Raw genomic sequence first — 143,600 nt, 5'->3', positions numbered from 1 at the left:
CCATACTGTCTGGTTGGTTGAATGGGCAGCGAAGATTTCTCAAAGCCGACGTCGTCGTTTGCAAGTTGACCGATTCGAAGAAGGCAGAATCAAGGTGGCTGAGGAAACACACACTTTTGTTGTTGTGGGAAGTGATTTGGAACTTTGATGTGGCGAAGTGAGGGTCGCGGAGTATGATGAAGGGCTAGCGCTTCGAAAGAGAGGTGAAGCGGATTAAGGATTTGATGGGCAACCTCTGGAAGATTTTTACTATAACATCTTCAGGTATGTGCTCCGTCATTTGCAATTCCCACTTCACAAGCCAAGGTTTGGGGTTTCATTGTTACAGAGGGAGAGTTTGGACATGATGTCAAGTGTCTAAATTTTTTTACACTGGATAGAATGAAATCCAATTTTTAAAATTGTTTTTGATTGGATAAGTTGATTTCTTGATCTTGATGAATTGTGAGATAAAAAAAAAATTTCTTTTTTATTTTATCAATTATTTGATAATTAATTTTTTTTTTTGAAGTAAGGGCTGGTGTGGCCGCTGTCAAGCCTTAATTGATGAAACTGATGAAAACATAACCTTAACCCCATATTACAATACACCTCAAGAAAACCTCCCGAATAATAATAGGAGTCTCTACTACTGCAATATATTCAAACATGCATCAAGTAGCAAAGAGTGCCATATTGACTACTCTATTTGCTTTACGATAATAGTGACATATCGGAAAGTTAAAGCAATGCCATAAAACCAATAAAGTAGTTTTTCCAATATGTTGACCACAAGATTGCAGCCTGCCACTAGGAGATTGCACCAAATTCATGATCTGCACTCTCATTAAGGCAGACAAGGCATACTGAGTATGCAACCTAGTACAAAACTCACATGACCTTACCAAGAGTTGGTAGAGATTTATTGTAAATAAATTAAATACACCTAAACTTGAAACAAATTATTAAAACTACATAATACATAAAATAAGCCCACCAGAAGAGGCCCAATGACTGAAGACAGGCCCACGACCCATGGTGTCCAAGATTGTTAACCTTTCCAGATCGGAAAGGCAGAACTTCAACTGTAGAACCACCCTGCAATCAAAACTTGGCCAGAACCCGTGGCAGGACCATGCCACTATCGATCTTCGCTGCCGCCGAATCACACAGTAGTCTAAGCAGTCTCGTCGAAACACTCCAATAATAAAGCACGCACAACAACTGTAGCAGAATTGTCAATGATTTCAAATTGCATCCAGAGCCGGTGTGCCTCCTCGATTGGGCATCTCATCCTCCTCCAGGCTTCCACGATCTCGGCCAAAGGTGGATCAAAGTTTTGTTGTCACAAGGCGGTTGCAGACTTTCATATCTCTACCATTGATCGTTCTCGTCCCCGCCTGTACTCCGTTTTGGACCCTCACCGGTGGACTGAGATTGTAGACCTACCCGTCCGACAACGATGTCTTGAAGACGAGCTGCCGGATGGAACATGGGAACACAAGCGGTTTCTCTTTTTCGAAAAATCGAAACTGTAACTTTTCTTCTCCGAAAAATGAAGAGCCAAAATGAGGCCAAAGGAAACTTTTTTGTCAGAAAAAAAAATGATACCTAAACTTTTAAAAACAAATTAACTTGATACCTCAGCTTATTTTTTGTCACTTCTCTGTTAAAATTGATCATGTGCAATGCACATGAAGTGTTCTGTGAGGTTATAATAGTATTTTCACACAAAAATTGTTTTTTTTTTTTTTTTGGACAGAGTAATAGAGATTTCATTTTATCTCAAAGCCAGAGCGGCAGATACAAATAAACTCTATATGCTTGTACCCTAACTCAGTGGTCAAGCAGGTAAGGGAATACGGGTACCATCCACTAGTACAATGATGCTTACTTGAATTTTAAGAGCCTACACAACTACAAATCTCAGCGTACACTAAGAAAACTATCTTGAATCTCTCTTGTCAATGCACTCAATTGTGGTACTCCAGGAGATTCATTAACTTGGTGTAAAAAGAAACCATATAAATGTAGATTAAAGCCCACTAAAATAGCTAGCCTAAATTGGGCCGAAACCCACTACTTTCCCCAAAGAAATTAGGGAGTTTTGGAATTTAAAAAACTAAAACCTTAAAAAACCCTAAAGCCCAAAAGAAAACCCTAGCCCAAGGTCCAACCAGTGGCCCAGCCTAGTACAATCATCCTTCCTTGTACAGAACCGCCGTACACACTAAAACAAAGCGAGCCTCCAACGCCACTCTGCTGCGAGCAAGCCAGAACCATAATGCCTGAAGGAACTGCCACCAAAAAGCAACGATGAAACCTGAGCAAACCAGCCATGTTTGGATCGTCGTCTCAAGTCACTACCAGTTGTTAGGGACATCATTGAGTATAAAATAAGTGCAAATTTGGTGTATGATGTCTCCTACTCCCAAGTATAGGAGGTCAAGTTTTAATAAAGGGAAAAGGTAAAGAGTATCGTACCCAATGGATTGAGTAACTCTACCCTGACTAGATCACTGTGAAAATAAACCTAGAAAACACATGTAAAGTCTACCTTTTTACAAGTTCACAACCTTAGCCCTTTAGAAACTAAAGATCATGAGGATGGTATTAACAATTGTGGTAATGAGCGGCTTGGTTAATTTTAATTTTGATAAAGAAAATTAAGGTACATAAAATAAAATAGACAAATAAAAGTGTAGAGACTAAATCAATGAGAAGAATAGAGACTTAGACATCTCACCTAACCTTACTAGTGCACAAAATGTAACCCAAAATTAATGCATCAACATGCTTTGATAAATTTCCCCTTAGTGCTTTGATGAAGCTACCAAGAAACCAACTAATCATGCAATTTAACAATCTCTTCCGAAGCAAAGCTAAATTACAGAACTGTACCTTTATACCATTCAAATCTTCCGGATCCTAAATGGCCTATGGTGCCGTGGGCCTAAATTCTTCTGGAACCTAAACTCACAACATCATGCTTTAATTTCAAGGTAAGAAACCCAATCAACTTAGTTCTTCCCGTAGGAATAAGCTAAGCCACCACCTATTTAGCTACACATGCTCACAGAATCAAGAGTTTATCAAGTTCATGTTTCCGATTCATTAATTTCCCAAAGCATGCTTCTAGGTGATAAATCTATAAACACACTTAGGGTGCATGAAAACTTAGTAGCCAAAAGATTCAAAACATGCATAAACATAAAAAAACATAAAGATTACATTGTTTTGTGCACAACTTTGGCTAAGGCTAAGCCCTAGCCCCAAATTCAACTACTCACAACTCATGTTTACAAACTACAAGCCATAAAACATCATAAATAACAATTAAAGAGAGCAAAGAGTGGAGAACAAGTGATATACCCATGGTTTTGACTCTTTTTGGAGCCAAACCAAAAGCACAAGATGTCCCCCTTGCCTCCTAGATGCTATATGAGAAGAGAAATGTTTCAAAGTATAGGGATTTCGGTTTCTAGAACCCAAATCACTATACAAATCCACAAAATCTATATAAAAAAAAAGTAAGAACAAGGCTTGAATGTGTGAGAAACAAGAGAAGTGATTGATCAAATTGTGTAGAAACTTCAGTTTTGGTGAAACCCAAGTGGCTACACACCTTTCTCTTATACAAAACTCAAAGAACTATGTACAAGGTATGAAAAACTAACCTAAAACTAAAGAAAAGAGAGATTTTGATGCTCCAAAATGAGGGAGCCAAGGGGATGCACGGTTTTGGGAGAGAGGAAGGGCTATTTAAAGGCCAAGGAAATCCAAATCAAGGGTGGAGATCAAAAGGAATGAAGGGCTAGATGTGATTGGCAAATGTGTAAGCACAAAATGTGGATCTAGTTTTTGACTTCACATAGAAATGACCTAGAAAGCCCATAGATATTTTGGTGGAGGAGAAAAAGTAAAGGTAGAATGGTCATTGTGTAGGGGAACAAGGTAATAAATGGGAGACAAAGATGTAAAGTGTAAGAATATGACCACTTGTGCTCTTTCAAATTTTGAATTTCAAAATAACCTAGACCTAAAGTCTCTAACTCTAGTCAGCTCTTCCTTGTCCTCCACACATGTTCTCGATCGGCCAACTCGGCCGGAAATGTCCGGAATCCGGTGTTGACCACCGTTGACCTATTTTTTTGTCCGTTTGCGCACTTTTGTCCTTCACTTAGATCTCCACCAAGACTTCCGAATTGGCCTTTGACTTCTTCATACCAAATGTTCCTCCATGAGTTTAGATCATCCTGGTAAAATTTCAGAGCTTAGTTCATCGTGGTTTGGCCGAAAATTCTGCCGGAATCCGTACAGGTTAGGTTTTACAGTTTTCGTCTTCTAGCTAGTGCAGAAAATTGGACCAATCTTTTGATGGCCTTCCACTCTGAAATAGCTCTTGAACTCTTCATAAGAAATGATCCTTAGGATGTCTAGAACAGATCTGAAAAGTTTCAACTCATTTGGAGTTCATTTGGTCAGTCTTCCACCCCTCCTTCCTTATCTAGCTTGCTTTCTCCTAGCTGGAGTAGGAAAATGTGCTAAAGTTGAGTTTTAGTGCATTTCCATGCTTCTCCATTGTTTCGTAGCATGATAAGGAAAACATAATAAATAGATATAAATAAACAAAAAGGTTAAGCAAAAGTGCAAGATTAGGAGAATAATTACTAAGTAATTATGGACCTAACACCAACTCCCCCCGAGGTAGCCATCCCTGCCACCGAAACCCAACTTACGCCATGAATCTCCTCCCTCGAGATGATGCCCATGGCCTCCATGCCTCAGAGAAGAAAGAACCCGAACTATGCCACCACCCCAGTCAAACCTCAAGGACAGCAACCATAAGCCAATAGGGTAATAACACAAAACCATTCCTGTCAGACAAACAATACAACAACAGTAAAGCAGAACCGACAATGCCGTCGTCGACCGCCGTCGGACGAGGGGAAAGATCACAAGATTCCTCCTTGCTGGAAGTCTACCAGCAGGAGAAATCAGAGGCAATTGGGTCGCTTTGGCCTTGTCAAATTAGTTTATTTTTTTATTTTATTTTGTTGATTATCTTCTTCTTTTATCATCTACCTCTATCTCTTTCCCACTTTTTCTTTATTTCTTCAGAAGGTGGGAAACATCCCCAGCCTTAATTGTTTCTAAGATGGTAGAATTGAAATTAAATGGAAGATTTTAATACTATAGAAGAAGAATATTGGGTTATAGATGGTCGATGGCCCCTCTGACCATAAATCATTTCAATTTCTAGGTTTGATTTTGCATCTGTGCATCTCTGTATTGAGTTTCAGATTCCAGTTCTGCAAAGTTTTGAATTGAAATTACAATTTTGTGTGCCATCTGCGGTGAGGTGGAGGAAGCCCATCGGCAGCTGTGGTAGAGGAAGAGGCAGTGACAGGATCATTGTATTTTCATGCAATTCCATTGCTTAATGGTCATTTATCCAACTGCTTTTACATAAATGTACATACATGGTACTACCGGGCATAATCATCACGTACATTAGTCCACCTCATTGTCGAAGTGGCCATGAAGGTATGACCCCCGGAATTACAGCAAGCCAATTTCCACCAACAAACCAACCTCAGACCAAAACACGCTTTGACGCACCGCCCAAAGTCGTCCCTGCAGAAAAGACCAAAGGCCATTAGATTGATGCATATCAGTCCCACGTACATTGAAAACAAGACTGAGGTAACTCTCCATTTCACCTATAAAAGGTCAACTTCTCTCTCTTTATTCATTAAGCATTTAATAGCTACCTATCGCTACTCTGTCAATATAAATACCACGGCCTCCCCTCTTGACGCCGTTGTATTTCACTTGACAAATAACAGCATTTTATCACTCTACAAGTATATCGGAAGATTCAGACCCTGGTCTACGTTATTGGAAGCTGACACCGAGTGACGGTATTCTGAGCATTAACATTGGCACCGTCTGTGGGAATCTTTGAACTAAAGGTTACTCCCCCATAATCTACCATGGCTAGCGGTAGTGGAAATGGCGTTGACCACCAGACAAACCAATCCGTCAACCTTCAACCCACGAACCTTGCCGATTCTACAATCGTAGTCAACCGCGCATCGTTCACCACACCAGTCAACACTGATGGTCAACCCCTTAACACCCCTGAGATGCCCTTAACTCAATCTGTTGTGGAGAACTAACCCGGCGCTAGCCATCAAGCACAAGACCAGGATCTCGCCGACATGTTGGAAATGGCATTGGCGGACCTACACAAAGAAAATAGAGAGCGGGAGAAAGAGCGGAATGAGAAGGCAGAAGTTCTGAACCAAGTGGCGACATTATTATCAAAATTCAACGAACTAAAAAAGGGGCTAGGGACCAATGTAAATCCAGTGCAAAGCGAACACTCGTAAAGCGCAAGGCTCAGCCCAAACACCAGAGTAAGGGTGACGACGACATCAATAATTCAAATGGGTGTTGCCTTAAACCCGCCTGAACTAGCGGGATTAGGGCCAAACCCATCGCCACAATTGGTGCAAGAGCAGGTAGCGGACTCACATCCGCAGTATGACAATTCATTTAGCACAGGCCAACAGAGGGGAATGGGAAACATGCCAGGCCCCTGACAACAACTCCTGGTACCAAATTAACCGCCTCCCAGGCCCACTGTCGATGCCATTACCCTGATCTTGGAAAAAATTCGAGAGCTAGAAGAAAGGCTTATCAAAGCTGAAACAGGCACCCCGGCGCCAACTCGAAACCCACTTTTTGCAGCACTTCTAGGTCCGTTCACTGCCAGAATCTTGATAGCTGTCATACCGACGTATGCTAAAACCCCAAAGATTGCCCAGTTTAGTGGTTTAACGGATCCGTTCGTCCACATGGGCATATTCAAGAAGGTCACCAACAACAAAGATTTCGATGACGCAACTCTCTGCCACTTATTCAGCAAAACATTGGATGGTGAGGCTATGGGTTGGTTCTTTGAATATCCCCCAGGATCTATCGACTCATTCTCAGCCCTATTAAACACATTCCTGTCACGATTCATCCTCATGACGGAATGATATCACAACTCAAGCCAATTGTTCAGCATCAAGCAAAGTACTGATGAGTCACTGAAGGCATTTGTCACAAGGTGGAGAATTGTCACATCAAGGTGTCAGGATCTTGACAAAACAATGGTGCTGACAGCCTTCAAGCAAGGGCTCCTCAAAGGGAACTTTTTATACCACCTTAACTACAATTGCCCAAATGCCACTTACGACCAAGTCATGAGTAAAGCAGTCTTACACGCCAAAGAGGAGTATAGCACCTACGACGCTACCCCACCGCCGCCACAAACTCCAATCAAGACATCCCAACAAGGAAACACGAATAACACCCCAAATACCGTCACACCACCAAAAGACAAAAAGAGGGAATGACAACAGGGTAACTACCAAGACAAGCGGCAAAGAGACCAACAATACCACAACAAGGGCAGTAGATCTTTCCACAATGATCACCGCGACAACAGCGATAATAAGGCCCCCGCAAACCCTCAAAAGTTTGAAGTGTTCACAGTGTTGGCGGCATCTTATGAAGAGATCTATGATCAATGTAAGGATCAGATTCCTCCGCCCCCCCCCCCCCCCCCCCCCCCAAACAAAAGAAAATACCTTAGAACAGGCAAGCTCAGAAACACTAGCAAGTGGTGTAAACACCACGAAGATAGCGGCCATAACACTAACGATTGCAACTCCCTCAAAACCCAATCGAGTCACTTTACCGTGACGGGAAGCTAGAATAGTACAAGGTCCTACAACTAGCACATGTCGTCGCCAACATTGAACCAATGCGTCGTATCAACACTATCGATGGTGGCACCTTCATTGGCAACATGTCGCACAGAGCAAGAAAATGCTATGAATGTACTAACCACCCCAAAGAGGTATTCAACATCCGCTATGATTGATCCGCCAAGATGACCAAAACTAGCTAGGAACCAATCACCTTCTATGAAAAGGAAGAACGGGGTATCCACTTACCCCATGACGACCAATTTTTGATCGAAGTAATCCTCGACAAGTGGTCCGTGGCTGAGTGTTGGTAGATAGCAGATCCGCTGTCAATGTCATATTCAACGACTGCTACAAACAATTACAACGCAACAGAAAGCTTCTGCAAGACCATGAGCCCCTGCCCATTTTTCTAGCGATGTAACTCAACCCTTGGGGTCTGATTATTACATGCACTTGTCCATCGGAGCCAGCCCATGCACAGCAGAGGTGCACACTGAGTTCATTATAGCAGATTGCTTTAGGTCCTACAACGCTATTATCGGCCGCCCCGCTCTCAACAAACTCAAGTGCATCATAGCCGAATACATGCTACTCATGAAGTTCCCCACTCCCAATGGTACTATCTCTGTCAGGGGAAGTCAGTCGGTTGCACGGGAATGTTACTCTAGAACCATGGCGAGGTCAAAAAGCCGCCATGAGATCCTAACGGTAGGCAGCGCATCGCAGCTGACAGATAAAATTGAAGATCCCAGGGATGATGAGAAAAAGTACGTTAAGAATGAGCCAGTCAACCCTGAAACATCACTCCATATCGTGAACATCTCCGATAAGCACCCAGAGAGAATAGTACTCATTGGAGCCCAACTCTCCCCCTGAGATAGCGGCAGAACTCACCCAATTTTTGAAAGAAAACGCCGCAGTCTTCGCATGGTCGTACGCCGACATGCCAGGAATCTCCCCCGATATAATCACACACAAGCTTAGCATCAAACCATCTTTCTATCCCATCAAGCAAAAACGACGGGCATTTGACGAAGAGAGATATCGGGCCATCAGGGAGGAAGTAACCAAGCTACAAGACATAGGTTTCATCCGCCAAGTACTACCCATAATGGATCTCCAACGTGGTGATAGTGAAGAAACCCAACAGAAAGTGGCGGATGTGCGTTGACTTCAAGGGCTTGAACAAGGCATGCCCCAAGGACAGCTTCACGTTACCACGCATCGACCAACTAGTTGACGCCACAGCAGGGCATGAGTTACTTAGCATGATAGATGCCTTCTCCAGTACAATCAAATCAAAATGCACCCCGACGATCAAGAATTCACAACATTCACTACCAACAAAGGCCTATACTGCTACAATGTCATGCCTTTTGGCCTCAAGAATGCTGAGGCCACATACCAACGATTGATGAACGCAATGTTTGCAGAACATCTGGGAAAGATCATCGAGGTATATATTGACGACATGCTAGTCAAAAGTATAAAGGTCAATGGTCATCTAGCTAACCTCCGTATCATATTCGCCATACTTATGGCGTATGGCATGCGTTTAAACCCAGAAAAATGCTTCTTTGGAGTCACCGCTAGCAAATTCATGGGGTACATTGTCAGTGAATGAGGAATTGAAACCAACCCCGACAAGATATAAGCAGTGATAAACAGTGTTCTAAAAAACGGGCTAGGCGGCCGACTAGGCGGCGCCTAAGCGCTGGGCGTCGGCATCCCGTTCCGATTGTGGCCTGGGCGAAGTGATTAGGCGTCGGGCCTCCAGGCGGCCGCCTAGGCGGGTTAGGAGGAGAGTAGGTGGCCTAGGCGGATCTGTTAGGCGCTGGGCGTTGAATTTTTTTTTTCTTTTGATTCTGGTCAGGTATCAAAAGGACGATGAAGAAGATTCAAAAATAAAAACCATTTAGAAACTACTCTTTGAACTAAACCTAGTCCTCGATTAAGCCCTTGATTCAAAATTGACAACCCAGCGCCAGCGACTTGACTGGACAGCAGTGGTTCCGGCGATGACTAGAAATTAAAGAGGGAGGAACGGAGAGAAAGAGGGAGGAAGGGAGAGAAAGAGAGAGGGGGGGAGGGTTAATTTGGTTCTGGTGCGAGTGAGGCTGCTCAGATGTGGGACTGTAAGTTGGAGATGCAGTGAGGCGAAGGAAGAGAAGAGAGAGAGAAATTGGAACCCAGCAAAGGAGGTTTCATTTGCAAATTTTATAAAAGGATATGCGTGCAGCTTGCAGACGTGTAGCAATCAACACCCACTAAAATAGTGTAGTCATACAACACACCAACTAGAATAGTATACTGATGTGACAAACTCAATCTAAATAAAAGGATATATGTCCTATAACAAACGTGTAATTGCTAAATTCTTAATTTTATTCTATATTGTGACTATTTTTAAATTTATAATTAATTGTTATACTTTAGATATTTTTATTTATATAATTATATATCATAAAAATAATTAAAAAAATAAAAACCGCCTAGTCCCCGCCTAGGCTCCCACCTAGGCTCCTAGGCGCTAGTCCTTGAGGCACCGCCCGACTAGCGCCTAGCGTTTTTTAGAACCTTGGTGATAAATATGAAATCTCTGTCAAAAAAGTCGATGTCCAAAGCTTACAAGGAAAGTTAACGACACTTTCTCGATTCATCTCCAGACTCACAGATAAGTGCTTGCCATTCTTCAAAGCCATGAAACAGTCACATTGTAAGAAGATAGACTGGACTCCTGACTGTGAGGCGGAATTTCAAAGTCTCAAGGAATACTTGGCAGCTGTTCCACTACTTTCAATTCCTACACCAAGCGAGATACTTTACATCTACTCAGCAGTATCTTAGTTAGCTGTCAGCTGCACAATCATACGTAGAGAGGTACCGGAAGAGTTGCCAGTATTTTATGCCGGTAGAGGTATGAATGGAGCTGAAACTAGATACCCGCCACTTGAATAGCTCGCGCTTTCACTAATAGTGGCCTCCAAGAGATTGCGAAAATACTTTCAAGCTCACACAATCTATGTTCTCACAAACCAACAGCTAAAGCAGATACTACAGAGCCCCGAACATTCAGGACGTCTCGGCAAGTGCGTAATAGAGCTCAGCGAGTTCAACATCGAGTACAAACCAAGAACTGCCATCAGGGGTCAGACGATAGCTGACTTCATAGCGGAACTTACCGAGCAACAACCAGAGGAGGCAGTCAATGCAATACTGACTGTCAACGCACAACAGTCAATTTAGCCTGAAGATACACCAACCCAGGCACCATCAAGGTGGAACCTCTATGTTAACGGCTCAGCCTGCACCAAAGTTGCAGTGCCAACATAATCCTGATAGAACCTGGGGGACTTAACGTTGAATATGCCCTCAAGTTTGACTTCAAGGCCTCCAACAACATGGCAGAATACGAGGCATTCATTGCAGGCTTGCTTGTGGCTATTGATTGCGGAGCGAAAAGTGTCGACATCTTCAGTGACTCACAATTAGTGGTTAACTAAGTCAACGACACTTTCCAAGTCAAAAACAAACAACTAGTAGTTTATCTACGATAAGCCAAAACCCTACTAAGCAAGTTCAGCTTCTTCAACATCAAGCAAATACCGCAAGAAAAGAACGCCAAAGCAGATTTCTTGGCACGCCTAGAAACAACCCAGCCACATCAGAGCCCAACCGACACCCGGGTGGAGACTCTAGACAAGCCCAGCATCACAAAAACTCTGGCGGAAATTTACACAGTCGATGTAAATCCAAATTGGATGGATGAAATACTCAAGTACAAACGTGACAGCACGTTACCATTTGACAAGATCAAGGCAAAGCAACTCAGCCGGCGGGCAACATGTTACAACATCCAAATGGCAAAATCTATTGCCAAGGATTCACACACCCCAACCTAAAATGCTTAATGGCAGCAGAGGGAAGGCAAGTGTTAGCTAAAATACATGCCTACGAATGCGGCAACCATTCAGGCTCTAGATCACTCGCCAACCGCACCATGCATCAGGGATACTTTTGGCCGTCATTAGGGGATGACGCCAAAGAGATATCATGGTCATGCCAACAATATGCAGACCTCCCACACGCACTAGCAGAACCGCTATCTATTTTATCATGATTCAAGTATATAATCGTGGCCATCGATTATGACAGTAAGTGGATTGAGGCTGAACTATTAACGGCCATCACAACCGCCAAAGTGCAACATTTCCTCTAGAAGAACATTTACTGCCTTTATGGAGTTCCCGATACAATCATTACCGACAATGGAACCCAGTTCAACAACGAGGACATCATTAGTTTCACCGCCAAGATAGGCACCAACATGTGCTTTGCATCTGTGGCACACCCCCAAACCAATGAACAAGTCGAGGCCACCAACACATGTTTGAAACTTAACTCAGTCCACTTCAATGCAAAAGATGACACAGTAATTCAACTGATTTTGCATGATTTAGTTCTAGGGGCATATATAAGTTTACTTCTTTCAATTCATTTTTCAGTGGAATAATAGGGATCAAACAATAACTAACAAAAATCGAAGAGAATACATTAATCACACAAAATTGGTTGGGAAGCAATTGCAGTGGAGTCGAATGACATTAGCAACCATTTTAAGTCCATAGAACTATCAAAAACTAGAAGAATCCAGCAAATCTAAAGGAAGAAAGATTGTTCTAGTTTTCAATCTCTTTATCATTTTTTTCCATCTTCTGTTTGAGTTACACCATAATCTAAGATGACTGGTATATGATATGAGATCATATCATGTGAGTGTACTGTGATGTATTCTAAAGCTTTATGAAAACAGAAGGAAAGATACAAATCAAGAGGGAAAAAAATAAAAATAAAGGTCCATGGGAAATGAAGAGATCTAACCTCTTCAATATTGCAAACAGTGGTTACCCTGCCTGAACTAATAGTTTGTAAACCTTAACAGCAATAGTAACATGTGATCTTCTGCTGATACTTATCAAAAGAGAACTTCCTTTATGCTGTCTAACCATCTTGCATCAATTTCAAAATGGGTTCTTATGATCCTCGTTGTACCATATATCTACTTAGGCTAATCGACACTCTAGTCTCTGGTGCGCACACATGAACCAGGTCTTCAAATGAATCCCATAAACTTGATTCCTCAAATTGATGCAAAGTATCTAGCAAACTCTCCAAACTCCAAAGAATGAAAGTCTAATATTCGTAGAAGCCTAAACGTACATGGTAAAAGAAAAAAAAAGTAAAAGATCATTGTTTGAGTTTCAAATGCATAGATCAATTATACAGGAAAACAAGATTCTCTCCGGATGCAATCATGAAATGTACATCAATTATATAGGCAAAGTTTAATACTTCTTATGTATATTGTGGTATAACATCAAGCATTTAGAAAAGCCATTTCTTAGCACACCTTTCTAATACAAGGAAATGTTGAAGGACTCGTAACAATTTTCTCATGTTTAAAGTCACAAACTCAAACTTACAAAAGTAAATAGTACATTCAACATATATATATTATAATTATTATCATGAGTAGCGCGCAATGAGAACTGAAACAAATCCACTGAACGAAGAAAGTATGGGTAGAAATGTAAGCAGAGTAAAAATGAGGAGCTAGCAACTAACCTGAATTTGGATGCAGAGAGTAATCATTTACTCAAGCCAAAGTAGTCTCTCTTCATATCCAATCATTGACAGTCTATCCATATGAGTCTGTTCGATCTTCTCTTCGTTATGATAACTCCTTACCAACTTCACTCTCCTTTCAGAGTTAGAATGTATCTCCAGAAATGTACTAGTTTCCATAACAAAGATTGGGTTGACATAATATATCTGCTCAGGTTGATTGGACAACTTTAAGTTAAACAGCCTAGTCCATGAGTTACCCACATCAGATTCCCTCATGACCCACAAATCCATAGAGCCAGCATTAGTATCAGCCTTACCAAACACACACCGACAACCTCCAAAGTCCCCTAGATGTCTGAAATAGACACCATCATAGTCATCCTCAACAACAGGCAGCGGCATTGTCCGGAACTCCTCATCTGCTAAATTAAAAGCAACTATAACGTCATCAAACATCTCCAGCCAATGAAGTGCCTCATTTAAAAGTGTGCCCATGATTGTCGTTCACAAGACGGAATATTGGGAATCTTGAATCCTTTTCCAAGAGTTGGATTTCGACGAGAAGCTCCTCAAGTTCAGAGTTGGCTATGAGAATCTCGTACTCATCGGTGGCCCAAAACCAGTGAAGACTCTTTCTTAACACCTGGATCCGGTAGTTTTTAGAAGAACCCAGTTGAAGGGTTCCATACTTCCATATATACCTTGCTACTATTCCCTGCCCATTAAAAGTTGCAAATACCAATCCACGGCATGAGGAGTGTATGAAAACCATACTGTCAAGTTGCTTGAATGGGCAGCGAAGATTTTTCAAAGCCGACGTCGTCGTTTCCAAGTTCAGCGATTCGAAGAAGTCATAATCAAAGCAGCTGCGGAAACAGACACTTTTGTTGTTGTCGGAAGCGATTTGGAACTGGGATGTGGCGAAGTGAGGGTCGCTGAGTATGATAAAGCGCCAGCGCTTCGAAAGGGAGGTGTAGCGGATTAAAGAGTTGATAGGCAACCTTTGGAAGATTTTTACTGTCACATCTAGTGGGAGTAGTCAACCATTTTTTACATGCAATTATGACAAATAATTGGCTAAGGATGCGAAAATAAATACGGAAATAATTGCAGTCATAGGTGTAGAATTGATGACAGCCGTTAATGCAGTATTGGTTGCGGTCATTAGTACGACAATGATCGTTGTAAATGAGGTAATGATTGCATCCATAATTACAATGATAATTACAGTAGTAAGTGCGGTAATCATGACAATCATAAGTGCGGTAATCATGACAATCATAAGTACGGTAATCATGACGGCCATAAGTGCGGCAATGATGACGACTTACCGACCAAGTAAGCCTCCACCTATAAATAGAGGACTCGCCAGCTAGGTAAGACATCTCATCCTGATTCTTCTTACTACACTCTCAGAAAATACTGACTTAGGCATCAGAGGGTTTTCTGCAGGTGGGTTTAGGGTTTAGGGTCAAACTTTCGAGTTAACGCTCAAAGGAATCTTCTCGATCAATTCTGGTCAGCTCCCGCTCCAATCCGCATTCATTGGTGAGTCTCTACGAAATTTTTCGTCACCAACACATCTTCAGGTATGTGCTCCGCCATTTACAATTCCCACTTCACAGGCCAAGGTTTGGGGTTTCACTGTTTCAGAGGGAGAGTTGGACATGATATTATATAGTATATTTAATTGGAAATTGTATATAAATATGAATCATTCAACTTGCATGTATGATTAAACATGCTTGGCAACGAAAGCGTTGTATGAACAAGATATATGAAACAGTAGCAAAAATGTTGGATTATAGATGCAGCATATAAAGGGATCCGAATCAATAAAAATAAATAATCAAGGTATTGGACGAAATTATAGTGGTTATGTCATCATATAGAACCTCAATTTTAACTCGTAGATTATGAGTTATGGTCAAAAACAATAAAGTTGCACCAAAAACTCGTATATAATCATAGAGTTTATAAGAAAGAAAATAAGTTTTTATAAAATAAGAGCAAACGTGAGTATAGTGAAGATAAAGAGAGAATAGTTGAGAGAAAGTAGAAGTGTTCTCATTCAGTCTCATTAGTCTTCTTTATTCATTAGTCTCCTTTATACAGAGGTAGAGTGTACATCAAAATACATAACTAGTGTTCTCATTCAGTATCATTAGTCTCCTTTCATTTTTATTTTTTATTAGATACCATTATTACTCTTGTAATCTTGTTCAATTCTTGAATGCAATTTTCCAATTTATGAGGCTCGAAGGAACTTGCTGTTCACTCCGGCTCTATATATCTGCAACTCAGATTCACTTCTTATGCTCATCTCAGTGTCAGCGGGTGCAAAAAGAACGTCTCCTCGGGTGATACCATATTTTGTACCACCTGTATATATTGCTCCCACTCCAAAAGTTACCACAAAAAGGGAAGGACCTGGGCCTGTAGAAAATTCTGTGGATTTTCCTTCAGGAAGATGACATCGATCAAGGATTTATAGAATCTCCTCGTAGGATTTCAGGAAAGCCCTGTAGTTAAACGAAACAACGGTTATCACATCAGTTAGTACACTGAACACCAAATCGATCAGAGACAAAAAAAAAGAAAAAGAAAAAAAAAAGAGGATATATCATTTCTTTAATGGGGTTGTTTTTTGTGTTTTTGGATCAAGACACTTATTTTAAACGCCCCCTGTATCTGAAGAAATTTAATTATCCTGATGTCGGGTTCGGCTTTAATTTTTAAGGAAAATATTTAGGTTCATATTAATATCAACTTGCTGACTTCTCTTATTTGCATACTAGAAGGAAAAACACACTGTGTGTGCATTTAATTTTGAAAAAAAAAAAATTTTAAAATAATGAAACCAATTTTTAGCAGTTAAATGTGAGGAACAGTTGAAGTTAGTGGGTGATAGTTTGGAAGAACAGATGGATAATGCTTATTTTTATATTTTTTAATCTTTTTTTATTTTGTAATTTACAAGTTTATCCTTGCAAATTTAAACTTTCTTAAACTTTTTTAATATTTGAGGGCTATTTCAGTAAAAAAAAATTGTTTTGACTAACAAACCCTCTTCTCTTAATAATAGTATAGATATTTAGCAGTGTAAATTCATGATTTAAATGGTAAATCAATCATTAAAGATTACAAAAAAAAAACAATGTAAAAGAAATCATATACTCATTCAATTCATCAAACAAATGGACAGTTGATCATGAGACTGTTAATTTTTACCATAACTGTCATTTGAAAGAGTATACGATCTCTTTTACATTGATTTTTTGTAGTCTTTAATGATTGATGTGACTTTTAAACAGTTAAATCATATAGACTACCGAATGCATGTAAACAAATAAAAGAGTTTAAACACACACGTTCACACACACACGCACGCACGCACCTGTTTGTATGTGAGCATAGAACAAAGGGTTTTAATATCCTGATGCTTGGGAGTAAGGCCGGCCCTCACTACGTTGTCCGAGCTTGCCATGCACTCGATGCAGTCGCCGGATAAATAGGCATGGGGTTCATTTGCTCCAAGGTATAGTACTTCTCCAGGATTAAGGTTGACATGGTTGAGAAAGAAGGCAGATATAACGCCCACATCATCTGGATATTGCTTTTCCAATTGCAACACCAGCTCTTCCTTCTCTGTCAACTGCCTCGTCTGATGGTTACGATGCCGATCATGGAGGCACATACAAGGTTTATTAAAAACAATTAGTATTTCAGGATCAATGATGAACTGATGTTGCCCCGGGAACAAATTTAAAACTATAATAAATAAAATCATAAGACATGGATCGATCAATCTGGAATTACCTGACTTTCCATAAGTAGACGACTTTTCAATGTGGTTGTTACTGTACTTATCATCTCTTTATTAGCTAACATAAGTTGGGTGAAAATTGAACGTAGAACAGACTTGACTTTATCCTCCCCATCTTCAGCAGTACTGTGAAGCACTTGGCTTGCAACTTCACTACCCACCACTTGTGTAATCTCTGGGACACTATGAAGCACTCCCTTTAGCTCCTGAAATTATAAGTTAATAAAGATAATAATATAACATACCAAAAAATGAATTGGATTAGAAAATCAAAAATGAAAATCCGTACCTAATCCTTAGGTACGGACGTCCGCAACCAAGCACCCCTGTATGTATGTATGTATATTTTTTCCCCCTTTCCGGTCACACATTTAGATTTTAACCGTTCAGTTTTAGGTCCTAATGTATAGATCATCTCTGCAAAATTTCAGCCAAATTGGTGATCGTTAATTAGGCATTCAAAACTGCAATTTACAACAATGAATACGAACGGTTCCGGTTTGACAGATTTGGAACCGTTCGTATTCATTGTTGTAAATTGCAGTTTTGAATGCCTTAACGATCACCAATTTGGCTGAATTTTTGCAGAGATGATTTATACATTAAGACCTAAAAACTGAACAGTTAAGATTTAAATGTGTGATCGGAAAGGGGGGAAATGGAAATCCGTACCTTTTGCTTAGGTACAGACGTCCGCACCTGAGAATATATATATATATATATATATATATATATATATATATATATATAGGGCCCTTCTAGTGAGGAATCTTTTTTTTTTTGTATTTTCTAGAGATAGGGTGTTAGACCAACTTTTCGATCATATTTTCACATCTCAACCATTTAGTTTTTAGGTCCTAATGTATAGATCACTTCTGCAAATTTTCAGCCAATTTGATGATCGTTAAGGCATCCAAAACTGCAATTTACCATTATAAACATGAACGATTCTGGTTCAACAGATTAGGTCCGTTCGTGTAAATTGCAATTTTGAATGCCTTAACGATCACCAATTTGGCTGAAAATTTGCAGAAGTGGTCTATATATTAGGACCTAAAAACTGAACGGTGAAGATGTGAAAAATATGATCGAAAAGTTGGTTTAATGCCTATTCCTATAAAAGTCTAAAAAAAAGGATCCCTTAGTGAAAGCCCTATATATATATATATATATATATATATATATATATAGACACACCACCTCATTTAGGATTGGATTATCTATGAGGTCTATTGAGACATAAGTTTTTCCATCTTAATTCGATGTGACTTATAGGAAATTTGAGTCACTTTCCAAACTTCCCTCTCTTCAAGGTCCAATATCGTCTTCGCACAGTATTTATTAAATTACTAATAACGCAAGCAACAACACAAGAATTTCTTGACGAATTTCAGTCCAAATTAACCTTAATCTCTTTGTAGTAATGATGCTAGATCCATAAACAAGAGAGGACTGCAACTGAAGAGTTTTTTTGGTTTTTCACACTAGAAGAATCTCTCTCCTCACAACTCAATTCTCAATAGAGAATCAAGAATTTGTTGATGAATTTTTGTCCAAATTAACCTTAATCTCCTTGTGATCATGAATTCATGATGGTGGACCCATTAAACAAGAGAAGATTGCAATTGAAGAGTGTTTTGGTTTTTCACACTCTTGAAGAATCTCTCTCCTCACAACTCAATTCTCTAAACCCTACAACTTTTTCAAATCTCTGAATTGATGCGCATGTTTCTCTCTAAATGCTGTCTCATCTGACACCTCTTGACAATTTATTTTAACCTCACTAAATTAGTGTCTATACGGCCCTCCTAAACACAACAACTAATTATTCTTCAGTCAAGCTCAACTAAATTATAAAGGAAAATCTATTGCCACTTTCTATTAGTGTAGATATTCCTCCCTTTCCATCTCCTTCCTATATATCTAAAAATATAAAGAGAATCCATGTATTTTGGTTAAATGTTAAAAACCAAAAACATACATCTCATTTCTTATATGAAACTAGCATTTCTCTACACATGCTCTCCATGTGTAAGTATTTTTCTTTGCAGAAAAAAAGAAAAAAAAAACAATTATTGCAGAGAGAGGCTAGTGGGAGAGAAAAGTGAACTTTGTGGGATTTATTTTGTTTATTTTTGTTAATAAAAATATAATTTGCAATTGTCATAATGGCCCTTGTATTATATATTTAAGTTGATATACCAAGGTAAAATATGAACCACTATGGTGCACTCTATGTTGGTAGCCCTTTCTATGTTTTTCAGATACGTCTATTTTACAATAATTTCCTTGTTTTTAGGAAGCTAAGCACCACTATGGTGCACTCTATATATCTCTAGCGCCTCTGGATTAGTACGAAAGGAGGGTTTCCGCTACCTCTGCGTATTTGAATGTATAATGAGTAGGAATATATGTATGCAACGTATTAAAAAGCGCGCCTCAGGCGAGCCTTGAGGCGTTGAAAGCGAAATTCTGCCATCAAAACGCCTGTGTTTTCATGGCAAGGCGCAAAGGCGACAAAAACTTAAGCTTTTTTACCGAAATGTGCAAAAAAGCGCAAAAAACATGATGAAGGCATACGCGCCGCGCCAACTGGTGTTGCTGCAATCGGTGGAGATAGAGAGAAAAAGGCAGAGTAAGCCAATACACCAATAGTCGTCGTCAAGGAAAATCAGTGTGGGAGGGTAAACCATAATCGCAGAGATCAAAATTGAAGGGGAGGACAATATATATCTACTTTCTGTCTCCATGGTGAAGAGAGAGGCTCTCATGTCATCTCTATTTGCAGAATCAGTTTGATCAACTCCCATTTCACCTTATCACCTTATCCCTTTGTTTACTGTTAGATGATTTTCATTTAAATTCACTCTTCCACTTTCCTCGGCAAGATTTACTGTTAGTAGCCCACCTTTACCCTCCTATATCTACTACTAGTGTGTATTAATTCATTATGATTTATGAGCAAGGCTGAGTATACATGTATATATTGTACTAGTTATGATTTTTACCATATACATGTATATATTGTACTAGTTATGATTTTTACCATTAGCTTAATTATCAATATGTTGAAGGAAAATCAAGTTTAGTGTGCCTTATCAAACTAGGAATAGGAATAGGAGAGAAGGTTCTAGATTTCCCAATCCTACACGGATTGGTATTCCTTGTAACATTAGATTATGCACTTTGTAATCCCTATATATAGGGCTCCTATTCTCTATAATGAAACACACTTCTCTCATCAATCTCTCTCAATACCAATATACTTAAACACGTTATCAGCACGAGCCCTAAACCACAAAAGCTAAAACCCAAAAACCCGAAAAGAATTTCTTCTCCTCAAAAATCTGCGCAAGCTCCTAGCCCTCGATAGCCTCGCTGCGCACCTGCCCCTGCAGCGCACCTCCGCAGCCCCTGCTGCCCCGCAGCCCCCGCTGCGCACCTGCCCCTGCAGCGCACCTCCGCAGCCCCTGCTGCCCCGCAGCCCCTGCAGCGCATCTGCTCCTACCGCGCACACCTGCGCACGCTGCTGCCCCTGCAGCGCTACTGCCTCTGCAGCTCCTCTTTTCTTCTGCTGCAACTCGCTGCCACTGCAGCATCTCTGCAGCCCCTGCTACCCCACGTCGCTGCAAACTTCTACACAACTTGCTTCGCTCCATCACGCCTGCATCGACACGCGCGTGATCCAAATACAAGTAGGTATTCAAAAGAGTAAGTTTTAAAGTTCCTATAATTCGAAGTTAAATATTTCTTCTTTTTCTCGGGGACTTAAAAACCTCCCTTCTTCTTCATCCCACCTTTCATAGAACGTGGGTTCGATTCAATGCGGAATCGTGGGGATTCACGCAATTAACGAACTAAGAGCGTTCGTAAGACTTCGGACTAAGAGCGTCCGCAAGCATCGATTTATGACCTTATAAACATCATTGTTTCGGTCTAATCCAATTTTCTTGGAAATCGATTTCTTGGTAGCATAGCTCGGAAATCTTAAATATTTAGTTGTCGTGGAAGTTTTAACTCCGAAACTAATATATTTCTTCTTCTTATTTCAGGATGTCGAAACTTGACTTCCCTGCACTTACCTCAACTGGCTCGGAATATCATAGTTGGGCCACGGATGTTGAGCACCATCTCACTTCAAAAGGGATCCTACCCTTAATTCAAGCTCCTAATCCTACTCTCATATTTGAGCGTACGGCTACGAACAATGCCACCGCCCTCATCTTGATGAGGCGCCACATGGATAAATCACTCCGACTGGAGTACATGGCAATCAAGGATGCTAGAGAATTATGGGTCGCGCTAGAAGAGCGATTTGGTAATATCAAGGATACCCTCCTCCCTGACTTGAAAGTTCAATGGGGCAATCTACGATTCGCCGACTTCAAGTCTGTAGCTGAATATAATTCAGAAGTTCTACGCCTCAAAACCATGTTGGGGTTCTGTGGACAACCAGTCACAGAGCAAGAACTAATTGAGAAAACTCTCTCCACCTTCCCCGTCTCAGCAATTTTGCTCTCAAAACAATATCGAACGGAATTCGATACTAGACGGATCACGAGATTTCATCAGCTCATTACTATTATGTCTGTAGCTGAAAAGCATGATAATATCCTCGTGAAGAATTATAATTCAAGGCCTATCGGAACTAAGAGCGTTCAGGAGGCGAATTATAATCATGCACCCAAAGGAGGGCGCAAGGAGCGGAACCCTAACAATAAGGGACATAACGGACGTTTTGGTCCATATAACCGCCCTACAAAGGAAGGAAACCGCCACAATGGAGCGGGAACACGTGGCAACAAAAGCCAACGTGGGAGAGGGGGACACAAGGCCGCCGGCCATAGGGGTGGCGCCAATGTCCAACACGGACGCCAATCTCGTCCTCATGCACAAGATGCATCTCAATTCAAGGGAGGAAATCGTAATGATGCATGCCATAGATGTGGATCTATTGAACATTGGTTCAAGCAATGCAATGCAAGCAAACAATTAGCTGCACATTACAAGGCATATAGGGAATTTCGAGAACATGAGACCTATCTTGCCGAAGATGTAGAAGAAGAAGGTGATGATGCACACGCCAATCTCACCATAGCGGACTTTAAATCTGACAAAGAATTGCACAAGGATGCTGCAGATTTTGATTAGTATAGTCCTTTATTTTTTCCAAGAATCATGTAATGGCAATTATGCCTTAAATCAATAACATGACTTATTGTATTAACTTTTTCCCTCTAGGCGTACTCAAGAGTACTTGTGATGTCTAGGCAAGGTTTGATCTGAGAGAACGGTTTTAAAAGTGAGCAACGCTCCACCAAAATCTCACCTTACCTTACCTGGTCACAACAAAATTGAAATTACCGAACGGATTAAGTGACTACGATTTGTCTACTATTTGATTTTATATTGGATTAGATTTTAGTCAAGAAACTTTGATGTAATCATTGGCTATCATTAATAAAGTATCGACTTATTTTATTCAAATGTCTTGGACATATTCTAAATTCAAACTTTATTATTTTTCAGTATGTTTCCCGGAGAGCTCGAATGCCTCGTGGATAGTGCCACTACACATACCATCCTTCGAAACAGGCAGCTATTCCTATGGATGGCGCCTACTCGATCTTCTGTGACTACGATGGCTGGACCATCTCAATTGATTCATGGTCGAGGACCAGCTCAATTTATGTTGCCTAATGGCACTACTTTGAATGTCACCGAAGCTCTTTATGCTCCTAGGGCAGGAAGAACCATATTGAGCTTCAAAGATATAAGAGCCAATGGTTTTCATGTGGAAACACATTGTGAGAATGGACAAGAGTTCCTTTGCATCACCTCTAATGACTACGGACATAAACGAGTCTTAGAGAAACTTATGTGTCGCTCTAGTGGGTTGTATGCAACCACTATTCGAGTCATTGAATCCAACCATGTCATGAGAGATGATTTATGGGATTTCGACACATATAGGCTTTGGCACGACCGTTTGGGACACCCAGGTCGTGACATGATGATCCGTATATTAAAGACTTCACACGGACATCCCTTTTTCAGAACGAAAGGAAGTAAAACTCGAAATTTGGATCAAGGAGGAGCACCTACGCCTCACGGCGCCTTCCCCCTTCAAGTCCGGCCACCACTAGCCGGCGCCGCCATCCCCCTGCGGCTCCAGGGTGGCTTTGACGCCACCCCTGCTCCCCTGACTCCAATTTCTGCTTCTAAAGTCAAAAGTGACTTCATGGCTCAACCAAAATCCTCATTGGTTATTTCTAAAGCCCATTATTCGTTCTGCAAAGCCTGCTCTTTAGCAAAGTTAGGATCGAGACCATCCTATGCAAAGGACACCAAAGAAAATATACCATTCTTGCAAAGAATCCAAGGTGATATTTGTGGACCTATTCAACCACCATGCGGACCATTTAGATATTTTATGGTGTTGGTTGATGCATCGACACGCTGGTCACATGTCATGCTATTGTCCACAAGGAACGCTGCATTTGCTAAACTCCTAGCACAAATAATTAAGTTACGGGCTCACCACCCTGATCATCCCATTAAGTCTATAAGATTAGACAATGCTGGGGAGTTTACATCAAAGACTTTTGATGATTATTGCATGTCCATTGGGATTGATGTTGAACATCCTGTTCCTCATGTTCATACCCAAAATGGTCTCGCAGAAGCCACCATTAAACGACTACAAATGGTTGCTCGAGCATTGGTGATGCGCACCAATCTCCCTATTTCTGCTTGGGGCTATGCAATATTGCATGCAGCTGTGCTTATTCGTCTGAGGCCCACTGCCACCCAACCCTTCTCTGCGTCCCAGATGGTTACTGGGTATGAGCCTGATGTCTCACACTTACGCATATTTGGGTGTGCAGTCTATGTGCCTATTGCGCCGCCACAGCGCACCAAAATGGGTCCTCAAAGACGATTAGGCCTTTATGTTGGATATGATTCTCCAACGATTATCCGCTACATAGAACCCTTGACAGGCGATCTCTTTACCGCTAGATTTGCGGATTGTCACTTCGATGAGACAGTCTTCCCATCGTTAGGGGGAGATAAGAACATCAATGTTCAACAGGAACGACCGGAATTGTCGTGGTCTGTCCCCACTCTGTCTCATCTTGATCCCCGAACCGCACAGTCTGAAATTGAAGTGCGGAGAATTCTCGATCTTCAGAACGTAGCAGAATCGATGCCTGATGCGTTTTCTGATATCGCTAAAGTGACGAGATCACACATACCTGCTGCAAACGTGCCTGCAAGGATTGATGTCCCTAAAACTAGAGGACATGACGCTAACTCAAGAGGATTTGAGCATGGCGCCAACGTCCCCTCTCACAGTGATGGTGACGTTGTGGCTAGGCCCATGGCTCCTGCCAGGAAGCGCGGGAGACCTATAGGTTCGATGGATTCTCGCCCAAGAAAGAAAGCGAGTTTGGCACAGAATAATCCATTAATCATCGATATAAATAATCCATCTCATGAGAATATTCCGGATTATGGTTATGTCCAAGAGACATCATTGGGGGACGCTCCAATGTCAGAACCAACTCCAGAGAATAGAGAGATCTCCATAAATTACACTAGTGTACATGAGATGATGGATAGAAATTCTATGGCGATTGATGATGCATTTGCATATCATATTGCAAAAGGAATTATAGAATATGATGATATCGAACCTCGCTCTGTTGAAGAATGTCAACGAAGAGCAGATTGGCCTAAATGGAAAGATGCGATCCAGGTTGAATTGGATTCACTAACAAAGAGACAGGTATTTGGGCCTGTAACGCAGACACCCCCAAGTGTAAAGCCTGTTGGCCATAAATGGGTCTTTGTTAGAAAGCGTAATGAGAAAAATGAGGTGGTAAGATATAAAGCCCGCCTTGTGGCGCAAGGTTTCTCACAACGCCCTGGAATCGACTACGAGGAGACATATTCTCCCGTAATGGACGTTATAACGTTCCGCTACCTTGTCAGTTTGGTAGTTTCCGAAAAACTTGACATGCAGCTTATGGATGTGGTTACAGCATATCTCTATGGGGATCTAGATTCAGAGATATATATGAAGGTTCCAGATGGACTTCAATTACCCAAATCAAGTGGCTCTAAACCACGGAGCGCGTTTTCAATAAGATTAAAACGCTCACTATATGGATTAAAACAATCCGGACGGATGTGGTATAATCGTCTAAGTGACTACTTGATTGGGAAGGGATATATTAACAATGAAATATGCCCATGCGTGTTCATTAAAAGGACAAGTTCCGGATTTGCAATCGTAGCAGTTTATGTCGATGACATGAACCTAATTGGAACTCTAGATGAGTTGAAGGAAACTGCTAAATACTTGAAATCCGAATTCGAGATGAAAGATCTTGGGAGAACACGGTTTTGTCTCGGTTTAGAACTCGAGCACCGTAGTGATGGAATCTTGATCCATCAGTCTGCATATACTCAGAAAATCCTAAGGCGCTTTAATGAAGATAAAGCAAAGCCTGCAAGTACTCCCATGATCGGCCGTAGTCTTGAGCCCGGAAAAGATCCGTTTCGTCCAAGGGATGAGGACGAAGAACCCCTAGAGGCCGAAGTGCCCTATTTAAGTGCAATAGGCGCATTATTGTACTTAGCTCAATGCACAAGACCGGATATCTCATTCGCAGTGAACTTGTTAGCTCGACACAGCTCTGCGCCAACACGCCGCCATTGGATTGGTGTAAAGACCATCTTTCGATACCTAAGAGGTACGATTGATATGGGCCTATTCTATCCCTACAGAGAGAAAAGGAATGACGGAAAATTGGGATCGGACCCAAAAAGGCAAAACGCCCCCGTCCATGGAATGGCCGCCGGCCATGTTGCCGGCGCCGGCGCCGCCGCCGCTCATGGTGGCCGGCGTCCTCCTATCTCCCTCCATCAAAACGACAATGATGTCTTGATGGGCTTTGCTGATGCAGGGTACCTCTCTGACCCTCACAAAGGTCGCTCCCAAACAGGTTATGTCTTTACCATGGGAAGCACTGCGATATCTTGGAGGTCTACGAAACAGACCCTTGTTGCTACTTCCTCAAATCATGCAGAGATTATTGCTCTACATGAAGCTGTACGTGAATGTGTATGGTTAAGGTCTGTAATTCGACACATTCAAGGAAGTTGTGGTTTGAAGTCTACCACAGATGACCCTACATGCATTTATGAGGATAATGCAGCTTGTATTGAACAAATGAAGTTAGGTTTCATCAAGGGCGACAACACCAAGCATATATCGCCTAAGTTCTTTTATAATCAGCAACAACAATCACTTCTAAAGATTGAAGTGAATCAAATCCGATCAGAGGATAATGTAGCGGACTTATTCACTAAGTCGTTACCTAAATCCACCTTCGAGAAACATGTGAAGAGCATCGGATTGAGAAAGTTATCCGAACTCCCACGATTGTAGCAATCAGGGGGAGATATCGACATCAGGGGGAGTTATGATGTCTACATGTTCGATCTCGAAGAGTGAAAGACGTGTTGTGCTCTTTTTGTCCTTCGACCAGGATTATTTTTGTCCCACAGGGTTTTTGTTACCTGGCAAGGTTTTTTAACGAGGCAACGGATGAAGCGTCACTACCAAGTTTGAGCGGCACAAGGGGGAGTGTTGAAGGAAAATCAAGTTTAGTGTGCCTTATCAAACTAGGAATAGGAATAGGAGAGAAGGTTCTAGATTTCCCAATCCTACACGGATTGGTATTCCTTGTAACATTAGATTATGCACTTTGTAATCCCTATATATAGGGCTCCTATTCTCTATAATGAAACACACTTCTCTCATCAATCTCTCTCAATACCAATATACTTAAACACAATAATTATTATTAGTGACCATGAATAATCTTTTTTCCCTATATTATTAATATTCTATTTATAAATATTTATATCGTAAGGCTTACGCCTTACGCCTCGAAGCTAACGCCTTAGTGAGGCTCTCTCAAAACGCCACGGCTTACGCCTCAGCGTTTTAAAACATTGTATGTACGTACCACTTGTGGGTACTATCACTAGCTTCTTATCTGTCTATGCCCTTAAATGACAGCGGAAGGGAATGTAACGGCCTATTCTGGTTTTCAGATGAATATATGTTTCCTTAACTAAAAAAAAAAGGTAAAAAATGAACTAGAAGAATTAAAATAATAATAATAATAATAACAATGTCTCACAACTACTTTCCTACTTCTTTCATTTCTTATTTTATTAACTTTTTTGTGTTTTTTTCTTCTTAATTTATGTTCGAAATTCATTTTTTCCTCCAACTTTTGGCATATGAAAGACCAATAAATCGATTCTGGATTTTGGCATGTCAATTTTGGCTTTCTGGATTTTCTTCTTCAATAAGCTTCTGCTTTCACAGAACATTACCGTTTAAGAATAAGACGCTGGAACATCATGATATATGGCAAGATGACTATTGAGATCGAGATGATTAGAGAAAGAAACATCAGGGACAAGCAGGATGGATACCTCAACAGTAATAAAACCACAAAGAGCCTGAAAATGTGTTAGAGCAAGCGCCATCTCAGGCTTGTGATTGTCGTCCTTGTAAATGTTTGGCATCAGCTTGTGCAAAGCCTTGGCCAAGTCCTGATCTGGATGTGCCTGGATTGACAAAGCCTTTGCCACCGAAAGCACCTAATTACAAAACAACCACGTTTCCATAAAAACATTGATGTAGCTCGGGGTTTAATTTTTACGTCCCTTGATGCAAAAATTAACCATAGTGGGATGAGCCTCCCAACTAGATGTAATTATACGTATCAGATTTTATGGATGCATGGATAATTGAATCAAGACAGTTTTATCAACAATACCTTAAATAAGAAAGGCAGGTCAGAGCCCCACTTCTCGACGACCTTGTGACCCAGCACGTCATGAGGCTTATCAGAAACCCAGTCTTTGAGAAGCAAAAGCGATTCATTCCTCGTGTTAATATTCAGATCCTTATCAATCAAAAAGGATGGTCCAGAGTCATGGGTTCCCATCCAAAACTCTGCGTAAGGCTTTTCTGGGTCAATTTCAGAACCAGAGTTGTAGGCATAGAGCCTGCCCACCTCAGAGTCTCCGCCTTTCTTACCCCAGTCGTAATTCTGGACCGAGCATCTCAGCCTCTGTAGAATCTGCTTCTCCATGAATGGGATTTAATTACCAGTGATAGATGGGCCCAAGCAATCAGTACACAATAAATACAGTCCATATACGTGGAAATCAAACATGAAAGGAATATATATATATATATATATATATATCTTCTTTTCTTTGTCTACGAAGTTACTTGAAAGTGAACGTATGGTTTACTCAAAAAAGGAAAAATGAAAAAAAAAAAAAAGAAAAAAAAAAAGAAGGTGAACGTATGGTGAATGAGATCCGCTGCCGAAATTTTTGTTCCACCACAACTATTAACCAGGACCTAATGTGGTAGTTTCATGCGGTGATATGAATAAGTAGAATTAAGTTATTTGCGTGAGATGGCTAATAGATTAACAATACCTGAGATGAAAAACTCTTTCGAGGAGGGCTCTGCTAGCGTGTCTTGATGGCGCACTAGCAATTTTGGTCGGAAGGATTAAATTTTTCGATCTCTTTTGCCAACCTGATGAGTTTGGCAGCGTGGAGGGATCTGTCAGCGTTAAGATCGAGCAGTCGGCGATTGACCTCAGGTTTCTGGGATGCGCCAATGGGAGGTCGACGGAGGTGGAGTTCCAGTCATGCCTCGGGCAGAATCACGTGCTGGGGGATGGTGCCTAGGTTGCGGCTTGTTCTTGGTCTAGCTACAGTCTTGGTGGCTGTGCTATACGACTAGTGGCCGTGATCGGATCTTGGAGGATGGATTTCTTCCATGTTGGCATTGACGACGGTGGGGCTTAGCTTTGCTGCTACAAGACTTGGTGGCGGGGCTCCGCTTTCTGCTGCAAGACTTGCTACTGCATCTTGGTTGAGAGCGATAGTGGTGGTTAGTGGCAGACGCAGAAATTTTTGTGAGTGGGGGCAAAAAAAAAGATTGAACAAACAAATATAAAATACTACAATGAATGAAACATAATTTTTCAATCTTTCCACATGGATAATATTTTCAATGAATACATATTCTAACTTCCTAACACATAAACTAACTTTAAATCAATATAACCCACTGTTACCTTTGATAGAGCTCAGACTCCTGACCTCTTAAATGAGAGACCAAAGCCTTACCACCCCACCTTATTATAATTTAATGTTAGTGATCATCATGTAGTTCTTAAAAAAGAAGAAGTTAAAACTGATTAATTATGAAATCATGCACATGTGAAACTCTTATAAAGTAGAAATATAAAATTAAGAAGAGAAAGTCTTGCGACATGTAGACAAGTCAAATGGTTGCATAAATTTACACGTGTAAGTTTCCTATTTTAATTGCATTGATGTGACTCTGCGAGGCAGCAGATTACACAATAGTCAAGTCATGGGGCAGCATATATATTCCTCTTCTACTGGGGGCAAAACTGATGAACATAGTGTATATATATATATATATATATATATATATATATATATATATATATATATGAAGCTGTTGAGCAAATGAAAAAAGATCACTGGGGTAGCAACCCCCCACTCGTCCCAACATGCGTCTGCCAGTGGTGGTGGTGGTTCGAAGGTGACTGGGTGCCCAATGTTTTGGGTGCCCATATAGAGGATGGGGTTGGGCTCACTTTTGGGCCTTGATTTCAAACCTTAGGGCTTGGGATCTAGGCTTGGGCGTGGGCCTGGGCCTGCTTGGGTCTCTTCTAGTTTAGGGTTTTTAGTCTACTGGAATAATGTAAAAGGAATTGTCTTCGGATTGCACCCTAATCTTGTCTGGCCGATTACTTTTTCTTAGTGCTTATTTTCATAGTAACATTCATCTAGGCTTCTAGACTAGGCAATTATTCAATATTGACGTAGTCTTACTGGGGTGAGTTATTGTGTAATGTTGCTGACATCATCATTATAATGGATTGATGCATTTCCTCTAAAAAGAAGAAGAAATTATCTACGTGAGACCATTGCAAGAAGAGAAAAAAATAAATTTTTCTTTCTTAAAGAAGCAATTAATATCATTTACTATACCCAAATATTTCTACCAAATTTATATACCAAATGATGTAGCATAAATCTCATATTAATAGTCATTTTGACGCCGGCGATCGCAACGATTCCCAGGCGACGTTTGGGTGTTATGTAACCGGATCTCTGGTCGCGGGAGGATCCAGGAAAGCTTGCGTAGTGTGAGCAACTCTTAAGCGCTGTACTTTTGCGACACCGCAAGCTACAGCACCGTAAGTCTGCTCTGCTACCATCAAACATCCTGTCGATTATGCTGCAGGGCAGAGCCGGACCTGACATGAGACTCGTGAGTCGGCCGTCTCAGGCTCAATGTCTCGTCGGGCCTAATTTTTTTTTCTAGGGGTATTTCAAAAAATTATTAAGTAAATAAAATGTATGTTTTTTCCTAGGGTGGTGCTATTCACACACCCATTTTCTCTATTCACACACCCTCTCAATTTTCCTATTACTTTAATTCAATTTGTTTTTACAAATTACCCTGATTACCCTCTCTTGTAATTATGTTTCATTTTCTTTTTTCTATTTGGCAAGTCAATCATGAATCAAATATCATTATACAATAAATCAATTTTGTTTTACCTATATAAATGAAGGAAAAATATTACGTTCATTAAGTAGAATGAACTATATTATTACACAAGGAATATATTTCCTAGGTAATTACGTTCATCAATCTAAATTGCAAAGTTTGTTCTCATACAAGTAGCAAGGATAAGAAGCATGTTTTACTCCTTTGTTTTCTCGGGTTCCAAAATTGCACCTAGCTTATTTGAGTTTCTCATCTCTTATAGATTGGCAATAAGCCATTTTCAAATACAATATGCAAATTTGGGAATTTCTAGGTACAAAAAAAAATGGAGTATAGTTCAAAATTAATTGTTTGAACAAGGCTTACCTGAGGAGCTAGACAAATGCAGACACATGCATAATCAATTGTATGAAACTCTTAAAATTGATTTATTGTATAATGATATTTGATTCATGATTGACTTGCCAAATAAAAAAAAGAAAAAGAAACATAATTACAAGAGAGGGTAGTTAGGGTCATTTGTAAAAACAAATTGAATTAAAGTAATAGGAAAATTGAGGGGGTGTGTGAATAGAGAAAATGGGTGTGTGAATAGAGAAAATGGGTGTGTGAATAGCACCACCCTTTTTCCTAAACAATAAGATTGGTTTAGTTGGCATTTGGCAAGTTGCATTCATGGTTTGAATCTCCTTTCAATTGTGTATTTATTTTTCTTTTCAGTTGGTTTTTTGGTAACTTTTTTTTTCTTTTCTTTTCTATAAAAAATGTAGGCCCATTTTTATTTTTCGCCTCAAGCCTCAAAATCTCAAGTCCGGGCCTGCAGGGAAACATCCTCATTTGGAATTATCGGGGAATAGTTAACCATGAGACACAGAGGGCGCTTGTGGATCTAGTCCTTGCAAAGAAACCATGCTTGACTTTTTTAGCCGAAACGCTAGTGCAGCAGAGCACAATTGATGATCTCACTCATAGCATTGGTTTCAAGGGGAATATAAGCTTCCCTCATCAGACAGATTCTCAGGGCATTGCCTTGATTTGGAGTGCAGAGACGCATGCTTCCCTACGTACGTCTTCTCCGAACCATATAGATGCGGAGATAGGTTTTCGGGGAGCCACTGACAACTGGCGTTTTACGGGAATATATGGTGTTACAGCGAGAGATGGGAGGAACAGAACATGGGCCTTGATTACATCATTGGTTGCAGAAGGGTGTGCCTTGCCGTGGATGATGGCTGGTAATTTCAACGAAATCATGTGTCATGTAGACAAATTGGGTGGAGTCCCAAGAGTTGCAATGGCCATGGAGAGGGTTCCGCGCACAATGGTAGGCTGTTACTTGCTAGATATGGGATTTGTTGGAAGCAGGTTTACCTGGTCGAATAAATATACCTAAGAGAGATTAGACATAGGTTTTCAAATGATACAGTGGAGAACAAGATTTCCATTTAGTAGGGTTTTAACAGTTAACCCCTCTGATTTGGACCACTGTCCACTACTAATTGAAGTACGTATAGAAAAGCTGCATTACAGAAGGGTACAAAAGCATTTCTGCTTTGAAGAGATGTGGCATGGGCATTGTTTGGCTCCAAAACCAGCTGGTGTGCAAACAGTCTCTTTTGGGCGAGTGGTTGCGCAGGCGTGCCAGCACCGCGGGGTGCAGTCGTCGGGGTAGTCCCGTGACCTAACTTCTTCTTCAAGCGCTGTGGACGAGGAGAGCACTAACCTCGTCACAGGGTTCTTTTCTTGCCTTCCGGAAAAGGACTTCTTGCCTTACGCGGGTAAGGGCTTTGGTTGTGGTCTCTTTGCGTTCACTGAATCGATACTCAACTTGAAAGCTGGGCAGAGCAATCACTGGGAAGTTTGAGAGGAACACGGATTCGCTAAAGCGTGACTTTAGCTTCGCTGGGTGTGAGGGCGTTACCCTTGCTTCGCTGGAAGTAACAATGGCGGTTGTGCTCGCAGTCGGCTCCTGGGGAGACTGGGACTGGAAGTACGGTCGTCGGGTTGAACTGGTGAGGCTGACAGTCGGCTCGCGAGGAGACTAGGACTGGCGGGCGGTCACCGGGTTTCAACAAGGTTGAGGGTTTGCTCCGGGGAGGCTTTGTAATCGCTGGGATTGATTGATTCGAGAGAGGTCTTTTCTGTATTGTCTTTAGCCTCTATATATAGGCTACTGCAGATTCACTGTCCAACTAGGAATGAGATACTATATTTTAGGCCACAAATCCTAGACGTGATCGCTGGATGCCAGCAGTAAGATACGCACGTATTAATTGCAAATATATCTTCATGCCCTTCTCAGCGCTCAAATCTTCATGCAATTAATGATGATATCTCCTTATGAGACACGGGATGAGCAGCCTCACAACCCGAATCCATGTAATCCCATTTTGGGCCGCAAGTATCGGCCCACTGGCTCAGACCCACTAAAGGATTTCGCAAAACTTACTTTTGGGCTCAAACAGGCATGAACAGTGCGCAGACATCATATACAAAAAGTATGGGCGTTGCCATCAATTGTAATGCAGTATTTCAAGTAGGGCAAAAGATTAATTTTACAGGTCAGAGGCTTATGGAGTGGTATCACACTGAGTTTAATAAGCAAAAGGCCGAAACCCAGATTGTACAAGAGATGATGAATGACTTAATGAGACAACCATTCTCTCTAAAGCAATATATGAAGAGCAGAGATTACTCCATGTTAAGCATAGTCGGTTGCTTGCACAACAAGAGAAATATTGGAAACAAAGATTGAGGGCTATTTGGTTAATAATTAAACGTACTATTTTTTGGATTTAAGTTTGATTTTGAGCTTAAGAGCTTAAGCCTCAAGTGTAATTAAGCTCGATATCAACACAGTATCAAATAATGAAAACTAGAAGCAGGAATATATTTGTAAAGAATTAATGACATCTTTGGATTGATAAAATGAGTAAATTTATATCCAGATCGTTCAAATTTTATTACTTGTATGGTTTACCTTGATCTGTTTTTTTTTTTTTTTTTTGGTTTTTCCTTTCTTTCGATATTTCCTTCTTGTATGGCTTTAATGGTGTACCCGGCCGTAAAGATTTTATTATTTTCTGGCCATGCTCAAGGTATGGATTTGTTCAATACAATTTTTTTATGAAGATTTGTTCGATACACTAATCAGTAAACTGAACAATTGAATACCGAAAATATGTCTAGGCCTTTTGTCTCAGGCTTGAACGGACAATTCAAGTTTAAATCTCCATCAATTGAACGATCTCACAATAACTACGCACATGCAGGAGGAACTTTACGCGCCTAGCTAAGTGCCTAACACATCAGTAGTAAAGATTGATATATTTCTTTTATGAGCCGAGCAGAAAGGAGTTAAACGCAACCTAACACGATAAGGAAGCATTCTTCATCCCATTTAAATGGTGCTAAGCCGACAGGGGTGCATGATGACCCGAATTTCCACAATCCACTTGATTGTACATACTCTCCAATGTCCTTTTAGTGCTCTTTTTTGGTACGTGATCGCTCCTCTTAACTCATTTGTGCTTCCAAAATTTGTTAAATTTATCTTTTTCTGGTCGACATCAAATTATGGAATTGGAGTTAGGTTTTTTCTTAAAGATGGAATTTGTTAGTAACAATCTATTATAAATCTTGGCCTTGCGCAGTTTCTGGCATTGAAGTATTCACTGTTCCTATTTGTTTGTTGGATAAATCCAGAATAACAATGGAGTTTACTGGTGATCAGAAAGTGAAGTTTGTCAACAGCGTGACCAACTATGTGCTTGAAGATGTTCCTCATATCACTGATAACCTGTTGGATCAACATGTAGTTTTATCATCTCGTTCTCACTAATTCCAATCGGAAATATTTTGGTTTGCATAATACGGTTTTGTTATATTAAAAATATCTTAGTTTGATTGGTTTTTAGCTATTTTCTTTGCTAGACTTTGGCATATGTAAAATAGAGTTTTGTTTTTGTTAAGAAATTTTTTTTGTTAGATGATATGTCGAGTTGATGCGTTAGGGCCTAGGGGTGTGATACTCTTTCTTAGTTACTTACAGAGAAGAAACAAAGGTTATGAAATGCTTGAGATAATGAAAAATTTTATTTATATAGTGACAATTACTACAGGGATACTGTTGTATAATAAATCAAAACTTTTTCCAAGTGTGAAGGGCGTTACGCAAAGTTTTGGCCATATATATATATATATATATATATATATGTATACAGCCCTTCTTGGGTGCGGACATCCGCACTTTTTGCTTCGGTGCGAATTTCCAGTTTTTCTCCACTTTCCGATCATATTTTCACATCTTAGCCGTTCAGTTTTTAGGTCCTAATGTATAGATCATCTCTGCAAAATTTCAGCGAATTTGGTGATCGTTAAGGCATCCAAAGCTGCAATTTACCATTATAAATACGAACGGTTCCGGTTCGACAGATTTGGTATGTTTGTGTAAATTGCAGGTTTGGATACCTTATCACCAAATTGGCTGAAATTTTGTAGAGATGATCTATACATTAGGAACTAAAAATTGAACGGTTAAGATGTGAAAATATGATCGGAAAGTGGGAAAAAATGTCAAATCCGTACCTTTTTGCTTCGGTGTGGATATCCGCACTTGAGCAAAGTTCTATATATATATATATATATATATATATATATATATATAAATATATTACACACACACACAGAGCAACGTTCTAAAGAGGACCTCCGTGAAAAACTTAATTTGCGGATGAAAGCTTCTCAGCCGTTGATTGGTTTAAATGAAAAGCAATGGCTAAGATCAAATTCTTCATTTGCATGTGGGTCCCACCCACATCTTCTCTGACTCCCGCACAGTCCAATTAGCTAGTCAACACTCTTCTCATCTGTCTCTAACTCTATTCTAGTTTTCTAAAGATTGAAACTTGCTCGCGATCCTGATTCTCCTCCATCTCTCCAATCTCCAAATCCATAAACAAATTGATTAGAAAGTGAAAATCTTGAAATAGGCAAGACCTCAGTTTTCATATATATCACCACCCCAAAGAAACCCGCCGACGATTGCCGCCTCAAGCTCCGCTCCAACTTCACATTCGCTTCTCCCTTTCACTATATATTCTCGCAATTCCATTCCCTTTGACGTACCTCTCATCGTCTATAGGCTTTCATCAAGAGTTCTTTTTCCTTTTAAACTGAATCACAATCAAGCAAACCCAGACTGTTCTGTAAATCCAAACATGAATTTCCAATTAATATAGTTGAGCCCATAAACTGATGCCCAAAAAAAAAAAAAAAAAACTCGTCTCTGAGAAACTGATGCTCAGAAACACCTTGATTTTGAGAGAGAATATTAGAACTCAAAAGGGGAGGACTTGTATTATAAGATAGAAATTAGGAGAGAATGAGTGTTTTCATGGTTGCATCTCACTGATGAATATTGATGTAGAAGTGTGTTTGTTTGTTTCTTCTTCTTTTCTTCTGGGTTAGCAGTTTGGTATTGATCTCCTAGAATTTTCTCCTCACCTCCGTTTGTAGTTTGGAAATTCATGTTTGGATTTGCAGATGTGATTTCTAGGTTTGCTTTTTTCTTCATTTGCCTGAGATTTCTAGGTTTGCTTGATTGTGATTCAATCCAAAAGCAAACAATCTTAGATAACTGCAACACAGAGAGGTGAGAGAACTGATTTGAATCTTCTCCCGAGTAAACTCTGAATGCTCATCAAACAATCTCAAATAACTGCAACACAGAGCTTTTCGTGGCGTTGTCGATCTTCTTGATTTGAACCAAGCAATCACTTAAAATTCTTGATCTTCTTCTCGTGGAGACTCGGCGGTGGGCGGGGGGGGGGGGGGGGGGAATCTTGATCCAAGTGCTCATTCTCCCATTTGCGGTCCTTGCAGTGGCGCTTGATGTCGGCGACGAGAGGGTCGAAGGGGATGTGATTGTGAGAATAGAGTTAGAGACAGATGAGGAGAGTGTTGACTAGCTAATTGGACTGTGCGGGAGATAGAGAAGATGTGGGTGGGACCCGCATGCAAATGAAGAATTTGAGTTGAGCCATTGCTTTTCGTTTAAACCAATCAACGGCTGAGAAGCTTTCGTCAGCAAATTAAGTTTTGGGCAAAATTCTGTTTAGTCCCTGTACTATGACTCTGTCATCGTTTTAGTCCCTGACATTCTAATTTAATCTGAAAAGTCACTGAGATTACAATTTCCGTCTAATAAGTCCTCGCCGTCCAAATTCTCTGTTAACTGGCTGAAGTGGCAGAACAAGCCTACGCCAACTCAGCGCCACATAAGCGTGGTGGATGTTAAAATGTCGAGAATAACCCTAGCCTCCCATTTCAGTTTTTTTTTTTTTTCCTATTCTTTTTTTCTGTTTTCTGTTCTTTTGTTCTTGCTGCAACCTCTTCTTCCACTTGTTCATTTACCCAAACACGTGCTCATCACCTTGGCTCCGGAAAGGAAAAGAAATCCAAGAACTCCATCTTCTTCTTCCTCTCAAATCATCATGTAGCGAACTACAACATAGTTAATAATCTTGATTCTCCATACAAGGGCACAACAATAGGCTTATAAAACGAAAGAACTATAAGTGCCTAGTATTAACAGAACCCTCTTTGTTATAATGCAGGGCACCAACAAGCTTCTTCCCAGAATCTTGCAATTGGTGTTTCAAAGATGCGGAATAAACTACAACACCACCCACATTTAAGCAAGTCAAGAACAAGCCTCATCTTCCCAAAAAAGTCATATCACACACAAACTACAAAGAAGTTCATTCTTACTATCTCCAGAGCTCAATCCAATAAGCAAGTCATGCCCATCTTTGGCTTTTGTATCAAATGCTTGACAAACCGGATTCGAATTACTAAAATGCAAGGCTTTAATAGGATCCTACACAGAAATTCCCAGCATTCTTCACTCACTTGTAGTGTCATTGATCAACAATAGTTAAAACACCTTCATATATCCTTTCCCCAGTAGCATTTCCAGCCTAAAAGGAAGTCCAGTCTGCGACAGTTCTTAATATGATATCAGCAGGTGACAGATTCCTTTTGGTGGTCATTTTGTTTCTTCTTCTTCTCACACTGACGCTGTGACTTATTTGAAGCTTTGTTAGCTTTGGAGACAATTTTAGAGACTGTTGATACACCTAAAATAGGCGTAATAATTTAACCCTGCAATTACAAATATTAGTCAATCGTATTATAGGAAAGAAGGGGTCTCCCGTAGAGGATTGTGCTTAATATGCAAATCTAGACTCGAAAACAGACAAAACACTAAAACTGATCTCTAATAAAGACAAAATCAAAAACCCTATCTAGACTCAACGAAAAATTATGAAAATTTACAAACACAAACTAGACACTCTAAAAACAACTCACACAAAATTTCAGGGGAATCGGAGTTGATTTACTATACTAAATAAATAAAACAAAACAGACAACAGAAAGTGACGAAAATAAATAATTGTTTTTGGTTTTTGAAATAGATGAGATAAACAATAGCTAGGAACAACCATACACCACTAGACCATGTTTCACCTAAAATTTGTCTTCTTTTCAATTGAATGTCTTTACTCAAGCTAAGTCAATGATGTGTTGAACTTAACCTATTAACCTTTCACACTTGATATGTTAAGTGCATGATGTCTGTATCCTAACCTAGCTTCTAACATGCATGGAACCTAGAGTGATGTTCTCGCACAGCTTTCAAGTCAAAAGTCATTAAGAACAAAAAGGTTGTGAATAAAGCTAGGCAATTTTGATACTGATGTTGTCCTAATCTACCTAGATGCTAATTCATATGAATGAGGATCAAGTCACTCATGTGCTACTCTAGATAACATGCTTGACATGATGATTTAAACACGAAATCATTGCAATAAAATCCTAGCATGCTTACTACGTTTTGCAACCATAATAAACGAAACTAGAATTTATCAATGAGAAACCAATGAATTAACAAACATTCAATATCCAATAAACTATAAAATTAACGCCAAAATCTTAGTTTACACATGTCTAGGGCTTAGGCAGCCCCTAACTATCAAAAACTAGTAGCAATAAATAAAAGAAATAAAATAAAACATAAAAAGAGGTAGGAGAGAATGGCGGCAACGGACTAATGTTGTGCGTCCAAAGATAATCATACAAAGTTGATCAATGAACAAACAATAAACCAATGAATATTCGAAATTCAAAGAACTTATTAAATAAACACCAACATCATAGTTACACCATGTCTAGGGCTGAAAGCAGCCCCTAACTAAAAGAAAATTAGCTACTCATCATCTTGGAAAACACACAAAAGAAATACATGAGTTTTGGAAAGAAGAAAGAATCAAAAAGATGGAAAACAGGGCAAACGATCGATCTCCAAAACGAAACGATCGATTGCTTCTGGGCTCCTAACTTTACTTCTTCTCCTTGAGTTGCTTCAATGGTTTCTTGCCTCTCTTGTGCGTTGTTCCCCTTGATTGTCACTTCTAAAAGCCTTTTATTCTATCTTAAAACTCTTCCACTTTGTTTCCTTGTGGATCTCTAACTCTTTGCTTCAAAGAAAAGTCATAATCCATCGAAAATCCTTATTGAATCAAAATTTCACGCACTTCCTTCTTTACGCCTTCTTTTCCTAAGTTTCTTCAGAAAACCTTATAAATACAAAAACAAATAAATCAGCTAAAATAATATAAACTAGCAAAGAAAAACATAGGGTTAAATAATAATAACGTAGCATAAATATGCTCCTATCAACTGTAAACCCGGAAACTTCAAAATTGTATGATCTATTAGGAAGCAATGAATTGCGAAGAACAACATCGATTCCATCATAATTCCAAACACTCAAAACTGCCTCTCCTTTAAGTCCAACAGCAAACCAGCCAAGACCTGCAGCAGCAATGTCCACCGAACTTGAATCCCAGCCGTTTCCACTGATGTGAAACTCCTTTTTCACCCACTGTCCAAGCTCCTTCACTCTATTCTCTCCGATTGGTGGCTGAAACAAGAACCAGTTCATTTTGGCATAAAAATTATACATACAATTTTATGATACAGTGTCCTGAAAATTTAAATCAACATATGATAGTCATATCTTTCATTTCATTTTAGCCTCATACCTAAACGATAGAGCCACACATAACTAGGTATGATATTAAAACAAGTTATGGAAGATCAAAAAATTTGTATTAACAAGGCACATGCCTACTCTCTGGATATTGAGAAAAGTATTAAACGACATCTAAATCCAGAAATACAGTTTCTTCTAAAAGTTATTAGTAATCAAATCGTTAAACAGCCTGCCATTACATCAGATGAACCTACACTTAATCGTCCAACAGAGAGGGGGCCTGTAAAAGCTACAATTATAATGTTAGTTGCTTATTGGTGTTTGTGAGTTGAAAGCCTCCAACAGTAATATCTTGAAGATTAATAAGATTAATGATTATCAGACTAGATCTTGGATTGCACGATAATCACTTAGTAACTACTGCTAATCATACATGTAACTGACGACCAAAGTGTTTCTCTACCATTTCGGATGCGTTTTCCATTTTCCCCATGTGTAATGGAAGATAAGGAGACGCCCATGCTGTAACATAAACAGAATCTACCGATGATTCCTCTATATCCATCCTCATAAGCCCTGCAATATATTAAGCAGAGTGAAAATGAGGAGCAACTAACCTGAATTTGGATGCAAAGAGCAATCATTTACTCAAGCCAAAGTAGAGTCTCTTCATATCCAATCATTGACTGTCTATCCATATGAATCTCTTCGATCTTCTCTTCATTATAATAACTCCTTACCAACTTCACCCTCGTTTCAGAGTTAGAATGTATCTCCAGAAATGTACCAGTTTCCATAACCCAGATTGGCTTGACATCATATATCTGCTCAGGTTGATTGGAAAACTTTAAGTTAAACAGCTTAGTCCAGGAGTTACCCGCATCATATTCCCTCATGACGCACATATCCATAGAGCCAGCATTAGTATCAGCCTGACCAAACACACACAAGCAACCTCCAAGAACCCCTAGATGTATGAAATAGTCACCAGCATAGTGATCCTCAACAGCAGGCAGCGGCATTGTCCGGAACTCCTCATCTGCTAAATCAAAAGCAACTATAACGTCATCAAACATCTCCAGCCAATGAAGTGCCTCATTTAAAAGAGTGCCCATGATTGTCGTTGACGAGACGGAATATTGGGAATCTTGAATCCTTTTCCAAGAGTTGGATTTCGACGAGAAGATTGAAAGCTAGGGTTCAGAGCTTGAAGAAATGAGAAGAATGAGAGAGAAGAAATGAGAGAATTCTATATATTCTTGTGTTTCTGTTACAAAAACTAAAATGAGTATAGTAGCAGCTATTTACACAGATGAATGAGCTAACAGAAAAGTAACACGTGTAGTACAGCTGTAGGTCACTAACTAATTAATCATGCACTTAACAAAATCAACACTAATTAACCCTAATTAACATTCTACAAGTAATCATGTACGTTAACACCCCTCCTCAGCTTGATGATGGGAGGCAGACATCAGGCTGGAGCACAGGTAGATATGTTTAGGTGAACAAAGGCCTTTCGTAAACAAATCAGCTAGTTGGTCATGAGAGGACACAAATTGTAAGCGGATAGAGCCAGCCTTGACTTTGTCCCTGGTGAAATGAACATCAACCTCAATATGCTTGAGCTTGGAATGATATACAGGATTAGTGGCAAGAGCAAGAGCTGAGATATTGTCACAGTTAAGAGTTGGAATGCTAGCAAGAGGAATGTGTAAATCGTGCAGCAAGTGCTGCAGCCACTAAAGCTTAGAGGTTGTGTCAGCCATACTTCAGTACTCAGCTTCAGTAGAAGAACAAGACACAGCTGTTTGTTTCTTACTACACCAAGAGATTGGTGAACCATTGAGTAGAATAACAAACCCTGTGGATTTCCTATCATTGGGGTCACCTGCCCAGTCTGCATCACAATAAGCTTGAAGTATGTAATGCGGTAAAGGCAAAGAACCCCTCCTGAAATAGATGCCATGATGAAGAGTTCCTTCGACATAACGGAGAATCCTTTTAGTAGCCAAGAGATGAGCTTCTGTTGGGGAATGAAGAAATTAGCAAACAGAATTCACACTGTAGGCAATATCAGGTCTAGTGAAAGTAAGATATTGCAAATAGCCAACCAAGCTTCTGAAATAGGGAATATCATGAGAGGACAAAGGAGGACTACCATCCTTATACAACTTGATCCCAGACTCACAAGGAGTAAGATGTGTATGACAATCATCCAAACCGGCATTATGAATTAACTCAATAGCATACTTATGTTGGGATAAAAAGAGACCATCAGGAGTATATGAGATTTCAAGACCAAGGAAAAAATGTAGCTTCCCTAAGTCTTTCATGTCAAACTCAGTCTGCAATGCTAACTTGAGTTCTAAAATAAGAACTTCACTATTACCAGTAAGAATAATATCATCTACATAGAGGAGCAGTTAAGCTGTGGAGCTGCCAGATGTTTTAACAAATAAAGAGGGATCAACATAAGAACACTTAAAACCTAAACTTGGGAGGAAATTGGTGAACCTTTCATTCCAGGCCCTAGGTGCTTGCTTTAATCCATATAAGGATTTATGTAGTTTGCACACAAGATGAGGTTGAGAAGCGTCTTCAAAACCTCCAGGTTGAGTCATATAAACCTCCTCATTAAGAATGACATTAAGAAAGGCATTTTTGACATCCATTTGGTGTAGAGTCCAACCAGATTGTGCTGCTAAGCTCAAAATCAACCTAACAGTAGTATGCCTTACTACAGGAGAGAAAGTTTCATCATAGTCCACTCCATACTCCTGACTAAAACCTCTGGCAACCAATAGAGCTTTGTGTCTTGCTATTGAACCATCAACATTTTTCTTTATTTTAAAGATCCATTTGCATGAAACAAGATTTTTATCTGGAGGTAATGGAACAAGAGACCAGGTCTGCTGCTTAACAAGGGTATCATACTCCTCCTGCATTGCATTTGTCCAAACTAGACATTGCATAGCAAGTTTGTAATTCTGGGGTTCAGATGCAGAAATATCATCAAAAGATGTATTATTCAGTATGGACAAGAAGCATTTCTTTTTCAATATCCCTCTCTTACTTCTGGTAAGCATGGTATGATTATTCACTGTGGACTCAGAAAGACCTTGAATTGGATGTAAGATATTGGAACTAGAGAGTTGTGAAAGAGAACTAGGAGGAGCACAATCTAAAACAACTGAAATAGAGCCATTCCCTGGCTGAGTATCAATAGTAATTGTGCCATTATCCTCTCCAAAATTGATAGTAGTGTTGGACTCAGAATGAAATGCAGGAAGCATATAATGATCAGAGTGAATAGATGATGAATTGTGCTCATCAGGAAACATAGGAGGAACAACAATTTCAGTGTGATCAGAGGCAAATAAAGGACTAGGAACCTAAATATCAGTATCCTGAAACAGTGAAGTATTATGAGATTGATTATGTATTGTGGGAGAAATTGGTACCTAATGAGTAGTGGTACTGACAAGAACAGGTGCTGTGAGGACTGAGACTGAGTAATTGTTGAACAGGGTCTGTGTGTTGAGGATGCTGTAAAAGTATTGTTCATATTGGCAAAGGGAAACTGATCTTCCTAAAAAAAAACACATGTCTGGAGATAATGCATTTTTTACTTGTCAAATTATAACATATGTAACCTTTGTATCCTACTGCAAACCCAATGAATACACACTTTGCAATTTTTGGTTGCAATTTATTGCTGTTGTATAGAGTCATAAGTGGAAAACAAGCACAACCAAATGCTCTGACTAGCTCTAGTGATGGAACTTTACAGTAAAGTTTCTCAAATGGTGACTTCATATCCAGTGTTGTTGTAGGCATTCTGTTAATCAAGTATACAGAAATAGCACAAGCATGGTATCAGAAGATTGCTGGAAGATGAGAATCTTGTAAGAGAGTAATAGCTGTCTCTCTAATGTGCCTATTCTTCCTTTCTTAAATGCCATTTTGTTGTGGTGTGTAGGGACATGAAACCTGATGTGAGATGCCTTGTTTACACAGGAATTCTTTAAATTTATTTCCTTTATATTCTCCTCCTCCATCACTTTGAAGACACTTAACATGAGTAGAGAATTGAGTCTCAACAAATGCACACAGAGCTTGAAAATAGCTAAGTACTTCAGATTTATTCTTCATTGGAAAAATCCAAGTATATCTATTACAATCATCTATGAACAATACAAAGAATTTGAAACCATCTAAAGAGAGATGAGGAGAAGGACCCCACACATCTGAATGAACAATCTCAAATGGAACTTGACTCCTGGATTGAGAGGTTGGAAAAGGCAGCTTATGAAATTTTCCAGGTAGGCAAGCTTCATAAACTGCAAAATTCTCCTTTGACGCACTTGAGATGTTGCATTTATTCAACATACTAGTAACTATTTCACTCCTTGGATGTCCTAGCCTTTTATGCCACAAGAAATGCTTAGTCACTCTTCCAACATAAGCTTAATTATTCTGAGGACTAGTTGATTTACTACTTGAACCATGAGATTTCTGAAGATCTAGTGGCAGATCAAATGGTATTGGATAGAGCCCTTGATTACTCAGTCTCTTGTATAACACCTTTCCCAGCACCTTGTCCTGTATCACACACATAAACTCATCAAACCAAACAGAACAATTGTTCTGTTTGCACAATTGATAGATAGAAAGTAAATGAGCAGCAAGTTCAGGTATAAGAAGAACATTGTTGAGTTTCAGTCTTCCCAGTTTTGTATTACCAATGTGAGTGATATTTAAGAATTTACCATCACCAACTTGCACTGAATCTGTGGCAGTATATGGAGTAAGACTGTTGAGCAGCTGCACTTCACTAGTCATGTGATTGGTGGCACCAGAATCAGTCAACCAATATTGGAAAGTGTTGTTGGAGGAAGTAAACATTGCCACTCCCTGCTGTTGAGTGTTCTGTGGAATATTCTGAAATTGCTAGGATGCCTGATTATTCTGAAAAAGTTAAGCTGGCTGGGACTGTATGTTTGGAGTAGCTTGAAGTTGTGGTGTTGACTATTGGCTAGGAAAACCAAAGATGTAATAGCATCTATCTGCAGTATGATTTGGTTTGCTACAATATTGACAACCAATAGTGCTTGAGTTGCCTTGTAAATTCTGAAAGCTAGATAATGTCCATGTTTTGGCTCCATGACCTGTTTTTCCACAAAGCTGACATGTGAAGTCAGAGCCTCCTCCATTTTGTCTAAAGTTGTTGAATCCTCCATTTCCTCCATTGAACTGATTATTGAATGGTATACCATTTCCTCTACTCATGCCATTATTAAAGTTGTTGTTTCCTCTGTAGCCTCCAATGTTATTGTTGAGTCTAGCATTGTTGTTTCCAAAATGTCCATTTGGTCTTGCAACATAGAAACCAGTCATGGATGGACTTGGAGCAGGTATAGTAAATGGATTCAGTTGAGTAACATTTCCATATGGCATTGCAGGAATAGAGACATAAGGAGCTTGTAAAGACAGGTGGATGTTATTGTTGGCTTGTGTAGTGAGTAATGGACCAAAGCCAGGAGGGGCTTGAGATTGTGCACTTAAGGTAGAAGCACCAAGTGTGTTGCTAGAGACAGAACCAGAAGAAATGGTATTTTTGGCCATCATGGTAGTAAGGGTTGAGGTTGATGAGGCTTGAGTCTCACTCTCAATATCAATCTCTGCAGCTTTAAGTAAAGTCTTGAGCTCACTAACAAAACAAGCAACAAACTGAGCCCTGATTACAGTCTTAATGGCAACATACTCAGAGGGTAGGCCTCTCAACACTGTAACAACAATATCTTCATCATCAACAAACACTCCAACGGTTTCAAGCGCATCTCTAGCAGCCTTAATCTTGTCCATGTAAGTTTCAATATCATCACTTCCTTTCTTTAGATTCTGCAAATTAGACTTAAGTTGCAGAATATTTTGTCTATTAAGTGCTGCAAACTTGAGTTTCAACCTGTTCCACATGTCTTGCGCAGACTTGCTTCCAACAGCACATGACATGGCCATAGAACTAAGAGTTTGACCAATCATATTAACAATGCTTTGATCTTGTATTTTCTAGTTAGTATACTCAGCTAATACCACATTTCCGGAGCCATCAGATGCAGACACAAACTGAGTGGGGCATGGATTGGAGCCATCAACATATCCATACAAATTTTGACCTTTAAGAAAGGATTCTATATGAAATAGCCATGTAGGATAATTGGACTCATCAAGTAAGATATTTGGAAGATACACAGTAGTCTGAGTAGTAACAGTAGAGGCTTGAGTTGTAGAAGCAGTCATCTTGGTAAGAGAAGAAGTAGAGACTAAAATCGAGTGTATATCTGTGTAATACTAGTATATCTCAGGCTTTGAAACCTCACAAAGTATCAAAGAATCAACAATCTTCACAAATCTTCACAATTCTTTCAAGAGAGTCTAGGGTTTTGAAACCGCATAGGATTATATCAAATTATAACAACTTCAATTTCACAATTATGGCTTGCAAATGAGTTCAAACTAACAATATTTCAAGAACTAGGGTATCGAACCTCAGAAAGTATGAAATTTCTCACAACTATTCAATCAAGTAGCTAGGAACTTGCATAGATTCACAATCAAACTCTGAATATACTAAAATTGAAGCTTCACAGTCAAGAAATCACTCTGAAAAATTGTAGCTCTAGGTTTTCCTTCTTCAAGAACTCGAAGACTTATCTGAAATGTCCAGGAGACGAAAACCGAGCATAGACGTAAGCAAGATTAGTAGGCTTGAGAAGCAGAAGCAAGCATAAGCAAACCCGAGGTCGTGACCTGCGCGACTGATACCATGAAAGCTAGGGTTCAGAGCTTGAAGAAAGGAGAAGAATGAGAGAATTCTATATATTCTTGTGTTTCTGTTACAACAACTAAAACGAGTACAGTAGCAGCTATTTATACAGATGAATGAGCTAGCAGAAAAGTAACACGTTTAGTATAGTTGTAGGTCACTAACTAATTAATCATGCACTTAATAGAATCAACACTAATTAACCATCTAAAAGTAATCATGTACGTTAACAATTAAAGATGTGGATCTTGGCTTCCTCTCCCTCCTCAAGTTTAGAGTTGGCTACAAGAATCTTGTAGTCGTCGGTGGCCAAGATATACCCAAAACCATTGAAGACTTGGAACTCATTTTTAACACCTAGATCAGGTAGTTTTTTGAAGATTCCAGTTGATGGGTTCCATACATACCTTGCTATTCCCTGCCCATTAAAAGTTGCAAATACCAAACCACGGCATAAGGAGTGTATGAAAACCATACTGTGTAGTTGGTTGAATGGGCAGCGAAGATTTCTTAAAGCCGACGTCATCGTTTACAAGTTGACCGATTCGAAGAAGGCAGAATCAAGGCGGCTGAGGAAACATACACTTTTGTTGTTGTGGGAAGCGATTTGGAACTGGGATATGGCGAAGTGAGGGACGCGGATTATGATGAAGCGTCAGCGCTTCGAAAGGGAGGTGAAGCTGATTAAGGATTTGATAGGTAACCTCTAGAAGATTTTACTATCACATCTTCATGTATGTGCTCCGCCATTTTCTATTCCCACTTCACATGCCAAGGTTTGGGGTTTCACTGTTTTAGAAGGAGAGTTAGACATGATATTATATATATTTGGCAAACGACATCGTTTAGAAAGTGGTCGACGTGCTCGACTATCGAAAGGAAATATTTATGTTACATTAAGTAGATTTAATTCGATACAGAGATAAAGTTAGTTAGTAGAATAGTTCGATAAAGAGATAGCCACCTTCTGAATCTGAATCAGTCTACTTGATATATCCATAAATTGGATGTACCGTAGAGCCGAATCTCATACAGCTCATTGGTTAAATTCTTTTGATATAATTTTATCGTGTCTACTTGAACAAATTGAAATGACTGAAGTTTTTTTATTTGGAATCGTCTTGGGTCTAATTCCGATTTCCAACATAAAATTGATGATAACCATGACAGAACCCGACCCAAGTTTCACCCCGAAACCCGGATACCAGCCTATGGGGCCCACATTAGGTGAAATCCTACCAAAAAATCACAGAATCTCCCCTAAAATGGACTACCCAAAAATTTACAAAACATGTACATGGCTAAATTAAACTCCTACTCAAATACACATCCCAATATTTACATTCCAAGTGTATATATTACATTCAGGAGGTATGAATTCCATCACGACTTCAATACGATAATAAATACTTAAGCAATAACATCCCCCAAATTAAAAAGGTTATCTGAGCAGTTCTACATAAGTAAGCCGATATCATACAAAGTAGGTTAAGTATTAACCTACAGTCAAAATGGAAGCGCTGATTCCTATGCTTCGAGTTCCTGGACGCAATCTCGGCAAATCTGAAATCTGGGCATTTGAAACCAAAGGGCCCAGGGGGAAAACATTAAAAATCTGTTAGAGTGAGTGGACAAAACTGAAACAAGTTATGAAACCAATAATTGAATGCTTCCCCATTTTCTCGTTAATAAAATCCAGCATGCAGCGAGATTTACAAAACGTTTCCAACTCATTCCTTTTTAGAAAAACTCGTTCGATGACTAGAGAGGACTGTTGTATAGACATCTCATGCCATCTAGAAGGGACTGCCACCCAGATGACGCATCGGAGGGGGTTGCCGACCGGATTTAGAAGGCGGTGGTTAGAGGGGACTGCCGCCTAACCACAGGTAGTTAGAGGGGACTGCCGACTAACTACTTCATGTCATCTGGAGGGGATTGCCGACCAAATGACTCACCGGAGGGGACTGCCGACCGGGATATAGTCTGGAGGGGACTGCCAACCAGACTATTACCTAGAGGGGACTGCTGACTAGGTAATGTAATCATGCGTCGAAAATAGCCTCCTTGTCAACTCCTTTCTTCAAATTCATTTCTTTCCACGAAAACCACATTTATCCAAACAATGATCAAGTTATAAGTTTAATTCCATGCTGCATGCATCATTTAAATAAAATAAAAGTCCACTCACAGGTGAGTCTCGCAGCTAACCCTGCTGCCTAGATGTGTCCTCCTCACTCAAGGGCTCAGTACATCCTACAACAATCGACATGATATAATTAACCTCAATAAGGAATTAATCTAAAAACAAAGTTTAATCCCTCGAAAATTATTACTCATTACACAAAATTCTCCAATTTAGGATTCAATTCTCGAATTTCGGAATTCCTTACAATTTCAATGCCCTCGAAACTCTTTAACAACTCAACCGATTTTAATTTCGATTCCTCAACCATAATTTAACCACCAAATTATAAAATAATTCCTTCCCCAAAATTTCCAAGTTCTCTCTAAATTTCCCTTTTCAATCCACAATCACTTCTCCAACTTTCCATCACATTAATTCAATACGAAAATATAACCAAGAGCATTTAATCAAGAGTTTTGGACCATAAAACTCAGAAACGAAATCCAACATCAAATTATGCAAAAATAGTGACAATCAAGGGTCCCAAACATTAAGTATAATTCAACAACTGAAGTAAAGCATTTCTAACGGGCGATCGGAGCCCCTAATGCCACCACCAGTGGCGACGCGTGGCTTCACACACCACCACACCAACATCCCTAACCGGCCTAGAAATTTGCACCTACACAAACTCCACAACACACGCTCAACAACTTTTATACCTACAACAACAATCAATTTCAAGCGGAAACGACCGGAAATTCACTCCAAAATCAAGAAATTTGATGGTACTGTTCATTACCACTGTTCATCATCAATCTCACTTCCTCCGGCCAAATCAAGCTGTAACAAGGTTGGAAACATGTTTAGCACTTCACAAAGAACCAAAACCACAAGGATTTCAGGCCGAAAACTGCCGGAAATCGAAAACCCAGTCGAAAATTCCAAAACCCCGATCGGTATTCCTCCAAAAATTAACTCAATTCAAGGCTACCCAATGCAAATCACTTAACTGAGATGAAAGAGGAGGAAGAGAGGAAGCTTTCCGATCGATGGGACGACCTGGGGTGGCTTGACTGCGACAGATTTGTCGGATTGTTTTTCTCCGGTCACTGTGCACGCGAAGAGGAAAGGGGAAGAAGATAGATCGGGCTTGTCCCGATTTTTTTTCTGTTGTGTCATTTTCTCTCTCTTCCCAAAATAGAAACCCTCCATTTAAATGTCAACCATGAATAGTAAATTTCCATTTTTTGTCTTAACTTTCCCATAGAAACTCCGATTTAGACAAACTATTGTCCACGAACTCAATTTTTCGTAAATTACGACATTCTCAAAGAAATTCCCTAACTTAATGAACTAAAGAAAAATCAACTCCTCGAACAACAACGGTAAAATGTAACTAGTAAGAAAAATTTAAGGTACGGGGCATTACAAACCCAGACAACGGTGTTCTCCTTGTCAGTAATTGACCAAAGAAACTATATCCAATCACCCTGTGATGTAATTCGATATAGAGATAAAGCGAGGTATATATATAGGCTCAACTTAAAAACAATTTTTTCACCATTAGATTTACATCCAAAGATGGTTGAGCATAACTTAGTTAGTTATCGACCAGGTGAACTTTTCCATAACTAAGATCAATGAATTTATAGAAATCAAACAAAATTAATAGGAAATGTGGCATTAGAAACGCAGAAATAGTAAATAAAATCATCCAGCCTTCGAATCAACGACGTTCTAAATGAGGTGATCGAACTCCAGTGTGACTCATTGTGTAGAGACATATACATCTACACTCGCGAAACAGCACTACTTATCACTTTGTCAATCCAAAGATATCTCAGTGAATGACATCTTTGGGGAAATGTTATCAATGCTAAAATGGCGACTTGTAGCAGGGTTATAGGATGCCTGGAGCTTCTTCAGTATTGGAATAGAGCCATAGATCAAGATACAACCTGCCTGAACTTATATCTAAGTACCCTATATCAGGTCCTTGCCCAAAAGCACCAAAATGAATCAAACTTTTCCCACTTACCCCAGCAACAGATTTTTATTCTCACTAACCCAATCAAAGTACAATGACAAATATATCCTCAGTCTAATTAAACAACTTCATTTTATGCCATTCTCTCTCTCTCTCTCTCTCTCTCTCTCTCTCTCTCTCTCTCTCTCTCTCTCTCTCTCTCTCTCTCTCTCTCTCTCTCTCTCTCTCTCTCTCTCTCTCTCTCTCTCTCTCTATATATATATATATATATATATATATATATATATATATATGCAGATCACCGGCTACCTTCACCACAGAAAGTTTCACGACGTCGTGGAGAGCTATTCTTCTCGGATGGCGACCTATTCAACCGCGTAGGCGACGCAGAAGACCCATGGCTCTACACTGTTCAACGTCGTCCGATTTGGACCGGACGATTTGCAGAACGGCGGCAAGGATCTGTCAACGTCACTTCTGGCCTCGTCGATGATGCTAAGTCGTCGTTGTTGCTCCCAAGAGGTCGCTTCAATCCGACTTGTAACATCGTCGAGGAGGACATCACCGACTTTGATGAGATCAATCTCCACCGCTCGACCCGACGACCCGATGTGGCAAGGGCCTCAGCTCTGTTTTGCAGAACCACCAGCCACCGTCATTTCAGCCTCAGGCTTTGGTGAGTTTGGATTTGCTTCAGTGATCGGCCAGAGTCGAATTCGATTCAGGCCTCATCTCCAATTCAATCCTTTTTTTTCTTTTTTTTTAAGGTAACGGGACAGTAGGAAAGAAAAAAAAGTTTTGAATGTCTATTGAGGGGCAATAGATGTCTATTGGAAGGCAATAGGTGTTTTTAAATTGATGTAATCTCTTCGTTTTTTTCTCTTTAATTAAAGTTTTATTTGTCTAATTTTAGGAAGATTAGTTCTCATTCCGGTTATCGAAAATTCTATTGGAAGGCAATATACGTTTATTGGGGGGCAATGGACGTCTATTGGGGCAATAAACCTTTCCGGCGACCTATGAAATCTCCGACGATCTCTTTGGAGATCTTCGGCGAGGTTTTCAGAAAAATCCAGTTGGCGGCGGCCGGTGACTGGAATCCGGTGAAAGTTGACCAGAATCTGGCTGCCGGTGACAGGCTCCGGCAAAGTCTCCTATGGTTTCTCTCTCTTCCATTTTTTTTTTCTCTCTCTCTCTAATTAACAAAGGGGTAAGGGTAAAATGGTATTAAAAAAAAAAAACTTAATGAGGTATTAGGAAAGACCTCTTTAGAGTGTTTTGGGTAAGAGGGAATTAAAAAAACTTTAATGAGGTAAGTGGGAAAAAAATCTCTAAAAATTAGGTAAATGGAAAAAAAAACCCTATCTAATTATCTATACAATATGTTCTATCTTAGACGTAGGAGCAACAGTAAAACAATTAATCTTGTGCTGATACTGATCAAAGCAGATATCTATATTTTGTAAAGAGAATAAGAGCCATCATGAACCATAGCAGATAGTTGTGAATTAGGAGCCCAAGCCTCTGCTTCTTCCTCCCATATCAACATTGAATGTTTATTTTTTAATTCCACTATTATGAATACTCTTCGTGTTTTGATGAGTGATTGCTTGTTCTCGTGGGCAGATCGAGGGGAACTTGTATGTCCTGTATGTTTAGGGACTGGTGTACCAAACAACAAAGGTCTTCTCAGGAGACCTGATGCAAAGCAGCTACTTAAGAAGACGTACAATGGTCGACCAGTGCCAAAATCTCAACAGAGTCATACAACAACACTGGCGACTGATCCTCCACAGAAGAGTTCCAATTTTCGGCAAATGTGACCATTAGTTTTTAGTTCACACTTGACAACACAGTGTTGATTATTTAATTTAGAATGGTTAATGCAAAGATTAGTGCCAAAATCTCAACAGAGTCATACAACAACACTGGCGACTGATCCTCCACAGAAGAGTTCCATTTTTCGGCAAATGTGACCGTTAGTTTCTAGTTCACACTTGACAACACAATGTTGATTATTTAATTTAGAATGGTTAATGCAAAGAATCCCAAAGATATGCATAGCTAACTGTAATTTCCACTATTGTTGTGTTATAATAGCAGGGCTTCCCCTTGCAAACTTTGTAAGCTTATTTTGATGGTGTCGATGGTAATACTTGCCGACAATTTTCTGTTGGAGCTGGAGATTAGTACTTCAATGCACGGTGGATGTATTGTTCTAGGCTTAGAATGTGGTCTTTATTGTTTTTATTTCCTTGGTATAATACTTTCAGATTGGCTCTAATTAGGGGCATGATGAATGCAGTTAAGAAGAGGGTGTAGAGATTGAATTAAAAGGGAATGGACTGAAGAAATAACTGCCAAAGGATTCTGTCTCCTTAGGGCTTGTTGCCTCTGAAAATCACCTTGGCTAAGATAGCCGAGAGATCAAGGAACAAATGTCCTTCTCGATGAATGGATTGTGGAGCATGCCAACACACGGCCAGAAGGCCAAGTGTGCAATTGTAGGTGTAGTAGATGTAAATCTGACTTATCAAGCAATTGTTGGCCGAGGAAGGAACTTATTCTCGACCAATAGTTCGCTACCTTTGGATCAAGGACTGGATGGCTGAAAGTCGGGTGAATTAGGTGTGGTTGTGAGAGTGTGAGTGAGTACGAATTGTCTGGTCACAGGGCTTAGGTCAACTGGATCCAAGTAATAACAAGTAACAGTAAAAGTGAACTCGTAACGAATGAAATCTTCAAGATTAATAGCTACTATGCGACTACGAACAGTAAATAACATGATCAAACAAATAAAACATAAAGACAATAAGGAGCAAATAAAAGATAATAATAACGAAATTGAAATCTAGAATGGCTGAAAATTATTAACTATTGTTTGAATGAAACAAAGAAAACAATTCAAAATCGATACTAGGCTACAAGGAAAGTAAAGCAATTGAAATTGTAACTAGTAGAGCAAACTAACTAATGGACAAATGGAAATTCTAGCTAAGCAAAAGGTAAGACGAAAACAAGAAAAGCTTGATGGTTTGAGTTTCTGGACTTGTCTGTGTTCTCTATCGTCTGTCAATGCTTCTATTTATATTGGCTGCTTTGTGACCTGAACGGATCTCTTCACTATTCGAAGTTGAGTGGAATTTTGGCTCCTCATGGCTTAATGACTCTATCTTGATTTGGCTCCGATGCTTATCTTCGGCTGACTTAATGCTGGACTCCGTCTTAATTGATCGACTTTGATGATCGTCATCAACGGCTGGAACTAATCGTGAAGCAAACTAACTTGGGTTGAACTCTCCTTATCGGCTAACGTGAACTTTAAGTCGATACTAACTTGATCAAATTTCATCTTTATCACTTATCAACTTTCTCTGTCTGTCAGCTATTGTCTTCCCAAGTTCCTGAGTCCAAGTTGGAAACTGACTAGCATGATTTGAACAACTAGCCAATTGGCTTTTAGACAATAAACTTTCTTTTCAATTGATGACTACCGGTCGGCTAATAACCAACAACTTAACTTTCGAAACCCTCCATCGGCCTAGTTTTTATCCAATTTGTCATGGACCAAATGAACTGTCCAATTATTCATGGGCCTAGTTTTTGGTCATAGGCCCATTTGTTCATTTGAGCGGCTTATTGTAATTCACAACATTCAACAACTATATGCACATTAGCTGAGTGGACAGCAAATGTGGGTACAAACAGGGCTAAGTCCCAAAACCTACTTCGTACAATATGTCATTTGAACTGATTTTCATCTCTTCTCTCGCTTATCACACTAAAATCTGGCCACAACAATTTCTAAAAGACAACATGTAAAGGGCACACGGTGCCAGTTTCTTTCCTTATTAACCCACAAAAATGAAAATAGACTAATGCATACATATGCAATACAAACCTACCCAACAAGTAGCCCGATCGAGTACCTGACTGACTCTGAAATTGACAGATATCACTGAATCAGGGCTGACTGCTTGGAAGCTTGACGAGTATATTGTGCTCTGGTTTGTGGTCGCATTCAAAGTCAAGATGAACAAATGCTCGCTCAACTTCTGGAATCTTCTCAAGATTTATCTGGAGGGACTCTCCAATGGCATGTGCTTCTTTCAAGGGTAATTCTTCTGGGAGTTCAATGTCAACCTGTTTCAACAAAGCAATTATTTTCAAAACAATTGCATTTTTTGAGATAGAACACAGAAGAAAGGATTTGATTCCATAACGTCACACGATATTGTACTGTTGAAATCATCTCTAATATGACCAACCTCCACAAAATAAAGAACACCAAATGTGTAAGCACGAACTGTGTCAACACGCTTCACTTGAGGGTGCCTTATGACAACATATGTCAACATTTGTAGGAATTCAGGAGGGGCTGACTGTCCCACCAGCGAAACTGCATGTTTCAGACCACGGTTAGACTAGTTGAAGTAGAAATACAAGGAACATCTTTTGAAGCCGTTTAAATAAGAAACAACACTTAACGGTATGTGAACTCTAAAAAATATGAAGATTTTCCAATTCATAATCTGGAAGTCTTCCTTAGATTAAAATGCAGCAAAGAGAAGCTAGAAAAAGTACCTGCATTTTCCATGACAGTTTTGGACCAATTTATGATCGTATACAGAGCAAGGATAATAGCACCAGTAGGATCAATCCACCAGTAATACTTATCAGCAAGCACAGCAGCAACTAATCCCACTACATTAGTGACCACATCAAAATAGTGATCCTGGTCATTGGCATTGAAAGATGTCATACAACTTGTGAAAATAGAACATAACCCCATCTGTTGAAACAGATAACAATAAAGAAGCAGCAGTAACCTCTGCATAGGCACGGACAATCTTATTTCCTGAGGTTCTGCAATAGAGCCACAGTGCAAGTTTTACCACAGTAGCAAACAACATGATTCCATACAACCATGCCAATTGATCTGAGGTCAGACTTTCAGTGGGATCAGCTGTAATTAATTGTTCTACGGCCTGGATCAATACCTGAAACCCTGCAAGGAGTGGAAGCATAGAAAAGTAATGTTGGTCGTCGTTGATGTATGAAATGCAGTCTGGCTTAATTATATTTGAAACTTAACCTTTGAATCAATGGTAGAAAATGAAAATAGGAAAAGAAAAAAAGGCAGCAGCATGACATTTTCTGAAAGACTAATTTCATGTCCTCATCATTGTGTCTCTGTTCTACAGTCTGTTACTTAGAGATATACATCATGCACACTGGAAATAAAAAGAATGCTCACTCAAAATCTTTACTTTTATGTGCAGAGTAAAGTATGAGTGAGCAGAGGAAATGAATCTTTATTTGCCTTGTTCTTTGGCACCAAGATATATAACATGAACGTTCAACATTCAACTCCTCTAGTCTTTAAAAATCTCTTCAGGAATATCCTAAAATATTTCTGCAATAGGAGAATATAACAGTAACTCCTTATAAAATATCTGGTCTGAGCTAGATTGACCACTAATCCCACTATTCATGATCTTTTGATGTTGCAATTGCTTGCTGACTTGGATGACAACTATGGTAAAAAATGTTATATAAGGCAGAAGTTGGGTTTCCTTAACTATACTTATTGATCAACAAATAAAGCAGAACCTATCCATCGCAAAATAAAAAATAGAAGCTAAAACATGATGCAAGATAAATTGATCTGGCAAAGAAGTTCACAATATATTATGACAAGAGGTAAAAGCAGCAAAGACTATAACCAATTTGGTATCATACTAAGGACAAGAAAAACTACAATGACATACCAAGTGTAGCCATGACAGCAGCAAAGATGATTATGCCAACAGGCTGCACCCTCAATTTTCCAATAGGATAGTGGTAGATATTAACGTTCTTCATTGCCAGGTGAGTGAACCAGAGTATGCCACCCGCCATGAGATCTAGTAAAGAATCTAGTGTTGAAGCAGCAATGGCTATGGACCCGCTTTTTACAGTAGCATAAATCTGCACATCCCAAAAATCTTATAACAATGTAAGAACACATACTATTTAACTACTTTAAAAAAGCGTTGTAAAACATATTTGCTTTGAAGCCAATTGAAGTGACAAATTACCTTAAGTGCCAAGAGAATTATATTTGCATAATTGGAAATCTTCATTGCTCTTTCATGTTGTGCTTGTTCTGCAAGATTTTCCTCATTTTCCGCATCAATGGACTCAGCGGCGACTACAGTGTCAACTTCCTCAAAGGATTTAAGGGTTGCAAATTGTTTTTCATAGTAGTCCTTCTCTCCTGCAATTAAGTAGAAGCCAAATAAACACAGGGAGGCCGAAATGGCGATTCCAAGGCTACTTAGTTGCACATATATTTGGTTGCAGAGAAAAGGAAGAAAAAGAAATAAACAAAAGACAAGGATAATCAATGTAACACGGTATACCAAACCTTCTATTTGGTTCCTCCGAAAATGAAAGAACACACTAAAAAATGGCAGGATCACAAATGACAATGGCGAAACAATTCCCACTTCCCAAAAGGCTTCTACATACAAATTTGAGGCCCCGAAAGACATTTTACGTCCAAAAATGCAGATGATTCAGGGGCATAGCCATATCTATAGTCTTGTTCATCTTGTCAAAACCTTCGAATATTCTGGGCTCTAATCAGAGACAGCACCCAAGTTGAAGAATTTCAGAGTTTAATTAATATGTTTGGTTGAGGAGAAATTACATAATCATCAAATTCCACCAGAAACCAAACCACAAATGACCTTCATAAAATTAAAGTCCAAAAGTTTTTCACAAATCCAAAGTATTTCTCGTCCACAAACACTAAGCACAAAACATGCCTTTTGTTCGTTCCTCAGAAAACGAAACAAAGGCGAAAACTTTACCACAGAATCACACACATTCTTCTTCCACATTTTCCTAATCTTATCAAACAACATAATCACCATCTCAGCACATCACACACGAAACCACATACACCAAAAACTAAACATTCCGTTTGATCCAAGAAAGCCAAAAACTTTCATCACAAAATCACAAGCACTGTTCTCTTCCACATTCACTCTAACCACACCCCTTTTCTTTTTTTTGGGTTAAACCAAGGTATCCCCTAGGTAAGGACTAATCTCTCTCGAGCCGAATCGGACCCCATTTAGGGGGAAACTCTCCCAATAGTGGCTGCTCCATTCACAAGGCTAGAACTCGAGAACTTGCTTAAGGGAACAAGCTCCTTACCACTTGAACCACCAAGCATTGTCCCACACCCCTTTTCTTTGGTTCCTCATAAAACCAAACAAACACAAGATCTCTATCACACAAACATTTCTCTTCCACATTCACACAAACCACAACCCTTTTCTCTGGACCTCCCAAAAAAAACAGCAGGAAACAGAGGCCACAACTTTATCACATAAACAGAAACATTCTCCTCCACGTTAACTAAGGACAACCCTTTTCATAAAGCAAACAACAAATCACAGAATCCTAGACACTTTTATAAAACCGACCAACCTTCGCTTAATCCCGAGGCACGTGAGCAGTCGATCACTTCCGGCGACTCGGGGTCAAGACCAGCTCGGACTTTCGGTGGCAGCCTCGAAACGAAGTCGTAAACGAGGGTGTTGTACGAGTTTCTCCGACTCAGTCGCCGACTACGTCCACCGCTGCCCAACAGCGACGCCTTCACACCCGAATCCGACTTGTCCTCCATTTCAGACCACCCAAAAACAAGAAATGTGTTTGACACACGACGTACTCCAAAATCTGTGTCTCTAAGAAGTAGCAAATCTTGAGGACAGAGGTGTTGCAACTGCAACTGTAAACTAATTAAATTAGGCACCAAATATAGCCCACCATCTTCCCTGCTCTGTCCGGATGAGAAAATACAAGGAAACGACACGTGAAGAGGACCTTTCTATACTTGTCGGTACTCATTTACTGTTGTGCTCCATTTTCCAATGTCTTTTCCTTTTCTATAATCGTAGAGAGAACACGGAGTCATGAGAGGTGAGAGATATGGAATCATGAGGTAATATTTGAGAAAATACATGAAAGTGAGAGGCAATAGATACGGAATCAGGAGCTAATAATTGAGGATACAGATGAAAGAGAGAGGTAAGAGATAAGAATTGTGAGGGAAGAAACTTAGGAGATCGATGTCGTAGAATTTGCTCTTAGTTTACTTTTCAACTTCATTTGTTCTCTCCGTTCATTTTCTCTTGATTTTTGCCATCGTGTTTATGCCTAAAGAAGAGGAGATGGAGAAATACAAATATTCACAACATATTACATATATACATATTTTTACGTAACGAATGGATGATGCATTTATTTCTTGCAATTGGAGTTATGATATTTCATTAGATAAATTATAACACTTTAAAGAGTACGAATGTATTTAGTTTTTTTCTTCAATTGAGCTCTATTACTATGTTAGATAAATCATTATAGCTTATGTTTGTTAAGCAAGAATCTAATAGAATCGTTGGCAATATAATCTTCATTTCTTCAAAAACTTTGTGCTCTACCTTACCAGCTTATTCTTCCTACCATGAGTAAAAAAAAAAAAAAAATCAATAATTATCAATTTGTTGAAGGAAGTCGATATCATGTGTGCCTCTTCAAACTAGGGTTTAGTCTTAGAGTTGTAATAGGAGAAGGTTCTAGATTTCCTAGTTATATTCAGATTCTATTACGTTTCATATACTCTGTAAATTCCTATACAAAGGACTCCTATTATCAATAATAATACAGAATTCTCTTTGCAATTCCATTTTTACTACAACACAATTGAGTTCTGATCCTAGATTAGATAAATTATTACAGTTTATATGGAGGATATATTCACTTTTTGCAATGAGTTCTAATACCATGTCAGATAAAATCATCATAGCTTACGTTTGTTAAACAAGAATCTAATAGAAGTTGACAATAGAATCATCATGTCGTCAAAAAGTTTGTACGTATTTGTCTTATTAACGTTATACATATTTCCAAAATCTATTAAAACAATAAAACTAGAGTATCCACCAAACAAAAAACAATATAACTAGACTAGGCACATCTATGAACGATTTTGCAGTTAGATGAGACTTATACAATTATTTAAAATAAATTTTTGTAAATATATGAAATTGTTCAAGTATGTCCCTATTTTGTGTTTGGCCCAAACCCTAGGTTACTTGACCTAGTGGTAATAGGGTTTAATTAGAAGAATCTAGATATTCTTATTCAATGTATGATTACCTTTCCTAGTATGATTCAGATTCTATGCATTGTAATCCTCTATATAAAGAGACCACTATTATCAATGAGAATACACAATGATTTTCTCTCAATTCCCGTTTCTCTAAAACAGGTTATCAGCATGAAGTCCTAACCCTGAAAACCCTAATTTCATAACCCTCAAATTCCAGCAATCACCGCCCCACATATCGAAGCCTTAGTCCCTAAACCCTAAAGGAGCCCAGAACCAGCTGGAATCCACCTGAACCGGCCCTTTGAAAATCCGAACCGGCCCCTGCCTTGTGCCTGCCCCTGCGCATCTGCTGAGAAGCTGCCGAGACCTGCGCACCCCTGTGCCTGCACTTGCCGAGCATCTGCCGAGTGTCTTGCCAAGCATCTGCCGAGTGTCCCTGCAACATCTGCCGAGACCTGTCGACAACCCTGCACAGGCCCCTGTCGACACCTGCCTAGCCCCTGCGCACCTGCTGCCGACATCTGCAGACACCTGCCGAGACACCTGCCAAGCCCCTACACGCCTGCTGCCGACACCTGCCAACAGCCCCTGCACAGCCTCCGCAACAGCCCAGCCTTGCTCCGGCCATCACCGCCGGCCACCAGTTTCTAGCCACTTTTCCGGCGACCTCCGGTGACTTTTCTGGCCATCTTCAACGATATTTTCTGGTCAAGATTTCGGGCAACTTTTCAAGGTAAACTTTTCTAAAAGTTCCCGTTTTTGAAGTTTTTCATCCTTTTATCTTCTTTTTTCTCAGGGACTTGCAACCTCCCTTCTTCTACCCCCCTTTCTTCTTCATAGAGGAGACCAAAAAGCCGAACTGTGGGGGTTTGTGCTCACTCCAAGCTTGGAGCTTGTAGAGTCCTCCAAACTTAGAGTTTGTTGAGATTAAACAATTGACGACAAACATCATTGTTTCGATCTAATCCAACCTGTCTTGGAATCGAATTTCTTGGAAGCGACTACGCTCGGAAATTCTCAATTTGTTGTAAGCGACTAAGCTCAGAAATTTTTATTGTTTTTGTGGTAGCCTATTTCGCTCCGAAACTAACCCTATTTTTCTTGTTGTTTTTCAGGATGAGCAACCTGAACAAGTTGAGCTTCGCTCCACTAGAGACAACAGACGCAGCATACCACAAGCGGGTCCGTGATATGCGCTAGCATCTTAAGGCTAATGGGATCCTAAGTACGATCCAAGAGCCAAGTCAGGATGTGCTTACTCCTCAACAAGCTGCTGCTTTTGAAGCAAATAGAATTACGAGAAAGGCGAATAAAGCTAAAGCCATCATTCTCATGACAAGACATATGAATAATGCGCTTCAGAATGAGTACCACAATGAGGAAGACCTAAGAAAACTATGGGTAGAACTCGAGCAGTGTTTTGGCAATGTTCGTGACTCCCTGCTTCCCTACTTACAAGTGAGATGGCATAGCCTCCGCTTCTGTGATATCAAATCTGTACTTGACTATAATTCGGAAACACTTCGTATCAAGTCTTTGATGGAATTCTGTGGGCAGAAAATCACTGATACGATGTTGATCGAGAAGACTCTCTCTACCTTCCCCATCTCTGCATTGATGGTAGCCAAGAACTATCGGATTGATGTCAATGCTAGACGCATCACAAGATTTCATGAGCTTATTGGCGCCATGAATGTGGCTGGAAAGCATGATAACATACTTGTGAAAAATTATAACTCTAGACTCGTGGGAGCCAAGTTAATTCTGGAGTCTAATTATAGTCGTGCCCCTAAGAGAGGGCACAAGGAGTGAAACCCTAAGGATATGGATAATTTTGGACGTTCTGGTCCATATTCTTGCCCTAAAGAGGAAGGAAACCACCAAGATAGGCGTGCATGGAACCGTGGTGGTAAACGTGTGAAGAGAGAGAGAGAGGCCAAGCCTCCAGTTATGGTGGTGACGCCACCAAAGAAAGGAACCGTCCTCAAAGCTGACCATAAAGCGCCTCGATTAAGGAAACCTGACCATAAAGATGCTTGTCTTAGATGTGGACTACCCAGACATTGGGCAAGGGCGTGTAAAGCATCCCAAAATGTTGCAAACACATACAAGATGTATCGTGAAGCAAGGGAGGCAAATTACATGGAACAAGAAGATCAAAATGGCTATCTCGATCTAAGGGTGGAAGACTTCAAGGATCAAGACCCAGAAACTGGTGATTTTGATTAAGTCTTTTTATTTTCCAAGAGATGTAGGCAATTGCCATATTATTTTTGTAGTAGATGCCACTGGTTTAATCTTTCTTCAAAGTAGGTGTACTCAATAAAAATGTGATGTCTAGATAGGTTTTGAGATTAGTGGTACTTAAAAGAGCTTTGCTCCACCGACATCTCTCCATTCACCTGGTCACATTTGCGTTGGAATTACCAAAAAAAGTTAGACGATTACCATTGTTTTGCATTAGCTAGTTCTTGGGTTAGATTTTCTCTAGTGGAAGAGACAATGATGTAATCTCGTTAGCTTATTAATAAAAGTTTAGTTCTTTTCTTTATGACTCCTTTTTAATTACGAGCTTTTCTTTTAGGAATGGATTCTGGAGAACTACAATGTCTTGCAGATAGTGCGACTGCACACACCATTCTACGCCATAGGCAATTATTCTTGGAGATGTTGCCTACATTTTCCTCTGTGACTACGATGGCTGGGCCATCAGGTTTAGTTCAAGGACATGGAATGACCCAATTCCTATTGCCTAATGGCACCTTGATTAAAGTTGCAGAAACTCTCTACGCTCCTAAGGCAAATTGAACCTTATTAACTATTAAGCATCAAGGATATCAGAGCCAACAAATTCCATATGGAAACGCATACTGAGAATGGAAAAGAGTTTATTTGCATTACCTCTAATGATTGCGGACGGAAGCACATCTTAGAGAAGCTTATGTGTCAATCTAGTGGACTTTATGTCATTACAATTCGACCAATTGAATCCAATAATGTAATAAGAGAATATCTCTTGGATTCCGACACATACTGGTTTTGGCATGACCGACTAGGACATCATGGTCATGATATGATGCTCCGTATACTAAAGACTTCACACGAACATCCATTCTTCAGAGTGAGAAGAACCAAGAATCGAAAATTGATTCCCTGACTTAGTAAGACCGCTGCAACCGCAACTGTCTTGGGAAGCCTTAAGGCCGCCCAAGTCCCTTGTGACAATGCCATAAATGGCGCCAACCATGGCCATGACGACATGGAATATTCTCTCCATGGATGCCACTTTCCATGGTTCCAACGCCATGATGGGTGATGTAGTCACACATTTTTCTTCTAATAGTGCTACAGTCGCTCAGGCCTAACCAAAATCATCATTAGTTGCTTCTAAGGCCCCTCGCTCATTTTGAAAAGCTTGTTCCTTCAGGAAATTAGGACCAAGATCGTCCTATGCAAAGGATCCCAAAATACTCATTCCATTCTTACCGAGTATCCAAAAGGATATCTGTGGACCAATTCAACCATCACCCATATTATCCATATTCCATGGGGATATCTGTGGACCAATTCAACCATCACCCATATTCCAATGCAGACCTTTTAAATATTTTATGATATTGGTTGATGCGTCGACAAGCTGGTCACATGTTACGCTGTTATCCACTCGAAATGCTGCTTATGCTAAACTCCTCACACATATTATCCATCTATGGGCTCACTACCCTGACTATCCTATTAAGTCAATTCGACTTGATAATGTTGGGGAATTTACATCGAAAACTTTCAATGAATATTGCATGTCACTGGGGATTGATGTAGAGCATCCAATTCCCCATGTTCATACCCAAAATGGTCTCGCAGAAGCCGCGATCAAAAGACTACAGATGATAGCTCGAACATTGGTTATGTGCACCAATCTCCCTGTTTCTGCTTGGGGATATGCAATATTGCATGCAGCAACGCAAATTCATCTACGACCCACTACATCCCAATCTTACTCTGCGTTATAGCTAGTGACTGGGTACGAGCCTAATATCTTTCACTTACGCATTTTTAGGTGTGCCATTTATGTGCCTATTACGCCGCCACAGTGTACTAAGATAGGTCCACAACGACGAATGGGCATCTATGTTGGCTATGAATCTCCAACTATCTTCTGCTATCGTGAACCCTTGACAGGCGATCTCTTTACCGCTAGATTTGTTGATTGTCACTTTGATGAGATAGTTTTCCCATCATTATGGGGAGATAAGAACACAGATATTCAACAGGAACGACAGGAATTGTCGTGGTCTATCTCTACTATGTCTCATCTCAATCCACATACCGCACAGTCTGAACTTGAAGTGCGAAGAATAATCGAGCTTCAGAATGTAGTAGATACTCTACCTGATACGTTTTCTGGTGTTGCAAAAGTGATGAGATCACACATACCTGCTGCAAAAGTGCCTGCAAGGATTAATGTCCCGAATACTGGATATAACGCCACTCCTATGACACCAGGAGATGGCGCCATTGCCCAAAATGGTAATGATGGGGGGTCTATGGCCACAGGTCCCGTGAGGAAGCGTGGTAGACCAATTGGTTCGAATGATACTCACCCTAGAAAGAGAGCGAATGAGGCACAAACAGATCCTTTGATCATCGATACTCAAAATCTGTCTCATGAGGATGTTCCAGATTATGGTTATGTCCAAGAGACATCATGGGGGACACCTCAATGTCAGACCCTATTCCTGAGAACGTAGAGATCTCTGTAAATTACACTAGTGTACATGGGACGTGGGAGAGAAACTCCAGCATCATTGATGATGTATTCGCGTTTTCAGTAGCTCGTGAGATTATTAAGACCGATGACATCGAACCACGCTCCGTTAATGAATGCCAACATAGAGCTGATTGGCCAAAATAGAAAGATGCAATCCAGGCATAACTTGATTCTCTAGCAAAAAGAAAGGTATTTGGAAAGGTTGTACCAATACTGCCCAACACCAAACCAGTTGGCCATACATGGGTATTCGTTAGAAAGTGTAATGAGAGAAACGAGATTGTAAGGTACAAAGCTCGCCTTGTGGCACAAAGCTTCACACAACACCCTGAAATCGACTACGAGGAGACCTATTCTTCCGTAATGGATGTCATAACATTTCGCTACCTTGTCAGTTTGGTAGTTTCCGAAAAACTGAACATGTAGCTTATGGATGTGGTTACTGCTTATCTATATGGGGATCTTGATACAGAAATATACATGAAGGTTCCTGATACCCAAATCAAGTATCTCTAAACCACGAAGCGCGTTCTCTATAAGGTTAAGATGCTCACTATATGGATTGAAACAATCCGGACGGATGTGGTATAATAGTCTAAGTGACTACTTGATTGGTAAGGGATATATCAACAATGAACTATGCCCATGTGTGTTCATAAAAAGGACAAGTTTCGGATTTGCAATAGTAACGGTTTATGTCGATGACATGAATATAATTGGCACCCTTGAAGAGTTAAGGGAAACCGCTGAACACTTGAAATCCGAGTTTGAGATTAAAGATCTTGGAAGAACACGGTTTTGCCTCGGTTTGGAACTTGAGCACTGTGAAGATGGTATCCTGATTCATCAATAAGCTTATACAGATGCTTAGGCGTTTTAATACTGATAAGATTAAGCCTTCAAGCACCCCAATGGTCGTCTGCAGTCTTAATCCAAAGAATGATCCATTTTTTCCAAAGGATGACGACGAAGAAGTGCTAGAGGCATAAGTGTCATACCTAAGTGCAATAGGCGAATTATTGTACTTGGCACAATGCATGAGACCGGACATCTCATTCGCTGTTAACCTATTAGCTAGATATAGCTCTACGCTAACACGATGTCATTGGTCTGGTGTTAAAGATATCTTTCGATACTTAAGTGGTACGATTGATATGAGCTTGTTCTATCCCTATAGAGAGAAGATGGATTCGGACCCATCAAATGCCAGTGACGCCATACATAGGAGTTTGGGTCACCTATCCCTATCCCAAAATAATATAAGTGTTTTGGAAGGTTTTGCTGATGTTGGGTATCTCTCTGACCCGCACAAAGGTCGTTCCCAAACTGGTTATGTTTTCACCATAGGTAAGACCGCGATATCTTTGAGATCTACTAAACAAACCTTAGTCGCTACATCTTCGAATCATGCAGAGATTATTGCTCTTCACAAAGCAGTTCGTGAATGTATATGGCTACGATCCATAGTTACGCATGTTCGAAGTAGTTTTGGTCTGAAGTCTACCACAGATGAGCCAACGAGCATTTATGAGGACAATGCTGCTTGCATTGAGCAAATGAAACAGGGCTACATCAAAGGCAACAACAACAAGCACATATCGCCTAAATTCTTCTAGAATCAGCAACAACAGAAGCTCCTCAAGATCAAAGTAAACCAGGTTCGATCTGACGACAATGTGGCAAACTTGTTTATTAAGTCATTGCCCAAATCCACGTTCGAGAAACATGTGGCAAGAATTGGCTTGCGGAAATTATCTGAACTCTCATGATCGTAGTCATCAGGGGGAGGCGCAGACATCAGGGGGAGATGTCTACATGTAAATCTCGAAACGTGAAAGGTGTGTTGTGCTCTTTTTCCCCTTCGACCAAGGTTATTTTTATCCTACTGGGTTTTTATTACTTGACAAGGTTTTTAGCTAAGCAACGAGAGAAGCACAGCATTTGGGCGACACAAGGGGGAGTGTTCAAGTAGGTCTCTATTTTTTGTCTGGCCCAAACCCTGTATTACTTGACCTAGTGGTAATAGAGTTTAATTAGAAGAATAGAGTTTAATTAGAAGAATCTAGATATTCCTATTTAATGTATGATTACCTATCCTAGTATGATTCAGATTCTATTCATTGTAATCCTCTATATAAAGAGACCCCTATTATCAATGAAATACACAACGAGTTTCTCTCAATTCCCGTTTCTCTAAAACAAAAATCACATTATCGTACTTATCCAAGTGTATCAACAACAAACAAACAAAAACAAAGGCAATTAGTCTCATATGCTCCTCTTATCAGAAACCAAACCACAAATAACCTTTGCAAAATGAAAGAAAGGCCACGACTTTTTCACAAATCCAAAGCATTTCTCATCCACAGATACTGAGCACATAACACACCTTTCGTTCGTTCCTCATAAAACAAGGCAAAGGCAAAAACTTTACCACAGAATCACAAACATTCTTCCACATTTTCCCAATCTTACCAAACAACATAATCACCATCTAAGCACACCACACAAGAAACCACAAAGACCAAAAACTAGACCTTCCGTTTGATCCAAGAAAACCAAAAATATTTCATCACAAAATCACAAGCACATTTCTCTTCTACATTCACACTAACCAGTAATCACACCCCTTTTCTTTAGTTCCTCATAAAACCAAACAAACACAAATACTTCACCAAACAAACATATTGTTTGAACCCAAAATTAACATTTTTTCCCGACGAAGGGGACTCGAAGAAAACCAGGCCAAGATCCGTGGCCCAAGCATATATTTCCGACAAGTTCGGAAAATATTATGTAGAGACTAAATAAAGTCTACTTGGAGGCCAAACAATTTTGAAGCAAATCTAGATATTCACTGATTACTATTAATTATCAAATATTTGATAATTAATGATGATCTATTTGTTTGATTACCAAGTATGGTGCAAGAGGGAGCAAGGACGAGAGCCATGCGAATCATATATTCTCATGCAATTAAGTCCTATGGAGGACCAAATAAGGAAGGGATCATGGCCAAGAGCCATGCATGCAAGGAACCAGGGGGTCCCAGATATATTGCAATTAAGCCTCAATGGACGTGGGAGAGATGGTAGGCATGCAATCATGCTTGATTGTCATCAACAGGATATATATATATATATATATATATATATATATATATATATGCATGCCGCGAGCTACAAAGTCCTCGTGATGACATATTTGCAATTAAGATACGTGCATCCAAGAAGATTACGTTCAGGACTCCAAGAGGCAATTAACTTTGCCTACATTCTAGCAACAACACAGTTAATCTATTATTACCTACGATAGTTATCAAAACTAATCAATGTTTTGATTTGATTCAAGGCCAATAACTATGGCCTAAAATATAATATTTCATTCCTATTTGGAAGGAGAATCTGCAGTAGCCTATAAATAGAGGCTAAAGCGATACAACAAAGACACAACTCTCAAATCAACTAATCGCATAGATTATCAAAGCCTCCCCGGAGCAAACCTTCAACCTAGTTGAAACCCGGCGACCATACTTTTAGTTCTAGTCTCTCCAAGAGCCGACTGTTAGTGCTACTGCCACCGATACTACCAGCGAAGCAAGGGTAACGTCTTCGCAACCCAGCGAAGCTAAAGTCACGTTTTAGCAAAACCCGTGTTTTCTCAGAACTTTCCAGTGATTGCTCTGCTCAACCTACAATGTTGAGTATCGATTCGGTGACACGAATAGATCACAACCAAAGCCCTTATTGGTAAAGCAATAAGTCCTTTTCCGGAAGGCAGAGAAAAGAGCCTTGTGACGAGGTTGGTGCTCTCCTCGTCCACAGCGCTTGATTCAAGAAATCAGGTCAAGGGACTCCTCGACGACTGTACCCTACGGTGCTGGCACACCTGCGCACACGCTCAAAAGAGATAGTTTGCAAGCCAACTGGTTTTGGAGTCAAACACATATCTCTTCCACATTCACACAAACCGCTTGTCTCTAGACCTTAAAAAAAAATTTATTTTTTTAAAAAAAGGTTGGAAACAGAGGCCAAAACATTATCACATAAGCACAAACATTCTCTTCCACATTAACTAAGCACAACCCTCTACCATCTACATAAAACAAACAACAAAGTAATATCTCCATCACAGAATCATATACACTTTCATGAAACCGACAAACCTTCACTTAATCCCGAGGCGCGCGAGCAGTCGATCACTTCCGGCGAATCGGGGTCAAGACCAGCTCGGACTTTCGGTGGCAGCCTCGAAATGAAGTCGTTTATGAGAGTGCTGTACGAGTTTTTACGACTCAGTCGCCGAGTACGTCCACCGTTTCCCAACAGCGACGCCTTCAGACCCGAATCCGACTTGTCCTCCATTTCGGACCACCCAACAACAAGAAATGTGTTTGACACACGACGTACTCCAAAATCTGTCTCTAAGAAGTAGCAAATGTTGAGGACAGAGGTGCCGCAAATGTAAACTGAATTAGGACCAGATATAGCCCACTATCTTCTCTGCTCTGTCCGGAAGAGAAAACATAAGGAAACGACACGTGAAAAGGACCTTCCTATACTTGTCGGTACTCGTTCATTATTGTACGCCATTTTCCATTTCCTTTTCATTTTCTATAGTTGTAGAGATAGAGAACATGGAGTCATGATTGAGGTAATGACTGAGGAAATATATGAAACTGAGAGGTAATGACTGAGGAAATATATGAAACTGAGAGGTAATTAACAGATATGAAATCCATGAGCTAATAATTGAGGATATATGTGAAAGTGAGAGGTAAGAGATAAGATGTATGAGGGAAGAAACCTAAGAGGTGACAGAAATGTTTTCTATTTGTTCTCTCCATTCATTTTCTCTTGATTTTTGCCATTGTGTTTATGTCTAGAGATGGAGAAATACAAATATACACAAAATATTAAATATATAAATATTTTTACATAACGAACAGATGATATATTCATTTCTTACAATTGAGTTCTGATATTATATTGATAAATTATAACAGTTACACGGATGATATGTTCACTTTTGTAATTGAGTTCTATTACTATGTCAGATAAATCATTACAGCTTACTTTTGTTAATAGAAGTTAGCAATATAATCTTCATTTCTTCGTAAATTTTGTACTCTACCTTACCAACTTGTTACTCTAACCAGGTGTGAGAAAATCAATAATCATCAATTGAGTTTTGATTCTAGATTAGATAAATTAATACAGTTTATACTAGCGAATTATTCACTTTTTGTGATGAGTTTTAATATCATGTTAGATAAATCATTATGACTTACGTTTGTTAAATAAGAATCTAATGATGATTATACTGTCACCTTCTGGACCATCTATTATGTCTAATATATAGAAGGTAACAGTGTAATCATCATTTCTTCATAAACTTTATTCGCTACCTTTACCAACTTATAGTGCTCGCATATTAATTATTATTTGTCTTATATATGTACGTTATACGTACTTCTAAAATCTATTAAAACAATAAAACTAAAGTATCTATCAAAGAAAAACAATAGAATATGGAACTAGAGTAGTAGGCACATCTAAAAAAATTTTTGCTGCATGAGACTCATGCAATTATTTAAAATATATTTTTAAAAATATATGAAATCACATTGTTGTACTCATCCAAGCGTATCAACAACAAAAAGACAAAAATGAGGACAATTAGTCTCATATGCTCGTCTTATCAAACTATGCAGAATAATAATTGTAATGTTGTTTGTTTGTGTAGGTGAAGGCCACGGAGTGTTAACTTCATACTCATTACTGATTTAATTATTGAGAGCAGAGAACGAGCTTAAATATTTAGGCCTTATTTGGTCTGCGGAATGGGAAGCTTGAGAAGTGAAATTTTATCTTTTCCTTTGTTTATCAATTCTAAGGAACTGAACAAGCTTCTTGCATGAAGGAGAAACATGGGAAAGTTGATCGTCCTGCACCGACGAGATTCATTTTTTCTCATACTTTCCCTACATTTGTTGCACATTAATTATTATTGGCGGGCCTACTTGCTGAATGTATATACTTGTGCTTGGGCAGTAACAACCCAGCAAGAGTATCGCGTGTGTCCGCACACGTGGACAGATGTGATCCTCTGAAACCAAAGCAGCTAAACAGTGGGCAAGGACCCCAGCAGCCTCCAGCTTCTATATAAATGGGGCCCCACCTCAGTGCTCTGGGTAATGATCACTACTGACTCTTCCCAATTTCAGATATGGCTTTTGCTTTACAACTCCCTAACTTGAGCGTCAGAGGAGTGAAATCCGATCACCTTTAGACTTCCTCTTAACGACCTTTCCTTTTATCTGCAGATCCCAGCAGAAGCATGGTTCAAAGTAGACCAGTCGTCAGCTTAACCACCTCAGCAGAATCATACATTAACATTTGCCTAGTCTAAAGACCATTCTAAAGGTTATTTATTACCAACTTTGTTCAAGAAACTTGATATTTTGATAATAAGATACCACTGAGAAATTGATGTTATTTTACTTTTCTACTCATGCACAAACTGTAGGATGGAATACCATTATGACGAGTTATGCACTTCATGGTTATAGATCAGGGACTGCTTAAGAGGCTCTTCTTCCATTTTGCATAGGTACCTTTCGAGCTGAAGCTACAGGTCAACGCATGAATGCAATGAGGTCAGAGAGATGCAGGTTCATTCCATACCTCTTATTGGTACAACGACTTTTATGTGGTGTTATGTAACTGAATTACAAGAAGTAGTCATGGTTCAATTATAAATTAATTACAATAATAGCAAAAGTTTAGTGATTGATTCATGATAATAATGTCTTCCAACTCAAATAATGGTGTCGTTGTTAAAAAAAAAAAAAAAAAAACTCAAATAATGGTGTAATTGTTGCATGTCCAACTGCTCTTAGACTCTTAATTAATGTCTACCATTTTTTTAATGAGATTCTGCCTTGTTGCATATTGTAATCCAACCTCCCTTTCTGACTTTCAAAAATATAGAGGAAAGAGGCATCATGTGACATGTAGTATAGTACTCCCATATCAATTAGCATTTGTCTTATGTACATTACGCATACTTCTAAAATCTATGAAGACAATAAAACTAGAGTACTCTTTCTTTCTTTCCTTTTTATAATAAAACTAGAGTATTTATCAAAGAAAAACAATACAACTCAGGTAGGCACATCTAAGAAATTTTTTGCCGGAGTTAGATTAGACTCATGCAATTATTTTAATATATTTTTAAAAGTATATGAACTCACAATGTTGTATTCATTACAAAGAAACTATTCTTCGTCACCATTGTTATGCTCATCTAAGCGTGTAAACAAACAAAACAAAAAGAAGGGCAATTAGTCTCAATTGGTCTCATATGCTCATCTTATCAAATTATGTAGAGTAACAATTTTAAAGTTATTTGTTTATGCAGGTGAAGGCTACATGTAAGGAGTGTTAACTTCATATCTAATGCTGATTTAATTGTGCAGGGCTCAAACATTTAGTCCTTATTTAGTTTGCAGAGATTCTTAAGGGAAACTTTATATTTTTCCACGTGTGGGAGTGGTCAATATTTCGAGCCTTAAAACAGGGCAATTAAAGAGAAGTGATGGTGCGATAAATGCAGTTGTTATTACAGCCGTAAATGCGGGGGTCAATGCAGCATTCAAACATGACAATCATTGCCGCCAATAAGTGGTGGTTATCGTAGGTGTGAATACAACCTTAATGGTGACTTGCTGCCCAAGTCACTGCAAACTTGCTATGCAAGTTTACTTGCAGCCTACGCCAAAATGCACCTATAAATAGGCGGCTCGACATCGAGGTAATCCATCTCATTCCGACTATTTTTACTCCACTACTAAGAAACGTACTGACTTAGGCATCGAAGGGTTTTCTGCAGGCACCCTCCCTCCTCCTTGAGCCGACGGTCAAACTTCGAGTCAACACTTCAAGGAAACATCTCAATTGTTCCTGGTCAGCTCCCGCTCCAGTCCGCATTAATTGGTGAGTCAAACTCATCTACGGAATTTTTTGTCACCAACACCATGTTTATCAAATATAAGGAAATGAACAACTTTCGTGCATGAAAGAAAAACATGAGGGAAGTGGATCCTCCTATACCCAAGAGATTCACTTTTCCTCATACTTTTCCAACATAAATTGCATATTAATTGCCTAGTCTAAAGACCATTTTAAAAGTCATTGTTACCAACTTTATCCAAAATTTTTTTGAGATTTTGAATTGTTTATGTTTTAATAATAAAGATACTATATCCAAAATTGTTGTTTACTTACTTTTTTTATTCATGCACAAACCAACAATCCTTTTTCGGTATTTCAAACATTGATAGGGAAAGTAGTGAGAAATTTATTTCCCATATTCATAAAAAAAAAAATTAAAAAAAAAAAAACAAGAAACTAATTTTCTTGTGCGAACCGAACGAGACCCATCGTGAACCTTAACTTAGTTTTCATTTAAGACATGCTTTATACGGCATTTAGATGCATGTACCAAGTCATAACAATGACAAATCAAAATCAACCATAAATGACTTTCATCGATATAAACCGACAGCTATCTGTGATTGAATATGATAGGCCTCATCATTTAGCCCTTCGGCCCTAAGCCCAACCCGGCCCTTGCATTAGGGCGGGCCGGCCCCTACCCTTTCTCAAATAGGGTAAGGTAAGAGTCATGCAAATGAAGCCCGGCCCTACCCTATGGCCCGGCCTGACCCTTTAAGTCCGCCCAATTAAACCCTAATAATTTTCTATTTTTTAAATATGTTTATCTTTAGTCTATAACATACAACTTATCTCTTTTTTGTAATTGATTTCCTAAGCTTTATTTTTTTAATTTTTGTTTCCTTTGTTAAACAACAATTAATTTTGAGAGATTTAGAGAGATTGTTAATTGAATATAACCATCTTAACTAATATTTATAAATGTTATAACTTATAAGTTAATTCTAATATATATATATATATAAGGTCCTTGACCCAAAGCACCAAAATAAACTAAAATGATCTCACTTACCCCAGCAAGAGATTTTTGTTCTCACTAACCCAATGTAAAAGGAAAAAACACTTTTAGGCTCAACTTAATTATCAAATTACGTCAATGCCATTGACAATCTCTTTTCACCCTCTCTCTCCATTTCGACTTTGGCCGATGGAAACTCTCTCCTCTCCCCTTGATGCAGATCGCCGGTGTCGGAATCTATCCTCATCGCTGCCTCTGTTTTTGCTCGCTGTTTCTCTCTCTCTCTCTCTCTCTCTCTCTCTCTCCGTGCAGATCGTCGGCGCCAGACTCTCTTTCCTCGTCACCGCCTTGTTTTTGATCGCTGTGATTTTCTCTCTGTGTAGATCGCCGGTGCCGGACTCTCTCCTCGTCGCCACCTCATTTTTTATCGCTGTGAATTTCTCTCGGCGCAGATAGTCGATGCCGGATTCCCTGCCACGTGCTCTCTCTCCTCCCTCGACTCCGTCGTCGTGGTCGGGTTTATCGTTGTGGGTGGCTTCATCGTCGTGTCCTCTCGCTTCTGTAGGCTCAGTTTTGTAATTTCCGGTTGGATTTTGGCTCAGCACCACTTGCCTGAAGTAGGCCTCATCAAAAAGCCCGCGGATCAAGTGGGCCGATGGAGGCCCGCCGGCCCGCAGGGCTTTTGGTCCGGCCCGGCCCGTCAAAAAACCCTCAAAAGCCCGCCTTGGTGGGGCGATGGAGGCCCGCAAAAACCCGGCCTGGCCCATAGGCCCGGCCCGCCAAAAGCCCGCTAGGCCCAGCCCGTAAAAGCCCGCAAAATATTATATATATATATATATATGTGTGTGTGTGTGTGTGTGTGTGTGTGTTTATATATATATATATATATATATATATATATATATGTATATGTGTGTGTGTGTTATATATATAGATATACCTATATGTGTGTGTGTGTTTATAAATATATATATATATATATATAGACACATATAGATATATATTTGTGTGTGTGTTTATATAGATATATATATATATATTTATCAATATATCATATATGTGTGTGTGTTTATATATATATATATATATAGAGAGAGAGAGAGAGAGATATATAGATATATATATATATATATATCTATATATATATATATATCAATATATCATATATATGTGTGTGTTTATATATATATATATATATATATCTATATATATATATATGTGTGTGTGTGTGTGTGTTTATATATATAGATATACATATATATATATATATATATTAATATATATGTGTGTGTATATAGAGAGAGGGAGAGAGATATATATATATATATATAGAGAGAGAGAGAGAGAGAGATATATATATATATATATATATGTGTGTGTGTGTGTGTGTGTGTGGAAGTTCTTATACTATTATACTTCTATATAGAATATGTGCATATATATATTCTACATATCGGTTGACCAATCCGATCGGATTCGAAAATATGGTGAAATTGGCTAAATTTTTTACCACACTCATAATTTATTGTAATAAACTCATCCAACGGTCGGTTTTTCCATTTTCTTTGAATTGATAGGGGTTGCTCTTTGGAGTGTATGATATATAAATATAGGTTTATAAGAGTAACTACGTTTGACCTAGTTGATCGAATTCGAAACGAGAACCAAATTGGCTGAATTTTCTACAACCACCATAAAACATTACAATCTCTCCATCGAGCGGTTGGTTTCTCCGAATTCATTTTCTACTTCATGGTTGCTTTAGAATGAATTTTAAACAATTTAAATGCAATGTATAAGTCATACAACTATAGGAATAAAATTGGTATAGACCAATGTGTTTGTAATTAAAATTAATTTTTTTTATCTTATATCCACGCATATCCATTGATGGAATATATACAAACGTGATGTGAAAAAATAAGCACGTTTCGCAGTTGTCACGGCATCGGTCAACCAATAAAACATATAAGTGACTACGGTTGACCAATCCGATCGGATTCGAAAATATGGTGAAATTGGCTAAATTTTTTACCACACTCATAATTTATTGTAATAAACTCATCCAACAGTCGGTTTTTCCATTTTCTTTGAATTGATAGGGGTTGCTCTTTGGAGTGTATGATATATAAATATAGATTTATATGAGTAACTACGTTTGATCTAGTTAATCGAATTCGAAACGATAACCAAATTGGCTGGATTTTCTACAATCACCATAAAACATTACAATCTCTCCATCGAACGGTTGGTTTCTCCGAATTCATTTTCTACTTCATGGTTGCTGTGGAATGAACCTAAACAATTTAAATGCAATGTATAAGTCATACAACTTTAGGAATAAAATTAGTATAGACCAATATGTTTGTAATTAAAATTAATTTTTTTTATCTTATGTCCACGCACATCCATTGATGGAATATATACAAATGTGATGTGAAAAAATAAGCACGTTTCGCTGTTGTCACGGCATCGGTCAACCAATAAAACATATAAGTGACTACGGTTGACCAATCCGATCGGATTCGAAAATATGGTGAAATTGACTAAATTTTTTACCACACTCATAATTTATTGTAATAAACTCATCCAACGGTCGGTTTTTCCATTTTCTTTGAATTGATAGGGGTTGCTCTTTGGAGTGTATGATATATAAATATAGGTTTATAAGAGTAACTATGTTTGACCTAGTTGATCGAATTTGAAACATGAACCAAATTGGCTGGATTTTCTACAACCACCATAAAACATTACAATCTCTCCATCAAGCGGTTGGTTTCTCCGAATTCATTTTCCACTTCATGGTTGCTTTAGAATGAACTTAAACAATTTAAATGCAATGTATAAGTCATGTAACTTTAGGAATAAAATTGGTATAGTCCAATGTGTTTGTAATTAATTTTTTTTTTTTTTTTATCTTATGTCCACGCACATCCATCGATGGAATATATACAAACGTGATGTGAAAAAATAAGCACGTTTCGAGGTTACCACGCCATCGGTCAACCAATAAAACATATAAGTGACTACGGTTGACCAATCCGATCGGATTCGAAAATATGGTGAAATTGGCTAAATTTTTTACCACACTCATAATTTATTGTAATAAACTCATCCAACGGTCGGTTTCTCATTTTCTTTGAATTGCTATATGTAGCTCTTTGGAGTGTATGATGTATAAATATCGATTTATAAAAAATTAGTGTCTTTAAAAATTTATTTATCAACAAATTAGTATCTATATATAAATATAGATTTTTTTGGGTACAATATAGTTATATAGATTGTTATCTTTGGTTGTATTTGATCATTATCCATTGAATTTCCAAAGCTTGATTAAAAAAAAAAATACTTGTGTCTTTAAATATTTATTTATAAATAAAGCCCGCAAGGCCCGGCCCAAAAAAATCTTCAAGGCTAAGCCCGGCCCGGCCCGAAAAGCCCGCAAGGCCCGCTTTATATGGACGGGCTTAGATCCTTTGATTTTTAATAAAGCCCAGCCCGGCCCGGCCCACAATTATTTAAAAATATAGCAAGGCCCGGCCCGGCCCTGCCCTGCCCAAGCCCGCTATGAATGGGCTGGGCCGGGCCCGTTGACGACCCCTAGCCTGAAGACGACGTTCGGTGGTCTGCAACCAGGAAGAAGGGAGACGGGGGAAGGGGGACGTGGGTGCCCAATCTTTTTTTTTTTTGTAAACTGTGGACAAAATGAAAGAAAAAGATTAAAAAAAAAAACATTTTATTATCTCGTAATATAGAGCTATTGGGGCCAATAGACTTCTATTGGGGAGACAATAGACATTTTGAATTGATGTAATCTCCTTGTTTTTCTTCTTTAATAAAACTTTTATTTGTCTAAATTTAGGAGATTAGTTCCCATTCCGGCAACTAAAAGTTCTATTAGGGGGCAATAGACGACTATTGAGGGGCAATACATAGTTGATAGTCGTCTATTGGGGGGCAATACATGACTAATAGTCATCTATTAAAGGGCAATAGACTATCGGGGCAATAGACATCTATTAGGAGGCAATAAATGTCTATTGGAGGGCAATAGATGTCTATTGGGGGCAAAAAAATCATTTCCGATGAGATTTTCAGCAAATTTCGGTGAGCGGAGGCTGGTGACAGAATTCTGGCGGCCGGTGACTGGAATTCGGCGACCGGTGACAGGATTCCGGCTAAAGTTAGCCGGTGACGGGGCTCCGGCGAAGTCTCCTATGGTTTCTCTCTCTCTCTCTAAGTAATAAAGGGTGAGGGTAAAATGGTATTAAAAAATTTAAAAAAAAAAAAAAAAATCTTAATGGGATATTAGGGAAGACCTCCTTAGAGTGTTTTGGGTAAGAGGGAATTAAAAAAACTTAATGGGGTAAGTGGGTAAAAAATCTCTAAAAATAAGGTAAATGGACAAAAACTCATATATGTTATAAATATTATATAAATGTGGTTGTCCACTGTAAATACTCATTAGTTATGTCCTTATGATATAAACAATACTCCCATATAAAGGGGTCTAATGAGAATGAAATACACACTTCTACCTCCTCCATACTCTGTTTCTCTATTCTATCTCTCTCTAATTCTCTAGTTTATAACACGTTATCAGTACGAATTTGCTCTTATTTTTCTTCTTCTTCTTCTTTGAACTCCATGATGATCCGTAAGCCTTATGGTGCAACATAGTTGCTTATGACCAAGGCTAATGATCTATGAGTTTTTTTTCTTTCTCTCCTAGATGAATATCAATTTTCTTTATGCAATCATTTACATATATTTGTACGTATCTTTTATATAATATAATTGTTGAAAATTTATATTTCATATACAACAATAAGAACTACATGTTCCATTGCTCAAGACTCGAGTCCTCTGACCGAGTAGTCTTAGAACCTATGGTTCTATAGATATCACACGAATGTTTTTCTCGTGTGTTCCCTATGGGATCCATTGTTCATATTTATGAACTCTTCAAAACGTTTGTTTCGTATATGAATTTTTCATAGAACATATTGTTCTAATAATTATGGATCCTAATGTATCTCATCTTTTCTGTTCGTAGAAAGATGACGCATTTAATAAAATTGGACTATGATCCTCTTAAAATTTCTGGCAATAACTATTTGATGCTGAAATTCACCTTATGGCTAAAAAACCTTGGAAATGCCATCAAAGTTGACAATAAGTCATCTGTGCAAGATCCCTCCAAGTCTATGATTTTCTTGCGTTATCATCTTGATAAGATCCTAAAAGATGATTACCTTACGGTGAAAGATCCACTTGAGATTTGGCAAGCATTGGTTGATCGATTTGGTCACCAGAAAACCATTGTTCTATCTGGAGCACGATATGAATGGACGCATTTTGCGCCTTCAGAACTTTAAATCTATCACTGATTTTCAATTCCGTTAAACATATGATTACCTCCCAACTAAAATTATGTGGAGAATCTGTCAGTGAAGATAACAAGCTCAAAGTCCTGATTTTTTTTGTGGACAATGGAAAACATATTGATTACATGATCAGCGGCGGTTTTCTTGACACTGATAAATTTTAAGCCTATGTTTAGGCGTTTTTTTTGTCTCTATTTATTTTGTTTAGTCATTTTAAGCCTATGTTTTGGCACCGATTAAACATAATTATGTTTCATTATCTTTATCTGTTTAATCATATTTATTATATTTAAATTATCTTTATTACAATTCTTTGATAACTGAATTTGTCATGAGAATTTGTTGCAAGAGTTACAATTTTCATGATAATGTTTTTAATTGCCATTATCTTGTAGTTATTGTTATTAATAACTCATTTTATTAATGGTAATTATTGTTATAAGTAACTCATTCAATTACCATTATTTGATACTTTAGTTATTTATTTTATTCGATCATGATGTCTTATGATTATTTTTGTCATATCTACCTCATATGATTATGTTGATTGTGAAAAAAAAACAAAATTATTTTTCCATCGCTGGGACTTGAACCCAGGTCTTTTTGGGTGAGAACCTGGGTGAGAACCAAATATCCTAACCAACTACACTACAACGGATTTTTGATTATTTTGTTATAATGTTATATTAATGCATATTTCAATTACTGACTCTAAATGAATCTGCCTCTATTTTGGCATATGGTACTCACATATTGGTATCAAAAATATCAATTATATTTTCAACAGAATCGAGGTATATATTTTCATGGGTTTGACAACTTCAATTTAATTTCCTCTTATTATCTTATCTGATAATTTAATATAAAATTGTCACTTTATAATGAGATCGAAACTATATGTTTCTTGATCCAATTACATGTGGACTTAAAATTCCTCCACTGATTGTTATACAATCAAATAGATCGAAACCTCTTGTTTCTTGATCTCCAATTATGTCAGGACATTTGTCCATTCTCTTTATGAGTACATATAAACCTCTGTTCACTCCACTTTTTAGAACTTGCTTCTAATTGTGAAGACTCAAACCAAATGTTTTAAGTATGAGGGCTATGGTTCCTAAATCTATTATTATTCGAGTATATGTTTATGCCCATATGGACTACTGTCCCAAACTCGAAATTTGAGTATATAATTTTGACATTTGTTTTCAGTGTCAAACAATAATATGAACAACGTGTTCATTAATAAATTCATTTTGAACCATGAATGTTCATGATAAATATAGTGACAAACATAGTTGTCTTGCATGCATATATATAATGCAACTATGGATATGATCCATTGCAATTGTTGATAATTTTTCACAAATGATGCTTCCAAAAGCTAAGGTAACAATCATCTCAAGAGCTGCAAATCTTGATTGATGGCCGACTCCAATTGAGCTCATATTATGTTACATATATGGAATTACCACTGCATATATTGGTGATGAAATTTCCATCTACTTTATGTTGTATTTATCAACGATGAGTATACTACTGTATACTATATCATGAATTAAAAATTTTCATTGAGCTAAATTAATTTCTTTTGGCGTGACTAATGTGTCATTACTATGTCATGTAGACATGCTACATACATGCTCTACATTGTTGTTTAATACAACAATAATTGCAAACTTTCCTAACGAGGATATTATAATTTATCACATATCTGTGAGATTGTCACTTTAATTAGACAATTCTCCCGTCATTATGGGGAGAAATATGTATGAATTGGTGTGTGATATTTATCCACCATGTCTTATTATTATCTTAAGAAAAAGTCTCATTCAATTATGAGAAATTGAGAAAGTGACACTTATTAAAGACAAGTTTTTGACCTAAAAATTGGTTTGGGCTCGCCACCCACCAATGGATTTCCAATCCAAATTTTTTGCACACATATTTTGTGTGGTCAAATCTGATAGTCTTCCCGCCGTTAGAGGGAGGAAAGACTAATGTAACGGCGCGAATTTATGTGGAATATATCCACCAAGTCCAATGTTTCAAGCTCCTTATAAGGGAAGATTATACAAGCCCTATAACACTCGTTATGAGGTTATACATTGATCCACATTCTTTAATTAATTTGTCCTTGAGAGACAACAAATGCTAAAAGAGGCATGGGTACCTGATATGAATAAGCTTATTATAGCTAATGCATGCATATATGAATGTGTGAGATCGAAATTTGATGATATCTCATCTATAGTAGCGCTACTGAAAATCATCAGGGGCTGTATACTGTAAGACGTTTCGATGTGTACGTCAACAAATTATACTATTGGCCACATTGGAAAGAGGCAATTCCAATGAATTTAAATATTGTAAACGTGATGATATACTTGGACTTTATCTACCCTAAAAAAATTACAAAGGGTGTACTAAAGTGAATTGAAATCACTATGACACAAGTCTATTTATAGAGACATGGGACTATCATTCTTCTCCAAGAGACAACTTTTCTATAAGTAAAGTGTTACATATAGTTGTTATATTGACGAGAGACTTATGACATGTTGTCTTGGCTAATATGAAGATCTTAAAGGAAAATTGCTAAAAGCAATTCCCCAAAACCTATGTGTCATTATAAGCATATTGCTTAATCAAATCCTTGACCGATTCATATTGCCAAAGGCAAGTCCATGAATGAATGAGCTTAAAGCTCACTCATGGAATCAAAAGCCTAAAGTTCATACATACTCATTCAATTATGGTCAAAGTGACTTATTGCCTCAATGAGTACTATGACAAGACTAAGAAATCGAATTCGAATCATACTCATAATGTTGCAACATATTCTAACTTTCACGAAGTTATGAATTTATCTAGAACTCATATTGAGACTATATGAAATTATCAATTACACTAATTGATATTTATGGCTGAGTACGCTATACTTAAATTTCAATGTTCGGATAAAGGTAAATGTGTCAATTGTTGTTCCTTTATATTGTTATTCTTTAACTAATATCTTTATCTATAATTTGAGCAAATGAAAATGGTTCTACTCTTATCATGTCAGGTAAGATTCATTAAGAACATCATAGTTTTATTGGTAATGCCCTAACTTTTGCAGGAATTGCAATTCATGATGAGTCCCCTTTATGCAAAGTACACATGGTCTCACCTATGTGATCAACACACCTTATCTAATATACATGGTGCATGTATTTTATTGCATACATGATTGAAGCTTGCAAAAATCAGGGGGAGATTCTCATCAGGGGGAGCATTCAAAATTATGCTATCTAGGACATATGCGCGTTGTACTCTTTTTCTCCTTCGACCAGGTTGTTTTTGTCCCACTGGGTTTTTGTTACCTGGCAAGGTTTTTAACGAGGCAACATTAAGCGCGTCCAACACCATATCATTTAGTGGTGGACATCCAAGGGGGAGTGTTATAAATATTATATAAATGTGGTTGTCCACTGTAAATACTCATTAGTTATGTCCTTGTGATGTAAACAATACTCCCATATAAAGGGGTCTAATGAGAATAAAATACACACTTCTACCTCCTCCATACTCTGTTTCTCTATTCTATCTCTCTCTAATTCTCTAGTTTATAACAATATATACATATATATTAAATATGATCAACAAAAAACAATGAGTCTTGTATTACATATATAACCATTAAGCTACATTTTGAGATAAAAAATAAAAATAAAATATTTCTTTTTGTTAAACAAATTAAGACCCATTTCGACCCTATTTGACCATATTCGGAAGGCCGGCTCGACCCGGCCTTTTTGGCCCTAGTGGCTCGGGCCTTTCAAACAGGTAAGGGTTAATATATTTAAGCTCCGACCCAATCCTACCCGGCCTTAAATTTTGTTGACTTTAACTAAACCTAGCTCAATCCTAAGCCCTAAAATTTAGGATAGGACCGGCCCTAACCCGTCTCATAATGTCCCCTAGAATAGGATTTAGTCTTTGGCAGGTCACCTCTTTTACCTCGACTTCCAAACAAATTGCGTTAGGCAGTCGGACAAATTCAACTTCAGCTTTATGACGTAAATATCTACAGCTTTGTACTGCCTACCATGTGCTCGAGTAGTCATGTAGAGAAAGCGGGGCTACCAAAGCAAGTACTATATGTACAAAGCAAGCAATATACACATAATTGATCATACTGGCCAAGTATCACAGGAAGAATAAGACAAATAATTCTGTAAAATCAGACGGCAAATCTGCAACTCCACACAGCTTGTGCCCTATCAGATATAAACACGAATCACATGATACTTGAACAAAGCAAGAAGAATTTATCCAAAAAAATTAAAAAATGCAAGAAAAAACCAAGGCTCAGAAGTTCGAACCCCGATTTTACAAGGTCTGCAATATCCCAGGTCCCAAAAGAGAAACACCTCAACTGGAAATTGCTAGTCCTGACACCTACAAGTTATAATTTACAGGGGAAAAAATAATACACAGTAATGCAAACCATAGAAACCGATGGAAAGGGCACGGGAAACCCGGCTGATGTACTTATAGCTCAATAAGCCATAGGTTTCATCCTGTTGCAAGCCATCTTTCAGTAGCAATGCAATGAAGCTGTTCTTGATACTGTGTCTGGAGAAAATCATCCCAATTTTGATAGGATGTCAAAAGTATGTTGTTTGCTAGCATTCTTCACTCACTTGTAGTGTCATTGATCAACAATAGTTAAAACACCTTCATATATCCTTTCCCCAGTAGCATTTCCAGCCTAAAAGGAAGTTCAGTCTGCAACAGTTCTTAATATGATATCAGCAGGTGACAGAGTCCTTTTGGTGGTCAGTTTGTTTCTTCTTCTTCTCACCCTGACGCTGTGACTTATTTGAAGCTTTGTCAGCTTTGGAGACAATTTTAGAGACTGTAAACCCGGAAACTTCAAAATTGTATGATCTATTAGGAAGCAATGAATTCCGAAGAACAACATCGATTCCATCGTAAGTCCAAACACTTAAAACTGCCTCTCCTTTAAGTCCAACAGCAAACCAGCCAAGACCTGCAGCAGCAATGTCCACCGAACTTGAATCCCAGCTGTTTCCACTGATGTGAAACTCCTTTTTCACCCACTGTCCAAGCTCCTTCACTCTATTCTCTCCGATTGGTGGCTGAAACAAGAACCAGTTCATTTTGGCATAAAAATTATACATACAATTTTAGGATGCATTGTCCTGAAAATTTAAATGAACATATGATAGTCATATCTTTCATTTTAGCCTCATACCTAAACGACGGAGCCACACATAACTAGGTATGATATTAAAACAAGTTATGGAGGATCAAAAAATTTGTATTAAGAAGGCACATGCCTACTCTCTGGATATTGAGAAAAGTATTAAATGACATCTAAATCCAGAAATACTGTTTCTTCTAAAAGTTATTATTAATCAAATCGTTAAACAGCCTGCCATTACATTAGATGAACCTACAGTTAATCAAAGTGTCCAGCAGAGAGAGGCCTGTAGAAGCTACAGTTATAATGTTAGTTGCTTATTGGTGTTTGTGAGTTGAAAGCCTCCAACAGTAATATCTTGAAGATTAATAAGATTAATGATTATCAGACTAGATCTTGGATTGCACAATAATCACTTATTAACTACTGCTAATCATACCTGTAACTGACGACCAAAGTGTTTCTCTACCATTTCGGATGCGTTTTCCGTTTTCCCCATGTGTAATGGAAGATAAGGAGACGCCCATGCTGTAACATAAACAGAATCTACCGATGATTCTTCTATATCCAGCCTCATAAGCCCAGCAATATGAACTGAATAACCATCCTGCAACAACCAAAGTACAAATTAGTATAAGCCAGGACATATCATAAATAACACACATTCAATAAGCTGAGCCGTCTAAGTTTGCAATAAAGTGGTCCTGGACTCCATGATAATCTGTGCATTAGAACATGATCCAAGATGAGCAAATGACATTTACTAATAGAGTAAATGAACTTCCAAGACCATCAAGTAATCTGCTTTCAAATGAGAACACACAATAACATACAAGATAAGTAAAAGAACTTCTGAACATCAATCACTGGATTCTATCCAAAAATAGACACCGGCACTCTTTTCAAATGGTTGAGCTGGTTCAGATAGTTCTGAAGCTGAGATAATTTAGTTGTAAAGGATACAAATGGAGTCGGGATGCTAGAGTTTAAACAAGCAAGATACTTTGGTAACTGAAGCTTTATGGATTTACTTCTAAAATACTACAAAGATTGTGCTCTTTAATCCTGATTTATATATGATTGGGGTGCCACAACCAGGGGCGGAGCCTGGAACTCATAGCTGGGAGGGCAAACTTTCCAAATTTTCAGTAGCCTCAACTTGAATTTCCAAAGCTTGTTATTGAATAAAACTAAACTAAACACATATTCAACATATCTGCAAAATTCCATTCTTAATTATTAGCTCCTATGTGATATTAAATCCAATTGATGAATTTCTCTTCTATCTTACAGTAAGACATTTACATCCAATTCCACAGTAGTTATGCACTGATTGGAGTTCAAGATGAAAACAAAAACAATAACAAAATAGATGTCTGATGGTGAATCAGTGAATACTACTCAAAGACAACCAGTTTTCCCAAATATTTTCTAAATTAAAAATTCAAAAATCTGAGATGCAAGCAATATTCTTCAAATAACCACACAGAACCTAATCAAAGCATCTCTAGCTTGAAGCACTGTACTAAAGAAATAATAAGCACTAATGGCGAAAATGATCCAGTGGAAAAGTGGACTGAGAATTCTACAAGATCTCATGCAACACTTGCTAACAACCTTTGCCACAACCTATATTATGATTGGGTTGCCACAACTCTTAGTTATGTACTTATGTTAGGAAAGGAGCATTACTATAAACTCATAAAAGTCTCAACTTCAGCCTTTAGAGGCCACTTTCACTATTCCTTCGGAAAGTTAGAGCCATTTGTTTGGGTTATACAAAAAATCAACATGTAGTGCTTCACTTTTATAATTGTAAAGCGAGCAATATATCAAAACAACAAAGCAGGGATCAAAAACACACTATTCAACAATAGTACAATATACTGTCCATAAGATAGTTCAAGATAAAAAAAAAAAAATGCTAACCTTGATCCTGTAGGTCCTCGGTTTCAGCTCCTTGCTAATGTTTACAAGACTTTGCTCCTCTCTAGTCAACCTAGTTGTAATCTGATGAGGATGCAAAAGCCCCGGCGTATCAAACATCTTGGTCTTACCAGGAAGCACACCTTCCACTCTCACAATTCCCAATGTAGTTCCTGGAACTGGCGCTTCTGTCAAGTGAGTAATCTTCCCTCCACCATGCTTCCCTATCGCGTTGATCAAAGTACTCTTCCCTGCATTCTGTGCCCCTATTGCCCACACATTCCCTCTCGGCCCTGCCAAGCTAGACACATCATCCACCAGATTCTTCAACCCCCAATCCCTCACTGCACTCACCAAATGCACACTCGTAATCTTATCCGCCCCGCCCTCCCGGGCCCTACTCCTAACCCAATGCTCCAACCTAGTCGGCCCCAACGAGCTCGGCAGAAGATCAATCTTGGTCACAACAAGCACCACTCTTGGCACATTTCCCGACCTCCCCTGTTTCCAAGCAGTGGAATGCTCATCAATGGTGTCTGACACCAACTTCGCCACCTTTCTCGGAAACGAGCCATCGAAATCCGCCGCGTCCACCACCATCAGCACCACTGATCTAGTCCCAGAGGCCAATGCCAGCTTCCTCCCAACCGTGTGATAGAAATCGAAATCCGGCAGCAGATTCTCCACAGCTGTATCCTTCACTCTCCCATAATGCCTCAGAGAATGGCACCTGGCACACACCACCGGCTTTTCGGGCTTCCATTCTGATCCCAATTCACCCAAATTGGGACCTGAATCATCCAAGTTTTCGGGCTCGATCACGAAACCCCTCTTCAGGGCTCCGTTGAATTCAGATTCCAGAGCAACCGGCTCGAGATGGGGACCCAATTTGTAAGTCCTGGGGTCCTTTTTCGAGGGTTTGAGGAAGAAGCCGGGGTTTTTGGGGTCGGAGTCCTGCATGTGGACCCCACAACCGGGGCAGACGATGAGGTTTGGGGCCGTGGCTTCATCGTAATTTCCTTCGCGGCTGAGAGGGAGATGCTGGGAAGACGAGAAGGGGATGGAGAAGACGAAAGGTTGAGACTTTGTTGAGGGGTTTTGGAATTGGGGTTTAGGGATTGGAGGGGAATGTGAAGATGGGGGTTTGGGTGTGAGGGATTGGGAAATGAGAGAGATGGAGATGAGGGGCTTTAGTTTTGTGAGGGAGTGAGTTCGAGCTATCATCATTGGGATTCAATTAGAAACGCAGAGAAGGGGTTTAGGGTTTTGGCAGAGGGGAGATGACAGGGTCTTCTGAGGAAACGACGCCGTATTGAACTATTTTATTTTCTAAAGCTTCTTTTTGTTAATTAGATCCTTGACTAAAGTACTTTATTCCTAATGTTACTTGATCCTAGGGTAAACTTGAACTTAACTAATGGATTAGGGAACCATTACTTTTGATTTTCGGAACTTTGCTTATTCTTCAGTTCTGTTCACCTATTTAATTGATTTTCTACTCAGCTGTGCTCAACTATTACTGGTTCAAAATTCACAGTTAAGCACAACAGGGTATGAATTATGAAATTAATCGAGTAGGTGAGGTGAAGTGGTGAACACAGCTATCAATTTGCTTAATAGAAACAGCCTTCTTCAGTTTTGTTCACCTAATTAATTAATTTTCTATTGTGCTCAACACAGTTGAGCAGAACTGAATTAAGCACAAAAACAAAATATTAAATTAATTAAGTAGGTGAACAAAACTCCAACCTTCTCAGTTCTTATCAAATTCTATTCCCTATGGTCCAGCTCAGGCTTGGGTTCAGTTAAACACATCAGACAGTTTGATAAATGGTTTTAATAGAATAAACTGCCAGTTCCTGGTAACCAAATCAGGCGACATGCTTCGGGTTTTTCAACTGTTAGAACTACTTTTCAACAGATTAGCTGTTGGAATACCTAACCATCGCATGTTCATTCAATTTTACCAAGCAACTGATGGATCCTTTTACACAGAGGCCTGAATTTCCTTCCCATCTTTTTATTTTTCACAGCCAAAAGGTTTACAGTATCTTTGAACGAGTTTTAATTATACATCTCAGTGTTCTTTCCATATACGGCCCGCCACTTTCAGCTTCAGCTCCTGCCTATTACCACCTGAGAAGAAGAGTGCCAAGTTCCTCTGAATGATCAGTCCATCTTGACTGTCACGAACCTTTCGGTGGCTATCGCGAATACTCCTCGGAATTCCTTGCCATGTCAGCTTTCTGCCACCGCCACCAACCTCGAGACTGTAAGTGAATTGCTTGGCCTCATCGTCATCACCCATGAATCTAAGGAAGGCCATGTATACAGGTGCTGTTCCAATGTGGAATGCCTCGAAATGCAAGCAGAACTGACGGCCAAAACAGTTAAAGATCTGCACTACATTTAAAAATCACAAGGTTAAAATAGATTGATACAGGTAGAACTGAACCAACTAAGAAAAGACCAATTATTTTTTGAAATTCAAATAATCCAAACAAGCACATAATATATTCATGTGTGGGAAAATTCAAGGCCAACATATCAGTAGAATTATTATTCCACAGCTACCAGTGTCAACATTCTGGAAGATACAAGAACATTTGCTGCGAGGAGCAAATGGTAACGAGCTATAGACAACCGATCCAAAAACAGATTTATCATCAATTAAAGATACAAGACTGCATTATTTTGCATCTCTTCTCACTTCTTATCATCAATTAAAAAAGTCATTGCGGCTCAAACATGAATATCAGCATTCAGCATTTTGTCCTTTTATGGATCAAGAAAGAGTAGAAATATAAATGAAGATATCACAGTAAGATTTTGATACTTTCTATTAAGGAACAGCCTTTACTCTCAATACTTGAATATGAACAAAAATTTCATCCTGAGATCAACAAAGGCACTTTGACTAGTAAGTAGTAACAGAATTGTACCGCTTAGTTCCTAAAAGAAGTTATCTTCTGTACAAGGTTGCATACGCCATAAATAAAAAATTGTGTGTGCAAAAGAGAAAGAGACTTACGGTTAACATCCACGTAGCATTTTCAACTTCTTGGGGATTGGACTTAACATATCTATGGTTGAAAGTAGATCCATCATGCATGTCAACCTTGTGATCATTTTTAAGATGCATCATAAGGAATAGGATATCTCCAGTAACAGAACATTCAGCTCCAGCATAAGGGCAGTTGTAAGGACGACATTTACAGACTTTCTCATGCTTTAGCTTGCTGTAGTAAGGGAATATATCAGGGCAACCATAAATTTGATATCTACAAGGAAGATCCAGGGACTCTGCTACTTTCTCCAGTGCCAAGCACCTTATATTTCCAAGCTCATTACGACAAGTGGGGCAACAGTTCTGCACTCTAGTCTTACAGCTCGAGCATAAAGTATGGCCATTTGGACACTACAATATAGACTTCAATTAGATCTCTCTAGAATCAAGTTATCTACATGAACGCACCTATATGCATGTACCGCAATCTGATGATCAAACAATGTCAATGCATATGATGGAAAAATGCATTAGAGGCTCTCCCAGTAGCAATAGAAAGAAAGACATACATCTAACATACCTGGAGTAAATAAAGGATAGAATGGTATGTCCTTACATTCATGCACATAGCTTTCATATAGGAAAATGATATCTGATGGTATTTCACAAATCAGGCTTCACAAGAGATTTTCTTAAGAAATCTAGTCTTCTGTTTTTTTATTTTTGGATAAGATCTAGTTTTCCGTTTTCAAGTCTATCAATGCATATGAAAACTTATGTGCATGTAATGCAATCTAAAGATCAAGCATTGTCAATGCATATGATGGAAAAATGCAATTGAGGCTCTCCAGGTAGCAATAGAGACCAAGCAGACCCATCGATTCTGCTAAGAGATTAAATTAGACAATGAGCAAACTTTTTGTGAAAGTAGAATGTCTAAAATTACTGGTGTGCTTCATATTAGGTTGTGCAAGTTTGTTAAACTACCAGATAGTTCAAAACCTATTACCGTCAATTGTAGATTAATGTTCATAAACGAAAATTCTCCCTAACAGTGTAGCTTTTACCATTGATCAAAAGTACCTGGTGAATTGGAGGACACATTAAATTCATGCAAACGGGGCACTCAAGTAGGTCATGCACATTCTTGTTTGATGGCATTCCTGCATTTCCATTTAAACCAGGAAGAGCTTTTCTAAAGGGGGAAGTCCTTATATCAGCAAACGAAGTCGCTGCATCGGAATCGGCCAATGTAATATGAGTGTCAGCCACATCCTCGCAGAAGCGGCCTCCAGGAGACATTGTTTCTTCCTGAAATGTCAATGTTTGGCTCTTCAAATTGGGATCAATATCATAATCGTTTCTCCACTTGTTTTGCTTTCCTTAAATGCCAATATCCCTGCCACACACCATCAGAGACTTAGTGTTCTGTGCAACTTTTCTTTTACAAAACTAATGTGCATAGTTGATGTTAAGAAAAGCAAGGTATCTGTCAACCAAAAGGCATACCATAAATATGCCAATCTAGAGCTTCAAGAAAGCCATCTAATTGCATCTAAGTCCACTTTACACAGGTGAAAGTGTTTATCTCATCGTGCATTTGTATGAGTGTGAACTGGGATTTGGAATTTGGGTTTAAAAGGGGATTTAAATGGGATCTTAGATCCCAAAATCCCTTCTTAAAATAGACCTAAACTGGCAAAGGAAACAAGCATACTATATTTAGCGATTATCTTTGTTTCTTCTGTAACACTAGGTCTCAAAATAAGACAAATATACCTAATTTGCTTGTGAAGAAAAGTTGAAGAACATTCTCTCATGTCTATTGGAAATTAACAAAGTTTGTAAAGAAAGTAAAAAGTAATTGCCTTTATTTTCTCAGCTGTGAAGCCTACAAAAGCATTTAACTTGACAATGTTCTCCACATGATTCACCTGAAGGCGGCATTTCAAAATTAAAGAACTTCACAATAATCACAAACAGTATTAGCTGTTTCAAAGTAAAAATATAGCAAAAGTGGATTGGCTTCTGAGTTTCACATCTTAAAGCAGATTGCAAGAAACTGAAGCTGAACGGTGCATACTTATACACTCACAAAATAGAATCAGTGAAAGAAATCAAAAGCTCTAAGCTTTCAAATCTCAATTCAAGTACTTATCCAAACCAAATCACACTCTCAATCAAACCAAAACAGAAACCAAAAACACAAATAAATAACAACAGTTAGAAAATCTTACCAAAAACTCAAATACCCAGATGAGATTTTGAACCAAAACACTTCACCCAGAAACAAACAGCCCCAAATGAGCAAAATCTGAAATGCCCAGATGAGATTTTGGGTCAAAATGCTTGAACAATCGACTTTAATCCACCACAGCTTCCAATAATTGCATCAATTTTTGTTCTTTTTTTCTCCAGAGAAATAAAGACAAGCACTTCCGTGAAAGCTGGCCCGGATTGTGCGTGTCCTAGATTGATATGGGCATGACAAAGTCTTCAACTTCCCAAGAGTCAAAGTGTCAGAAACGAGACATGGATCTTTTGGGTTCGTGGGATTTGATCAACACTCACATAGTGATTATAAAACGAACAAGTCTCACAACTACAAGTGTCTATGCTCCTCTAACACACCTAAGCCCATTTTCGAATTGAATAATGAATGGGGTGTGCGTTGTCCTCTTCAACAGTACTTAACTTTTTGGATCTTTCTTTCTTCGGTCTTGTGAGATAGACTTCGAGTCATTGGGAAGGTGACATTTCCCGCACGCAACGTTTTGAATATTTCTGTGTTCCAAATAAAACCAAATGAAGCCCAACACAGTTGCCTGGCAATCTGACCGTTAAAACTTGAAAAGTGCTTTTTCTGGTCGCAGAAGTTGAAAAAGTGGTTTTCAAAACCGAGTGGGAGTGGGGTGTCCATGGGACTTTGGCGGCATGCTCTGTCCCTTAATTATGATTGGTTCTTGTTTTGGAAAATCAAAGTCGAAATATATTGGATCCTATGCAGCTCGTCTGATTGTTCCTCTCTTGGAAGAGACAAATCTGTTCTTCCATGGGATTCATGTGATCTTGAGCTTATGTGATCATGAATTAGGTTTTGAAAATGACATTTGGTCATGCAAGCTGGCCCGAATCCGAGGAAGATTTGGGTTTCCACTTTGTTCTCATTCTTTATCATTTTGATTGCTTGATGAATAGAACACTAGGTGAAAGCATAATTACACTCGTTCGTTTTTATAAAAAGAAAAGCAAAAGTTTAGTTTCAAAATAACTCTCTGAATTCTTCATTGTATGTGTATGATTTATATGTATCTATGCACAATTGTTTTGTATTTTAGAGTTTAGTTTTCTTTTTACGTAAGCACGACATGAGTTAAAAAAATTTGATAACAATTTTTTTTTTTTTAAGATTACAACTTGACTAGGAAGTTGGATTCATATAATTTAGACATTTAGTATGAAATGACTATAAGAATCAGATCCATTGTATAATAAGAAAAATTTAATTCTTCAAAAAAAAATTAAAAAAAAATTGACGAATAAGGTAAATTTTGTTGAATGTTCAAATATATAGAATATTCAGCTAGCCTTTGGCTACGTACCAGTCAATGTATATGCATGAATATGTAAGGTCCCAAACCCTAACTATATTTCAAGCCACGATAAGCTACACCACTCAATCGATCTCCAAGACCCAACGCTCCACGATCCAACACCGCCCTGAAATCGAACCTGCCCCGACCCAGCGCCGTCGATCTGCAAACGAGATCCACCATACTGCACCGCATGCACCCCAGAGATTTCCATCGATCCGGAGCCGACAATCACCTGCAAAACATTCGAGCAAACACCCACACCAGAGCCTCTAGAACGCTAGCATCGAGTCCCGTCCGACAGCAGATCACGCGTCATTGGTGAGGCCAACGTGCCCGCCCGAATGCCATAGCTGCCGCCGGACGAGAGTACTCACTCAGTTGAAGCTGGCGCCGACCTTTCTAGGGTTTCCCCGAGAGAGAGAGACTTGCCTCCGAAAACTCCTTAGAGACTCTGATATTATCTGTATTTTTCTCAGTGTTGCTTTATGTTTATCATTTGTAATTTTGCTCGTTTATTTAATACATTTTTGCTGTTTCCCCCTATTATATATTGCTTTCAAATTGTGAGCTCTCTTTCCGATCGCAGACTCTGCCTTGAATTTCATCTTTAGTTATTGATTATATAATTTATGAAGCCCCCAATTCTTCCGACACATTCTGCCTTTAATTTCAACACTATATGCTTTTCTATATGAATACAATGACACACGTACACCCTGTCTTTAATTTCCAAACAATTCATTCTACTCGTATTCATGGTTCAATAACGTACGTTACGTATCCCATTCTTTTTGGCTATCATCAATGCAGACTACCACCCAATCAAGCCATGATCATGAGTGGATGGGAAAGGAGATCATCAGAAGTACCACCCTCCGATAAAACTCCTCCTATTCACTCAACAAGTACAAAATCCACACATGTTCTTAAGATTGATGATCTCCCTGACTTTCTGTTGGTTGAAATCCTATGTCGGCTTCCTAGCAAGGAATTCGTTTTCCAATGCAAATGTGTTTCCAAGCATTGGCTCAATCTCATCTCAGATCCTTATTTGATTGGCCGCTTTCTACATCTTCAAAGATTTCATAAGCAAACCCCAATAGCACATTCTCTGATAGATAGAAGAGGGGAGGAATTCCCCACTCCTGGAACAACACAGTCGTCATCCAATCTGCTAGCTCCCCTGTTCGAAAGACTCATGGGTTTCCACGGTCTGAAAGAAAAGCCATATATAGTAGGAACATGTAATGATTTAGTTTTGTGCTGCCAAACTCGACATGACCAAGACCAACTTGATTTCTACATTTGCAATCCATGCACAAGGAAATGGATTGCTCTTCCTCCCACCACCCGAAGTCGCACGAATGTACCAGTTGGATTCATCTGTGATCGCTACTATGACGAGGAAGATAGTACTAGTGGTACCAATAGTACTGTTAATATTAAAAAGGACTACAGGTGCAAGGTTGTGAGAATTCTTCCTCATGATTTATCTAAATCTTTTTACGATTGTGCTTCGAAATTCATTGTTGAGGTATTCTCTTTTGAGACTGGTGAATGGAGAGAGTCAATTGTATCATCCCCACGAAGCATTAACATTGGAGACACTAGCGTTGCTTACAATGGAATGTTGTATTGGACATATACGGCATATGAGCCTCGTGAGGAGACCGGGCTTATTAGGCTGGATCCGTTTATGCTCGACAATGGCAGTGCTGGTAGTGGTAGGCCTAATGGTGATGTGACTGGTGACGATGATCAGTACAAATTTTATATCTTTGATGCAGTTGATAAGTTTTTAGAAAGGCCATGAATATGTGTGAGCCGAGGGCGTCTGCAAATGTGGGCGTACTATAGATGGGACTATGATCTTATTGTTTGGGAGTTAACAGGTGGTGATGATCTTGGATCAGCTGACAAATTCTATATGAAAAAAGTGAGTTTTTATCCAGTAACCCGTGAAGTTGCTATATATGGTTATGTTCTTCTAGGTTTGGATCCGAATGATGAGGATATCTTTTATGTAGAAGCGCATCCTTATTACTACCCAATGGACTATTTCATGTACAACATTCGTACAAGAAGGTGGTCAAAAGTAGCTAGCACCAAGTATTTTGAACAGTGGTGGTCAGACAATCGTCTCTTTAGGTTATTGGAGCTCCCACTGTGGCCAACACCACTTCGTAGACTACCACTGGTTGAAGAATTACCAGTATAACTAGCTATGAGCATACTTTGGAATTAAACTCTACTGCTACTATGTTTTCTAATTCTTTTTCTGTTGGAAAAACTACTACAGAGTTGGTTTATACATAGATTTGGTGGTACTTTCATGGCTATGAGCACGAGCAGCAGGTACTACTGCATATGCATTTATATACTACTGAAGTGTCTTTATCTTACTTTGTTGTTCTTGGCTTTTTCTTTTTTTTTTTTTTTTCAAATTAGTTCTCTACTTTGTAGGGTGGTATAGAGGATCGGAGGAGGGTACCCACTCATTGCATTAGAGATAGTAAACGTCCCTTTCTAACCATTCACAAAATTTCTCTCAAAGATAACTTTGTAAATAACAAAGTTGGCCAAATCACCTTAATGTGCAGCGCTCCTAACCTTACTCTGGTAAGACCTACTAATGTGACTATTTTACAAATTAATTTCAGACTTTATATTGCTAAAAGCACCCACCTAATTTAGATTTGTTTGGACTTCGCTTTCATGATCTGGTCATCAAGTTGTTGCAATGCTGGTCATGTAATTATTGAGTCTGTTTGTTTTAATTATAACATATAAAAAGATGGTTCGTCGAACGAGTAGCATTAATATGATCTGCTTACCTAATTACTATCAATATCCAAAACCAAAATGAGAAAAGGAAACAGATACACTGAATATATACTTAAATACAAAGTAGAGATTTAAACAATGAAAGAATGAGGGACATGGTTACATGAATCATATATATACAGCAGAATGAGGGAGATGATGATGATGCATATATATATATATATATATATATATATATATATATTGTACACGATCGAACCCTTCGCTATTGAGGATCATAATGGTGAGTCCTGATCGGTAGCAGTAGATCCAGTCGGTAAGTCAGAGATGGCGGCGAGAATACGGTTGATGCTAGCAGAACGAGCAAGTTTGAAGCTGTTGTTGAATGACCTGAGTTTGTTCTCAGAGAAGAGATTGGATGAACTGGAAAGGATTACATAAACCAAAGCTTGAACAACCACAAACATCGCCACCTTCATTAAGCTATCCATCAGCGAAATCGACTCTAGCGCCATTTTTCTTCCGAGAGAAAGTAGTTTGATGATCGAGAAGTTTGGAAGCAAGTATTCGTTGTAAGAGAAGAAGAAAGAGCATCATTGAAGTACTTAGGAACTAGCGGGGCCTCTTATATATAGACTGAAGGAGAAACAGTAAAGGCTGCTTCATGAAACTGCCTATCTAGCTTCTAATTGACTTTTCTATTCAGGGTTTGCTACTAATTGTTGACCGGACTCTTCATTTGTCATTAAGATACAATTTGTTATTAAGATACAATTTGGCAGGTACTCTGTGGCAAAGACTTGACCACTGCACAAGACTAGAAATTATGCGCTTTTCTTTAGCTTCACAATTTAATTGGATGAAGATTTGATTTAATAATATTAAGATTAGTTTTATGACACAAATTGTTGAATTGTGCTAGGGTGACTAAGCCCTGACGATACATGCCTCAGTGCTTGTGTAACGTAGCCTATGCTTTTAGATAAAGGAAAGCAAGGAAGGAAGGAAGGAAGAAAAAGGGAGAAACAGTTTCCTCCTATATAGGCTTTAGAACTAACATATTGTGAAGATATAACGAGATTCTCGTGGTCTATATACTAAAATAAACTAATACAAGGTCTTGTTCATTGTGCGTACAACATACTTTATCTTATCTCCACAATTGATAAATTCTTTCAAAAAAAAAAAATCTTATCTCCACAATTACTTGAACATGCATAAGAAGCTACCTTATTGAGCAGCAAGCACAAGAAAGTGTGGCGGGATACTCTTTGTTTCGTTTTGTTATTTGATAGTGTTACTTATCTTCAAGATGATGTTTTTGTTGTAGGAGAATAGAATTGTGTGTTTATTATTGATAATAGGAGCCCTTATATAGGGAGTTACAACGTACACAAAAGATAATAGAATCCGAATACATTGAATACCTAGAACCTTCTCCTATTACAACTCTAAACCCTAGTTTGTAGAGGCACACATTATGTCGATATCCTTCAACACTCCCCCTTGTGCCGCTCAAACTTGGTGATGACGATTTGATTGTTACCTCGTTAAAAACCTTGTCAGGTAACAAAAACCCTATGGGACAAAAATAACCCTGGTCGAAGGACAAAAAGAGCACAACACGTCCTCCACTCTTCGAGATCGAACATGTAGACATCATGCCTCCCCCTGATGTCAATATCTCCCCCAGATTGCTACAATCATGGGAGTTAGAATAACTTTCTCAATCCGATGCTCTTCACATGTTTCTCGAAGGTGGATTTTGGTAACGACTTAGTAAATAAGTCCGCTACATTATCCTCTGATCGGATTTGGTTCACTTCAATATTTAGAAGTGCTTGTTGTCATTTTGATGGAGGGGAGGAGGAGCACGGAAGGTGGCATTTTGCCTTGGGGGGTCCGATCCCAAACTTCCGTCATCTATTTTCTCTATAGGGATAGAACAAGCCCATATCAATCGTACCTCTCAAATATCGAAAGATTGTCTTTATACCAATCTAATGGAGTTGCGTTGGCGCGGGGCTATATCTAGCCAACAAGTTCATAATAATTGAGGTGTCCAGTCTTGTATTGTGCTAAGTACAATAATGCGTCTATTGTATATAAGTAAGTACTTATGCTATTAACACGTCTTCTTCATCATCCCTGGGACGAAACGGATCCCTTTTAGGGCCAAGACTACGGACGACCATGGTGCATCTTTGACTTTATCAAAAATGTCTATTGACACGGTATACAAGTTCTGAATCTAGATAAAACTGTGTTCTCCCAAGGTTCTTCCTCTCAAACTCGGATTTCAGGTGTTCAGCGGTTTCCCTTAACTCTCAAGGGGTTCCAATTATGTTTATCAACATAAACCGCGACAATTGCAAATCCGGAACTTGTCATGGAAACGCGTGGGCATAGTTCATCATATCCCTTCCCAATCAAGTAGTCATTTTAGTGAGCATTTCAACCTCGTTGCAAATGCGCTCTGTGGTCTAGAGCCACTTGACTTGGGTAAATAAAGTCCACAAGAACCTTCATTATATTCCGTATCTAGATCCCCATAAAGATACATATTGACCACATTCGTAAGCTGCATGTTCAGTTATTTGGAAACTACCAAACTGACAAGGTAGTGGAGTGCAATGACATCCATTACGAGAGAATATGTCTTCTCGTAGTCGATTCCAGGGCGTTGTGAGAAACCTTGCGCCATAAGGTGAGATTTCCATCTCTTTTTCTCATCACGCTATCTAACGAAGACCTATTAATGTCAATAGGTTTTATGTTAGGAGGTGTTGGCATCTCAGGCCCGAAATCCTTCATTTTCATTAGTGAATCCAATTCAACCTGGATCGCATCTTTCCATTTATGCCAATTTTCTCTACGTTTGCATTCTTCAACGGAGTAAGGTTCGATGTCATTGGTCTTAATAATTCCACGTCCTCATGTACACTAGTGTAGTTCGTAGAGATCTCTATATTCTCAGGAATTGGTTCTATCATTGAGGCGTCCCCCAACGATGTCTCTAGGACATAACCACAATCCAAAATATTCTCATGAGACGGATTTTGAGTATCAATGATCAATGGATCAAGTTGTGCCAGACTCGCTCTCTTCTTAGGGCGAGAATCCATCGAACCTCTGGGTCTCCTACTCTTTCTAGCGGAACCCATGACCTATGACGCCATTATGCCACCTTTGTGGCGTCACCATACCACCATCCATGGTAGTGGTGCAGTACCCATCTTCTCTGGGTGGCACCATATCCTTTTGTGGGGACATCAATCCTTGCAGGCATGTTTGCAGCAGGTATATGTGATCTCGTCACTTTTAAGGGATCAAGATGAGACATAGTGGGGACAGACCATGACAATTTCTGTCGTTCCTGTTGAACATTGATGTTCTAATCTCCCCCTAACGACGGGAATGCTGTCTCATCAAAGTGACAATTCGCAAATCCAGCGAAATAGAGATCGCCTACCAAGGGTTCTACATAGCGGACTTATAGTTGGAGACTCATGTCCAACAAATATATATATATATATGCATTCATTGCAATGACTCATGTTGATGCGTTGTGGCGGCGCAATTGGCACATGAACCGCACACTCAAATATGCATAAATACGAGAGATTAGACTCGAACTCAGTCACTAGCTGTAACGCAAATAAAACTTGAGTGGCTGCTATGAGTAGTAGACGAATTAGCATAGCTGCATGCGATATTGCATAACCCAAGCAGAAATATTGGTGCGCATTACCAATGTCCGGGCTACCATCGTAGTTGTTTAATGGTGGCTTTTCCGCGAGACCAATTGGGTGTGTACATGGGAATATGATACTTGATATCAATACCCAATGATATGCAATAGTCATCAAAAATTGTCGATGTAAACTCTCTAGCATTATCAAGTCAAATTGACTGAATGGGATGATCTGGGTAGTGAGCCCGTAGCCATATGTTATGTGCTAGGAGTGTAGTATAAGCAGCATTACGAGTGGATAATGGCACAACACGTGACCAGCGTGTTTGCGTATCAACCAACACCATAAAACATCTATACGGTTCGCAAGTTGGTTGATCAAATCCACAGAATTCCCTTAGATTCTTTATGAGAATGGAAGTATTTCCTCAATCTCCTTTGCATAGGATGGTCTCAATCCTAAATAACAGGCTTTACAGAACGAAACATGGGCTTTATAATCAACCAATGAAGGTTTTGGTTAAGCCATAATGTCACAATAGACTTGAGAATTAGAGGGAGGAGTTTATTGCGTCAATGCCATGTATTTGCCGCAGGGGGTAGGAGGCGCCGGCCATGTATGGCCGGTCTTTGCACAATCATGGCGCCATGAGGCTCATGTGCAGCTCCTCGAACTAATTCTTGGTTCTTACTTTTCTTCGTTCTGAAAATGGATGTTCGTGTAAAGTCTTTAATGCACGGATCATCATGTCAAAGCCTATATGTGTCAGAATCCCATAAGTCGTCTCTGATGACATGGTTGGATTCAATAACTCAAATAGTGGTTGCATACAACCCACTAGAGCGACACATAAGTTTCTCTAATACTCATTTATGTCCGTAGTCATTAGAGGTGATGCAAAGGAACTCTGTCCATTCTCATAATGTGTTTCCATATGAAAACCATTGGCTCTTATATAATAAAGTTCAAATTAAGGTATAACCAAGATATTAAGTAAAAGAATTGACACTTTATTAATAGCCAATGATTACATCAAAGTTTCCAAAATCTAATCCAAAATAAAATCAAACTAAGACACATTGTAGTCACTCTATCCGTTTGGTAACTCCAAATCAAATATGACCAGGAAAGTAGAGAGAGATGTTGGTGGAGCGAGGCTCTCTTAAGTACCAATAATCTCAATGACTTTCCTAGACATCACATTTTATTGGGTCCGCCACATAAGAAAGAGTTAATACAATTGTCATTTATTGACTAAGGCAAATTGCCATTACAAAAGTTCTTGGAAAATAAAAAGGACTAATCTAATCAAAGTCTGCTGCATCCTTGTGCAATTCATCTTCAGCTTTGAAGTTCTCTATGGTGAGATTGACATCTCCACCATCTTCTTCTTCTTCTTCTGCAAGGTACACTTCTTGCTCTCTCAGGTCCCTGTATGCTCTGTATCTTTCAGCTAGTTCCTCGCTTGCCTTGCATTGCTTGAACCAATGCTCAATTGATCCACATCGATGACACTCATCATTGTGGTTGCCTCCCTTTAATTGAGGTGCACGTTGTGCACGTAGCGGACATTCCCTATGAGGGTTGGTGCCACGACCCATTGAGCCACCATTACGGCTAGGGATACCACGACCCCCTCTCCCACGTGTGGCATTACCACTACGTGTATCCACACCAAACTTGCGGTTTCCTTCCTGGTTAGGGCGGTTATATGGGCCCATACGTCCCTCATGTCCCCCATTCTTAGGGTACCGCTCCTTGCGCCCTCCTTTGGGTGCATTATAATTCGCCTCATGAACGCTCTTAGTTCCAATGGGCCTTGAATTATAATTCCTCACGAGTATGTTATCATGTTTCTCAGCTACAGCTATAACATTGATAAGCTGATGAAACCTCGTGATCCATCCAGCGTTGACTTCAGTACGGTATTGCTTTGATACCACAATGGCTGAAACAGGGAAGGTGGAGAGAGTTTTCTCAATTAGCTCTTGCTCTATGACAGGTTGTCCACAAAACTTCAACATGGACTGTATGCGAAGAGATTCTGAATTATATTCAGCTACAAACTTGAAATCAGCAAAGCGCAGGTTGTTCCATTGAACCTTCAAGTCAGGGAGGAGGGAATCTTGGACATTGCCAAAGCGCTCTTCTAGCTCTACCCATAGCTCTCTTGCATTCTTGATCGACATATACTTCAATCTGAGTGCCTTGTCCATATGGCGTCGCATCAAGATAACTGCTTGAGCATGCTTTGTAGGTGTTTGCACGAACACAAGATCCGGGTTAGGTGCCTGGATTATGGGTAATATTCCCTTTGAAGTGAGATGGTTCTCAACATCGGTTACCCAACTGTGGTAATCCGAGCCTGTTGAGTCAAGCATGGGAAAGTCAAATCTAGGTTCATTCGACATCCTGAAAATAAGAAGAGAAGATATATTAGTTTCGGAGTTAAACTTCCACGAAAACTAAAACAATAAGATTTCCGAGCTATGCTACTAAGAAATCAATTTCCAAGAATCTCTTTTGGATTAGACCAAATAATGATGTTTTAATATGGTCACAATTTGATGCTTACGGACGCTCTTAGTTCACACGAACAATCTTAGTTCGTTTAATTATGAACACTCTTAGTTCATACGAACACTCTTAGTTCGTTAAGCGTGAATCCCCACAATTTCGCTTTGTTAAATACTCAAAATCATTTGGCAACATATATTCCAATATTTGCAGAAAATAAAAGGAATTTAAATACAAGAAAGCAGCAACCTTAATTGTAAAAACTTACGTGATTGTTCTTGGCTTGAAGACACGCGCGTGTTGATGCAGGCGTGTAGCTAAATTAGGATTGCTGGAATCTGGTCGGAAATTGGCAGTTGGTGGGCTGCCCTTCTCCCTTCCCTTTTTTTTTTTTTTTTTTTTTTTCCGGGCCCAGCCCTTCTCTTTTTTGTTTTTTTTTTCTTTTCGGCCCAGGCCTACCTTTTTTTTCTTTCTTCTTTTCTTTTTCTTCTTTTCCTTCGCGTCTTCTTCTTCTTTCTTTCTGTTTTCTGGGCTGCGGAGGCTTCGAGCTGCAGATGGATGTGCACGGGCTCAGGCAGCAGCAGTGCAGGAAGGCAGGCTGCGGAGGCTTCGGCGCTGGTCGGGAGTAGTGCAGCAGTCGGCAGTAGCAACAGGTTCTGGTAGGTGTGTAGGCGGGCTGCAGGTGCGTGGGCTGCTGATGCGGTGGCTGCAGGCGGGCTGGTGCGGTGGCTGCAGGCGGGTGAGCAAAGGCAGCAGTGGGTGGCGGCGTCTGGGCGGGGGGGCGCTGGGGAGGAGGCTGGCCGGGCTGGGTTGCTGGGTTTGCAGGTACTGCTGGAGAGGTCCGGGCGGTGAGGTGAGGTGAGGTAAGGCTGAGGCTGAGGCCGGAATGGGTTTTTTTTTTTTTTTTTTTTTTTTTTTTTTTTTTTTTTTCTGAAGCTATGGTTAGAACTCGTGCTGATAACGTGTTGTAGGAGAATAGAATTGTATGTTTATTATTGATAATAGGAGCCTTTATATAGGGAGTTATAACATACACAAAAGGTAATAGAATCCGAATACATTGAATACCTAGAACCTTCTCCTATTATAACTCTAAACCCTAGTTTGTAGAGGCACACATTATGTCGATATCCTTCAACAGTTTTTTATTTTTATTTTTTCCTTTTTTTCTTTTTATGACAAGCACGTATGATGAGTAGATATGTGGAAATATATCAAACCTAATGTATGTATTCAAGTAATACGTACTCCCAATCTTTTGCACTGATACTACTTGACTTCACATCTTTTATTTATTTACATTGTATCTCAATTCGACGATTTAAAATGCTCGGACAATCGATCTTCTATCTCATCAATATATATTGATAAATGTTTGAGAAAGCTACTGAGTTATGACATCGACAATTTCTTATAATCGAGTCTCATCTGATGTAGAATATTTACCGTATTTGAATTTCATGGAGTACCAGTTTCTCACTGTGCTGGGTATGGCATCGCGTCACTGCTTACTCCAGTATTTAAACGGTGCCTGTCAAAATGGGAATCAACGCGTGGCAACAGAATGTAGGGTAGTAATCCGTATATTTACACTGTCATCAAGAGCCCTCATCACCAGCAAGGCACGTGTCAGCAATTGTGACACTGCAGGACACATGTCAATCAACCAACCCACTTCAAACTATATATAAGATGCAGTGGCTATGGCTATGGCTTTCATTCCCATCACATCAAAGCAAACAAGAAGAAAAACACACTCACAGAGGTTTAGCTATCACTCAGAAGTTCAGAACTTATAGATCCATCACTCGGAAGCAAACAATGGCATCCCACAAACAGAGCTACAGAGCTGGTGAAACCAAGGGCCAGACTGAGGTATACATCGATCTCTTTTCATCTAGAATTAATGCATTTAGCAGTTATGTAACTTGGCCAATGGTTCTAAATTTTTTCCGAAACCATTGAAGCTCTTTTTTTTTTCTTTTTTTTTTTTTTATAATTTTTGTCATTTGACCTTACTGATATTTGGACAATATCCAAAATATTTTTTGAACTAGTCTTTGCTTACCAATTTGGCCGATTGAAATATCGGAATTTACTAACTATACATGTGATGTTTATCCTGATTCCACTAGGAAAAGGCGAACCAGATGATGGAGTCACTAGGGGAGAAGGCTCAAGCAGCAAAGGACAAGACCTACCAGGCAGCTCAAACAGCCAAAGAGAAAACAAGAGGTGCAACCCAAGCAACTACCCACAAGGCCCAAGAGAAGACAGGAGTTACAAAAGACAAGGCATGGGAGAGCAAGGAGACAACAAAGGATAGGGCCTCCCAGGCGGCGCAAAGAGCTGGAGAGAAGGCAGGAGTTGCAAAAGACAAGGCATGGGAGAGCAAGGAGACAACTAAGGATAGAGCGTCGGAGGCTGCCCAGAGAGCCGGAGATTCGGCCGAGTCTGGCAAGGAGAGAAGTGAGGGTTTCCTCCAACAGACTGGAGAACAGATGAAGAACATGGCCCAGGGTGCTGTTGATACTGTGAAAGGCACCCTCGGCCTGGCCAAGGATGATGAGGAAGATGAACCTGTTTATCATAAGAGGGACAGGAACTAGTTTGAAGTACTTGTAATGGTCTTTGTTTTTTGTGTTTGCTTTTCAGCTGTTGTCTTTTGTTGTTGTTATTGCCGGGCATGTTTTACAAGCCCTGTGCTTCCATCTCTATGAGAATGGAGTGTTGCATTTGGTTTCGTAGAGGTGGAATTGTAATTGTCAGTCATATATGAAATGCAATCCACCCTTTTGTTTATGTTGAAGAAGCAAGTTTGATGTGGTAGTTGGTACAAATTTCATTCATCTCAAAATTGCATCACTCACTCATGTCATGAAGTATTCAATTCCGTCAAAATTGCTAAGACCGCCAAGTTCTGCACTAAATTCCTTTTCATCTTCATCTTCATAATCTAGCTCGATCAATCTCCATGGCATCCTCAGCTTTTCTTCATCTTTCGTCGTTGTCCTCGTAAATGTGTCATTCTTATCATCCAATTCATTAACCTGTGGAAAATGTTGCATGAACTACATAACCCTAGTTGATTCGAATGTTGCATTTTGTTTCTTTGTAGTGAGAATTGTAACAGGTAGTCGGTAGTCACTTAGTCATATGAAATTCAACCAAGCCATTTGTATTTATGTTCCAGGATCAACTGAAAAGATAAGCATGTAACAAAACTTCATTCATATAAATGCCAATGTCATTGGTAGTTTGGTACAACTTGCTGATAAGTTAATACAACAAAAATCATCTCAAAGGTTGGATCAATCGCTCAAGTCATCAAGTCCTTCAATTCCTTCAAAGTTGCTAACACCACCAAGTTCTGCATCCAAATCCTCACCATCTTCACTGTCTTGATCAGTCTCCATGGCGTCCTCAGATTCCTCTTCATCACTATCTTTGTCCTCGTAAATAACTGGACCTGTAGTGCCATTCTCATCATCCAAATCATCAACAACCTGCAGAAAAGAGTTGAGTTGCATGAACTATTTATCTCTGATCATTTCACTTGCCACAATGTTCACCACCACGAGCAATCTTACCCCTGTATACAGCAAGTCTAAAACACTTGATAGTTGAAGAGCTGACTGAAAAGTGGAAACTCTGGACTCAATGAGCTGCATATACAATGATACATTTTGTTAAAACAGACTATTTGTATTTCAATATGGTATGATACAACACAGTCCACTAATCACTTTGTAGCCTTCTCTTGCACGAATGAGAAATGCGAACCAAAAATCAACTTGTGATGGAAGATGGACATGCCACTCCATAAATTTTTACAGTGACTATCAATTGAGAAAGAAATAGTGAATTTGATTTGCTTTGGAAATTCCATTCAGAGGGCTTTCTATCAATCAGAAATTTTACGTTTAAGGGAGGGAGGATACAATCCATATTAACAGTTCCAGACCTGATATAAAGAGTTCAAGGCACTTAAAGAAGATTCTTGAGACACTATCCCACTTGCGTGTTGAAGAAGTAGACTTCTCAGCCATGGAAGTGCACATGCCAAAATTGCACCCCTGGAGTTAAAAATACATCACACAAATTCATTAGGTAGAGAAACGTAGAAAATTTGAGTATGGAACCAACCAAACAAGGCATACTGATTCCTGTTCATTAACACAAAAAGGGATAGACAAGAGAATACACTAAAACTTCCTAATTTTATTTCAAACACAAATCTGCAGCATAATTCAGCATCCAACCACCCGAAAAAAGAGAAACTATTACACAATGTACATACTTCTGGATTGAAATATAAACACTAGTAAGCTCCATTTAATAATTTAAGGAAAGATCTTCTTATCATCCAGATTATACAGCACAGTGCTAGAGTATCTTACCTTGACTCAATAAGAGATATGAGAGATTGTAAGAGCTTCAAAACACCAGCTGGATTCAATTGAGAGACAGACTTTGCAATGACCTAAAACAGCAGATATAACAAGCAAATTAGCACTTATCTTATAACATCAATACACAATAACTAAAATGTAATATGGGAGCCACCACCTTCTCATCTTGGGTGTATAAGCACTCGAATAGAAGGGCACGGTCATCAGCGTGTAGTGCTTGCTTAAGCAAAATATGAACAGAGTCTGCACTCGGAGGCTTTGCATGGAGAGAAGAGCCTTCTTTATTTTGGCTCTCCACTCTATCATCAGGTACTATATTCAAACTAGCAAGTTTTTCTCCCATGGTTGGTTCGTTCAAATCCTGATCAACAAGGACTCCATCTGCAGTCTCTCCATGACCTACATGAATCATAACATGCATATTCAACAAACTAGATGTTCAAGAGTCGTATGTTATACCCAAACCAGTTTTTCTAATCTTAGATTAGATTAACAGAGTTAAAACAAATATCAAAACACCTAATCAATAATCATATTACAATACTTAATAACAACAACTATGCTTCAAAACCTCAATTGGTACTCCAAGTTGTAAAAGGAACCTTACCAATTTCAACCTTGTCTTTAATAGCCGGAGTATCCAGCTCCAGTGCTGCACGCTTCTTACTTGACTTTTTAGTCTTCATCTTCTGATTCTACTTCACAAACGAAAAACTGATCAATGACAAGGCATATAAAGTTTCTATTGGAAATGCCAGAACAGGCAATTCAAAATGGGGTTATAATAGATGACCATTACATAATCAATAGACTACAACAAATAAAAATCTGTACTTTGATTTCATCATATTCATCTAGGGGTGGACTCGGTGCCATCGGAAACCAACTATCCGTGTTAACTTTTCACAATTGACCAAAGAAAAATAAAAAAGAACAAAACTGAATTACAATTTCGATACTTCACAAAGTCTTCAATTAAGCTACGTTCACCAAACACAATAAGTAAAATCACTAAGTAGCACCGATACGGGTTTGAGTATCCGGATATGATACATGATACGTAAATACGGCAAACTTCAAACTTCAAATATAATAGGATACGGGTACGAGAAGGATACGTCAATTAAATATATTTTTTAATATATCTATATATATATATATAGAAGAAGAAAAAAGTGCTCAAGTCAATAACTCATTCCATGTTTCTAGATGACTATCTACACTCATAACAGAAAGATAACAATCATATAACAAACCATTAACTCATATCACAAAGACACAAACCATCTGCCGCACAGTCCACATCATAAAACCATCATTCCATCAGACGCACAACGACACAAACCATCAGACTATCAGAGTGAATCAAACCCACAAACCATCACAACTTCACAAGCCATCAGAGTGATCAGACGCACAAACCATCACAAACCATCACAAGCCATCTCGAATGAATTCAATCAAGAAGAAGAGAAGACACCCGAAGCGAAAGAAGAACCTCCAGCTGGTTTCCTTTTGGAAGAAGTCTGTAGGAGACGTTTTGATTGCTTTGGCTTTGATTGCGTCTCGAAGAGCAGAAGAGAAGAAGAAGTGCGGCTGTTTTGTCTCAATTAGGTCGCGTTCTGCTTTGTTTTTATTTTTTTTCCTTTTTAAGGGGAAAATGTCCGATCTACCCCACGTATCCTATTTATTTACTGATTTACGTAAATTTGGATCCGTTAGATACACGTATCCGGGCCGTATTGCACCCGTATCCCGTATCGGTACGGGATACGGAGGCAAAATGCCGTATCCGTGCATCCTAAGCTAAAATGTCATGAATAAAAATGTCAGCAAATAGCAAACACATTATAAGTAAAATGTCTACATGAATAAAAATGACATCAAATTCATGCATTGCAGTGAAGTCTGCCATTGGGATACAGCAGTGAAGCCTCATTAGTCCAGCTGGTCCTACACCGAAAATGAATAATGAACGGCCGCCTAAGTCATGCAGATTCTAGAAACAGCAGTGAAGGCTCACTAGTCCATCAATGAATAAGAAAGTGCCTATGTTCGTATTGTTGCAATTGTGATACAAACTGAATGATACAGCAGCCAATAGGTAGAAGCAGTACATTCAAGGCAGATTCTACTATATATATATATATATATATATATATATAAATTGGAAAAACAAGGATGGCTACTTTGATGATCAAGGAAAAGGAAAATAATATTAAACACAGCTGAACTGCAGCATCAAAGTAACGACAATTAATTGTCAAAAAGCCAAAATGGGGAAAGTCTGAAAGTAAAATATGAGTAATGAGCGAGCAACTCAGTAGGCAGTAAGCAACTCGTTTACATTAAGGCACTTTGCCACACAATAGTAACCAAAAATCACCTTCCTTAGCTTAGAGAGATTTCATAAACAAAACCATCGGATGGAAACTCAATTCTAACTTTGATCATCCACAGCGGTAATTCATATCCAATAACAAAAATCCCAAAATCAATTCCAGAGAGTTAGAAGCTGCAAACCTATACAAAGCCAAAAGAATCAGATAACAACATCCTCTATTTTGGCTTTGCTTGATATCTCTGAACAATGTAAAATGGATACTCATGACAACTCCAGGTTCCTCTCTAACGGCATTAGTATTAGAAACCGGAAACCTATGAAAACTAGAGAGACAGAGAAAGCAAAATTACAGTGTACTAGAGAGGTAGAAGAAATCGAGGCAGAAGAGAGTTTTAAGGTTACAAATTAGGATCTGGTGTGTGCTAGCCTACCTTAGGTGAATTGATAGTCCAACACAGCAAGATTTCTATGGAAAATTGAACCCAACATGAAAAATGCAACCAAATAATCATGTAGAAAAACAACAACAACAATCCTAATGAACACACAACAGTTCTTTTTATTGAAAAAAGATTGGATTTTTATATTTCTAGTGTCGAATTGAAAAAAGGGTACCCAACAAAACGCATTGAAATCTCAATTTAAGAAACTTCTCACTGCAAAAAGAGCTTTATGTTAAGAGTTTCATGGCAATCAACCCATGAAGACTTGTGTGGTAATAATCAGAACAGTTTTATGAAATTACCTTTACAACTTTGGAGTGAAGCTTTGGCGGCAAAAGCTTGATGAAGAGAGTGGAGAGATTGAGAGGCGCGACGGCTGTGAGGAGTGAAAGAGTTGAAGAAAACTACGAAGAAGAAGACGGGGCGGGGGTTTTGTTCCTCGTTGTTGGGGTTTTAGTGTTTGGGCCGGTTGTTGGGCTTTAGTTTCTGCAGCCTGTTAAATGAGGCCCATATATTTTGCATGAGGCAACGAAGGCTCGTCGGGTTCTATTAAAGATGTTTTTGCCGAACGAAAATTCAACAGTTTTTCGTGAGAAGTTTTTACTAGTGAAATTTTGTCGGGTTTTCTTGAAGAAGATTTTGCAGATGAACTTTTGTCAGCTTTCTTTGAAAGTTTGAAGACGCTTTATTTCGTCGACAAAAGCATGTCATTTGAATTTTGTCCGGAAAGTTTTTGATAGCGAATATTTGTCGGTTTCTCTTAAAGAGACTTTTTTTTATGAGTATTTCATCTGAAAATGTGTGAAACTACCATATCCTTATATTTCCATTGTGGTTTGTAGCTCTCGTTTTTATTCTTTTGACAATGAAGTAACTAAAGTCTGAAATTAAATTTATAAAATACACTTACATTACTATATCTAATCAGAATAAGGTTAGAAGCGCAGCACATCCAAAAATATTCTTGGAGATTAGTGCGGCGGCCTCAGCAGCGAGATAAAACAGAGAAATTTTGTGAATAGTTAGACCTGAGAACCCAAACCCTCCTCCAAAATATAGCCCTACAAAGTAGAGAACTAATTAAAAAACCAAGAACAACAAAGGGCGAGTTTGGCCCCGAGGTGATTAATTTAAAATCGGCTTTAGCTGTGCTGTGAGAATAATCAGCTGTGAAATTAAGTAGTTGGGTGTTTGGTAAACTGTGCTTTTAAAAGTGTTGTGAGTACAAAAGCAGTGTTTAAGTGTTTGGTAAACTTTAGTATAAAAGTGCTGTGAGTTTAGAAAATGACAAAAAATGATATGATGTTAAAATGATGTTACTTATATATATTTTTAGAAATAATAACATTTATTATCTTTATAAGTTATACTCTACTCATTCATATATCGTGACTTTCTGAAGTTCTGGGAAATTTTAGGAGAATTTTATGGATACCCGGACTATTTATCGTGACTTTCCGAAGTTCTGGGGTTTTGAAAATTTATTTAAGGAAATAGAAATCAAGTGGCGCGATCTGAGCCGTCAATTTCCTCCACCATCCAATCTGGTCCGTTGATTTGGCTTTAAAAGGAAAGGAAATGGACCAGATTGGCCTAGGGAGCTTGGAGTCAGAAGGCCACCGACCCGGAAGAGAAGCCTGACCGGAACTTTCACATCCGGCCACCCCACGACGGCGCACGGGCACCATCCTCTTCGTCTCATCGTACCCGTCATGTATGTGGCAGTTGATTGTCCATGCACCGAACGACGAAGAAGAATCGACGGTGAGAAGGTCCGACTGCTCCGGCGAGTTTCACCGAATTTCGGCAACTCTGGCCATCGATTGGCTTGCATGTGGTATGAAACCTCATCTTCTCGTCATGGTCTACATGCCTGTGTGATTATTTTCTGAATTCGATTAGGTTCTGATGATTTTCGTTTTTGGGAATTCTCAGCTTTGTCGCGGTTCCTCGACGCCGGCGACTTTTTCAGCTCTTCTCGACTTACTCCTGGCTTCGTTGCAACGATTGGAGTTGGAAGTCATGAACTTGCTGGGTTGTAGGCATCAAATCCTTAGTCCATCTTCAAACCAGTTTTGGCAGTGTTGGGATATAGATGAGGGCAATATAGGTACACATCTCAGCTTCTGAAATCTCTTAATCTAGAAGCATCACTTTTGCAACTTGTGGATTATAGCATTGGGAAGTGGGAGATTGGATTATAATCACCAACCTCTTGTTTTACCAAACACCCTTCCAACTTAAATTATGGAATAAGCAGCTTAAGCTGCTCTAACCTCGGGGCCAAACTGGGCCAAAGTAGGATAAATACACTTTAGCATATACACGCAAATGCAGCACCAGTGCTAGAGCTCAAAGCTATGAAAGTACCATCAAATATATGTATAAACCAACTTAGTAGTAGTTTTCGACCAGGAAAAGAAAAAGAAAACATAGTAGCAGTTGAGTACGTTTAATTCCAAAGTATGCTCATAGCTAGCTATATGGGTAATTCTTCAACCACAGGTAGTTTACGAAGTGGTGTTGGCCACCATGGGAGCACCAATCGAAAGAGATGATCGTCTTCAACATGCTTGGTGATAGCTACTTTTGACCACTTTCTTGTACAAATGTTGTACATGAAATAGTTTAGGAAACTGCCATCATACACTTCTACATAAAAGATATCCTCATCATTCGGGTCCAAGGCTAGAACAACAACATTACTTTCAGAAACTTCACAGGTGGTTACTGGAAAAACACTCACATTTTTCAAATAGAACTCGTCAGCTGATCCAAGATCATCATCACATGTTAACTCCCAAACCGTCAAATCAGCGTCCCGGTAATTGTAGCCCCACATTTGCAGACGCCCTCGGCGCATACATATCCATGGCATGTCGAAACCAAAACCACAATAAACTGCATCAAAGAGACGAAATTGGTAATGATCATCGTCAACAGTCTCATCACCATTAGGGCTAGCACTGCTATTGCCGATCACAAAAGGATCCAACCCAATAAGCCCGATCTGGCCAACCGACTCATATTGCCAATATGTCCAATACAACATTCCATTGTAAGCAACGCTAGTAGCAGGTTCAAACCTAATGCTTCGTGGGGACGATACAATTGACTCTCTCCATTCACCAGTCTCGAAAGAGAATACCTCAACAATGAATTTGGAAAAATGAGTGAAATAGTTATCTTCAGATAAATCGTGGGGAAGAATTCTCACAACCTTGCACCTGTAGTCCTTTTTAATATTAACAGTACTATTGGTACCACTAGTACTATTTTCCTCATAGTAGCGATCACAGATGAATCCAACTGGTACATTCGTGCAACGTCGAGTGGTGGGAGGAAGAGCAATCCATTGCCTTGTGCATGGATTGCAAATGTAGAAATCAAGTTGGTCTTGGTCATGTCGAGTTTGGCAGCACAAAACTAAATCATTACATGTTCCTACCACATATGGCTTTTCTTTCAGACCGTGGAAACCCATGAGACTTTCGAACAGGGGAGCTAGCAGATTGGATGACGACTTTGTTGTTCCAGGAGTGGGGAATTCCTCCCCTCTTCTGTCTATCAGAGAATGTGCTATTGGGGTTTGCTTATGAAATCTTTGAAGATGTAGAAAGCGGCCAATCAGATATGGATCTGAGATGAGATTGAGCCAATGCTTGGAAACACATTTGCATTGGAAAACGAATTCCTTGCTAGGAAGCCGACATAGGATTTCAACCAACAGAAAGTCAGGGAGATCATCGATGTTAACAACATTTGTGGATTTTGATCTTGTTGAGTGAATAGGAGTACTATCGGAGGGTGGTACTTCAGATGATCTCTTTTCCCATCCACTCAAAACACCTAATCAATAATCATGTTAAACAACATATATGCTTCAAAACCTCAATTGGCATTCCTAGTTGCATCGGGTAAAAGAAACCTTACCAATGTCAACATTGTCTTTAATAGCCGGACTATCTAGCTCCCGTGCTGCGCCCTTCTTACTTGACTTTTTAGTCTTCATCTTCTGATTCACAATCACAAACGAAAAACCGATCAATGACCAGGTATATTTAGTTTCTATTGGAACCGCTAGAAACAGGCAATTCAAAAGCGGCTTGCACAGTAGATGATTATCACATAATCAACAGACGAGAAAAGATAAAAATATGAACATTGATTTCATCATATTCATCAATACAAAACAAAATTGACAATCCTATACAGTAAGATTCTAAAGAAAATACTACTCCTTTACTGACCGAAAACTTGACGAAAATTGAACCCAACATGAAAAATGCAACCAAATGATCATGTAGAAACAACAGCAATAATCGTAATGGATACACAACAGTTCTTTTTATTGGCAAAGATCGGACTTTTTTGTTTTTTTTTTTTTTAATATTTTCAATGTCAAATTGAAAAAGGTACCCAACAAAACACATTGAAATCTCAATATAAGACAGCTCTCCCTTCAGGGGAAGCTTCTATTTAGAGTTTCATGGCAACCCATATCTCTAAGGAGCGTAAAGACTTGTGTGGTAACAATCAGAACAGTTTAAAGAGAGTTCATTCACAGAGAGATTTGGAAGGGAAATTAGCTTTACAACCTTGGAGTGAAGCTTTGGCGGCAAAGCTTGATGAGAAAGGAGAGATTGAGAGGAGTGAAGAGCTGCGGAAAACTATGAAAAAGAAGATTTTGGGCTTGGCATTTGGGCTTGCGGTTGGGCTTCAGTTTCTATAGCCTGTTAAGTGAGGCCCATTTACTTTTGCACGAGCCAACGGAATTTCGTTGGTTTTTCATGAGAGCTTTTGCTAACGAAATCTCGTTGGGTTCTCTTTCAAGAAGATTTTGTCGACGAAATTTTATTAGTTTTCCTTGAAGAGGCTCTTGCCAAGTGCCGACGAACATTTCGTCGATAAAAACATGTCTCTTTATTTTTTTCTGGGAGGTTTTTGTGGTGAATTTTTTTTCAGTCTCTCTTAAAGAGGTTTTTTCATAACGAGCACTTTGTGAATCTAGTCTAAAAAATTGTCTCTTTATTTTTCATAGAAAATTTTCGCTTACGAACTCTTCTTAGTTCTCCTCTGAAGAGTGATTTGGCTGAAGACTAAATCAGCAGCCAGAATGTGTTTCTTTATTTTTTTTTTTAAGAGAGTGAATCATTGATGTTTTTCGAAATACCTTTTGTCGGTGAGTATTCATTGAAAACGGTTTTTGTGCATTTTTATTCTATCAACTCCACATGAAATAAAAAAAAAATTGAGAAACACATTCATCCTTTTAGAACAAAATATAACTATAATTAGAAAGATGATATTTAATTATTTATTTTTATTAAAATAGAGAAGCAACACATCTGAGGTCACCCATCCTAATACTACAGTACACCTATGTGAGCTTCACTTCTGAGTTCTGATGGGATTAGAAAGATTTTGATCATAACTCAAAATTGTGTCATTCAAGACATAGGGATAAAAATAGAAAATGCAAGCTCACCTTATCCTTATATTTGCGTTGTGGTTTGTAGCTGTCCTTTCGATTCTTTTGCGGGATATAAGTTTTGGAATTTTGGATGGCACCAATCTTTTCACATCATATCATGACTCGGATACGTAATATTATAATTCAATTGTCCAGAATAGAAAAACAAAAAGAATACTATAATTGACATGCGACTCTATCAGTGTTCACCAACTGTCCCCGTTAGAGCTTTAGCCTCCAATCCTGGAATCTCAGTCGATAAGAAATCAGGGCACTCCTTTCTATGCTCTTCAAGCCTCACTTTCCCGTCATCAATAGGTCAACCTCAACAAACAGAACCACTTAAAACAGATCCATCAATCCCAGAAACCAGTTTTCACAGATTCTGGGAGCCCAAAATGAGCCCATCAAAGACCACTAGGAAGTTGGAGGTGGCTTCACCAGTCCCAGCTGACATAGACATTGCCAATTCAGTTGAGCCTGTTCACATCTCTGAGATTGCCAAAGACCTTAATCTCAGTCCTGACCACTATGATCTCTATGGAAAATACAAGGCCAAGGTCATTGCTTTTGTTTCCTCCATTGGTTTTATCTTTGCTTGAGGAAAGTTTGGTTTTTCTTTATCTGGGTTTTGAGGGTGAAGTGTTCTGGGGATTTGATAATGGTTTGTGTTTATGTTTTTGATGATAAAGTTTGAATCTTTAAACTGGGTTTTGAGTTTAAAGTTGTGGGTATTTGGGTTTGTGTAGGTTTTGCTATCTGTGATTGATGAACTGAAAGGATCTAGTGATGGGTATTATGTTGTTGTGGGAGGGATTACTCCTACACCTCTTGGAGAAGGCAAGTCTACCACCACTGTTGGACTGTGTCAAGCTTTGGGTGCTTTTCAAGATAAGAAGGTAAGGTTTTTATCTTAAAAGTTGTTTTCTTGTGGTATTTACAGTTTTGGGATATGTTGGTACGCATAATGAGTCTTCTTTGGTTGTTGGCATTGAAATTTTTATAAGAATAATAAACAAATTTGGAGTTTATACATGTTTGTTAAAAAAATCTCTTGAACTGTGGTGTAGATAAGAATGTACCAAGTTAAGTTTGAAATTGTTCTACTTGGTTTGAAGTTGAAGAGAGAGTTAGTTGATTATACCTCATATTGCTTTAGCTTGTGTTGCCAATAAATTGAGACGTTAAATGCTTCTGTTGAGTTTGGAATGTTTAATTGGTGAGCATACCCCGCCCGGGCCATATGTGGAGAAGTATGCCACCTAAAAGTAATCATAGAGAAATGCCAGTTAATATGGAAACACATGAACCCCGTAGATCTTAAGCTTCAACTGCAAGGTGCCTATACAAAGGAGTGCAGTTTCAGGGGAGTTGGAGACTCATATGCCATTGTCATTTGTGCTGATGATGTGTTACATGCGCATAACTGGAATGTGTTAATTTTTGTGTACCCCTTGCAGTTAAAGTTCCTTCATTGTAACACTTTGATAGGTATTTTAACTGATCAAGAAATTAACAATTTGTTTCTGAGGCCTGACCTGGCTTACCCTTTGTCTGCTGGATTTTTTTCAACTTCCTCTGATACTTATCTTCTTTACCATGCACTAGGAAGAAAGGATATGTTATGAGGGCAAAAAAGATCCTCTATATTAGTTGGAACTGGATAAGATACAAGATAAACTCATTACCTCAGCTTCGGCATATAAAAAGTGAAATCATATGACTTCCATGCATCTCTTTCTTGTTAACTTTTCTTTTGAAGCAATAGGAGTTTGTATGTGAGATTTAGGAAACAAAGGTCTGTAGCAGTTGTTTTCCTTACCACACTTATTCTCATAATTTCATAGATGTGTAACCTCGCAATTAACAGCCTTATGCTAGTAGTTGTTAGTATGGTCCTGATCACAATTTCTCCTTTTTCATGATACTAGGTTGTCACTTGCCTTCGTCAACCATCACAAGGACCAACTTTTGGAATTAAAGGTGGTGCAGCAGGTGGTGGTTACAGTCAAGTGATCCCAATGGATGAGTTTAATCTGCACTTAACAGGAGATATTCACGCAATAACAGCTGCAAACAATCTTCTAGCTGCTGCCATTGATACTCGAATGTTCCATGAAGCAACCCAATCAGATAAGGCTCTAATGAACCGATTATGCCCACCAAACAAAGAAGGAAAAAAGAGCTTTAATGATATCATGTTTAGACGTCTAAAGAAGCTGGGTATCTCCAAGACACAGCCTGAGGACCTTACACCAGAAGAAGTTAAGAAATTTGCTAGGCTTGATATTGATCCAGATTCTATCACCTGGAGAAGAGTAATGGATATAAATGACCGGCTGTTGAGAAAAATAACAGTTGGCCAGGGCCCTGAAGAGAAAGGGATGGTGAGAGAAACAGGATTTGATATTTCAGTTGCCAGTGAGATAATGGCAGTTTTGGCCCTTACGACATCTCTAGCAGATATGAGGGAGAGGCTTGGCAAAATGGTAATCGGAAACAGCAGGGCTGGTGACCCAGTTACTGCCGACGATCTTGGTGTCGGAGGTGCATTAACGGTTCTAATGAAGGATGCTATTAACCCTACATTAATGCAGACTCTTGAGGGGACCCCAGTTCTTGTTCATGCTGGTCCTTTTGCAAATATTGCCCATGGAAATTCCTCCATTGTGGCTGATAAGATTGCGCTAAAGCTGGTGGGACCAGGTGGGTTTGTAGTCACAGAAGCTGGTTTTGGTGCTGATATTGGCACTGAGAAATTTATGAATATAAAATGCCGGTATAGTGGTTTAACACCGCAGTGCGCAATTATAGTTGCCACCATAAGGGCCTTGAAAATGCATGGTGGTGGCCCGGATGTTGTTGCTGGGAAGCCTCTTAATAGTGCCTACATAACTGAGAATGTGGCTCTGGTTGAGGCTGGCTGTGTGAATTTGGCCAGGCATATTACAAATACAAAAGCCTATGGTGTGAATGTTGTTGTTGCTGTGAACAAATTCTCAACTGACTCTGATGCAGAATTGAATGCAGTTCGAAATGCAGCACTGGCTGCTGGGGCGTATGATGCTGTGATATGTACTCACCATGCCCATGGTGGAAAAGGAGCGGTTAGTCACTTTAACTTGAATTTGGTTGACTGATGAATTCTGGACGTTTCTTATGCTTGAAGCAAATTATATTTTTTTTGAAATTGTGCAAAAATATATGATGCATTTTGGGAGCTCTAGAATTACCTTATAGCCCAAAGGAGTAGCTTATTGTTCTTTATTGCGACATTCTACAGATGTTACCAGTTTTACACCCACAATAATCACCAATTTCTTATCTCATCCAGCCTTGTCTAGGCTGTCACTTTTCTATTTTACTGGCTGTTGGAGCTTAATAGTACTCTTGCCAAGTTATACTATATCTCCTGAAATTCATTTTATTCTCTGAATTTTGGGTGGACTCTATCAACCTAAGTTTGTTTTGCTTTGTCTCTTGTTCTTTTGAATATGTTACATTTCTAACAGAATTGATATCATCTGCCAGTTTAGTTATATCTTATTTAACAAACAGATTAGTGTCAAGCAAGTTAGATATCTAGTGATGTCCATTGCATCAGTTATAGCAAGGAGCTGGCAATCCTCCTGACAGTATAAAAATTGGTTTAGCTTCTTCAAGATAACGTGTAGCTGGCTCCATTTATTTCTCTAAATTGCTATAAATGGTTTTCATAATTAATGGAGTTTATTGTAATCTTCAGGTAGACCTAGGGATTGCGGTTCAGAAAGCCTGTGAGAATGTTACACAACCATTAAAGTTTTTATATCCTTTGGACTTCAGTATTAAAGAAAAGATAGAGGCAATAGCCAGGTCATATGGTGCAAGTGGTGTTGAATACTCGGAGCAGGTAAGATCGTGTGTTATTGTTTTAACATTCAAGTTGGACTTCTTCAACTCTTTCCCTCTCTATCTTCCCCCCTCATTCTCATGATTTTGACATTCTTGAAGTTCAATATCTGCAGTTAATATCATCCCAATTTATTAGATAGACAATTTATTTAATACAAATCAATATAGCTATATTTCTCGTGTTTCTCATAAACATAGAAAAGTGAACGTTTATTGTTGAAACAGAACATCAAACTTGATTCCTCTACAGCATTAGAAGTATATACAAAATTTCTCTCTCTTTACATTTTTATCTTTTCTTTACACCAGTTCGTGTAAATTTTGTACTGGCACAGAAATTAGATGAAATGCTTATTGATATGAGATCTTCTCCATTTGTATGAATAGGCTGAAAAGCAGATTGCAATGTACAGCAGGCAAGGGTTTTCTGGTCTGCCAATATGCATGGCAAAGACCCAGTATTCATTTTCTGATAAAGCTACTGCGAAAGGAGCACCATCCAATTTTGTCTTACCGATAAGGGATGTGAGGGCAAGCATTGGAGCTGGATTTATATATCCTTTGGTAGGAACCATGAGCACAATGCCAGGACTTCCAACTAGGCCTTGCTTTTACGATATTGATCTTGACACCACCACTGGAAGGGTTATTGGTCTTTCTTGAAGGTTTCTGCATTTAGTTCTCGGCATGCTCACTGAATTGGCCTTTTCTGAAAATTGCCAATGCAGTTCCTCAATCTTCTGTTATTGTGCTCTTTGCTTCATTAATTATATCAGTTTTCTGTATTCTATATAATAATCTCAGAAATAAAAACAAGAAATCTCTGAGGTTAATTGATAATTAGCTTCTTGTGTTTCTGATGAAAGGAGGTGTCAAGTAAAATTTGGTGATTTCATTAAGATGGAGACAATTGGACCCTGTCATCAAATTTATGCATGCATTCATACCAGAATAGAGGTACGAGATGTTTATGATGAAAAGTCATTAGAATCTTATTTTCCCACCATCTTAGATGATTATTTAGACCATATTAATGAAAGTGATACTCGGTTAAGACCAAAGTAATAAGAAATACGAGAAATATTATTAATAAGTGAGAGTTCCATTTTTGTAAAGAAAATTTTCTGCATGTTGTAGTAAATGTATAAATGTCTACATCATGGAGTATGTTTGGTAAGCACTTGTTGTAGTAAATGTATAAATGTCTACATCATGGAGTATGTTTGGCAAGCACTTGAGAAGTGGAGAAGTTTGGTAACAAATATGTTATTGTTTGTAGGGTAATTCACACTACTTTGTATCCCTATATAAACCCTCCATTGTGAGAAGAATAAACACACATTACTCTCCATTCTCAGAATCAAATCTCTCTCCCTCTCAAGTTAATTTATGTTCATTCCAAAGTTATTTTATGTTTGTCCTTAAACACGTTATCAGCACGAGGCTCTAACTCCAGCCTGCTTGCACGCCCCGAAACATCTTGATCGGGATCTCAGATCAAAATCCTTCCTTCAACAAAGTTGTTCTCCTCTGTCTCTTCTATCTGATCTCCAAATTTCAGCCTTATTGGAGTGGTTTTGAGACCTGTACATCATTTGAAGTGGGAGCTGTTCAGCACTCTCATTCCTGTCCAGATCAGCCTGTTTGCACACCCTGAAACATCTTGTTCAGAACCTCTGATCAAAATACTTTCTGCATAAAAGTTGTTTATAAATGTTTCTTCTATTTGACCTCCAAATTTCAGCCTTATTGGAGTCGTTTTGAGACCTGTACACCATCCGAAGTAGGAGCTATCCAGCACGCTCATTCCTGTGCAGATCAGCCTGCTTGCACGCCGAGAAACGTCCTTTTCGGGACATATAATCAAAATAATTTCTTCATAAAAGTTGTTCATCTATGTCTCATATATCTGATCTCCAAATTTCAGCCATGTTGGAGTCGTTGTGAGACCTGTACACCATTTGAAGTGGGATCTGTTCAGAAGAGAATTTGCTCCGAATTTCAACAAGTAAGTTTTAAAGATTAAAGTTCATGTTTTTGAGTTTGTATTCCTTTTCTCTTCTTTTCAGAGACTTGTAATAAAAAAGCAGAATTATAGAAATTCACGCTAAATGAACTAAGAGCGTTCGTAATCTATGAACTAAGAGTGTTCATAATATTCGGACTAAGAGCGTCCGCAAGCATCAATTTATGGACTAAAAGTGGAATCGTGGGGATTCACGCTATACGAACTAAGAGCGTTCGTAATCAATGAACTAAGAGTGTTCATAATAATCGGACTAATAGCGTCCGCAAAACATCAATTTATGGACTAAAAGTAGAATCGTGGGGATTCACTCTAAACGAACTAAGAGTGTTCGTAAATCAATGAACTAAGAGTGTTCATAATAATCGGACTAAGAGCGTCCGCAAACATCATTGTTTTCATCTAATCCAAATATTCTTGGAAATTGATTTCTTGGTAGCATAGCTCAGAAATCTTATTATTTTAGTTTTCGTGGAAGTTTAAACTCCGAAACCAATATATCTTATCTTCCTATTTTTCAGGATGTCGAATGAACCTAGACTCGACTTTCCAACACTTGACTCAACAGGCTCGGAATACCATGACTGGGTAACCGACGTTGAGAACCATCTCACTACGAGATGGATATTGCCCATAATACAGGCACCTGACCAGGGCCTTGTGTTCCAACGAACACCCACAAAGCATGCTGCTCAAGTAATTATCTTGATGTGACGCCATATGGATAAATCTCTCAGATTAGAGTACATGTCGATCAAGGATTCAAGAAACCTATGGGTAGCGCTAGAAGAGCGCTTTGGCAATATCCACAATGTGGACAACCTGCACCTCAAATGAAAGGAGGTAATCACAAATGACATGTGTCATCGATATGGATCAATTGAAGCATTGGTTCAAGCAATGCCATGCAAGTACCCAACTAGCTGCAAGCTACAAAGAGTATAGGCAATTGAGAGAGCAAGAAATCAATCTTGCTGAAGATGAAGATATCAATCTTGCTGAAGATGAAGATGGTGAAGATATCACTCTCACCACTGAGGACTTCAAAGCTGCAAATAAAGAGCACAAGGATGCCGCAGACTTTGATTAGAATAGTCCTTTTCTATTTTCCAATAAAACGGCAAATGTGCCTTAGTCAACAAATGACAATTGTATTGACTCTTTCTCATGTGGCGTACCCAATGAAGTATGATGTCTAGGAAAGTAATTGAGATCGGGGTATTTAAGCGAGCCTCGCTCCACCAACATCTCTCTACTTCCCTGGTCATATTTCATTGGAATTACCAAACGGATTGGCAATTACAATTTGTATAAGTTTGATTTTATTTTGGAATAGATTTTGGAAACTTTGATGTAATCATTGACTATTAATAAAGTGTTGCATTATTATTCAATGTCATGGACATGTGTTAAATTTCGAACTTTAAAGATATAAGAGCCAATGGTTTTCATGTGAAAACATATTGTAAGAATGGACAAGAGTTCCTTTGCATCGCCTCTAATAACTACGGACATAAATGAGTATTAGAGAAACTTATGTGTCACTTTAGTGGGTTGCATGCAACCACTATTCGAGTCATTGAATCAAACCATGTCATAAGAGATGACTTATGGGATTCTGACACATATAAGCTTTAGCAAGACCGTTTGGGATATCCAGGTCATGATATGATGTTCCGTATATTAAAGACTTCACGGACATCCATTCCTCAAAACGAAAAGAAGTACGAACCAAAGATATATTGGTCCAAAGACTTACTTCGTTTTGCAAAGCTTGCTCTTTAGCAAAGATAGGATCGAGACCATCCTATGCAAAGGACACTAAAGAAAATATACCATTCTTACAAAGAATCCAAGGTGATATTTATGGACCTATTCAACCAACTTGCGGACGTTTGAATATCTCATGATGTTGGTTGACACGCAAACACACTAATCACGTGTTGTGCCATTGTCCATCTATAAAAGCTACTTATGATATACTCATAGCACATATAATATGACAACGGGCTCACTCCCCGGATCATCCTATTTAGTCAAATGTATTTTGACTATGCTAGTGAGTATACATCAAAGATTTTCGATGGTTATTGCAAAGGGAGTGATGTTGGATATCACATTCCCATATACACACCTAAATGGTCTCGCGGAAATAACTACGATGGTAGTTAAGACATTGGCAATGCGCACCAATCTCCTTATATCCGCTTGGGGTGATGCAATATCGCATACAACTATGCTAATCCCTCTATGACCTACCGCCACTCAATGTATCCCTGCATTACAGCTAGTGACTGGATACAAATATTTTGTACTTACGCACATTTGAGTGAGTCATTTATGTGCCAATGTGAGCCATTTATGTGCCAAATGCGCTGCCACCACGCCTATGGTAGGTCCTTAAAAACAAGTGAGTAACTTGGTTGGATTTGAGACTCCAACAAACGTCCGCCACTTAATGCCCTTGCCAGGCGATCTCCTTACCGTTTGATTTACGGATGTCACTTTGATGAGACAGTCTTCCCATCGTTAGGGGGAGATAAGAACTCGAATGTTCAACAGGAACGACAGGAATTGTCGTGGTCTATCCCCACTATGTCTCATCTCGATCCCTATTAAAAGTGACGAGATCACACATTTACTGCAAAAATGCCTGCAAGGAAGGACGTCCCTACAAAGAGGACGTAGCGCCACCCTACACAGAGGTAGGCAAGGCGCCAACGCCATAGAAAGTGGCACTCTGGCGTTATAGGCCATGGCCCCAGCTATAATGCGTGGGAAGCTCGTGGATTCGAAGGAGACTTTGGCATCCTTGGATCATCGACACTCAACATCCGTCTCATGAGTATCTTCCAGATTATGGTTATCGTTGGGGGACGCCTCAACGTCAGAACCTATTCCTGAGAATATAGAGCTCTATGAAATTACACTAGTGTACATGAGACATGGAAAAGAAACTCCATCATAATTGATGATATAGTTGCGTATTCTGTTGCGCATGAGTTTGTTGAGACCGATGATATCGAACCACACTCCGTTGAAGCATGAATACCAACGTAGAGAAATTTAGCCTAAATGAAAAGATGTGATCCAGATTAAACGAAGAGGAAGGTTTTTGAGCCAGTGATGCCAACACCTCCTTACATAAAACCTATTGATTAATGGGTCTTCGTTAGAAAGAGTGTTGAGAAAACGAGATGGCAATCTCGCCTTATGGCGCAAGGCTTCTCACAAAACGCACTAGAATTAACTACGATGAGACATATTCTCTCGTAATGGATGACATTACATCCACTACCCTGTCAGTTTGGTAGTTTCCAAATAACTGAACATGCAGCTTATAAATGTGGTCACTACGTATCTCTATGGGGAAGTAGATACGAAATATACATGAAAGTTCATAGTGAAACTTTATTTACCCAAATCAAGTGGCTCTAGGCCATGGAGCGCGTTTACAATAGAGTTGAAACGCTCACTAAAGTGACTACTTGATTGGGAAGGGATATGCCCGCGCGTTTCCATAACAAGTTTCGGATTCTATCGCGGTTTTCATGTTGGACATGATCTTCATTAGAAGCCCTTAAATAGTTAAGGGAAACCGCTGAACACTTGAAATCCGAGTTTGAGATGAAGGATTTTTGGGGGGACACGATTAAGCCTCGGTTTTTGAACTTGAGCACCGTGTTGATAGATGCTTAGGCATTTTGACAAGGTCAAGCCTTCAAGCACCCCATGATCATTCGTAGTCTTGATCCTGAAAAGGATCCTCTTTGTCTGAATGGATGATCAGACGAAGATGTGCTAGAGAGGCTGAAATGCCTTACTCAAGTACAATAAAGCGCATTATTGTACTTAACTCAATACACAAGACTAGACATCTCACTTTGCCATGAACTTGTTAGCTAAAGGTATAGCTCTGCGCCAACGCGATACCATTAGATTGGTGTAAAAGATATCTTTCTATAACTTGAGATGTACGATCGATATGGGCTTATTCTATCCCTATAGAAAGATGATGGATTCGGACCCATCACACACTAGAAATGCTGCCAAACGCTGACCTGCGTTTTCTATCTCTACCCCAAAACGACATCAGCGTTTTGGAAGGTTTTGCTGATATTGGGTATCTCTTGACCCATACAAAGGTCTTCCACCAAACTGGTAAAGTGTTCACCATGGATAAGATCGCGATATCTTGGAGGTCTACAGAATAGACCTTAGTCGCTATATCTTCGAACAATGTAGAGATTATTGCTCTTCACGAAGAAGATCGTGAATGTATATGGATTGAATCCATAGTTACGCATGTTCAAACAATTGTGGTTAATTTGAAGTCTACCACAGATGAGCCTACAAGCATTTAGGATAATGCTGCTTATTTTGAACAAATGAAGCAAGGCTACATCCAAAGCGACAACACCAAGCATAAATCAGCAACAACTGACTCTCCTCAAAAGATCAATCAGAGGGGGAGATGTCTACATATATGGTCTCGAAACGTGAAGAGTGTGTTGTGCTCTTTTTCCCTTTCGACCGAGGTAATTTTTGTCCCACTGGGTTTTTGTTACTCGGCAAGGTTTTTAATGAGGCAACAAGAGAAGCACCACGTTTGGGAGACACAATAAGGAGTCTAATCAACGAGAGTTGAAATCAGGGGGAGTATCCAGAAGCATACTCACTTAACCATCGTGTACTCTTTTTGTCCTTCGACCAGGATTATTTTGTCCCACTGGGTTTTGTTACCTGGCAAGGTTTTAACGAGGCACATCTTTAGCATGGTCGCCCCACTTATACTACATCCTGAAGATGTTTTGATTCAACATATATGCATTTGCTCATCTTTTCCCTTTGACCACGGGTTTTTCCCACTGGGTTTACCGGGCAAGGTTTTGGTGTAGCAACTCTAAATGCATCCCTCTCGTAGACATATACTACCTACTTATGATGCTGATAAGAAGACTCCAACTCATCTCCGAAGCTATGATATTGCATACTCCACACTCAACGCGCGTTGTGCTCTTTTTCTCCTTCGACCAAGGTTTTTTTTTCCCACAGGGTTTTATTACTTGGCAAGGTTTTTGACGAGGCAACTTAGAAGCGCACCACCAAGACATTACTCTTAACATGAAATATCCAAGGGGAGTGTTGTAGTAAATGTATAAATGTCTACATCATGGAGTATGTTTGGTAAGCACTTGTTGTAGTAAATGTATAAATGTCTACATCATGGAGTATGTTTGGCAAGCACTTGAGAAGTGGAGAAGTTTGGTAACAAATATGTTATTGTTTGTAGGGTAATTCACACTACTTTGTATCCCTATATAAACCCTCCATTGTGAGAAGAATAAACACACATTACTCTCCATTCTCAGAATCAAATCTCTCTCCCTCTCAAGTTAATTTATGTTCATTCCAAAGTTATTTTATGTTTGTCCTTAAACACTGCATAAATATAGCTGAAGAAGAAGCAAGTTAGAAAAGAAACTTTCATCTTGAAGATGGTATCAGGCCCAAAATGTGGTTTGCTTGATTGCATTTTTAACACCCGAGAAACAAAATCGGTTATGCAATGGTTAAGATGTGACCTTGGTACGTTTTTAGTGGTTTATTTCTGGAATGACTATATTTGCTCCTGTAAACTAGTATCTTACTTGCTGTGCAATATAACTACTTTTAATTAGAACAAATGCGTACTTTCTCCAGAAATAGTAAATATATTGAAGCAAGTCAAACTAATTTACCTCTTCAACAGAAAACTGTCTTTCCAGTTTCATGAAAATTGAAACTGATAACAAGAAAACTAGTCCGTCTCTTCTCCCACCATCGTCTCTCTCTATTTTCAGAATTTCAGGTAGACTCAAGGTTGTAACAGCAGACTCATCACACCCCCTCCACCTTGATCTACTTAAAAGATATAACAATGGCGGATTGGGGACATTCCTCAACAACAGAACACCTCTTACCAACATCCCTAGGAGAGTCGAAAGCCTCTCCTAGACCTTCAGTACTTGCACATATCACAACAAGCACAGAATATTCCTCAATGACAAGCCCACATTCAACAAGAGCCGACACCAGCAAGGCCTCAATGTTTTCAATCTTCTTCTCCAAGAGAAATTCCATGGTTTGTACTTATGCATTCACAATTGTCTTCATTACATGTACCATCCTCTTGGTTTTCAACCCTTCTCGCCCTTCGGTTCCTTTTGGCTTCAAAAATCTTCTTTATACCTCTCCTCAGACCCCAAACCCTCATTGGAAACATGATTCTTTACCACAGTTTGATGAGATTGGAAGTTTGAAAGAGAATGTGGGGATTGATCAGAAGGGATTTCAGATTGGTCTTAATCAATCTTCTGGGGGAAATGGAGGAACCAAGAAAAATGTAGAGACTGAAAGGGATGATCATGTTGGTGCTCCTCAATCATCATACACTACCAAGAAAAATGTAGAGACTGAAAGGGATGATCATATTGGTGCTCCTCAACCATCAAACACTACCATGGAAAATGTAGAGATTAAAAGGGATGATCATATTGGTACTTCTCAATCATCAAACACTACCATTCTTTCCATGTTCAAAGACTCCAATAACACAGGAACCGAAGTTTCTGAGAAAGTTGAGAGTTCTGAGAGAAGAAATGAGACCAAGAATGCTGTAAGCTCTCATTCTTCTTCTAATGGAGAAAATGGTTTGAAGGAGAAAGGGAGTGATAGTAAAAAGGCACCATCTAACAAGAAACAAACTAGGTTGAAGTTGAAGAATGAATGTGACCTATTTGATGGAAGGTGGGTGAGAGATAATTCTTACCCACTTTATGCTCCAGGAACTTGTCCTTATATAGATAAGCCTTTCGATTGTTTCCACAACGGTAGGCCTGATAATGGTTACGAGAAGTACAGATGGCAACCGAAACATTGCAATGTCCCGAGGTAATTTGCACCAGGACTTTTATCTATTATATTTTGTTTAATGTTGGCTAGAGCTTGTTGGTTCTGTTTAGTAATGTTGTTTAGGATGAACTCTTTTGTAGGTTGGATGGTAAGAAGATGTTGAGATTGTTGGCAGGAAAGCGTCTAGTTTTTGTTGGCGATTCTCTCAATAGGAATATGTGGGAGTCTTTACTTTGTGTTCTTAGAAATTCAGTGGAAGATAAGAACAAAGTTTATGAAGTCTCGGGCAGGCAAGAGTTCCGTACAGAGGACTCTTTCTCTTTCATATTCCAGGTATCTTTCTCATTATCCATCATCTGTGATTTAGAGTTCATAGCCTGATAACTTCTTCCTTCATTTCTTTTCATTTTGTTGGTGTAAACTACTAATCTTTATGTATTAATAGGATTATAATTGTTCAGTAGAGTTCTTTCAATCACAATTTATAGTTCAAGAATGCGAGGGGAAAGACAAAAATGGATCCAAAAAGGAAACCCTTCGCCTTGATTTAATGGAGAGTTCCGCGGATAAATACAAAGATGCAGATATTCTCATCTTCAACACAGGTCACTGGTGGACTCATGAGAAAACTTCCAACGGGTAAGAACCTGCCCACTTTCACTCTCATGTCATTGTTTTTAGGCTACTTGGAAGGAAAGCTAACATTATTGAGAAACTTGCAGGTTGGGTTACTATCAAGAAGGCAGCCATGTCTATGATGAATTGAATGGAGAAGAGGCATATCGGAGGGCTTTAGCAACATGGGCAAGATGGGTGGATACCAAAGTAGATCCTAAGAAAACTGCTGTTTTCTTCCGCGGCTATTCACCTTCTCACTTTAGGTACATTACAATACAATTAGTACGTACTTCATACACTGCATGGTTGGTTAACAACTATATAGCAACTTCATGATCATTTTACACTTTCACAGGGGTGGAGCATGGAACTCTGGAGGGCAATGCCACGGCGAGACAAAGCCAACTACAGAAACTGAATACGGAGGAGAATATTATCCATCACAAGTGAAGATCTTGGATTCAGTGATGGAGAAGATGATGACTCCAATCTTCTATCTGAACATCACAGCAATGACTGATTTCCGGAAGGATGCTCATCCATCGGTTTACAGAATGCCCAACTTAACTGCAGAGGAAAGAAAAGCGACTTCAATCCAAGATTGCAGCCACTGGTGCCTACCTGGTGTGCCTGAAACATGGAACGAGCTTGTATATGCTCAACTCCTTAGACGCAACATAAAGCAACAGAAGAAGAAGCAACATCAACAGAAGCGTCAACAATAGAATCAGTAACATGGAGAAAGTATACTCTAATCTTTATTGGAAGTTTATCCAACAAAACTCTGATTTGATAGATAGAGTATATTGTACAGATATATTATAAGGGTAGTTTAGATGTTATTTCGTATATCATGATAAAGCATGATACAAATAGAGTTGCTCAAACTTATTCTATTCTTCAATTGGTTCACTGAGGTGAAGGTCTAGCCATTTTTTATGTTTCTCCTCTAATACAAAATTTTATTAGATATAGCTCAAATACCCTGGTCTTAATTTTATTTGTTTCCATGCTGAAAACCTTTGTCCTATACCTAAATGAAACTAATGTGGCATGGAACTTAATTAGCCATTAATATATGTGTGACATTGTACCAACTTGATCCGCCAACTAACCCATGCATTGCCAATGCTTAAACTAGGGCACCAATTATTAAAGGGGACTGAAAAAGAAGCAGGAAAATAGTTTCTCACATGTTTACAAAAAAATCAACTAATTCCACATAATTTTTTTGGTCCAATGGCAGATGTGTCATATTTGTAAGTAGGAAGCTCTGATGTAGATGTATACTGCTAATTGTTGTGTCTCTAGTTTTTTGTAATAAAAACCTTAAATACCATATAAAAATATTATCAATCCCCTCCTTTTTATATTAAAAATTGACATTTTTTCACAAATGATTAGAATGGTCCTTATTATATCCTACATAAAAGATCATTTTGTTAAAAAATTATTCAAATAGGAAACTATTTAGCTGTGATAATCATACTCATGTGCTCTCTCTAGTGAAGCTTTTAAAATGAAGACTTAGTGAGGACTTTTAAATCAATGGTTAGATGACTTGCCTCGTCATCAAATAGAAACGTTTGGCTTCAATTCAGGCAATACCTGAAGTTGTTTCCAGTGGCGCTCATCATTGCACCTTCTCCATGTTGACGCTTCGTCGTCGAGCATCGATTTGGCGTCGAGTTCTCTCATTGTCGAGTCCAGAAGGCTTCAATCTACACGGTGGTTCTCCAGGGCTAGCACAGTGAAAGTTAGCGAGAGATCTTTGTTTCCTCTGACTGCGTGCTTGGTGGTTGTAGAGATTAAAGGCGGTAGACAAGTTCAGTTCGAAGGCCGTCCTCGACTCTAGGTGGAATTGTTTTTAGTCTATACTAGCTAAAATCTTCTATGAGTCTTCTTAGAAGTGTAATTATTTGCTACCACAATTGCTTGCTCAGCATGAGTAATTAACAGTTTGGATTTCCTTTGAAGGCGAGGTGTTTTTGCTTAGCTATAGACTTGAGGTGCTTTATGTTTTATAATGAGTAGTCGTGTAATATTATAGGTTTTGTCTGCATGTAGAACTTCTAGTATTGGTGTATATACTATTTCGGTGGTTGGTTGGTTTCTTTAATACAATGAACATTTCTATCTGTCAGAAAAAGAAATGGTTAGATGACTTGTATGTGAAAAAGAAAAAAAAATTAAGTAAATTTAAAATACTCATCGAAGTCCTTAAAAACTCTTCATTAGAGACTCTCCCTTATATTCATCATCATTTCAATTTTATTTCACTAAATATATTCATCATCATTTCAATTTTATCTCACTAACTATATTGTTTGTGTAATCAAAGTATCAAACAATCTCCAATTAGATTGAATTTTTTACAAAATCAGTGAAAAGAACACTAAATAATAATTAGTTCTCATGATCGAATTATATTGATAACTTCATTACACAAAACAATGAAAATCAGGATGTTGAGTTAATTAATTAGGAATTTGGACTCGGAAATTTCCAACTTCTCCGTGAGTTGCAATCTTGCATTATTCTCCCTACTTATCTATTAATCTATTATTGCACCTGCATGCTTAGTGTTCCCTTTCTCCACAATTAGCAAATCTCAGAGCTTATCAACCGACTAATTAAAGCTAAACCTCACAAGAACACTATTAATTTTTGCTTCTCTCCATCTTTCCTACCAACAATGGCAGATTCCTCACCCCAAACTACAAAGCACCACTCACCCACTAAAGCAGAGCCCAAGGCTTCTCTTTCTTCCATCTTCTTCACTTCAAGAAAAGCCTCCGCCTTTGCTTATGGAATCGCCTTTGCTCTCATTGCCTTCACTTCCTTCTGGGTTTTCAACCCATCTGGCTACTCTTTCCCTTTTAGCTTCAACACCATCTTCTACTCTTCTCCTTCCAACTCTTCTCAGGAAGTTACTAAATCCCCAAAGATCGAATCTTTACCACATTTGGGCAGCAATGGAAGTTTGAACAGTGAAATGGGTGCTTCTCAGTTTTCCGGGAAGATGGGAAATCAGAGCAGTACTCAAATGGGTACTGATCAATCTTCAAAACCCGTGATTTCTTTGCCCCAAGAATCCAATCACACCAGAAATGAGTCTTCTTTTTCTGAAGGTTCTAGTGGGGAAAATGGTTTGCCAAGCTATGTGGCATTGAAGTCCATAAGCAATGAGGGGTTGTCTGGGTTTGAGTTGATTAATGGTTGTGATTTGTTTGATGGAAGATGGGTGAGAGATGATTCATACCCACTTTATGCTGCTGGGTCTTGTCCTTACATTGATGAATCTTTCAATTGTTTTCTCAATAGTAGGCCTGATAATGGTTATGAAAAGTATAGATGGCAACCCAAAAACTGCAATCTCCCAAGGTAATTTGCACCGACTGTTTTTGCTTATAGTTCTAGTAATGTTTTGTTTCCAAAGAAGCATATAATCTTATTTCCTATATTGGCAACTTCTCTTTGTTATAGTTTGTTTTCATACATGGAAATTTGCTTGTTTTCTGTTAGTCTTGGGAGGATTGATATAACAATGAGCTATTATGCTTGGTTCAAAATTGGATTTGAATACTTCAATGTAATGATATTCTGTTCTGTGGACATTTATTAGCATTTTGTGTTGTATGTTATGGTTGGCTTTCTTACAAGCAAAGTCACTTGATTGTTTGTACTTAGTTTTGTGGGGATCAATATAACAATAGCTAATATGCTTTGTTCATATTGAATTTGAATGTTTCAATGTCAAGGAGTTCTGTTCTGTGGACTAATGCATTGTGTTTTATGCTTTATGCATTTGCAAGGTTGTTCTGTTGAGTAGAGCATGTTGGTTCTCATTGGTTTCGGATGGCCTCCTTGTGCAGGATGAATGGAAGGAACATGTTGGAATTATTGAGAGGAAAGCGTCTAGTTTTTGTTGGTGATTCTCTCAACAGGAATATGTGGGAGTCTTTGGTTTGTCTTCTTAGGAATTCAGTGGATGATAAGAGCAGAGTTTTTGAAGCTTCTGGCAGGAGCGAATTTCGTACAGAGGGCGCCTATTTTTTTGTATTCAAGGCATGTTGTTCATTATCCATCTCTGTCTTGGAATTTATAGCTGCTAATTAATTCCTTCCTCTTTGTGTTTGGATATTGATAGAACATGTGGAATAGAATAAGAGGAGATTTATATAGGATCTCAAAGTGTTATTTAGTTTTGACTCAGAGTAAATTAAGGTTTACACAATTGGGCCCAATAACAGTATTGATTTGAAATTTTGAATTCAAACAAGTACAGTTAGCGATAATAAGAAATGGAAAGGTTTTTCTTTCTCTTATTTTTCATCTCGTGTCAACAGATGAATGAGGCCAAGAGGCTCTAAAGAAATCTTTATAATTGCTTTATTGTTTTTGGGCAGATTAATATATATCTTTTCTTGAATGGATCAATAGGATTACAATTGTTCACTGGAGTTTGTTCAATCACCATTTCTAGTTCAAGAATCGGAGGTGCTAACCACAAATGGGTCAAAGAAGGAAACACTGCGCCTGGATATGATTCAGAGATCCTTGGATAAGTACAAAAGTGCAGATGTTCTCGTCTTCAACACAGGTCACTGGTGGACTCATGATAAAACTTCCAGAGGGTAAGACTTATGCTCCCTTTCACTCTTTTGTCATTGGTTTTAGGCTGGCCAGAAAATTACAATAATATTAGAATCTTGCAGGCAGGGTTACTATCAAGAGGGTGAATATATCTATAGTCAATTGAATGTCAAAGAGGCGTATGGAAAAGCTATAACAACATGGGCCAGATGGCTGGATGCTAATATAAATCCTGAAAAAACTGTTGTTTTCTTCCGGGGCTATTCGCCCAATCACTTTAGGTACATTTATAGCTCACATGATGTATTTTTTAACTTTTAGAACCTCATGGAGGGTTTACAACTATACAGCATCTTCATGTTTGCTTTACCATTTCATAGTGGTGGAAGATGGAATACTGGAGGTCAATGTCATGGTCGGACAGAGCCAGTTCAATACGAGGCATACAAAGGAAAATATCCTGCAAAGATGAGAATACTGGACTCAGTAATCAGGGAAATGAAGATTCCAATCTTTTATCTGAATGTTACAAAAATGACTGATTTTCGGAGGGATGCTCACCCATCCATTTACAGAAAGCAGAATTTGACAGAGGAGGAGAGACAGTTGTCTTTGAGATCCCAGGATTGCAGTCATTGGTGCCTCCCTGGTGTTCCTGATACATGGAACGAGCTTCTATATGCTCATCTCCTTACATATACCCTGCAGCGGAGGAGACCATAGGTGAAAGCTAATCATCATCTGTGAATCTTACATTGATAATGTTCCAAAATTGTCTACAGTATTCTTTTGTTGTAGTACTGGTCATCACTCATTACACTACACAAGATGAAATCCAGCAAGGACTTTCTTCATTAGGTTGTAATCTGGCAAACGTCGTGTGAAGTAGGAGGTAGGCTGGGATTATTTTCCTTAGGTTACCAGTGAATGTCACACCGACAATATTACACTGTAACGATCACTTGAAGGACTAGTCTCTTTTTACTATAAGCCGATATTTTTGCTCAGTTTTATTCATGGTGTTTTTTTATAAATTCTAGGCTTGATCATCACCACATCGCACATAGAGCTCAAATAGCTAGTTTCACAACTTTTTGTTAATGCAGCTATTAAAGTAGGTGATGACGAGGAATGAATCTCCATTACCCCTAATTTCAAATGGTTTTCGATGCCCATTTCGTGTTTTGCTTACCCTTACCCTTTGTGAAGCATACCAAACTGTTGGAAAATTCCTTGCTATTGATGGATTTTTTATTTTATTACTTTGTTTGAAATAGAAGTTGATATTATTAGATTAACAGCTAAAAACAGCAGTTTACAAACACTTGAGATAGACAAATTGGCAGGGAAACAACTAACTTTCTACGTACCCAAGCACCGGAACTCATTATAAATAAATGATGCTGGCACAATTGCAGGCGAGCAAGAATAATCTCGCCTCTTAAAGAAAAATCAATCATCTAAACAAGTTTTATACTAGTAGTCTACTATCAGAAATAAACCCTTTAACTAAGAGCAATGGTTCACTGTGCTAAGATGTTGGATATGTCCATTAGCGACACAAAACTATAGGACCTGTTTAATAATATAGGATATTGATATAATGTTACTTCTCACCATGAGTGTTTTTCGATTTTAGGTTCGTATTTTGGTTTTGATGAAAATTTTTGATACTCTTGATTTATGAAAATTTTGTAAGAAAGTGACGATTTAAATACCAATAAATATATTTTGACAAATATTATTATATAAAAACTAATTTTGAATATATATATATATATATATATATATATATTTAGGAGAATGAAAGACAAATTCATTGATGGGGAATCATTACAATCAGAGATTACAATAGCCTCCACACTTGGAGGAATATTGGTAAAGAAATTCACACTAAACTGCCCAACTTTGGCCTCTTGCGCTAGATTATGCGCCACTAAATTAGTCATACGATTGCCGTAACTTACTCTTGCACCTAGAGCATCATGCAACAGGGCTCGCAAATCAGTTAACAAGAAACCCAAGTCCGATTGGTCCAGGGAAGAGCCATGAACAGCCTGTACTAAATCCATGCCGTCAGATTCTACCAACAAAGGGGTAAGTTGGTGATCAAGTGCTAATTGCACTCCTTGAATTAGAGCCAGCAGCTCCGCATGCCTAGGTGAGTTAGCCACCCCCAGAGTGTGTCGAAAGCCCCCCACAATAGAGCCTTCGTGATCCCGAAAGATCCCGCCCAACCCAGCCAAACCTGTATCCAAGTTAAAGGTAGTATCCATGTTAAGTTTAATAAACCCGACTAGAGGTTTACACCACTTATGTAGGCCCTGTGGACCATTATCACGAACAGGATGAGAATGAGCAGCTTTATAGTCATTCCACCATCCCATAGTCATAGGCACGATTTCATGAGCGGGTTTACATTCATCATCCCAAATCCGTGAATTCCTGTTCCGCCAAGTAGCCCAAAGCAACATTAACAAAGGAGAAAAGGCCGCAGGAGCGAGATTATAGATAGCTATCAACCAATCCACCACACAGGATGCATTAATAAGAGTGGGAATATTAGCCACTTGAAGAATGCTTACTGCATGAGGACAATCCCGAAGAGCATGGATAGGAGATTCCACTTCTTCATCACAAAATGGACATTGGGTATCAATATCAATACCCATTTTGCTAATCCGACTTCATGTAGGAAGAATATTGGAGGCTGCCTTCCCTAGTACCTGAGCTTGCCACAGTTGCTTCCATAGAATGGCACTAGGGTTAGGAGTAGAAGAACCATCCTCTAGAATTCTCCCCCGAGCAATATGATATGCAAACTTCACAGTAAACTTGCCCTTCTTATCACCTCCCCAAATCCACCGATCCCCATGGTTGTGGGGACTCAAAGGCAATGCCTGAATTTTCTGAACGATATTTGGTGGAAATAAGTTTGATAAAAGCGGTAAATTCCACACACCTGGAGAAAGAAACAAGTCGGCCACCACTGTAGCATTTGCTGACCGATAAGAGCTGAGGTCTTCTCCCATTAGCCATGGGTCCGACCAAATATTGGTTGAAAAGCCATGTCCAACATGGCGACGAATATCGGCCTGAAGGATATCTCTACCCTACAAAATACTCCTCTAAGCATAAGAGGGCTGGTCACCCAAGGAGGCTTCCCAAAAATTACAATGGGAAAAATAAATAGCTTGGAACAGCTGCCCGATTAACGAATCAGGGTTTTGAAGGAGCCGCCATCCTTGTTTCACTAACATAGCCAAATTAAATTAAAGCAAATAAGTGACGAAACCCATACCTCCCATGCTTTTGGTTTTGCATCAATCATCCCATGCTCGCCAATGCATAGCCCGTTTCTCCTCCGTACTACCCCACCAAAATTGGGCACATAGTTGATGGAGCTCCTGAATAAGAGATTGAGGTAGCAAATAACAATTCATTGTGTAGAGAGACATTGCCTGAGCCACCACCTTTATTAGAATCTCCCTACCTGCGCTGCTCAGTAACTTAGATCTCCAACCTGTCAATTTCTTAGATAATTTATCTTTAATAAAAGCAAAAGTCTCAGTCTTGGAGCGTCCCACGAGAGTTGGAATACCCAGATATTTTTCATGTCTCGACACCACCTGTACCCCCAAAATTTGTGCCAAGTTTTCGCGCAGGTGGGGAAGAACACTACCACTAAACACCACATTACTTTTTTGTAGATTCACTTGCTGATCGGGTGCTTACTCATAGGTATTAAGCAAGTGACGAATCCTGTGACAATCCTCAGGGCTAGCAAAAGAATACAGCATACTGTCATCAACAAATAGTAGATGGCTGATCATGGCTGATCATAGGTGCTCCATCGCAAATATGAAGACTCTGCTAACTTCCATTCGAGACCGCGTGAGAGATGAGAGCAGATAAACCCTCAGCACACAAAAGGAATAAATAGGGTGAAATAGGGTCCCCCTGCCTTAATCCCCGTTGAGGAGCAATAAACCCCTTTGTTACCCCATTCACAAGAAAAGAGTAGTGTACCGTAGAAAGGAAAAACATGATCAAATCAACCCACTGAGTATCGAAATCCATCTTTAACATGATCCGACGCAAGAAGCTCCATTGCAGCTTGTCATAGGCCTTGCTAATATCTAATTTGAGGGCCAAGAAACCTTCTTGTCCACGTCTGAGCTTATGCATATAGTGGGCCATCTACGAGGCCACCAGAGTATTGTCAGAAATCAATCTGTTAAGCACAAACGCACTCTGTTGGGGAGAAATAATGGTGGGTAAAAGGTTTTTTAACCTATTAGCCACCATCTTGGAAGCAATCTTATACAACACATTGTATAAGGCTATGGGTCTCAAATGCGACATAGTCGTTACTCCCTTAACTTTTGGGATTAACACTACATGAGTAAAGTTCAATTCCGGGGGCATCTCCATGCTGGTCAACATCGAGATAACTGCATTGCTAACCTCATGCCCAACCAAATCCCAATATTTCTAAAAGAAAAAAGGAGACATGCCATCAGGCCCCGGAGCCTTAGAAGGACGCATTTGGAAGAGCGCCTCACGAACTTCCTCCATAGTATAAGGGGCCAACATAGAACCATTCATAGACGCCGTAACTCTAGGTGAGATGGCATGGAGTACCGTATCCTGAGCTGCCAAGACAGAGGGTTGGGAGCTAAACTCCTGAGCTGCCAAGACAGAGGGTTGGGAGCTAAACACTGACTGAAAATACTCCAAAACAACGTTCTCTATCCCTAGAGAAGACTCCTGCTAGATACCATCCTGATCAAAAAGCCCTTTAATTCTATTCTTCTGACGTCGATTAGAAGCACTCCTATAAAAGTATTTTGTATTTCTGTTACCTTCCTTGAGCCAAAGCTCTCTTGATCTTTGGCGCCAGTAAGTTTCATCAATAGACATTAACTCATTCAACTTTTTAGATAGCTGCAACTTGGCCTCGTGGTCATGCGGATCATACGGATTTTGCAAAAAGTCGTTGAGCTGAGAACGAATCACCTCCACTTCATTCCTATGGCTCCGGAACACAGTACGATCCCAGACAAGTAGCTGCTGGCCAACCCCCTTAACTTTCCGACAAATATGCAGCATAGGGTCCCCGATAGAAGGTTCGTTCCACGCTTCCTCTACCTTCTGAGAAAAACCTTCATGGGTGCACCATATCTCCTCAAAACGAAACTGCCTTCTCCATCACTCATTCACTTGTGGAACAAAGCGTATTTCCAGTAACAGAGGAACATGGTCCAATCGGCTAGGGTGCAAATGCATAACTCTCGAAAAGCCGAAAGCAGCTCACCACGTCGAGGAAGCAGTGCACCTGGTCCAGCCTCTCTTTTGTCCCTGAATCACACCAAGTATACAAACCTCCAGCAGCTCCCATGTCATCCAAATGACAGTCTGTCAATGCTTGACGAAAGGCCTGCATCTGCCCCAGACTCCGAAGCCTACCACCTAATTTCTCCCTCAATTCCAAAATCTCATTAAAATCCCCTGTGACAACCCACTTCTCTAGCGGATCCTGGGCTAAAGACCGAAGCAAATCCCACGAAATGTGACGTTGGCCGGTCTCCGGATGGCCATAGAAACAAGTAAAACGCCACTGCACGTTGTCTGGACCCTTCACTATCGCGTCAATGAAGTAGCGATCAACCATTCTGACATTGACGGTGATGGAATCATCCCACAACAAAGCTAACCCGCCTGCCCTATCAACACGATCAAAGTGGGCCATTTGAGAAAGGACAACCGATTTTAAAAGCGATTGGTGCTGCTGTTTAGTACAGTGAGTCTCGCTGAGAAAAACCAAACAAGCCTTGTGCTTCTGGATCAATGACTTGAGGGCATAACGAGTTCTATTATTCACTATCCCTTGACAGTTCCAAATCAGATAGTTCATGATGACGGAAACAAGGTGACAAGCACCCGCTGAAGCCGGCAAGCAGCACTGCAGAAAACCCTAGGAACCGGAGGCGCAAACAATGGCGGAGCTAGGATTTTAAAATAGGGTGGGCTAAAAAAAAAATTTTCTTAAAAGTTTACTAATGTTTTAAGATTTTTTTTCTTTTCTTAAGTTTTACAAGTAATATGTTTTATTCTTTTCTTAAATTAAACTACATTATATATTAAATACATATTAAATAATCAAATAGCTAAATGACCCAAAAAATCAACATCATAACATGTGATAGAAATTTGATAACATAAGTTTAAGACAAAAGAACACACCTACTCAAATTATACCCCGCGCCCTTGAATAGAAGCAAAAATCTTTAATTATTGAATATGTATTATAATTCTCAGTTGGCTCTTTTTCAGACCTAATTTACCAAAAAAAAAAAACACAAATTTTTTATGCGACTATGCCTCTTAAAGCATAATACAAAATCAAATCAAATCAAATACTTCAAGCAAATAAATAACATATCTATCTATACTATTATTAAGAGAAGAGACTTTGTAAAATTGAAAATTAACAGATTTAACCCTGAAAGATTAAAAAACTTTGAGAATAAATTAAATTAGAAGGATAAATAAGACAATTATAAAATAGATTTTTATTAAGAAAATTAAAAATAAATGATTCTACAACCCCCACTTTTCTTTCCCACTATTTTCTCTCTGCAATAAATACCGGTGAATCTATTTCTTCTGCAATAACTACCCACCTTTAAAAAAAAAAAAACAAACAAAAAAATTTCATACACATGCAGAGCATGTGATTGCAGACTAGTGTATGACTAAAACAAGAAAAGAAATAACATATGGGCTAAGTTTAGAAATTTGAGGTGAGCTAATTTTTAATATTTAATCTGTTAAACCATAATTAAGCTACAAATTTATGTTTTTTCAAAATCTGGGGTGGGTTGTAGCCCAACGGAGCCCGTGTGTAGCTACGCCTTTGGGCGCAAACCTTAGGTCCGAAAAGCTCTCTATCACTGATATCTACTCTTTGTTGGGGAGTATGTTGAATAATGCCACTCTTTAACTAATTTTGAATATTGCTAAAATATTATAAGGTTAAATTCTTAAAAACTCTGAAAATTTCAATTGTAAATTCGCTTCTTTCGTTTAATCACCACGATCGGTCGAAATCTATCTCTGCCTCATCACATCATATTAACTCCGCGCCAGCTAGCTGATTTGATCGAGTGTTGCAGGATTGAGCAATCCAACCTTATCATCAAACTGTGCCCAGTACTGTACCGCACCCCAATTATTGCGACCGACAAGTTGCAGAAACGTAGGACGAAATATTAAGTCCCAACATAATAGAAGGTAGCAGGAAATAATGTTTATATAAAGCAAGGGAAGGTATCTGAATTTCTGGTCTAGCTATGAATATATATATAGTAGGTTCTTCTCTTTGAACACTCCTTATAATTTTCCTATCTCTCTACAGAAGAAAGTTGTTAAATTGTAAGTGCTCTACTTCTCTTCATGGATTTCCATTTTCAATATAAAAGCATGTAAGATTGAGTTACTACTTACTACAGTTTGGTTCTGTTTCTCTTAATGACCTAAAAATAAAGATTTTTATTGCAGTTTAGATTCTTATGCACTTATTTATTGAGAGTATGAATATAATAAAGTTGTGAATTTTGTGTTTTACATCGACCTGTGATAATGTTATATCAATTTTCAAAAGTTCAAATTTATGATATACTGGTATTGTAACACGAGGGTCTGAATCTCAATTTTTACAGAGAGAATCTCATTATATATAGTAGAAAAAGGAGTAAAATTCATACTCTCTATTTTATAATCCATACTTCATGTTTCCTAATTCTTTGGTAACTTAAATTTTATTTTTATTAAGTTAAATTTTGTCTTTTATAAAAGGTAGCTTAAACTCTAAATATATGTATGTATGTATGTATGTATGCATATATGTATGTATGTACACACACTATATATGGCAATGTTTCCAAATATATATGCATCGTGGCAGAAAGCATTGCCATATATAGTAGGATCGATAGACCCATTATATGGTATAGACAATCAGATAGTCACATTTCAAGATCGGAAGGTTTGTTCGCAACTAGTGTAAAATTTTCTTCGTTTCATTTCTTTCTTCAATTTTAGTTTTTGCACAGGGCATTTGAAATTCTCTTGAAGATGGCAGTCAACGTTAGCGTGAGAGAGTCGACGGTGGTGAAGCCAGCGGTGGAGACACCTCGGCAGTCGCTTTGGATGTCCAACTTGGACATGATCAGTTCAAATGCTCATACTCCCACTGTTTACATCTACAAGCCAAAAGATGGCGCAGACAGCTTCTTTGACCCGCGCGTGCTCAAGGACGCGCTCAGCAAGGCCCTCGTGTCCTTCTACCCCTTGGCCGGCCGTCTGAGGCAAAACAACGAGGACAAGAATGCTCGTATTGAAATCAATTGCAATGGTGAGGGCGTGTTGTTTGTTGTGGCAGATAGCAGCTCCTGCGCCGATGATTTTGCCCATTTTAAGACCACTCTCGAGTTAGGGAGATCGCTCATCCCTGCGGTTGATTACTCCGCGGGGATATCTTCTTTTCCACTCTTCGTGGTTCAGGTCACATACCTAAAATGCGGTGGAGTTGCACTTGGTATTGGCTTTGAACACAGCGCAGCGGATGGGTTTGCTGCTCTCCACTTTGTAAAAGCATGGTCTGATATGGCTTGTGGTATCGACTTGGCAATCCCACCAACCCTCGACAGGACATTACTTCGTGCCCGAGACCCGCCTCAGCCTCTCCTCGATCACAACCACCATCGCGAATACCATCCTACTCCATCGGTCACAAAAGCCGCCGCTGCTTCTGATCCCGATCATGAGCCGGCTACTGTCTCTGTTTTCAAGTTCACAAGGGAGCAGATCAACATCTTGAAAGCTAAGTCCTTAACAACCAAGAAAGATGACGATGTTGATAACGGGAACTCCTTCGTTAAGTACACTTCGTATGAGGTCTTTGCAGCTCATGTATGGAGATCTGCATGCAAGGCACGTGAACTTGCTGATGATCAAGAGACACAATTCCACATTGCAGCAAATGGACGGTCGAGATTGCAACCCCCACTCCCACCTGGTTACTTTGGTAATGTGATTTTCTCATGTGCACCAACTGCCCTAGCAGGGGACCTCATATCCAAACCGATGAGCTACGCTGCTAGCTGCATTCACAAGGCTTTGGTGCGTATGGACGATGAGTATCTCCGATCAGCCCTCGACTATCTTGAGCTTCAGCAGTCTCATCATCATCTGTCGAGCCTTGCTCGCGGAGCTCATTACTATAAGAGCCCTAATCTTGGGATAACTAGCTGGGTTACGTTGCCGATATATGACGCTGATTTTGGTTGGGGTCGGCCAGTTTTCATGGGACGCGGTGGACTTTCACATGAAGGGAAGGCTTACATGGTACCAAGTGCAAGTGATGATGGGAGTTTCTCACTGGGAATTTCTCTGCAATCTCGGCATATGAAATCATTTGCTAAGTTGATTTACGACATCTGATAGTTGATGCTGTTTTGTTCACCATGTATATTTCAGACTTCGGCTCTTTGTGATTCAGTGATTTTTAAGGGTCTATGTTACCTGCTAGGTCTATCCTTTTCTCTAGCATATGAATAAGCGTGGGTGGACAGCTTTACAGGTGTGCTGGTCCTCCCTCCTTCGAAATCGATGGTAGCTAGTTAGCTAGGCGCGGTGTGCACATTGGCACTGATTGGGCCTATTCCTCTTCATTTTCTTATGTACATGTGTTTGCATTTGGTCAAGTATTGTAAGCTTTCTTCTGTAGGCTACATTGGTGTTCTTGTCCACCCAAGTGGGGGGCAGTGGCTGTATATATATTATGGTGATTTTCACTTAACGTAACCAGCGGAATGATGACTTGCTCCGATCTTTTATGATCAATCTAAAGTCTAAACATTACCTGACTAGCCGGATTGCAGCTAGTAACTGGTGTTCCGAATACAGAGAACGAGCTTTCAAATGCTTCCGCAGCTATATCCAGCATCAGAGAAGAGATTATATTTGAAAAGTTATATCCGGAGAGAAAAGGGTGATGTACTAGTAATCATACACAGATACAACCAGTACACGTCATTAGGCGAAGGGTAATGTGCATGAAAGCAATTAACGTACTGAGTAATTGCTAATTAATTACATATAACTCCGTAATTATTTCACAAACTACTCATGATATATATCCTCAATCATACGTGTTATTAATTATATGCAATGTGGTGGACTAATAGAAACATACTAGGTAGTTTGCCCGCGCGATGCTGCGGGTTTTTGTTTATTACTAAATTTTATATGCAACCGAGTGGTAATCGCAACATAAGAAATGTTAAATGGTGAAAAAAACAGCAATCTTTTCTCCAGTATGCATCTGCTAAGAGTAGAAAAGAATACTTTGATTTTAGGGTTTTCAATAATAATACTATTCATCCCACAAAGGGGTATATATACAAGGACAAGAGGAGTAGTCTAACCCTAATAGGAAACAATCATTCCTATAATTACATGATAACCTAAATAAATAAGAATCATAATTACATAAATAATCTACAGCTATTCTACACTCCCCCTCAAGTTGGTGCATAGATATCTATCATGCCCAACTTGTCAACTGAGCTGTCGAATATCTTCCTGGACACTCCTTTAGTAAGAACATCAGCTAACTGCTCTTCTGAGTTTACAAATGGAAAACGAATAACCTTTCTGTCAAGATTTTCTTTAATAAAATGACGGTCAACCTCCACATGCTTTGTCCTATCATGCTGAACTGGATTATGTGCAATCTCAATTGCAGCTTTATTATCACAATGCAAATCCCTAGGTTGTCTAAGCTTGTAACCTAGCTATTTCAGGACATTACGAATCCATAACATTTCACAGACTCCATGTGCCATACCTCGAAATTCAGCTTCTGCACTTGATCTGGTCACAACTTTCTGTTTCTTGCTACGCCAAGTGACAAGGTTCCCTC

The 143,600-nt window shown here is 39.0% G+C and overlaps 11 protein-coding genes and 1 pseudogene across 15 annotated transcripts; 6 read left to right on the top strand and 6 right to left on the bottom strand.

Moving 5' to 3' along the window:
- Positions 1-13,397: 13,397 nt before the first annotated feature.
- Positions 13,398-13,868, bottom strand: LOC112164393 (F-box protein CPR1-like). The gene has a single exon (XM_024300590.1). It carries the CDS (start codon positions 13,866-13,868, stop codon positions 13,398-13,400), a length of 471 nt encoding a protein of 156 aa, XP_024156358.1.
- Positions 13,869-15,418: 1,550 nt separating this feature from the next.
- On the bottom strand, positions 15,419-28,518 carry LOC112167692 (annotated as a pseudogene).
- Positions 28,519-54,565: 26,047 nt separating this feature from the next.
- On the bottom strand, positions 54,566-58,816 carry LOC112166505 (metal tolerance protein 4). The gene is made up of 7 exons (XM_024303371.2): positions 58,353-58,816; positions 56,951-57,129; positions 56,642-56,840; positions 55,700-55,878; positions 55,455-55,605; positions 55,139-55,269; positions 54,566-55,013 (listed from the first exon to the last, which is right to left on the bottom strand). The coding sequence occupies exons 1-7, from the start codon at positions 58,549-58,551 to the stop codon at positions 54,834-54,836; spliced, it is 1,218 nt and encodes a 405-aa protein (XP_024159139.1). The 5' UTR covers positions 58,552-58,816; the 3' UTR covers positions 54,566-54,833.
- A 24,650-nt stretch (positions 58,817-83,466) lies between these two features.
- LOC112164479 (GTP-binding protein BRASSINAZOLE INSENSITIVE PALE GREEN 2, chloroplastic) lies at positions 83,467-87,667 on the bottom strand. The gene is made up of 3 exons (XM_024300684.2): positions 86,315-87,667; positions 84,825-84,992; positions 83,467-84,320 (listed from the first exon to the last, which is right to left on the bottom strand). Exons 1-3 carry the CDS (start codon positions 87,536-87,538, stop codon positions 83,970-83,972), a joined length of 1,743 nt encoding a protein of 580 aa, XP_024156452.1. The 5' UTR covers positions 87,539-87,667; the 3' UTR covers positions 83,467-83,969.
- A 571-nt stretch (positions 87,668-88,238) lies between these two features.
- On the bottom strand, positions 88,239-92,024 carry LOC112164480 (E3 ubiquitin-protein ligase SINAT2). Of its 3 annotated transcripts, XM_024300686.2 has the most exons (5): positions 91,556-92,020; positions 91,187-91,252; positions 90,402-90,717; positions 89,343-89,729; positions 88,239-88,709 (listed from the first exon to the last, which is right to left on the bottom strand). In XM_024300686.2, the coding sequence occupies exons 3-5, from the start codon at positions 90,618-90,620 to the stop codon at positions 88,389-88,391; spliced, it is 927 nt and encodes a 308-aa protein (XP_024156454.1). In that variant the 5' UTR covers positions 90,621-90,717; positions 91,187-91,252; positions 91,556-92,020; the 3' UTR covers positions 88,239-88,388. The 3 variants fall into 3 exon arrangements, with proteins under 3 accessions (XP_024156454.1, XP_024156453.1, XP_024156455.1); XM_024300685.2 differs by lacking the exon at positions 91,187-91,252 and having other exon boundaries at positions 91,556-92,018; XM_024300687.2 differs by lacking the exon at positions 91,187-91,252 and having other exon boundaries at positions 88,417-88,714; positions 91,556-92,024.
- A 1,719-nt stretch (positions 92,025-93,743) lies between these two features.
- Positions 93,744-94,727, top strand: LOC112164391. The gene has a single exon (XM_024300587.1). The coding sequence runs from the start codon at positions 93,744-93,746 to the stop codon at positions 94,725-94,727; it is 984 nt and encodes a 327-aa protein (XP_024156355.1).
- An 8,907-nt stretch (positions 94,728-103,634) lies between these two features.
- LOC112167411 (late embryogenesis abundant protein 2) lies at positions 103,635-104,713 on the top strand. The gene is made up of 2 exons (XM_024304427.2): positions 103,635-103,785; positions 104,046-104,713. The coding sequence occupies exons 1-2, from the start codon at positions 103,732-103,734 to the stop codon at positions 104,517-104,519; spliced, it is 528 nt and encodes a 175-aa protein (XP_024160195.1). The 5' UTR covers positions 103,635-103,731; the 3' UTR covers positions 104,520-104,713.
- Positions 104,714-105,118: 405 nt separating this feature from the next.
- Positions 105,119-109,507, bottom strand: LOC112167410 (WD repeat-containing protein 43). The gene is made up of 7 exons (XM_040519494.1): positions 109,421-109,507; positions 106,930-107,017; positions 106,480-106,721; positions 106,311-106,393; positions 105,875-105,986; positions 105,501-105,575; positions 105,119-105,416 (listed from the first exon to the last, which is right to left on the bottom strand). Exons 2-7 carry the CDS (start codon positions 107,006-107,008, stop codon positions 105,222-105,224), a joined length of 786 nt encoding a protein of 261 aa, XP_040375428.1. The 5' UTR covers positions 107,009-107,017; positions 109,421-109,507; the 3' UTR covers positions 105,119-105,221.
- A 5,214-nt stretch (positions 109,508-114,721) lies between these two features.
- On the top strand, positions 114,722-119,404 carry LOC112165065 (formate--tetrahydrofolate ligase). The gene is made up of 5 exons (XM_024301464.2): positions 114,722-115,142; positions 115,332-115,481; positions 116,514-117,689; positions 118,328-118,474; positions 118,864-119,404. Exons 1-5 carry the CDS (start codon positions 114,771-114,773, stop codon positions 119,137-119,139), a joined length of 2,121 nt encoding a protein of 706 aa, XP_024157232.1. The 5' UTR covers positions 114,722-114,770; the 3' UTR covers positions 119,140-119,404.
- A 6,546-nt stretch (positions 119,405-125,950) lies between these two features.
- On the top strand, positions 125,951-128,995 carry LOC112167406 (protein trichome birefringence-like 4). The gene is made up of 5 exons (XM_024304422.2): positions 125,951-127,435; positions 127,537-127,729; positions 127,842-128,035; positions 128,119-128,277; positions 128,370-128,995. Exons 1-5 carry the CDS (start codon positions 126,423-126,425, stop codon positions 128,737-128,739), a joined length of 1,929 nt encoding a protein of 642 aa, XP_024160190.1. The 5' UTR covers positions 125,951-126,422; the 3' UTR covers positions 128,740-128,995.
- Positions 128,996-130,554: 1,559 nt separating this feature from the next.
- On the top strand, positions 130,555-133,623 carry LOC112166366 (protein trichome birefringence-like 4). Of its 2 annotated transcripts, XM_024303205.2 has the most exons (6): positions 130,555-130,637; positions 130,668-131,398; positions 131,890-132,082; positions 132,458-132,651; positions 132,733-132,891; positions 132,991-133,623. In XM_024303205.2, the coding sequence occupies exons 2-6, from the start codon at positions 130,710-130,712 to the stop codon at positions 133,331-133,333; spliced, it is 1,578 nt and encodes a 525-aa protein (XP_024158973.1). In that variant the 5' UTR covers positions 130,555-130,637; positions 130,668-130,709; the 3' UTR covers positions 133,334-133,623. The 2 variants fall into 2 exon arrangements, with proteins under 2 accessions (XP_024158973.1, XP_024158972.1); XM_024303204.2 differs by having other exon boundaries at positions 130,591-131,398.
- Positions 133,624-139,897: 6,274 nt separating this feature from the next.
- On the top strand, positions 139,898-142,514 carry LOC112202397 (shikimate O-hydroxycinnamoyltransferase). 2 transcript variants are annotated; one of them, XM_024343402.2, is made up of 2 exons: positions 139,898-140,047; positions 140,728-142,513. In XM_024343402.2, exon 2 carries the CDS (start codon positions 140,750-140,752, stop codon positions 142,115-142,117), a length of 1,368 nt encoding a protein of 455 aa, XP_024199170.1. In that variant the 5' UTR covers positions 139,898-140,047; positions 140,728-140,749; the 3' UTR covers positions 142,118-142,513. The 2 variants fall into 2 exon arrangements, with proteins under 2 accessions (XP_024199170.1, XP_024199171.1); XM_024343403.2 differs by having other exon boundaries at positions 139,956-140,047; positions 140,717-142,514.
- The last annotated feature ends 1,086 nt before the right edge of the window (positions 142,515-143,600 follow it).

The sequence above is a fragment of the Rosa chinensis genome, chromosome 5, assembly GCF_002994745.2.
Source record: "Rosa chinensis cultivar Old Blush chromosome 5, RchiOBHm-V2, whole genome shotgun sequence".
NCBI classification, from domain to species: Eukaryota; Viridiplantae; Streptophyta; class Magnoliopsida; order Rosales; family Rosaceae; genus Rosa; species Rosa chinensis.
Note: the sequence above shows the minus strand (reverse complement) of the source record. Positions and strands in the feature narration are given on the sequence as shown.

Coding starts and splice junctions, on each gene's coding strand:
- LOC112164393 (XM_024300590.1), bottom strand. CDS start 13,868: ATGGGCACACTTTTAAATGAGGCACTTCATTGGCTGGAGATGTTTGAT.
- LOC112166505 (XM_024303371.2), bottom strand. CDS start 58,551: ATGGAGGACAAGTCGGATTCGGGTGTGAAGGCGTCGCTGTTGGGCAGC. Junction 57,130..58,352: donor TGCCTCGGGATTAAGCGAAG/GTTGGTCGGTTT, acceptor ACTTAATTGCAG/GAGAGAAGGACTACTATGAA. Junction 55,606..55,699: donor TTGTCCGTGCCTATGCAGAG/GTTACTGCTGCT, acceptor GCCAATGACCAG/GATCACTATTTTGATGTGGT.
- LOC112164479 (XM_024300684.2), bottom strand. CDS start 87,538: ATGATGATAGCTCGAACTCACTCCCTCACAAAACTAAAGCCCCTCATC. Junction 84,993..86,314: donor CGAGGACCTACAGGATCAAG/GTTAGCATTTTT, acceptor TGGTTGTTGCAG/GATGGTTATTCAGTTCATAT. Junction 84,321..84,824: donor ACTTTGGTCGTCAGTTACAG/GTATGATTAGCA, acceptor TTCTTGTTTCAG/CCACCAATCGGAGAGAATAG.
- LOC112164480 (XM_024300686.2), bottom strand. CDS start 90,620: ATGTCTCCTGGAGGCCGCTTCTGCGAGGATGTGGCTGACACTCATATT. Junction 89,730..90,401: donor TGTGTCCTCCAATTCACCAG/GTACTTTTGATC, acceptor TCTATATTGTAG/TGTCCAAATGGCCATACTTT. Junction 88,710..89,342: donor ATGCTACGTGGATGTTAACC/GTAAGTCTCTTT, acceptor AATGTAGTGCAG/ATCTTTAACTGTTTTGGCCG.
- LOC112164391 (XM_024300587.1), top strand. CDS start 93,744: ATGATCATGAGTGGATGGGAAAGGAGATCATCAGAAGTACCACCCTCC.
- LOC112167411 (XM_024304427.2), top strand. CDS start 103,732: ATGGCATCCCACAAACAGAGCTACAGAGCTGGTGAAACCAAGGGCCAG. Junction 103,786..104,045: donor AAACCAAGGGCCAGACTGAG/GTATACATCGAT, acceptor TGATTCCACTAG/GAAAAGGCGAACCAGATGAT.
- LOC112167410 (XM_040519494.1), bottom strand. CDS start 107,008: ATGAAGACTAAAAAGTCAAGTAAGAAGCGTGCAGCACTGGAGCTGGAT. Junction 105,987..106,310: donor ATATCTCTTATTGAGTCAAG/GTAAGATACTCT, acceptor TTTTAACTCCAG/GGGTGCAATTTTGGCATGTG. Junction 105,417..105,500: donor TAGACTTGCTGTATACAGGG/GTAAGATTGCTC, acceptor TCTTTTCTGCAG/GTTGTTGATGATTTGGATGA.
- LOC112165065 (XM_024301464.2), top strand. CDS start 114,771: ATGCGACTCTATCAGTGTTCACCAACTGTCCCCGTTAGAGCTTTAGCC. Junction 115,143..115,331: donor ATGGAAAATACAAGGCCAAG/GTCATTGCTTTT, acceptor GGGTTTGTGTAG/GTTTTGCTATCTGTGATTGA. Junction 117,690..118,327: donor CCCATGGTGGAAAAGGAGCG/GTTAGTCACTTT, acceptor TGTAATCTTCAG/GTAGACCTAGGGATTGCGGT.
- LOC112167406 (XM_024304422.2), top strand. CDS start 126,423: ATGGCGGATTGGGGACATTCCTCAACAACAGAACACCTCTTACCAACA. Junction 127,436..127,536: donor AAACATTGCAATGTCCCGAG/GTAATTTGCACC, acceptor ACTCTTTTGTAG/GTTGGATGGTAAGAAGATGT. Junction 127,730..127,841: donor CTTTCTCTTTCATATTCCAG/GTATCTTTCTCA, acceptor ATGTATTAATAG/GATTATAATTGTTCAGTAGA.
- LOC112166366 (XM_024303205.2), top strand. CDS start 130,710: ATGGCAGATTCCTCACCCCAAACTACAAAGCACCACTCACCCACTAAA. Junction 132,083..132,457: donor CCTATTTTTTTGTATTCAAG/GCATGTTGTTCA, acceptor ATGGATCAATAG/GATTACAATTGTTCACTGGA. Junction 132,892..132,990: donor TATTCGCCCAATCACTTTAG/GTACATTTATAG, acceptor ACCATTTCATAG/TGGTGGAAGATGGAATACTG.
- LOC112202397 (XM_024343403.2), top strand. CDS start 140,750: ATGGCAGTCAACGTTAGCGTGAGAGAGTCGACGGTGGTGAAGCCAGCG.